At 42.8% G+C, this 103819-nt stretch overlaps 3 protein-coding genes across 9 annotated transcripts; 1 reads left to right on the forward strand and 2 right to left on the reverse strand.

Annotated features, from left to right (window-relative positions):
- Positions 1-15104: 15104 nt before the first annotated feature.
- Positions 15105-51624, reverse strand: YLPM1 (YLP motif containing 1). 4 transcript variants are annotated; one of them, XM_077784026.1, is made up of 21 exons: positions 50572-51624; positions 45321-45557; positions 44210-44404; positions 42226-42968; positions 37075-39390; positions 34625-34730; positions 31804-32047; positions 30549-30641; positions 30009-30183; positions 29716-29861; positions 29183-29370; positions 28500-28562; positions 28032-28151; positions 27563-27739; positions 27261-27344; positions 26943-27026; positions 25397-25483; positions 22389-22440; positions 17463-17593; positions 15873-16052; positions 15105-15501 (listed from the first exon to the last, which is right to left on the reverse strand). In XM_077784026.1, exons 1-20 carry the CDS (start codon positions 51607-51609, stop codon positions 15906-15908), a joined length of 6426 nt encoding a protein of 2141 aa, XP_077640152.1. In that variant the 5' UTR covers positions 51610-51624; the 3' UTR covers positions 15105-15501; positions 15873-15905. The 4 variants fall into 4 exon arrangements, with proteins under 4 accessions (XP_077640152.1, XP_077640151.1, XP_031360835.1 ...); XM_077784025.1 differs by having other exon boundaries at positions 29183-29337; positions 31804-32284; XM_031504975.2 differs by having other exon boundaries at positions 31804-32284.
- A 2930-nt stretch (positions 51625-54554) lies between these two features.
- Positions 54555-59889, reverse strand: FCF1 (FCF1 rRNA-processing protein). The gene is made up of 8 exons (XM_021542770.3): positions 59828-59889; positions 59668-59735; positions 59457-59528; positions 59046-59194; positions 58563-58635; positions 57594-57681; positions 57056-57150; positions 54555-54950 (listed from the first exon to the last, which is right to left on the reverse strand). Exons 1-8 carry the CDS (start codon positions 59828-59830, stop codon positions 54902-54904), a joined length of 597 nt encoding a protein of 198 aa, XP_021398445.1. The 5' UTR covers positions 59831-59889; the 3' UTR covers positions 54555-54901.
- On the forward strand, positions 59890-79913 carry AREL1 (apoptosis resistant E3 ubiquitin protein ligase 1). Of its 4 annotated transcripts, none has more exons than XM_021542765.3 (20): positions 59890-59980; positions 64791-65018; positions 66177-66236; positions 66895-67121; positions 68726-68963; positions 69946-70115; positions 70194-70374; positions 71069-71316; positions 73042-73119; positions 73619-73760; positions 74168-74289; positions 76022-76097; positions 76522-76631; positions 77134-77313; positions 77462-77587; positions 77782-77911; positions 77988-78046; positions 78235-78324; positions 79284-79459; positions 79641-79913. In XM_021542765.3, the coding sequence occupies exons 2-20, from the start codon at positions 64928-64930 to the stop codon at positions 79741-79743; spliced, it is 2607 nt and encodes an 868-aa protein (XP_021398440.1). In that variant the 5' UTR covers positions 59890-59980; positions 64791-64927; the 3' UTR covers positions 79744-79913. The 4 variants fall into 4 exon arrangements, with proteins under 4 accessions (XP_021398440.1, XP_021398441.1, XP_021398443.1 ...); XM_021542766.3 differs by having other exon boundaries at positions 66895-67091; XM_021542769.3 differs by lacking the exon at positions 59890-59980 and adding an exon at positions 65221-65268 and having other exon boundaries at positions 64964-65018.
- Positions 79914-103819: the final 23906 nt, after the last annotated feature.

A 103819-nucleotide genomic window follows, 5' to 3' on the forward strand; every position in this document is an offset into this window, starting at 1 on the left:
CTAATGTAATGCTTTGGATAGGAAAAACCAAAGCTGCTGGAAAGGGAAATGATGGGCTGGCTCAGGGAAGTGTCATCAAATTCATCTGTCCGTAGCTAAATAACTAGGGAACATAAGGTACAGGTTTACTGGAGGCATCCTGCTGAAACAAAGCCTTTTTACACAGAGTTCCTTGTGGGGTGGCAGTTTCTTGCTTCCTGTGGTAACACGCAAGTCATGAGTGTCAGTAAAACAGCAGTGGGGGGCTGAGGGCAAGACAGTGCCCCAAATCCCAGTCATGCAGTGGCTGAGGTTGTAGGAGATGTCTGGAGGTTATCTTGTCAAACCCCCTGCTCTAGCAGGGCCACTGAGAGATGGTTGCCCAGGACCATGTCAGAGGGGTTTTAAGTATCTCCAAGTAAGGAAGGACACTACAACCTGATCATTAATGAAGACATTTAACAGGATTGGACTATTTGCAGCAGTATTTTTGCTCTGGTGGTTGCCATATAAGTGCTGGACTCTGCACCTGGGACGGGGTAACCCTGGTTGTGTGTTTCCAACATCCTCAGAAGGCAAAGCACAGAGGCAGGCACTCATTTCTTCTCTCTGGTGACCAGTGACAGGACTTGAGGAAATGGAATGAAGCAGAGTCAGTTTAAGTTAGATATCAGAAAAAGGTGTTTAATCCAGAGGGTGGTTGGAAACTGACACAGACTCCCCAGGAAAGTGGTCACAGCCTCAAGCTTGACAGAGTTCAAGAATTATTTGAACAATGCTCTCAGACACACGGTGTAGCTCATGGGGTGTCCTGTGCAGAGAGGGGAGTTGAGTGTTGATGATCCTGATGAGTCCTTTCCAACTCAGCATGTTCTGCACTTCTAGGAAATGAAGGTTTCAGTACTTGTGCTGTGTGGAGTATGGTGCATAACATAATTTACATTCTAATCGTACCCAGGACATAGGAGCTGGTTTTCAAACAAAGCCTAATGGGCATCCATCACAGAAAGTCCTACTGAAAAAGTGAGTCTGCTTGGAGGGCTGAGGGGAGAAGGGAGAGCTGCTGCCCACACAGAGACTATGGTCATGACCCCCAGGCTTGGCTGGGCTCTTGCTTCACCATTTCCCACAAATTAGCCAAGGAAGCAATTTGGGTAGTGCAGTCACTAGTGCTGAGTTTCACCTTTAAATTAAAAAAAAAAAAAAAAAAAACAACAAAAAACCCAAAAAAACCCCAAACTTTCCTTCCCTCTATCCAAATTTCTGTGGTATATGCAAAAAGCCCAGAGGCACCTGTAACTATCTCCTCTGGGAACAACTCCTCGGGGCTAACCTTTTACATTTCCCACAGACCACACAGCTATACAGCAGCAGAGGCTGCTAAATATTTTAATCACTGGTTCCTGCCTCCAGGCTGTGGCTGCTAAAAGAGGGAGGTGTGACCACACTGACTAAGCTGGCAAGGGCCTTATGTAGTCCTCCATGTTAATACTTACCATAAGAACTCTTATTACTCAAGTGTAGCTAATTAGAGCTTGAAGAAGTTCCTACTGAATGTTTGCCCTGTATACCAAAATAGCTTGGGGGAATTTGACAATAAAACATGTCTGGTTTTTCTTTTCTTCTGTTTAATGACTTGCACCTGTCTACAGTGATTGAACCAGCCCTAGAAGGTCCCACCTCAAAGAATGTTTGTGAAAGGGTCCTTCCCTCAAATACACATCTCAGATGCTTATCTGACATCAGGGCAGCTCTCCATGTAAGTATCCCTTGCTGAGCCAGTGCCCCATGTTCATGAAAACTCAGTATTTGCTGTCCCATTATAAGCACTGGAAGGACAGATTAATCCAGGCTATAGTACAATTACCACATTTGGGAGATCTGACTTTTCTCTGGAGAAGACAGCCCTTCCTCTGCCTCTTGTGCACAGAGCTGCCCTGTGCTGCAGACCCAGCACCACCTGGGGAGAAGGTGAAGCAATGCACAGAGAGACTGTGGAGAGCAGTCTTAAGGATAAAACAGGCTGTGGGGTCACTCAGGACAGACTGGTTTGTCTAGCTGATAGCAAAAGCTTTTTCCTTTTGCACACCAAGAAATAATGTATTGGTTGAACCATGGGCCAGGAGATGTGAACAGGGGCTCTGCCAGGTGCCAGCTTCATAGCAGCGGCCAGGTGAGCTGTTCTCCCTTGACTTACTCAATGAAAAGTCCTGCTTGGCAGTGGGAAAGGAGCCACACAGCCATGGCTGCCCTGGCTCATCAGCCTGCTCTAGCAGCTCAGGTGCAAGCACTAAAGCTCAGGTGCAGAGATGAGCATGCTGGAGAAGGGAGATTGGGAGCTTTGCCCAGACAAGACACCACAGGCTGGTGCACCATGACAGGGAGGCCATCATGTAGCCCAGGGACTTTTGAGGGAGATACTCTGATCAAGGGTACAAAAGGAGTGAGAGCACAGTCAGCCTCTGCTGGAAGCTGTCTCCACCACCCAAACCCCAAAGGCTGATGCTTGTCTTGGAGGGGGAGTGGCTGGGGTGGAAGATGACAGACAGACTGCTAGAGAAAAAGCACACATGTCCATGAATACATACACACCAAACTAATAAATCCATTTTTAAAAGCAGGCCTGATAGAGAAGGATTGAGAATGACTATTCAAGTAAAACCAGGGAGAGCTGTGCACAGATCTCAAGGAAAAGCAGATTTAGATCAGCACTCAACACTTGTGAGGAAAGAGTTCATATTCATATACTAATTCCTTCTCATCTAACTGTACAGGCTGCTGAGGGGCAGTGAAGTCCCACATCACTAAGGCCCATGATCAACATTTTCCTTTTTTTCTGGTAACACACAAACATTAGAGAGACCTAAAATTTGAGAAAATTTCTGATTTGCCCCTTTTCAGGCGGCTTTTAGCATTTTTACAGCAAGCAATCCCACCCATCCTCATCTGCAGTATTTCTACAGGCTTTCCAAATTTAGTCACGTTATTTGGCACTAGGCTTTTAATTAAAGTTTATGGGGTAATTTTCACTTTATGTACAAGGGTTGAACACTGTTCTTGTTTTTGCTAATCCAATAAAACAGGCACTACAGATTACCTACTAAGCAACTCTTAATGACACAGCATAAAGTCCAACTGGCATGAGCTGAAGTGGCAGTTTCCCTCCCAGTGTTTATTGCTTTCTCACTAGCTGTTTTACTAGATTTAAAAGGATCATTTTAAAATGTGCCAGTCTGTACCCAACAGCATCAATCTTTTTGTCTTACTACAATCATAGAAAATAAGCAGCTAAAACTAAGTGGTGAAGTGAAAAGGTGAGTACATGAAAACTACAAATAAAGGAAAAACCCATGAAAGTTCAAGGAAGATATTTTACTAGATTTCCCAAAGCACACTTGTGACATTCGTTGCTTTACACAAAGAAATGATAAAAAATACTTTGTGTATACTTATTTAAATACTTATTTAAAAAAATAAGCTAAATACCTAGCATGTACACATAAAAACATATATCTATACATCTCAATAGAAAACCTCTCCTCATTTGGTTCTCACAGAGCAAACACAATATACAACAGCTTAAATAATTATTTTTCATGTCTAGTTTCCAGGTTTTTAAGAAAAAATAACCATAAGGAGAACAGTAAAAGCCACCAAGAATTCATGCTCAAGGGACAAGTGAGGCCAGCCCTATACTTCTTTGCATGTACTGAGTCCCTATGATTGTCACTGCAACCTGTGTTGAAATCAAAACAATTACAAAGGCTGGTTTTAGATAAAACTCATTTGGAAAAATACCTACAGTTACAAATAGGTAATGCTGTAAAATGTTGTTTTTAAAACCCAGAGTGCTCACCCCTCTTGCACAATCATTATAAAGCAGAACTGTCATCTGTTCATGTTTCTCAATATCCCAGGCTGCAGCTGTGAGCCCACAGATTTTTGCTTGTTGCTTCTTGTGAGGAAGGCTGTGCCTATACAATGGCATTTCCTTCTGACCACAGAGCACCAGGTATTTTTACTTGGCAGTTCTCTTCAAATAACCTCTTGGGTAAGCACAAGCTCCCGTGCAGCACCCAAAGTCACTGCTGCTGTCAGAGCTTCACTGCTCTATGACTTCAAACAAACCAGTTTTTCTGTGACTTCAAACAAACCACTTATTCTGCAGCTATCTAACCCCTGAACTTCAAAGCAATCAACTCCGTTTCTGACTAAACTTTTAATAAGCAATGTTATCCAAGAGACATGGGCAATTTTTACAGGAACTGGAAGCATCAGGAAATAAGAAACATCATCTCGGTAATGGTCTTGTCAGTGAAAGCTTTCATGGCACAGGTTCTTAGCTGTAATGAACTTGTAACAGGCCAGGCCAAGGTGGGACTGTGTGATCTGGTGAGAAACGTTCTGCTTCAAAAACTTCATGGAGCTTTGATTACTTATTGAAAGGTACAGAAATGACAATACTATACTCACCCTTATGTTGGCACATAACTGGAGACATGTCCATGAACACGGTATGATTTGCTTGTGTAAGCACCTTCCAAACTGCCACGTAACCGGATGCTGCCAGCAACATTTTCTGCATTTGAATAGTCATAATAACCAGGGAAACAAAATCCTTACAGATCCTGGGCTTCCTCATAAAGATGACTGCTTGTCAGTTTTTAGAAGGGGTCAGCTCCTGCTAGGAGGAATTATCTTTGGACTGGTGTTTTTTGACAAGCTACAGTGGAGAAGATTGCAGCAGCACAGAGCACGTGTTCGGCGCAGAACAAATTGTGGCTGTGTGAACTGTTGGGTACCTAAGACAAACTACAGAACCAGCTTTCTCCAGAGCTGCTGTAAGGCTATTTTTATAAACCTGCTATGGTTATTTCGAGCAAAAAAAAAGCAATGCCTTTCCTTTACACCTTCAGCAACACCAATGACTATCTCACTCCCTGGTAACTTAGTGGTATTGATATACTGCAAACACCACACCACCATCTGTTACGAGTTGCCTCCAAATTTATTGGCAATGAAAAACACCTTTAGCTCTTCACTGTGTCATGAATCACAGGCCAACATTTATGTGGGAATACTCTAACTTGACAAATAATGAGTATGAAGGCCTCAGTCAATCAGCAGGCTCACAGTTACCACCACAACATCTTACCTTTCTTAATATTACTGTGTGGCCTGTTATGTCAGCCACAGCCAACCATCAACCTCAGGGCCATCCAACTGCTTTTTCTGCAGAGGCTGTTCTCTGGCAAATAGTGGCAGTCCTTTGCAGACCACTTCTTATTGTAAACGATGCTGGAACCAGTGTGGGAGGTGTTCCTTGGGAGCACTGCACTGACATCTCCTGAAAGCAGTGTGTAGTGCCCCAAAGGCCTTTTCAGAGCAGTTTAGTGTGCCTTGCATCATCCCTGAGACATAGTCATGATCCAAGGATCTTGCTGCTTCAGCAGTTCACAAAACTCAGTTCACATGTCACAAAGCTGCTCCTATAAGCCTTTTGTGCCAGTTCAATTGTCTTTATTCAATCTACTATTGAATAGTCATATGTTTGCAAGCATTCAGTGACTTTTTCCACTGGAAATAAACCATAGAATTACAAGTCCATACCAAAACCACAACATCTCTAGCACACTGGAAGCTGAAGTGAGAAAGGATTCTCAGATATACAAAATAATAGTTAAGAAATCTGGGGGAGAGGGAGGTAGGATAGAGAAACGCAAGTACTGTAGATTTAATTCAGATACCATGCAGGCGTAAAACAGAAATCTGTAGAAGTAATGGTGTAATGACAAGGTAAATATGGCATTCCAAAAAATCCAGTCCTACATGGGAAAGATCTACACATGATAGCTCTTAATCCTGGTACAAACAAAGGAGCATTGAAAATTAACAGGGAGGAAGGTTTGCTGCAGATGCCTCTCCAATGTCTGTTTTTCCCCATAACACATTTAAACACAACTGTAGCACTGGGAAAGTGTCCTGCCATGACAACTCATTTCTGCACTGGTAAGATTCAGCACACAGTTATGTTACCAATATATAGGAGTGTAGCATGGCCTCAGACACTCGGCGTGCCTCAGCACATGAATCCACACCATACACAGCTCCAAATTACAAGACATTCATCCTCTATCCCGCATGAAGATGTAGCATTCTCCCAGATGCAAAATGGAAGAGGACAGACTCGTTAGGATAAACCCCTAGATAAAAATCAATTTCTGAGAAGCATCCCTGAAGACATGCATCTTTGTGCCATTCCTGCTCAGGTAAAAGGGCTTATCTGCTCCACATTAACCAATCAGAGATTGGCTCAGATGCATCCTGGGTGCAGGACAGAATCCCTGAGTGCATAGGGTTCAAGGGCAACATGTCAGGGACTGCCAGAGATAGGCTGCTGCTTCCAAAAGCAAAACTGCTCTTAAAATAAACTAAATTCTGTGAAAATTACATCAACAAAAAACACAGCCAAACAAAAAAAAATACCAGTGGTAACAGTGTAAGTCAAAAAAATGTGGTGCCTAATTGTAAAAGTGGTCTTTTACATATCCTATTTTCCAAACCTTCTTCTATTATCACAGTTTGAAAATCAGAAAAAAAAAAAAAAGGAAAAAAAAAAAGAAGAGGAATCTGACACTTAATACTGAACTCCAATTCTTATTTTTTCACAATGTATTCCTATCCTTTTACACTTTTGAAAATTCCTTAGAATATTTCTCAGTCTTGATTTTGGTGCTAACTGTATTTTCCAGGGGAACATGCCAACCATATGCATATTTGTAAAATATTTAAAATCATTAATGTTACTTAAACTCATTATTTCTATTATTGTTTGTGTATCAAAGGTTTGGAACAGTGAAACTAGTAATAAAAAAGCATCTACATACTGCAGAAAGTCAGTAATGGCTCTACTACATATAGACTCCATGTGCACATTTAGCTACACTGAACTCTACTTGCCAGGTGTATGCAAATTGACACTAAGAGTGAGAAAAAAGAAATTACAGCAAAGTCTGAAACTTGAAAATAGCAGTGCAGAAGGCTCTGAATGCCATGTACAGGTCTTAAATATCTGTTGGATAGGACTAATCCAGCTGGAGAACTGAAAGTAAAGGAAACAAATTTCATCATCACACATTTACGTTTTATATAATATATACATAAGGTGCATTACACATTTATTCATGACCTGTGTTAGAAAATGCATTTAAAAAATTATTCCCAAGTAAGTTAATTATCATACGACAGAAGTTCTTTATTTGTCTCTCCTGTATCTCAAGGCTAGCAAGTAGCTTCCACTGTTGAAAAAAAATGTCCCTCGTCTTGATGCATATAGCCAAGGACAAGTTAAGACAAAAGGAAATGTCACAACGGTTCAGAAAAGAAAAAACAATGTTTACTCCTGCAATAATGTAGTCATTTCATTACTAACCCTGGACCTCATGCAAACTTGTAAGTAGTGTGTGTATGAAGTTTTGCTTCACTAGGAAAGATAAACAACTGCCCATGCACAAAACCAGCACCTACATTTCTGTTCACAGCACTTAACACCAAAAACTTCATATGCTAAGAAGGAATGTCTGAATGAAGAGAGAAATGTTGACATGTTCCTTGAGAAAGACAATCCGTATGAGATTGTGCAGCAGTAACAGACACTGCTAAGGAACTTGTCTTCAAAACTGCAATGGCTGCTGCTGCTGCATCAGAGGATGTGGTGAAGAATAGCCTTTGAGAGAGAAATTCTCTGAACAACTGTAGCTTTTCAAATGAAATTACTTATATATATAATGCAAAAACTATCCAAGCAGAGTGCAATATGACATGATATGGTCAGCATTTTTGCATAAGCAAAACATAAATTGTGCCAGTTTTAACTTCTAGAAAGTCCTTTCCTTCAACATAGCACATTGCTAAGTCTAGCCAAGGAACAAGAGAAGGATGGAAGTCTGTAGGACTCAGACAACCTTCCACAAGCCAGCACTGGATATAACTGATAAGGAAGGTATGAAGAAATATTTATCAATGAAGGTCACAGGTCTCAACAGTTCCCCAAAACTGAACCAAAGTCAAAGAGTAATTTCTGGTTTTACTGAGGTAAATCTAGCTTTTGAGATAGATTTTTATTTTGTTCCAAGTCTGCCTTCAAATAGAACATAACCAGCATGCACTGTTAGCACACTGCTAGCATGGTGCTACTCACCAATTTAGTGTCTTCCAAAAGATTAGCAAAAGAATTGCTTAAAAGGCACCTTCTCAAAGCTCTATCTGAACTATATACTTTGCAATGAGACTACAACAGGTAGGCTTTGGAGTAAAAATGAGGATGTTTATACCCAAGTTAACTTCAGGGCCATCCCTTCAGCCTTACAGCAGACTTTCTCTGGCTACTGAGAGAAGGGAAAGGAGATACAAATAATTATATTCTTAATAAAGGGACATGTAGATTGCAAACTTATTGGAAAAGAATTCATGTTCCTCCCTAACCATGAAGCACCTCCTGCAAACTGTGCAGCAATCATTGCACATTGTGGAAACCTATTTGAACAGTTTGCATTAGAGCTGCAAGTTTGTTCCATTATGACAGATCTCAGAAGTGCCTCTGGATCCAGCTAAAGTTCTGAGCCTTCTTAGCCAGAGCTCTTCTATAAGAAGTATCCTTAGTGTTTTGGCTTTGATATTTCTCCTTATTTTTCTTCACTCCACGAAGAAAAAAACCAAAAACCAAAACCCAGAAAAGATGCAATAAGAAACTCTGGAAGGCTTCAGAAGCGTTATTTCTTACTACAATATATTTAAAGACTTTACACTCCAAAAGCATCTACAAGCAAGTTAAATCCCATTTTCCATTAGACATCAGCAGCTGTCAAGGTTTTAGGAGGATATATATGACCATTTACTTTTGATGCCTCTCAGAAGAAAGCAGAAGAAAGATCTTGCTCCATGTTTATATAGCCTGCAGGTTCAATGGAGCACAAAATCTTGATTGTGACCTGCAAGTGACACTCCACATAACAGCACAATGCTAATCACTGATTTTTTTTTTTCATAGAAAAGTGGCCACTTTCCTTCATGAAGTAGAAGTTACTGGTTAATAACTCTATCAGGCAATATGAAACCACAAAAATCAAATTATTGTGTAATCAATATCACATTTCCCCCCCCCCCAGTTTAATTCTAACATGAATTCAATGCTTTAGTGCCATCTGGTTGTCATTACCTGAAAAATCTTGATTTCTGTGTGACTAATTGAGTACAATCAGATCTGGTACCAGACTAGTTGATTTGTCCATACTTTCAAAGAAAAGAATTTGGCAACTGTAGTTCAGTGGAGATTGGACTGGAAAAACAAACACCTCAAAGCAGAGCAGTAAAGGTTCATGGCTTGCACAAAAATTTTGAGCATCCACAGATGCATACATTGAAACAATATAGGTGTTTGTCAGCAAGGTTTTCTGTCCTTTCAACAGTAATACGGTCTTCTCAAAAAAACCAGAAGCCACATATATACAAAGGCTTGTTCCTGGGTCAGTAGCAGCAGTCAAATAAAACTTTTATTACTATTTGTATCAAACTTACCAGAACAGAAAAAAACCCCACCAAACTACTGTTTAAGATATCTTGTCATCCACATACAGCATATGTCACCACTAAAGTAATTTTCAATACAAGTATTTAGATTTTCTGCAGTTAAAGGCTATTTACACTCTGATTCCAGGGAAACTTGCAGCTCTGTTCCCTTTCTGTGCTAATCCCAGAGAATTAACATCCTTTAAGACTGAAGCAGAAAACATTTTAGATTTGAAATACTTTTTTTTTTCCCCTTTGCTAATGTTTCAGTTTATGTGTAACCCTTAAAAAGCTTCTTCAAGACAAACTGCCCTCTAAATCAGCTTGCTTAACTATACTCTGGACCTGCAGGCAAAAAATATCAGGGATTAATTTAAGATTCTCCTCCATAAACATATATGGGGCCAGTAGCTATATAAGACATCTCAGACAGAGGAGCTGCTTGACCATTCTGTCCACACAAGACAGATTCCAGCTCTGATAATTAGAGTAAAAGTACCTGAACTCCTTTTCCTTCTTTGGGTTTGTTTTTTTCCCTGACAAGGACCACTGCAGTTATAATTTTTCTCCAAAGACAGCAGCATCATAGGAATTGGTGATGACATCCTTGCAGTCTTCATGTATTCCTAAGAGTACTAACTGTTCAAACAGTAACTTCATATAGGAATATACTGGTCCCAGCAGACAGTTCAGATGCCCTCCTAAAGCATAACATTAGGAATTTCTTGTGTAAAGCTGAACATCCATCAATACAGGTGTATCTTGACCAGTTATGGAAACAAAATTGTCCCTGTACACATGTACAAGGGAAACAGTATGGAGAAACACTTGACAGACACTCCAGAGCACAAGCCATAGGGAGAGGTCTCCCCTCCCAAAATGATTCAATCTGAAAGTTCCATGAGGTAGAGAAATCTTACGAAAAAATGAAACTGTGACGTTTCCACCAAGACAACTTTACATCTTTGGTTTTGCATATTGAAATACTAAATCCTACAATTCAAAGAGACTAAAGCCTACTGTTTAGAAACCTAAAACAGAATAGAAAATACAAGCAACTTCAAAACACTTTTGCCTCTCCATTTGCAGTAATTTGCTGCGCCTTTGTTTGGTAACAGTACTTCAGCTTACCTGATTTAAGCAAAACCATGAAAAAAAATACATTCTTCTTCCAAAGAGTATTAATCAGCTAGAATGTGGTAATTCACCTGAATGGAATATTGTTGTTATTAATTTTCCAATCTACGTGCATGAGGAAGATTTAAGGCTCCAGGCTGCAGATTCAGTACCATGCTAATTTGGAAGAGAAATCACAATTGCTGGAACACTCCACAGGTAAGAATATAACAAAACAGTTTCACCACGAAGAAGTAAGTGATTAATCTTGAGCAGAAATTATAAGTGCTCCTTGGAGTAAACAGTCCTTTAGTTGGCCGAAGGATTCTGACTCACGTGTGTAGAAATAGATGAGCAGAAAACAACTTTGATTCAAGTTTTATGAGAGAGTAAAGATGATTGCGCTAGAGACTCAAAACCAGAAATGTGCCATTCATATTTTAAATTCTATGAAACTTTCATTCTTTCTCTTCTCATTTCTACTATGACAAGAAAACTTAGTTTATTCACAGTTTAAGAACAGCTGATGCTCCAAGTGTACAGATCTCAACTGAGATGGCCACCTCTGCTCCTCAGATATTTTACTTCATAGTATACAAGCTGTCCTGCTGCAGTTTGATCCCAAATTGTCAGTGGACCCAAGTTCAGAATTTAGAACTTGTTTTCCAGAGGTAATCTGGGAAACATCAAACAGTGAAGAGAGACGTAACAGAAAGGAACCATCATTATTTAGCTTCCTGAGGATCCATGCCATGTGAACATTCCACAAGCACAGAAAACGCTGTACTGCTTTGCCTTTCCAGTCCTTGAATGCTGAATTACAATACTCCCAGGAGAGTTCCAGGCCTTCAGTTCAGTCAGATCACAGTTACCTAGCTCCATGCTGCCAGAGACAGCATGAACTTCATAGCAAAAAATCTTACTTCCAAACCCAGCTCAACCATGTTTCTTCTAATCCCAAGGTCTGTTCAGTACTGTGTGGGTGGCAGCAACATGAATAATAAGATGTCAGTCTGCTAAGGGAAACTGTGTCCTAAGGGCACAAAAAATGATTCACCATGACAGCTGCATTTATATAAACAAACAAAGTTTTTTTTCTTTTGGTAACAATAAATTTGTTTAGATGACAGCAAGGTGTCCCACAGGCAGAATTACTTGATTCTTTTTCAAAAGGATTCTCAAAGTGTTCTGATGATGTTGAAATCTCAAATTGCGAAAAACTGATTTTTATTGGTGAGGTCACGTTCTTCTTTCTCATTTAAAAGCACAGTACCTACAGACTATTCTTCTGCAGGAATCATACTTTGTAACATGACTTGCAACTAACAGTTCTATGATAATTTTTAACCATTCAACTGCATTAGATGTGGGCTTTTTGGGGATAGGTTAATATATGTTTCAGTGTAATGTCACAACTCTACTTTTCCAATTCAATCCTTTCAGGAAAGATTCTACTGAAATCCTCCCAGTATCTCCATGGTTGCCTAAATGGTTGCTCAGAGAGTAAAAAGCTTTTGAAAAGAGTTAAAACAATGCCTTATAAAGAGAAAAGCAGTGATGTATTCTGTGTATTGACAGACAGGCAAGGAAAAACTAATGGACAGGGTTAACAAAGATGACTGAAGCAAAGTCTAAAAACTGCCAAACCCAACTTGATGTGTGAAAAGTAAAACTAAGCTGTAGCAATACCAATTTTTCCCTTCTAAAGACTGGGAAGTAATAATGCAAAGTAAGTTATTTTTCTTTGTTGATGTAAACATTCAAGGAAACAGAAAAACAAATTTCTAGAACTGACCTAATACTCTCAGCTATTATTTCACTCTTTCTTACCATAGTCAGACCATCACACCTAATGAGCAATCCTACACTAAAACACAAGGTGACTGAAGATGACAAGTGTGCTCTATTCACATAGCACAGCATGTTGCACATTCCCTTGCAAAAACCATGTACTTCTTTCATGAGACAGACAGCTTCTACATAAAAAAAGGAAACCGATTTGAAAAAAACTGGTGTCACAAGAAACTATAATTCACAGAAAATACTGTTTTAACAGTCAAATTTGCTGAGAAGGTAGCAACTACATTCTGTAGCAGCTGATGTTTTTTTTCAGAGCTGAATTTTTCAATGTGATGCACAGAAACAGCTCAACTTAGAGTTAGCATAATTGCATGCATAGGCAAAGATGGATCACTACATGAGATGCTAGATACATATCTTCCTATTTAGTAATCAGTGAAAGTTGGTATTTGTTCTGTTCAGTGCTGTGAAAAGTTCTACTGACAATTTCAGCGAGCATAAGAGTAAGAGCTAAATCAGGATCAAGACAATGTATTCTGTACTGAAGGACTTCCCAAACAAAAGCAAAATCACTAATCACCAACCTCTGGTTAGGAGCCAAGCAAGGGACTAGCTAGCTATTCTCAGTTTTGCCAGCAGCAATGATGGATTTTTCCTTTTTGTTTGATTTCTTCAGTCACTGAATGTCTGGAGTATGTAGAATCTGCTATAGGTTGTAGTTCTGGCATAAGTTATTTTCTTTTGGAGACACTTCCCATCAAGAAGTTGAAGAGTGATCTGCTAAACATTCAAACCAACTGAAACAAATGGCAAAGATTATGCATATATTGATATTTCTGTACTAAAGAAAGGGAAAACTTCTGAACTTCAGTAAAACAACAAAACTCAAGCCCTTCAGCTTTTTCTGGTTAAACAGTCTGACCACAGTCTACAATGGTATATTTTCTGAATTTTGCTTTAAACTTCAAAATTGATATATCTTCTGTCTGTTCTCAAAGCATAATTTTATGTATATTTGCTATTCATTTTTCTTTAGTTCTACATCCACCACAGAACAAACAGCATGACATAACCTCTCAGTATTATCTGCTAAAATTTCAAAATTTGTAAAACCAGCAAACAATATTATACCTTCTGACAGACACTATCCATTTGAATGCTCCAGAAGTACACTTTAGTCTGAAAAAAAAATGTTAGAAAAGGATCTCGTACAGTTGTAATACTAAAAATATAGACAAAATCGCTATCAGTTCTTAAGAGTCAAGAAGCAGCATCAACTCATGGTGTGCCACAAGAAGTCCAGTTTTGTTATGAAAAACTGAGTATAGACTGAAACCCATTTTACACATACCTGAAAGCAACTTCTCCAAAGTAAAGCTCACTTGATTTCCACAGCAATACACAGTACACATTTCTTGTTAACTATCAGTTTCCCTTTGTCGACAATTCTGTCACAATTCAAAGAATACTTACTGAGTAACATTTTGAGAAATATATATGCTATGTAAATTAAGTGTACACAGAAAACGTGCATTTAATACTTTCTATTTTAAAAATGCTGCATTCAGGGAGCTCAATTTTCTTGTATTAAACATATTCAGGGCATAATACAAGTTCAGCTATTCCCCTTGTTTACTGAAGAACTTTTAATCATGCACCACAGAGAAGGCTGAGAAGCAGCCAATAAATGAAAACATTAGAATGGCAAACAAACCCATCTATTACAACCATGCTCTCCTTTAACAGCCTGAACTACCACCAAACCAGAACAAGCTGATTTAATAACCTGGATGCAAAGCACAATGTAATCACTCAACAGAGAAGGAAAATTCAGGATTTCATTTTCTTTCCTCAGAAAGATCAGGAGAAAAATCAAATTCATTAAAACAGCAATTATTTTCAGATTTAGACCTCTTTCCTGGTTACAACATAGTTAAAGCAAAGCATTTGCTTTGAAACCTGTGAGGACAAAAGAAAGTTTTCATCAGCAAACCCAATGCTCTGCAGAAGTGATATCCAAGCATCTATGAAGAATCTGTACCACTTTTAATAGTGTGGACTATTAATAATTCGTTTTTTAAATCAAGCTTAGCATACTTATCAAAGGAAAAGAAGGGTATAACTTATGGTCTTTGTCACTCTTGATCATGTATCTCGATGATTCAATAGACTTATGAATGGAATTAAATACCCTGATAGGGATCAGTGTTGACTAAAAGACATATTAAGACCAAAATCAATTTTCTAGGCTGCCCCTCAAAAAACTCTGTAGTACCTGTTTTCATATTGAGCATTAAAGACAAGTTTTCCATACACTGCTACCTCGAGCATTACAGAACCAGCCAACAGAATTCATACTCACATAGTAAGGAAAACTTGACAAAACTGAGAAACTAGAATCCAAACATAATGATATTCCTGCTTTCCAGGAACATGAACTCCTAAAGGCCAGCAAGACCTGGGGCCTTAATGGATCTATCTATGAGAAGAAGAGCAGGTGAAAAATCTAGAACACAGGACACGTTCCGGATACGAGCACAGTATGTCTTCCAGGAAAGGATGGTTCTGAGCACTAACATGTGAACACAGACCACATTTAAAACGTCAAACAAAAACCATACTATATGGTCCACCAAGAACACTGAGTTTATAGTGAAATTTATTGTTTCTGCTTCCTAATACAATAAGCTACAAGGTACATACAGTATAAAACGAGAACATCCACAGAGCAAAGGTGATAAACATTCTGTGATGGTACAGTGGAGGTAACATCTGTCTAATCCTTCCACTTTATCCCACAAAGAGCAGCTAAAACTACAGACCCTCCCCCTCCCTCCCCTCCAAAAATATTAAAAAGTAAACTTTCTCTCTCACTTAGGAGTAGTGGGATTCAATGAATTTTTTGAGGGCACTGGTTATCTGCCAGTATCTCAAGAAAATTGCTGAAACTAAAGTAACAAAAACTGTGAAGGTGGGAGTGACATGACCCATGTAAGATGCTCATGACACCTTGGTTCACTTCTCCACAGAGCAATTGGCCTGTAAAGAAAGGAAAAGTTTGTTATGTCATGTAAAACAGCAATTAACATGGTTAGAATTCAGATATAATAAGCCACACCTGAACTCAACAGGACTAGTAGGCACACAGCTAAACTATTCTAAATGGAACCACAAGCTTCCTTGTAATAAGGTTAGGAGGTCTGAGAGCTGATAATCCTTCCCCCTTTATTGTCAGGTGCTGTACAGAAGTGTGCATGTTGACACAGGCACAGCTGACACCTATTATACAAAGCTCCAAATCAAATAACCTTGTCTGGGAGAACTCTAACAATGGGGTCAACTGCAGCCTCAACTCTTGAAAAACATCAAGGCTATCAATATTGATGAAACAATGGAAGATGAATATTTACCTTAAAGGCACAAAAATCCACTTAACCACTCTTTCATATATACTTGGTGCGGTTGAGGGCTCTCTCGGCAAGGTGACCACTTTCATCTGTTATCTTCTCCCAGTCGGTTTGTCCAACAACAAAACCGATGGCCCTTTTCCTGTCAGCATCTTTTTTTTCTTCTAGATCTGCCCATCGCACCTATGGAGAACATCCTATCAGTACAATAATCTTCCAAGAAACCCTGGTATGAATTTAGCTTTCCACTGCAAGTAAGAATACAAGAATACTAATTTCTACTAATTTTCCTTAGAACAGGTAAGTATTATTTTTTTCTGATAGGTAAAGAGGGAAATTATTTTTAATTGAATATACCAGGTATTCTATGGAGTAAATGAAAGGTACAGATGATAAACTTTTTCCATTTCAGTGCTATAGTTCTGAAAGTTGAAGTGGAACTACTACAATTATTTCTCTGTTCAAAGCAACACTTTCTGCAGGAAGAATTATCCAAGATTAATTTACTGTTTTAATTTTCTGGGAAATCTTTCTTTCAACTGCACAATGGAAACATCTAGAAGATGATTATGAAACTACAGAAAGACAGTGTTGAAGAGTAAGTCAGCAATGAATAAATGAATGAAGGACAATTTTCTATCTTACATAATATATTTCTATTTAAATTTTTCCACTATTTCTTCATACTAAGTAACTTTTTCATACATATGTTATTTCCTCATCTTTACATCTCTTTATCTGCATTGCACTTCTTCATGGTAATGCAGATCCCTTTAATTTATCCTGTTCAACATACATAGTGACACCCCCAAAACAAGACACTGATGGGAGGGAGAGAGGGAGAGATGCAATGAAGAAAAGCTCCAGAAACTCAGCTGAAACACACCATTGCAGGACAAGAAAAAACAGTAAGTGACAGAGCTCTTCTTTGCATACTGACTAGTCTCATTCAGGACCATATGTTACTGGGGAATGTAGCCTTATCAATTTTCTGCCAGCACATCCCTGTCCACAGTCTACCTGGATTTTCCCTGACATTTCTACTGATAAGCAATGTCAGTTTTCTTCCACCATCATCGCCTCTGCCAATGCCTTAAGTAACTCCATTTCTCTCAGATACTGCCCAGTACTCAGTTTTCTATTTGACATTACAGAGCAAAACAATACCAAAACACTGACAGTTAATTCAAATTACTTCTAGTGGCAAAAGCTGCTCTTTCTATTTTGCAAATAAAACCAAAAAAGCATAGCCTCTTTCTATTACTTTTTTTGTCTCCTTCAATGATTTTCCCCCTTTTTTCAAAACAGAACTTAAACATGCAGCCCTTGGTATTCAGACCATGTCACGCATAGTTAATCTGTATTATCTACAAGTCCTAGCTCTGTTATAACTAATATGTTTACCTCTGGAAACTATAACTAATATGTTTACCTACTTGCAAGCATAATGTCTTACAGAATCGAACAGAACAGCAAAATGAAAAGGGAGTCAATGAAATATTCATAGACATTGAATGACTTGATATAAACTCTCCTTCACAGAGACCATTAAAGGGTTATATACAGACAGTAAGTCATTTGAAAATTTATTACCCTTTTCTTTCCAGGTTCAGAAGCACGTGTATCATAGTCATCTGGAAGCTGCAGATAATCTTCTATTCTGCTGGCAATTGCTTCCCAGTCACGCTTTCTTTTAGTGCCAGTCCGCAAACCATCCAGCTTGTCTGAGAACAAACACAGAGCCTCAGCGTTAAGGGAGATTATTTTTTCTGTTATTCACACAAACAAGACAAGAGTGGAATTTTTTTCAAAAGAACAAGCAGCAGAATTTGTACATCCAGTTTGTCTTGACATGTGTAATGATGAGAGTTGAAATAAACTAAAGAAGACTCAACACAGTTTTCAAGTTTTATTGATCTTTCATGTTAACTGTGTGGCAATAACACTCAGTGTTGTTTTCTATATGAGGGAGAAAAAGTTTGCTCTTCCAGATTTACATGGAGTCTGTCCTTACAGGTACAATATAGCCAACAATAGCTAGGAACCACAGATCCATCTTTCTGTATTTGAACACAATACTAAAGCTGTAGCATTTTTTCCCAAATTTGAGGATCGATACTGTGTCAAACATGGCATACATGCAGTTTCAGCAACAAGTGGCAATTGTATAACTTAATGCATCAAAGACATGTTTTTGAGATACTGTTTCTGCTAAACAAAACGCTCCTTGGAAAGCCTGATCCTTCCCTTTCTTTTTCTCTCCCCATACGGCAAACCACTTAAAAAGTCTTCCAGGACTGGGAGAAAAATATCTCAGAATCTTTTCTTTCATGGTGTAAGAGGTCAGTCATAATTATTTGCGCAGTACATTTGTCCAACAGTCCTCATTTTCTTCTTTTTCTTATTGAACCAATACATGAGGAGAAACAATTCCGTTCCTAGGTTCTAAAACATTGTTCCACTTTAGACACTTATTCTCAGTAAAGAAAACAAAACCTTCTTGAAATTATGTGGCAAACTGTCTTTGGAAAGGTGATGAAACATTCATAGTAAGATTATGAAAAACAAAACATGAAAAGGAAATCCGGCTCTACAAGTCAAAGGAAATTCTGTTACTTCTTTCGATGTTAACTACCAATTTATAAGCCAACAATTCAAGTATGTGTAGAAGGAACACTAAACTTGGCAATTACATTCATTAAATCATTACCAGTGATGTTAGAAATACTGTTTCAGAAGTCACTGTTGTAATTAAATTCACCCACAAAAGGCCTCAGAAATAGATCAAATACAAGGCAACATTATTTCCTGGATAGCAGAAGATGTTCAACAGGTATGTACTTAAAGAAACTCAGTTCAGAGATGAGTTTTTTACTTAATATGGGAGAGAGAAGAGTAACAATGGAGATAATGTGAGGGAATGGTACTGTAGACATGCTAGTATAATTTAAAGTCCATAAATTAATTAAGTTATTTCTCCCTCATATACCTCAAAACCTTTTAAAGACTCCACCTCTGCTCCATTTCCCTGGAACAGATACAGAATTTCTTTTAATAAAACAATATAATCCCCATGCTTCCTAAAATAGCTAACATTTATGAAAAATGTTCAGAATATTTGTATCTATTACATTATTTAGTTTATTCTTTTGCTCTAAGTTGCATCTGCCAAATTTGATGCTCAATCTCCACAGAAAGGCGACGCTCCCTCTAGAAGGCAAAATTGATTTATACAAAATTCCTGTTACTCCAGCTACATTCAATCAGTGCAGATAATTTGTGGCATTAAGCATTTCCAGAAAAAATTAACACTGAAAAGGAGATCAACAAACTCATTGAGGAGTGTTTAGGACCATGAAGAAGTGAAAATGGAGGAGCTCTCTGTTGGGAAGTACCTGTAGACAGACATATTCCTGCTGGAAGGAAGCCTTGGTGCAAGCTCACCTTATTACCGATGTGAAAGCAAGTCAAGTCTCCCACTCCCTGCTGTGCACCAAACAACTGAAAACACCGCCAAGAAATGTGTACTGTTCAAATGTCAGTAGAGAGTTCAGAAGCTGTTCTGAATATGCAGTTCCCCTCTGTCCCTCTTTTTTACTGCTACACAGGATTTATTTAAAAAGTTATGTCCTTCCATGTTTGAAGCTGGATTGCTTTTCCAGAGAGGTCTGCTTCCATCCATACTATTGCAGTTCAAGGTACATATGTCATGCAGCAGGCACTACACAAATGTCAAAAACCTGCCATAAAGGATTATTTCAGAATATTCTTTTCTGAAAATGAGACAAGGTGTCATTTTGTAACACTGGTGCTTGTGATTCAAGATGTCATTTTGTAACGCTGGTGCTTGTGATTATTTATGGCTGATGATTATTTAGTGTTAAACTACTGAACACCATTTTATCATTTCATATTAAAAAACAACAAAGCAGAAGCATTTCTGAAAACCCACAAAGCTTAAAACTCACCTTTAGAATTTTTAAAGTAATATCTGAAAGCAACTAATTTAATTAGCTCCTTCAAAACCTAAATAAATCAGTCTGTTAAATTTCGCCCTTCTTATACAAAAGCCACAAAGTTTTATGTAGAATCCCATTTGTATTCTAGAGCAAATTTTACAATGGTATCAAAGTTTCAGGTACACCAGAGATCATTTCTCCATTCCTGACAGTCTGTAGAACTTGTCACTAAGCCACACCTTGAAACAGAGTATTGTACTAAACACTACAGTCAAATTTTAGAAATTAGAATCCAAAATTTAGATTTCAATATAAGAATCTTTGTGCACTATGCACTGAGAAGATACATGAATAGACTTTCAGAATGAAACTGTGGCTGTGCACAGCACATCAGGAAATGATAAATCACACACATACTCAAAAGGAATGTAAGAATAAAGTAAATCTGTGCTGAAGTGAGAGCTCTGGGGCATATGTTTGGCGATTGTCACAAGTGAGTGTTTGCAGCCAGAACTCAAAACTTTTCAGAGATTTTCTGAGGTTTATTACAATCAGCAAGACTTTACTGTGCTCTCCTGTAACAACTTCTATTCAGAAAGAAAACAGAAAGGGAAACAACACTCAGAGCATCATTTTTGAAGTTTGCACTTATGTCATTCGGCAAGTGTGTGCCCTCTGGGACTAAAGCAATAAACCTAATAGGCAGGCCAGCTCCCAGGAAATAACTCAGTTTTGGAATAGCTAATGCACTACAGCTTACATGCCTTTCCAGAATTAATTATAATTGATCACCTACAATTAAGCCTTATTGTGAACTAAATATAGTAATTCTTACTCACAGACTACAAGTATTTCTAACATACACCTTAAGCTAAACATTGACTGCTGTGGCAGAGTAATTTTCCAGAGAAACTGCATTCTTTACACAGGAATACCTGACTTTTTAAAAAACTAAGTTCTGTCAGAATTTAATCTATAGACCTAAATATATATGAAACTGAATCTAGAGGGTAGTTATAAATGTAAAATTGTGAATACAGATTTAATAGAAAGCCCTTCTCAGCATCTGGATTTGTGTCTTGCAGCATGCTAACATCCAGTTTGTTAATGAAGTTTGACTGTTAAAGGATTATTTCAACAGCCTTGTAAGTAATTTCAGCATAAAAGTGACTCTGATGCTTGCTCCCCATTTTACATTTAAGTGGATACCATATAAAAATAATGTTTTATAGGTTATGGAGTTTTCATCATGGAAAGAAACACAACACAGTCCTTAGCATGAACTTCAGAAATAACTTTATATTATTAAATAAATCATTGCTGATAATAAAAATACATACCAATCCTAACATAATTGTGTAACTGCCTAGCTGTTTGGTATGCCAAAATCATTGAATACAAGGTGCCTCTGCTTATACTGCAGGTGCCACAACATGTGATATAATCCATAACTATTTCTATGACTTAAAAGAGTACAGCAGGAGAAGAGATGGTGTAGCTAAACCCTTAACAGCAGAAGGTGAAAGGCTGCTTTATGTAAACCAGACCTCCGAATGCTATTTCTATGGTGCAGTTGTGATTTTGGTTATTGGAAAGTTATGATGCACAGGGCTGTACCACATGTGAAGAAGCAAACCTCAAAATGTTAAAAGCTGTGTCCAATTTAGATATTTGTGACTTCTAACGGACATGATACAAAAACAGCAGTTCTGAGCAGACTGCCCGGCTAAAACCTTAGTTTAGAACTTTTACTGTTCAGTAAAAAAAAAACCACAACAAAACGGATCAAAATGACCAGAAACCCCTTTGCATGAATAATCCTTTCATCACAGCCATGGTGCATGCATTTCTGCCTGAAAGTTCCTTTTGACTTTGACAGAATCCTAATATCAGCACTAATGAGAACAAAAAAGTACAGCAAAAACCATGCCATTGTGCTCTTGGAAAGTCCATTTTACATATTACTAAGAAGAATTCTATTGCTCTCCTAGAACCGCAAAGCATAATGAACTTTTCAACATCTTAGGCATTGAAAAGTTTAAAGATATACTAACACCTAATCATTCAGAAGCAATTTCAAAGCATGCCACTACTTTGTCCTTTGAAAAGTGATAAACATCTTCAATACAGTTCAGCTATGAGGCATGTCTCCAAGAATGCAAAAAGTTACTAATGACACATAGGAAAAAAGGTATGCAATATGAAAAAGAGTAGAGCGTGATGTGAGTTGACTCTTTGCTTATATAAAAATAATAAACACAGAAAGATGAAGAATATAAATACTGTTTTTTAAAATTTGAAGACAAAGTACTTTCCTTGAACAGATGGAATAACAATTAATGAGAATATAAAACAGTGATGATTAAAAAGTAGTAAAGTCGCCTGCCTCTGGCAGAAGATAAATTCCTGTTCTGTAGAGACGCTTTTGCAGTTTCAGACACATGTATGAAATCAATGCATTTATTTGTCTTTGTAAGGAGGCACAGTAAAAACAAAAGTTCAAGTCTTGCAAACATCTTTAGATAGCAACTATAAGAAACAGGAAAAAATAAATACCCACCTAGCTTTGCCTCAGAAGTGTCCATCTCCCATTTGCTTTTCGGAATGTAACCCTAAATCATACACAGAAAGAAGCTCGGAGGATTAGAGAGAGACACACATGCATATCACTTTTGAACTGGAAACAGCATTACAATGGGAGTTTAAGGTATTTCTTTTTGTAAGGCACAATTCTCATTATCAGATGGAGACCAGTTACTTGATATTTCAGAACTTCTGCATCCACTTCCCATTCAGTGATTTCAGTAGCCCTTGCAAATCATTACAAGAGTGCTGCCCTCTGCAAACACAGAACTCCAGAATGAGTCTGAGAGACAGCAATGGCACTGTGTGCAGTTACTGTATTGTATTATTCCAGGTGGCAAAGTCACTGCAACACAACTTTCAGGCATAAAGAATATTCAAAGCTTTACAAACACAAAAAAGTTACCATAAGTTTTTATGAACACATTCCCAGATTTAGTACACACAAGCTTCACTTACACCTCTTGAAGGGACATACTAAATTCATGTATGAGTGGTTAATCCACAATTAAACTATTTTTTTTGTTTAAATGAGAGTATCTGCTGAGTCACGAGGATTTAAGTATTACTTTTCATTTTAAATGGTACTCTTAGCACAATGATCTTATAAAACAATTTTGCTTTACAAATAATGTCACCATGTGTAATGATCTTTAGCCAGTTTATTCTTTGTAAACGAGCATAATGAAAATAAATTTGGCAAAAAGGTATTTATTTTAGTTAGCCTCTTGTTATATTTTCTTTTTATATTCTTTGACAAGTAAATTTTTACTAAGTAACCTTCATTTCAGCTGTTCAGTTTTGGTATAAAAGTACTTATATTCCTCTGCAACCACATAAAAAAGCTCAAGGTAGTGAACGGAAGCCCTCTGAGACAATTTAATTATTTGTTTAGAATGTTTTTTAATAGAGAGGGAAAGAACTACTCTAGAACATTTCAAGAAGAAAACAAACAATCCACAAACCAGTTTTATTACACTAACTTCTTTCCTGCTTTATTTATAGGTTGCTTCCACTGTGGTAAAAATATATGTGTATTTGTTAATACTATGTGTTACTAAATTAGTGTACTCCAGTAAATTCCAGAGAGCCACACTGCATTTGATTATATTCAGCACTGCTCTTAAAAAATCCTTGAATGACCTTTTTTCTATCAAGCATGTATCAGTGAATTGAGGTTATCAGATCTCTGGATTTTCTTGGTTTTAATCAAATCTGTAATTAATGCAAACCAAAACAGTTTGTGCTGCAATATTTCCTTTTAACAAATAAACTTCATGTATATACATATGTTTATACATTTAAACCAAGTTGCGCTTCAAATATTTCTCAAAGTTTACACCACAGCTAAAACCCTGCATTAAACAAAGTGATGTGGGATACACTGATGAGAACACTAAGTTAAATGTATCAATAATTCATACCATCAAGCACAGAAAAGCAGGAATTGTCTGAATGCTTCAAACAATGAGAGTTGATAATAGCAAGAAGAGTGACTTTGATGGTGTGAAATGGCCTATTATGTGCTGAATCTAAACAATGTCCTGGTCCTCAAATAGGATAAGCAAAGATTCAGACTTTATCCGTTGGTATAAAACAGTTGGATATTCAAAGGTATCTGCCAGATGGCGGGAGCTTCAGACCTCCCTTTTCTCACAGGATTAAATGCAGCAAAACCAATTGCAGAACCCTTATCAAATGTTCTCAAAAGGGCAAGAGATACCAAATACAGTGTCCTGCTCCACTTTCTGGCTAACATAATTCTCTGAGATTAGCCATCTGACTGAATTCCAGAGATTACACACAGCAGATAATGCTCTTTTTCATATCTTGTGAATCTGAATAGAACACATTCTAATATGCAGATTGCTTTTTGCTTTCCCTTTGTCTCAAAGAAAAGGCCTGTTGTTATAAGTGCTGTACATTAGAACGCTCCCCAGAACCCATAAACACACACATTCACACACAGATTTATACACAGATGTCTCAAAAGCTAAAGACAGCTTTCTCTTTTAACTATAGCTCATGGAAATGGGACTAGCAGCCATATTCTTGTTAACATGGATGCATCTTTGAAATGTTCTAACCACACTTTATGCAGTCTCATATTCTGTGCCAAAGAAAAATTTAGTAAAGAGAATAAATGAGGCATGTTGAAAAAACCAGACGTTTATTAGAATCCACTTTTCCTAAGCTTTTTAAAATTCTGATTTCAACTGCTTTCTGACCTGCCACTCCTGAGGAATAGTAAATTTCCATCAAGGAAAAACACTTTGCTCAACTCAGACATTTTTGGTTACTTCCTGTTTATTGAACTTTAACTGCTTGGTTGTGGGCACCAAGATTTGAGACATTCAACTCATCAAGCACGGACCAGTTGTAGCTCCAACACATACCAAGAAGTTACAGCAGGAAGCCTTTCGTAGCCTTTCAAATACATACCTAAAAAAGCCAGCCCTCAGGGCAATTCTGTAACCTTTATTTATCCAAGAGACCTAATGCCTCACCTTGGAAGTACCACCTGACAAACAAAGTCAGTCAAATGTGGCAGAAAAAGCAGATTTCATAACTGTTATCATATACTGTGACAGTTGAGGAGAGTTCTTTAGACACGTGAAAGGAAATAAGTTAAATTAATCTTTGCCCATTGTTCCCATCCCTCCACTTTGTGTAATTCTTAGATTATCTGGAAGACAGCACTATGATGTACTGCAACTTAAAATGTCTCTATGAGGCATGTTACCATACTCTACTGACAATACTGTTTGTAGCACATACTCACGTATTCTTAGAAATAAATTAGGAAGAAATAATATGATTTATAATTAAAGTTCTCCTAGAAAGGTTTAAGTAAAAAACTATTATAAACATGTGTGTAAAGATCACACTGCTAAGAATGCCAATGGATTGGCATTTGTAAGACTGAGATTCTCTCTCAGACACATTAATGAACAATCTGTTAGGGATGGCTGATGTGTCTCCTACCAGTTCACTTTCTTCTTCCTCTGCTGTGTCCTTCTTGGCTTCTTCTTTCTGGTCTTCAATATTTGCATCAAAATCCTCCATCTCCACCTGTTCCAAAGCACATGCACAGACTTACAAGGCACTATCTGGATTTTAATTATTTTATTTTTAATAGAGTAAGCAGAGGTGTTCAAATTCAAATAGAAAAGAAAGAATTAATATTTGAAAGTATGATGATGAAATATATCTGAATCCTATGACAACTTTGGCTTTCCTAAGAAGCATGTTCTCTTCTAGCAACAAAATGACAAAGAATATTCTTTACAAAGATTTTCTGGGGAAAAGCAAAATTGTTAATTCCCTTCCTTCACATGCATTCCTTATGTTACCACTACATGTAACAGCAAGATACTTATCTTGCTTTCCAATCATATTTCAAAACTTGTAATCTCAGGAAAAGTTCTTAAACTTGCCATTTATATATACCTGGAACGGCGGAAGGGTTGTCTCTGCATAGAACATCTCTACTAAGCCTTTATCTTTTCTGTATTTTCAAATCATAACAAACAATAATTGCAACCACAGAGTTCAGCATAACAAAATAGAAGAATGAAGACATAACATCTAACTCTGCTCATCTAATGCAATACTTTATGGGCTCCACAGCTGTACTGGGGACCCATTCATACACTCTGGAATATATAAAACTCTCCAAGTCTGTACAGTTTTCTTACATAATTTGCAAAACCTTGTGAATCCCAATCTGCCATTCTCTGAGTCTACTTTAGAGTGGAATCTTTTATTGTCATCTTAAAGATTACTATTTTCCAGTACAAAGAATTTGGAGATGCAATAATAACCTCCTAACATGATGACAAACTGCAAAGACCCTCTGTCTACTTCAGCAGTTCATCAGTTTCTATGGCTGTGTCAAGAGCTGCTCTGACAGCAGCAAGCTATGATTCATTCACAAAGACCACACAACTAACACACTAATTTATGCCCAGAGCTCCTGACACAACTGCCAAAGAAGAATGCTACAGTAAGCTGATACACCAAAGATCCATGTCATGGCAAAATGCAAATGAAGTGAAAAGGCAATTACAACTTTCGGCTATATGTTATTTATTTCTTCATTCTCTGCTAAATGTCTGTATTTCTCAAAACAAGGACTGAGTTAAAATTTATTTCCTTATCTTACTTTCTCCAGCTGCTTTCTCAAAACATGATCTAAATAATTCAGTAACCTGTAAAAAGTGCTGAGTTTCATTTAAGAGTGCAAAGATTCTCTTTAATCTCCTTAATTGATATTCAACAGTTGCTAAGAGCAAAGTGACTTCAACTCCTGCTCAGAGACACCGAAGTCTGAGCTTCAAAAAGGTGATTAAACGTAAAAATGTACCTTCATGTTTGGAGTAATCCATAAGAATAACAAAATACATTTTCCTGACACAGCTATTCTGGCTTTCTAAAGTGCCTTGCTGCGACCACATCTTTGTCTGCTTCATATTTTCAGTATAGTCACATTGACCTAATCTGCATTTTTAACAAGCACAGAGATTCTCACCTCTTCAATAGCAGCATCCTGCAACAGAGAACGAATATCCAGGCGCATCATATGGCGTGGTGCTGCCTCCCAGTGATCAGACATCTAACAAAACACACAAAAATGAAGCACCTCTAAAAATCTAACAGATTAATTGGAAAATTTGGTTTCTGATTGCTAACAGGATGTATCTGTACTTCAGGAATTTTAGTTTAATCAGAATCCCACGAAATAACTACCAGTATTTCTTAGAGGAAAAGTGTAAGCATTATGTAGTCTATAGTTTTCAAACAACAGAGGGGCCAAATGCACAGTATGACTCCAGATGTATATAGTTACCCTGCTGATATCCTTGAGCTTGCGCCCATGAATATTCCTCTTGGAACACGTCTGGTTATCTGCACTCATTTCAGCTAAGTAGACCTAGAAAGAAAAAGACAGTGTTAAATATTGTAAACCAATTATTAGAGCTCTTTTTCTACCTTATGATACACTCTGCAGTTGTACACTTTAGGAAAGGTAAATTTGTAATTGTAAACCACAGCATTTTTCCTGAATCCGGGAGACACTTTCCATTCAAAAGTTTAGAAACATCAGCATATGGCTGTCAGCAAGTTCAAATACTATTTAGACTCCATTACCTCAAACCCCTTTGTTTTTGCAGCACTCCAAAACTGTTCAAAGTGTCGCACTCTATCATTGATAGCATCAAGGATAATGAAGGGAAAGAAGCCATCATCCAAGGTCTTTTTGAAAGTTTTAAACATGCTGGTACGATAGGTCTCCTCCATATCAGCCTCGTATTCGTACTCCATCACCTTTACCAAGGACAAAAGCATTAAGAAAGAGGACATCTATAAAATGGCTAATATTCAACACCTGAATGGCATGACCACAAAGTACACTGGTGTGAGAAAAATACCATTCAGGTCAGTTTTTAAGAATTTGCTCATACTACCCTAATATAACCCTAATTTATATTGGCTTGTTTTGAAAAACAGCTCAGAGACCTCTGCACTCTTCCCAACTCACAAACTGGAATTCTGATTGCCACCATTTTCCCAGAATGTCTTGTTTTTTTGTCAAGAAAAGCAACAGAATTAAGACTACCTTCTTTTTAACTTTTTTCCCTGTATCTGGGTCTCTCTCCTCTTTCTCCACTTCAGTGATAAAGTAGTCATCCAGGCTGAGCACTCTTGGTGCAGGTCCTCCACATTCTACTTCCTTATCCTGGGAAGAAAGCAAAAAAAGTATATACCTTGGCTGTAAAAATTCCCTTCTGCTACACAGAATCTTCAAAATACTTTTGGTCAACAGCAGTTCCTTGGCTGTAAAAATTCCCTTCTGCTACACAAAATCTTCAAAATACTTTTGGTCAACAGCAGTTCCCTGATCAATAGTAAAAACAAGAAGAGAGTAGTATCCCTCCTGCTTGCTAATACTGGTGGAGATTCACACAGCACATGAAGACATGGAAAATGAAATAACAGACTTGAATTCCATGGAAACAGAAAGCAAACAGTAGTGGAAACATGTAAAAGACAAGCAGCACTACACAGTGAGTGCCTGTTTACATACCCTGATGAGTTTTGCTACATGTGTCTTTCCACTGCCAGGTAACCCTCTCATGATGATCACAATCTGAAACAAAGAACATGTAAGAAGATATGATACTGTACTACATTTAACAGACTCTCTTTTGCAAATATTTTCTTCTGGAGAATTATGTGCTGTGAGCTCACACTTTTGCATATCACTAAGCACCGACTGGCTGTTTTAGAAATCAGGCTGTGAGAAATGGTAGTAGTTCCACATAATTCAGAGTTTTTGATGTTAATAATCTCAGCAGTTTAGGCTGCATGTTATAGATCTGGTTCAGTTTCATTAACTTCTTTTATTCAACTGAATGAAATGTACCTAAATGTTTTATAGCCTAAATTGTGTTCTTTTTTATATAACATGGTGCATTGCCAAATCTCTGTGTAAAGACAAGTCTTTTCCCTGATACATCAAAAACCAAAGTGAAGACCTCAGAAGAGGCCAAAACACCTTAATATTACACACTAATTTGCTTTGAGCATTCCAATGAAGTTTACCTCTCCTGTAGACTCCTAATAGCTATGCTATAACACTCCAGGTATTTACAAAGGAACCAAGCTCATTTCCAGAGCTTCCTCAAATGTACACTTGTTCCCAGCATATTACATCCACCAGCATTTTATCCAAATGCAGATCTTGCTGCTTTCAGAATATATACTCACCCTCTCTGGCCTGCTATCCCGTCCTGGTGGCTTTAAAATATCATCTACATTTTTAGATTCTGGCTTCTTTTCTACTCGTGGAGCAGGTGGTGGCTGACGAGGCATTGATGGAGCAGAAATAGGAATCCTTTCCTCAGGGTAATTTCTACGATCACCTTCAAATTCCAGTGTTTGGACAGAAGAATTTTCTTAGTTCAGTAAAATAAAAAAATTAAAATGTTCTGAGGTGACTTAAATGGACCTTTGTTATTTTAAGTTAAATTCACAGATATGTCCTCAAAATAATTAACATTTCTAATTTTAAACCTATTGCAATGAAAGTTTTTAGCAGAGTATACAACTGTTTAATTTATGATCTCAGCACCACTGAGAAACAAAATTAAATGCCACCACCTAAAAAGATTTTCCTGAGTTTTATGTTCTAAACAAACAAATACTGCAAATCAATTAATCTTCTACAATTAATCTTAACCTCTGCAAGTCCATTATTTTTCATAATATTCTAGCATGACTTTAAGATAGAGAAACTGTACCTCCAAACATGGAAGGCCCATGATCATATGCTGGACGATCTGTCTTTCGTTCATATGGTGGTCTTTCAAAACCACCTCGCCTGGAGGATGGATGGTCTTTCTTGTCACGGTAAGACGGAGTTCTTGAAGGTGTAGTAGGAAGAACCCTGCCAAAAAAGTATTTTGTGTATTTTTGTGAATTTCCACTGTGAATTCCAGAGTGAAAGGAACATGTACCTCAGAGGCAAAACGGACAGCCTGATGTGCAATGCAGCCTCAACGGTATTGATTTCCACAGTGTTCCAAAATCCTACCTATCATCTCGGGGATGCCGCTCTTTTTCAAATCTCTCTCGTTCATAGTCCACAGAACCTCGGTCTCTGTGCAATTCCCGCTCTCTCTTGAAATCCCGATGATCTGTGTTGGAATTACCTTGACGTTCAAAATAAGGCTCACGATCTCTTTCTCTGTTGTAGCGACCTGGATGCTCTGAAGGGAGAAACCCATAGAAATCCAAACTACTATTTTGGAAAAAGAAGGCAATAGGCAAGAGTGCAAGAAAAGTATATGACATGTGAGCTAGGATGCACCTAATCAGACACTTTTTTCCAAACTGTAACAGAGAACCATACCATGCAGTCCTACTCAAAGCCACAAAACTGAATTTTTAAAGTGGCTAGGTTATTGACTGCAATACTCCTCCTGAAAATATAAACTCTTATTCTTCTGGACCTTTAAAGAGAATAAAGTGGTTGCAGCTTAAACAAGAGTTATTTAGTTTGAACAAGCTTTTAGTGTCTTACAATTTTTTTCAGAGCTAACTAATGTTGGTAAGCTAGCCAAGCACCTCGTACCTTTTTGAAATGTTTGCCTGTCTGGTAAAGGTTCTGGACGAAGGGTTACCCTCTCCCCATATGGAATCTGTTCCACTTTACTGGTGGTTATATCTGGTTGAAAATAAACAAAAATAAATTAATATTTTAAAACACGTCTTGCATTTTCTTTCCTCTTCATGAAAAGTGACCAGTCAACGGCATTAAAAGTGACTACAAACTACCATAATTTCTTTTAATGGATAATGCAAAAAGAGCTTTAATAAACAGCACCATGGTTTTTAAAGGCTGAAGTGGGTTTGTATGTGTGTGCAAGTAAATCACTCCATCTTAGCAATAGGGCTTCTGCCTTTTCAGGTGAGTTCAGGGAGCATGCAGTGTCAGAAAATTATAAACATTAAGATGCTCAGTAAGTTTCAATAACTTACAGAGTTACTGTAATGTCAAGAACAGCAACAAAGTCCCACAACAATGACATTTTTTCTAACAGCTTTTAGTAAAACATTTACTTAATGAAACAGATATGGCATCCAGTCCTGTTATGGTACTTTAGAGAGGGAAAAAACAGTCTTTAAATGACAACGCACAATTTAAGAACTTATTTATGACATTATTTCACTCACGTTAAATGAGGAAGATCAAATCTATTTAAAAACTAGTGTTGAATTTTAGCTTTGGTAAGCTCAACAGTAAAATCAGAACCCTCTGCTACTTATGCATTAAACAACTGTAGAGGGTGTATGCCCTTCAGAGCCAGACTGTCTCCCTCTCTGGCTAGAGGGTACCTCTCACCCATTGTGCAGTATATAAATAATGTAAACACCAGCCACATTCTGTTTTAAATCACTAAGTCACACCTAAGAACTGTAACCATCTGAAGTACCTTCTAGCCCAGTTATTTCCATACTCACCTACAAAAGGATTAAGAGAAAGTCACAGTATCAACCTAAATATAGTACATCATTTTGTATTTATTAGAAGCACCCATGGCTATATACCATTAATGGAATAGTAGTCATGGAATATACACTGTTCACCAACAAGAAATAGTTCTTTCTAAAAGCATCAAGAAAATCACTAAACTCAGCGTCTTAACTGGTTAAAGGTTCAAGACTCCTTATAACTGCACTGCTCAGCATTACATCATTAATGCACTCAAGTCTGCACATCAACTGCAGAACACGCATACTTTGCATGGCACACTCCTTTAATAAAAAAAAAAGTCAGGAGAACTAATTAGCTCTTTGATACATATCAAATACACTGCAATGCCCACCTCGCCCGTGGCCATAATCCACTGTCTGCTGAATGATGGGTGCTTTAGGAACTGCTGGAATAACCGGAGAAAGGGACACTGGTACAGCTGGTGGAATGGAGGTGTGGACGGCAGGTACTTTCACAGGTGAAGAGACAGGTGGAGGCATCATCGACTCCTGCTTACACAACTCGTACTCCATATTTGCACCTTTATCCTCATTTGTGTCCCACAGTCCATGGAAAGAGTCCTCATCCCAGCGTTCCTGTTCCACAGCAGAAGGTGATGGTTTTAAAGATTGACCATGACTTGGGGTTGTAGTTGGAGTAGAAACTGGAGCGTGTGGCCTTGTCATAGGAGTAGTAGGCCTTGCCAGTGGGGCACTTGGTCTTGTCACAGGGGTGGGCTGTCTGAACAACACGGGAGGCTTTATAATAACAGCAGGAGAAGGTTTAATAGCTTGGGCTTCTACTGGTGCCTCTGAAGATAGCTGAGAAGAGACCTAGATGCAGAAAGCACTTTTAATGTAGATCTGTAAACTAATCTTCTCTCATCCTCAGTATGTGCAATGGCAATTGGTAGTCAAATCATACACATTTTCTAGTACCTCCATCAAGGTGCTACAGGTAGGAGGACTATTTTTAAAAAACTAGTGGCCTGATTTAATTTTGCATTTTCTCACTATGTGAAGGCTTAAACTACTGATTTTCTTCAAAATAACCTTACCAATTTTAGCTCCAGTAGGCCTATCTCTGTTCAAAAGTGTCTACTGTTTATTCCCAAACACTCCTGCTGTCTGCAAAGATTCCTGCTGTCTGTGTGAAGGCTGAAAATCTGAAAGTAGGACAGCTTGGTGAGATGCAAAAGGATTGATAAGGCCAGTTTCTTTGTGGAAACCACTGGAAAAATTCAGAGAGCAGAAATACCTGGAAAAACCTTAATAAAATCAATATCAGAAGAACATATGAAATTGGAAGGTCTTGCCTAGTTGAAAACAAAACCAAACCAAATCCTTCATGAACCAAACATCCACAAGAAACTCCACACGTTCCAAGACTTTTCATCATCAGATGTCAAGTTACAGGCAGCCTTATTAGCAACATACAACAAAAATTGCAGGACAGTTGTAGATACAAAGCTGAGCTCTGTAATAACAACTCAAAGTCACAGCAGAAATATCTTGAGGCAGGAATTCCAAGAAAGACAAAAGTTGTTTGAAAACCTCCAGGTAGATGAGTGAAGTAGTCTGAGTTACAAAATATCAAAACAGAGTAAAGTAGCTTCCTAAAGGCATCAACATACCTGCAGTTCTTGGTAGCAAACCAGTTCCATTATTTTACTTTACAGACACTGTAAACAAGGAAGAGGTCACGTAGACAAAAAGAAAACTTGCAGTGCCTCATTCACTGCATAACACTTCTCTGGATAGAGGGACAAAAAAGGCTAGTCTGGCTAAATGTCAGACCCAGAAGACCTTATGGCTAAATTTATTGGTGTGAGTAACTTTGGGGTTAAGATGTGATGAAGAACAAAGATGGTGCATCAACTCAGATATCTCCTCCAATACACATTTAACAAAACTGTTTACTCATTCTAGGAAGGATTTATAAACCCGGGTTGGCATGACTGTAGAAGTTCAGTTGATTTCTGAATTATCAAAAACCCAAATACAAGCATCTGAGAAGTGTTCCCAGAACTGCACAGGAAATTAAGTGGTAGAGGAGTAGTTGCACCACAACAGGATAGAGCTACACAAACATGAGTTTCCATCGACTTCATGATATTCTAGAAGGTAGTAAAAATTCCCAATACAAACAGCAAACAGAATGCTAGTGCCCATGCTACATTGAAATATCTCAATATCCAATGGACACATCCTCAAGTTTTTCCAACTTCAGAGATAGCTCCTGAAGTAGGAAAAGCAGTGCATATTGAAAGAACTTAAGCAAGGAAAAATGGGGTCTTCTTGTGAACCTTACATCCCTGTTTTAGGGGAGCTCACCTCTTTTTGCACATTATTCCACAGCAATCTAGACTGTTGAACCTCATGTGCAACCATCCCTGATGGGTTATACTCAGAAGACATGGTGGACTTGTAGGTGTAGAAGAAAGGATAACAAATGACCTTGCCCCTGATAAATCACAGTTGTACCAATTACCAAAGAAGAATAGCCTCGCCTTAATAGGCTCTGACAAATAAAGATAAGTGTGATAAAATGGATGGGCTGGCCAGTCAGGGAGACCCTTGATGAAAAGGACCTTGAGGAAGTAGAGAAGCCTTGAGGAAGAAGGAATGATTCAGAGAGACACATTCAAGAATGAAACAAGAAAGAGAGTTGCTGCTGTAAAAGATCTGCTGTGAGGTCAGTCTGGGTCTGATAGAGCTGGAGCCTGCTGCTGGAGCCTGCAGTCATAGTTGAGCTAGGTAAAACCCTGTGATCAGAGGCAGCAAGGAAATACTTGCAGTCGAATTCCAGGAGGAAATAGCCAGCAGTCAGAGTCTGTCAGAGAAACCAACAGCAGGAGTGTGCTGTAGTCAGTCAGGATAGCTAACTGTAAAGAAGAATAAAACTGGGATCCTTTTCACATTGTTAAATGAGAGTCTGTGTCTTGGCTCATTTCCACCCCTAACGAGAGGTCTTCTGCAACAGACTGAGTAGAAAATGCTTTGGAAAATTTAAAGAAACTAAGAAGTTGTTTCGCCTCAACAGAAGACAGCTAAGGTTGTAAGGATTGCTGGGGAGGCATTCACAGAGAAATTTGGCCATCAGTGTGTAGAACTGGTTCAACATACATAAACAGTAATTACTACCAACATGTTATCAGTGTAAGGTAAATTTACCTGAAAGGCACCTGGCCTTGTGCTTGTGTTTTGTAATCTTGGAGAGTCCTGGGTGGAAATGTCAGGTTTGAACTCCTTCAACTTCTGTAGCTGCTCTTTTTGCTCCCTGCACATGCATCATAAGAAAGTGTTGTAAGTCTCTAGCTTAAATGAAAAATTAAAGAAATCAATGCTCATGGCAAGAACACATATTACACTACCATCACAGACAAAGCCCAAAAAAGAAAAGCACACAGGAGGTTTTACTTGGGCAATGCTGTGATTCAGAAATCCCTGTTTCACATCCACCTAGCCATGGAGGCATTTTGTGTATTAGCTGCATGCTTTTCTATCACAAGTTTCCTGAGACATGTAGTTATGCTTTTGTGCTTTGCCAGAACCACTCTATTTGAACAATAAAGAGAAAAGCTGGATTTTTAGCTTCTGTCAACACCTTCTGCAAGAAAGAAACCCTTGGAAAGGCATACCTTAAGTGCTCTCAGTTACTTACTCTGGTTCACATGGTAACAGGATTGCATAAGAGATTCCAATACATAAAAAAACAAACAGTGAGTGTAACTTTTGCTTCTTTGGTTTAAATGCTATCAAAATGCTGTTTGCTATATCAAAATGCTATTTAATATACAACTAATACATAGTGTACAGAGCAGAGACCAGATTCAGCTGTATTACAATCACTGGATTACAAAGTTCTAGTGAATATGATCTCCTTTCCCTTCAGTTTTTGTTAGCATTTTTTAATCTAGGTTTATAAATTATTAATAACTCTATATTGAATAATAACTGTGTATTGAAGCAGTTTCTAAATGACAACTAAGAATGGGATCCCTCTGTAACAAGACATAACAGAAACCACCCTAACCAATAATGCAGCTATTCTGTTCAGCAGAAGGGGAACTTGGCTCAAAGAAAAGAATCCTCAGCGTTTTGTAAATACAAAGAGTAAACTGAGCACTACACTAAATCACAAATACAGAACAGTCTGCAGCTGAGACCATGCTGTTTTACACACAATAAAAGCAAAGCCAGATGAAGGCTTTAGTTTTGGAGATGAAAGCAGTTATGTACCACACTACTGGTATAACTCTTGGCTCAAAAAATCCCCATAAAAATTAATAAGTAATCTCCATAAAGTTGTTCCTACTTGTCAGATTTAAATCATCTGCCTGTAAGAAATAATGAGAAGTACCAGTATAACTAATTTGAAGATTAACCCTCATATTCTATTAAAAATCAGTATCATGTTTATATTTCCCCTTTTTACCAGCTTTGAAAGATGTATATGTAACTACTTTCTACATAAAACATTTAGTGACTATGTTTAAATTATTTAAGCAAGCCCTAATACATTTCTGTCATAGTGATTCCCAAACTATGGTCCTTAGCCTATGTGACTGGCTTGCAGCTAGTCACAATAAACAGTAAAACATATGCTGGGCAACAGAGGCAATGGGAAAGTCAGGAAGCTGAAAATAATGTTACTCCAAACTTTTAGCAAATACTACTTTAGAACACAGATTTCATAGTTAATAACACCATTGAACTAATCTAATTGCAGTAAATTATTAAATGATTCAGAATAAAAGTTCTCCCTTTAAAAAAATTATTTTTCTTGCACTTTGACATACAACTAAGACCTTCCATATGGGACAGGTGCTCAGCAGTCTTACGAATCTGAAAACGAAACAGCCTGAAGAAAAGTGCAAAACATCTCTATCATGAAATGGATTGGGTTGGAAGGGACTCAAAAATCATCTAGCTCCAGCCTTCCTTTCACTAGATTAGGTTGTTGAAAGCCTCATCTCTCCTATCATTAATTTCATAATAAACACTTACTAAAGCCTTAGGAAGTCTAGCAGTTATTTTCTAAAAATGCGGTCTTGATGAACTCTTGCATTCATATCTTCCTAATTATTATAGCCTTTTATGCTGATTCCCAGAACTTAATATCAAACCAAATTTGACAAAATTGTTCACTGACAATATTTGGTTTCAAATGAGGAAGCTCTGTAAAAAAAAAAAAACAAACAAACGAACAAAAACCCACTCATGCTTTAACTTAAAAGTGAGCAATATCACAAAAATAGTGAGGGGTAAGTACTAAAAAAAAATTATCACTAAGCTCATCTGACACCACCAAAAATACTGAAAAACAATTATCCAAAAGTTTATTTGAGGATAAAAAAAAGATTGGTCAGGTGATGGAACAGATCTCTTCCTGGAAAGTAACATATAGGGAATACCATATTCACAGGGAAAGGGACAATCATCCATTTAAGAAAAAGAAGTCCACCTACAAAAACTGTGGTAAAGGTACTCCAAATAACTTGTTCCACATGAGCTCCTACTATCACGGTGTGGGCAAAAGAAATTAAGCCATTACCATGTTGATTCAAATGGATCCCATAGAATGCAACTCCTATTCAAAATCACAGAACCAGGCAACTCACCGAAGCATTTTGAGCTCCTGGGCAGCCTTCAGAATTATCTCATGCTGTCTTTGGCTTAGGACCATCACTCCTCCCAAGGACTGGTCAGAGTCCAGGTTTGAATCTGCTCCCAGCATATCAGACGAATGTGAAGGGGGAGGAAGGGATGGATCTGAGTGGTCATCCAAAGACCGCAGTCTCTCTCCATCATCGGGATACCACCTATCCGACAACCGTTCCCTCTCCCAGTCAGTCCTTTCAGGAAGGTAGTCTTGCTTCTCCCGCCATGTGTCATATCTCTCCGGATATTCTCGAATCCTAAGCTCCCCCCTGTCTCTGAGATCTCTGTCATAATGATCTCTGTTTCTATCATCCCTCCACCTATCTTCACGATACCTGTCCAGAGGTGGAAGGGGTGGTAATGGTGGTAGAGGGGGGATATCCAGGTCACGATTCCCCATTTCTCTGTCATCCATAGGTCTCATGTCCCAGTCTCTATCCCATTCTTTGTCTAAACCTTGATCATAAATATCTGAGGATCTTCCAGTTCTATCTAGATCTCTCTCTAGTTCCCTTTCTCTTGGCCTTTTCCAGTCATCCCACCATGAATCTCGCCTGTCGTGATCAGATGATAAAGGAGGTAGTGGTGGTAAGGGAGACAATGGAGGCAGTGAATGGTGGGATTGCAACCTGTCATCTCTGTCATATGCATGTGCAGAATCATCCTGATAATCAGAATTGTGATCTCTCCAGTATGGTTCTCTTTCCCATTCATCCAATTGCTCATGCTCCAAAGACGGGTCATCTTGACTATCTAAAGGAAATTCCTCCTGCATTGTATCATCTTCATGACCCCAAGAACCCCTGAATGTTTCATCTCGATGGTACGGAGGCAATTTGTCAGGGTCATCTCCTAGGTGAATGGGTTTACCCATATTGCCTGTTTCAGATCTTCCTGCTTCCCTCTCATGGCTATCTCCTCTTCTGATGGGACACCTCTCCCGGCTACCTGCCCGCCTGACCAGGTCCCTCTCACGGCTACCTGCCCGTCTGACGGGGACCCTCTCCCGGCTACCGGCCCGCCTGACGGGGACCCTCTCCCGGCTACCTGCCCGGCGCATGGGCTCCCTCTCTCGGCTCCCTGTCCCTCGCATGGGCTCTCTTTCCCGGCTACAGGCCCGTCTGACTGGGCCTCTCTCCCGGCTTCCTGCCCGTCCCCTGTCCCAGCTGCCTGCCCGTCCAGGGGGCTCTCTGTCTCGGTTAGAGAATACCCTCTCATGGCTATCTGACCGTCCACCCAGCCCCCTCTCTCGGTTTCCTGACTGTCCATCTGGCATCCTCTCCCTGCTGCCTGACCGTCTATCTGGCATCCTCTCCCTGCTCCCTGCTCTATTGAACATTCCCCTGCCACGGATGGATGCCTGCCTAGCCTGCCCTCTGCCTCTGTATACATATCCTCTACCACGGCCATCATCCATCCTGCCCATTCCCCGGCCATAGCCATCATCCATCCTGCCCATTCCCCACCCACCGTCCATCCTTCCCATTCCCCGGCCACCATCCATCCTTCCCATTCCCCTGCCACGGCCCATTCCCCAGCCACGGCCATCCCCCTGCCCTCTGCCACGGCCCCTTCCTCTGCTTCCTGGTCCTTTTCCTCTATCTTCATGCATGAATGGCCCTTTTCCTCTGCTTTCCGGTCCAGGTAAGCCCTGGGTGCTATCTGAAGCAGTCAACTGGCCATCTGGTGAATCCAAATCCTGATTTCCTGTTGCAGGGGCTACTGTATTCTGGTTCTGAATAGGTGGTGTGGGTGCCTTGGACTCTTCTGCTTGCTGGTTGGGATCATGTGAACTCCATGTCCACTTTTTAGGAGGGTCTGAACTAGGTTCTTTGACTTCAGGTTTGGATGGTTCCTGTTGAGTGTCTGTCAGATCCTCATTCGGCTCAATGGGACCTGCACTCTGTGCATCAGGAGTAGACTCAGTTCTGCTTACAGACTGCTGATCACCAGCTGTGTCTGTAAAAGGTTCTTTGCTTTCTGACTCTGAGTCTATCTGTGTCTGCTGCTGCTGCTGCTGCTGTCCCAAATGAGGCCTGGGCCCCATCCACCGTGGACCACTAGGTCGGGAACCGTGTCCATGTGACGCATTTGTTGTATAAAATTGTCCTGCTGGTCCTCGTGGGATAGAGCCCCATCTACTTGAAGACTGTCCATCTGTATTCTGTCGGTCAAAACGTGACCTGTATCCTTCTGAGCGCTGGGAGTCAAAACGAGGTCCTCTCTGTCTTGAGCCTTCAAATTTATCATATCCTCTTCCTCGAGGTCCATCAAATCTACAGATGACAACAGAAATTTTAGTCAAATAACATGTCATATAAAAGTCCTATAGATTAATTTTGCACAAAATAGAGAACTCATGTCTAAAGTCAAGTTGCTTAGATGCTTGGGATTCACAGTTGTACATCACTGGATGAGTCAGGAAGGCCAAAGCATGGCTGAAACTGAATTTTCCAAGGGATGCAAAGAGTTCCAAGAAGGGCTTCTATAGGTATGTCAGCCAGAAAAGAAAGGTCAATGAAAGTGTACCCCTTGGACAAACACAACTGGAAAACTGGTAAAAATGCATGAGGAAAAGACTCAGATACTCAACTTTTTTGCCTTAGTTTTCACTGACAACCCTATACCTCCTGAGTGGATGGATTGCAAAGCAGGGACTAGGGGTGCAAAGTCACTCCCATGATAAGAGAGAAGATCAGATTAATGATGACTTGAAGAACCTGAATATATGTAAGTATATGTATTGACATATACTTACATATATGTAGATACATATATGTAAGTATGAGACCTGATGAGATACATCCCAGAATACTCAGGGAATTTTCTACCATACTTGCCAAGCCACTCTCCATGATACCTGGAAAATGGTGACAGTCAGGTGAAGTACCTGATGACTGGGAAAAGGAAAATACTGCACCTATTTTAAAACAAGGGTAGAAAGAAGGACCCTGGAAACTACTGACCTGTGAGTCTCACCTCTGTGTCTGGGAAGATCATCCCAGAAGCTATGCTAAGGCACACGGAGGACACGGAGGTCATAAGAGACAGCCAGCATGACTTCACCAAGGGCAAGTCCTGCCTGACCAACCCAGTGGCCTTCCACGATGGAGTAACTAGTGGACAAAGGAAGAGCTATGAATGTTACCTGTCTGGACTTCTTTAAGGTATTTGACATGAAAAACATCCTTCTTTCTAAATTGGAGAGAGATGGACTCGATGAATGCAACTATTTGGTAGATGAGGAACTGGCAGGATGGTAAAATCTAGAGATAGAGGACAATGGCTCAATGTCCAGAGAGAGATCAGTGACAAGTAGTGGCCTTCAGATGACTGGGATGAGCACTCTTTTTATCTTCATCAATGACATGGACAGTGGCACTGAGTGCACCTTCAGCAAGTTTGTGGAGGACACCAAGCTGAGTGGTGTGGGTGACATGCCTGATGGACAGGATGCCATCCAGAGGTGCCTAGAAAAGTTTGAGAAGTAGGCCCATGGGATTCTCATGTGGCCAAGTACAAGGTCCTGCACCTGGGTCGGGCAGCCCCTGGTCTCAGTATAGGCTGGGTGATGATGGGATCGAGAGCAGCCCTGCCAAGAAGGACTTGGGGTTACTGGTGGATGAAAGGCTGGATATGAACCAGAAATGTCTGCTCACATCCCAGAAAGACATCCTGTGCCTATCATTTCATATCACTGAGCTCTAAACCAACACGTCAGGGTCAGCTGGTGAGAGCCCAACAAGTGTGAAGGTCCTTGTTCCCCTAGCCTGGCAGCCAAAGAAGAGGTCTGGAATGCGTGAAGTCGAGTTTTCAAGGTTGTTTATTCTTTCTTATCTATAATATTGTCTCTCTGACCTGCTGAAGTCCACCTAGTACAGAAGCCATAGAAGTGTGCCTTGAGTCCTGGGTGGCCCCCACACTATATACTCAAAATTACATATTGTATGTTTACTGATTTGTGCCAATGCCCACCACCTATGTTAAACAGTGAATCTCTACCTTAAACCAACAGAAAAGTGTCACCACCACACCAAGACATGAAGGACAAGAAGAAAGTAAAGAAGGCTAGGACACGCCCAAATTCTTCCACCTTGTACCCCTGAATTACATTCTAAAAAAACCTAAAATTCTACTTTTCCACCCTGTGTCAATTCACCTACTACACTACTCAAACCCTTTTGGCTTGTAATTCCTCATATAGAGTTGGCAGCCTCTCCCACGGGCTAAAATTGAAGCCACAAGTGTTTTTGACTTCTTGCCAGGGTCCCTGATCCCCCTGACGGGGTCTTGAGACATCCAAGGCAGCCAGAGGGATGTCCTGGATTCCAACACCAACACACATAAAAGACATGCACTAGTAAGTAATGAAAACAGTCTGTTTAGAACTGTACATCCAACAAATCCCCAGAAACAGAAACACTTCTTAAAAACTACCAGGAGGTAGAAAATGATTCATTTATACAAAGCTCATGTACACTGCTAGCAATTCACAAATTATTATTCATGACTGATTGCTTTGGAAGCAAAGAGAAGAGGAACAACCATGAAGACATTACTGTAAAGTCTAGCAGAGTATGCAAGGATAGAGACAACTGAACAGAACACCACTGCCCTTTGATTCAGCCGACATCACACCAACCCATCTTGAACTAACGAGCAGATAGAACAGATGTAGTTTTTGCACCCTGATATGATGTATTAAAGAAAAATATTCAAAAAACAAGATCTTGGATTAAATTATATAACAGGTATAAAATCAGCAAAGACATACCAAATATTTACAACAGCTTTCCTATTTTCAAAGATTGATCATTGTGTCTTTGTGAATGAAAAGAGGCAGCACCTCAAGCACTTTACAAGAAAAAAAAATACAAACTACTCTAGATTATGCTCAGGTGAAAGACATCTATGTATCTTGCTTTAAAAATATAAATACAGAGAACATGGTGTTCTCTGTGGTGAACATTAAAAGCAAAAACTCCACTGAACAAATAGACACTTCACACAACCTCAAAAAGATTGAGAAAAAGATATGTATTTCATTTCTTAATAAATCACTGAAAATCTTATAGCCTGAAATATGTATACATCAACAAAAACATTCTTACCTAGGGCCTCTAGGGCCTTCAAAACGTGCTGATCTGGGAGGATCTGGAAGCAGTCCACCTGACCTCACTGGTTTATCCTGCACAACAGGTGTGTGTGCTGAAGATACTGCAGAAGTGCCTTTCAGTTCCCCACACTGTTGTTCAGATGAAATATTTACAGTTTGTTTACTAAGATGACCTTGAGACTTTCCATGGTCAGATGAGCCAAAGGATGAACCTACTTGAGAATGGTAAGGTGAATAGCTAGTTGAACTAGCTATTTTTGATGCATAGGTACCAGGCGTGGGAAGGAGAGCTGGCCTTGGTGTTTCAGTAGTTTGACTGCTTTGAGAACTGGATCCTGAAGGGACAGAGGAATTTGATAACTGAGAAACAGAAGAGAGAGGCGGGGGGACCAGTGGAGGTGTAGTTGAAGGTAAAGTTGGAGGCATAATAGGAATGCCACCTTGGCCAGTTTGGGAATATGGAATAAATGGAGGTGGCAGCGAAACATTTGCAGGATATTGATTCTTCAGATTTTGGAGTGAGGTCACTTTTTCCTGCAGATGTGACTGAGTAACCTTCATCTGTTCATCCCATGCTTTCCACTGCTTCTCATACTCTTGAAGCTGGTCTTTGTGAGGGTAGGTTTGAAGCTGATGCTGCCACTGCTGATTCATTGATCGCTCCCAATCTTTATGAAGCTGCTGGAACTGTTTTTGCTGTGCCTCATAATGTCGCAGCTGCATATCCACTGACATTGTCTGCAATGAGATGACAAGAACAGGTTCAAAATACCTTAGTTAGTCAGTTACTCTCAAAGCCATGTATTTCAGTATCAGTTGTAATATCACAATTTCTGATGACGTGGGCACAAACCTGAGGAAGAACTACACCGAAACAAAAGCAAACACCAACAGTGACATCTAAAGGTATTGTGAAAATCTATGTATTTTATGACTATATACTACATCTATGTATAGAAGACTTCTATACATATGTATAGAAGTACATATACATTTGTGGACTTTGTGTCCACAAATCAGTAAACAGGACTGCTGAAGAAACCTATAATCTGTATAAACTGTATTAATGCTGCATCCTAACAATGGCTAAACCCCAAATCAATCTTCACATATATACATTCCGTGACTATTTCTCAAGGTTTCAGTTTCTGCTATTAACCTGCTCAGTATTGCCTCAGCAATCTGCAATTATTTTTCTCTAAGCCTTTACCAGATCTTATTTGCACAAATGAAGCTTCTTTCAAGTTCTGTCTTTCATTATTTGAGGATATTGTAATATTCACAGCTTGATTTTGCCTGAGATTTTTAAGGTTTACCGGAAGAGATTTAAAAAAACCACAAACATTCAGACAGCCCAACCTACAAAGAAATACCTATATACAATATACAAACTCTACCAACCCAGTAAGAGTTGACTCAACTCTCTAATACAGTAATCAACTTCTACTTAAAAGCTTAAAGGTTACAATACTGGTTTCAAGTGATTACTTGAGTTAAAAATAATGGGAGATACAGATCTCTTAAATTACATTTACTGTCTATTTTTGGCATCTATATTTATCATTGTACATACTTATTTTTGTAAAAAAGAGCAGCTTCCAAATTACTCTGTGCAATCATCTGTTTACCTGACCTTTCTGAATTGTTTCTCCAGTGGCAAAACATTCAAAGCTGAGTAAATTCAATATTGTGTTCAGCTTTGCTCCTGTATCACCTAGGTACATCTGAAAAATCTTACAAGAAGTGTAAAATCTTGTATTTCTCATTCTACTGAAGCTTTACCACCATCTGGCAATGCTTTTTTCATTCTGAAGTTGAGTGACAGTAGGGAAAATAGATATAAACTTCTACCCAAGCAGAAAACATAGCTAGACAAATGAGTCAACCATTACAAATTATTCAACTATGTGTTTTTCAGCAGACTATGTGTGCTGGGTCACCCAGGATGTGTATCAAACACCACCTCCTTAGTGTCTCACCTCTAAGTGTGGAGGCTGTTGCATGATCTGTTGATACTGCTGTACTATCTGCTGCAGCTGAGCGTGCTTCTGCATTATTCTCTGATACTGGAACCCAACCCGCTGATGGGGGTGCTGCTGCCATTGAGCTGCTGCTGCTTGCAATTGCTGTAATCTCAAATCCTCCTCAGGGTCATCAGGAGGTTCGATATTGAGCTACAGAAAAAGGCAAATACTATAAACAAAGGAAAGTTGCATCTGGAAAAAGATACACTTGGTCACTATACATTTTACAGGAACTTCCTCACTGTTCCTTACTGTATCACTGTACTTCAGTGTTCCAGCCACCCACAGCTTCTAGAAGGCTGACTTTTATCCCGCCTTTTCTGAATGTGAACACATTTTTTCTTAATGTGAACAGTCTAATCTAAAGGTTAGGCTGATGGCAATGACATTATTCATGTATAAAGAAATAACCTACAGGAAAGAGATTAATGAAATTCTGTTATCTGTCACTCACAGCAAATGTAATGAGAAATTGTGTTTTTTCATGATGAGGTAAAATAACTCCAAGGGCATTATTTCTGCCACTTTGTAGGAACCTGCATACTGCAAGTTAAAGTGGAGCACATACTGTTCAAACATCAATCATGACCTCCATCTATTCTACAGTAACTGTTACTGAGCATGCTGACGAACAAACCTCTGTGCAAAATTCTTGACTTTCAGACCAACTCTAATGCACAGAGAGAAGGGGAGCCAGAATGCACAAAGTGCCAGAAAGAAATGAAGAAACAGTGTCTTAAACATAGCATTCCTCAGCTACTGAGTACCTACTTGATTTTACACTTCAATATCATGAGGTGCTCTCGCAGACAAAGATGACAACATTGTGGATGGTGTGGAAAAGTCAGCTCAGACTTGCTTGGTGCGTGTATGGGTGAACATGTAATTTTATATACAAGAAGTGTATCTTCTAATTGGTGCAGCTTTAGCAAATTCTTTTTTACGACTGCTTCACAATATTTAGTTATTGTTACAAAGTATACAAGAGAATTTGATGGCATTAATTTTCCTGGGGTTTTGGCTCATCTAGGACATGAATGGAGTGGCGTCACTTTACAAAGCTTACCTGAGTTTCAGTGGATGTAAGAGAAGACTCATCTTCTTTGGATGCTGGAGGCAGGGATTCATTAAGAGGAGGAGGTTCAGACTGCTGAGTTGAAGCACTGATTTTCTCTTCTTCAGACTTCACTCTCTGCTCATCCTTCACTACTGGACTTTTCATCTGCTGCTGTCCCTGAGCATGGGCTTTTGCCCTTTGCTGCAGGCTAAGCAGGTGCTGCTGGTACCAGTACTGCTGCTGTTCCTGTAATAGATGTAGATTTTCTAAGTTTCACAAGAAAAAACAATAGAAAATCATTAATTATAGTCACTAGAGTCATAATGTAGAAAAGTTTTTAAAACTGTTTTGAGGAAAAACTGACTTCTTCAGCAACAGTATTGCAATGATGTCAGAAGATCAAATCAAAATTCAGAAACTACTGTGTGATGCACAGAACCCACAACAGAATTTACTTTTTACCCCAACAAGCTTACTATTCTATAACTATAGCAAACAATACTAACAAAAATCTGGAGCACAGGCAATAATAAGCAAAATTACTACAGACATGCTGTAAGTACCATGTTTATTGGTTTTACAGCTTTTTATATCTAAGAACTACAGTAAAAAGGGGGAATTGTACAGAAGAGATTAAGAGGATGAACAGAGAACACAGACATCAAGTAGATTCAAAATGGCAGCTGAGAAATCGTAGTGAAGATGTTTGAACAAAGCTATGGAAAGAAAAAGAAGAATCAGAACCAGGATATAGTGAAGATTAGTATCGCCTGAATTAAGAGTACTCAAGGCAGATGACAGAAGCTTCAAAAAGTAAGCTGCCACTAACATAAAGAACAAAGACTAGAGATAAGTATCTCAACACTTAAGTAGTAGTGTCTTAAAGAGACCTGAATAAGAAGCAATGGTTCTGTGTCTCTTTCAATATGAGAAATATCTGGTATCCAAATAACAGAAAGACAGCTGTGGGAGGCTACTCTTCACCTGACATGGTCTTGTGCCACCAGAGTCCCTACCACAGACCTCTCCAAGGGCTAAAATTTTGCGGATTCAAGACATAGCTCAGAAAAATCTACATATTTTGAAAATAAATGCACCATTTACAGCTAAGGCAGCTCCTGTATCCTAGGAAAGTATTGCTACACTCTTGATTTTTAAGTTGTTCTCTTAACATCTGATTTTAGTCACTATCAAAAATAAAATGATAAAATACTCTAATTTTTGGTCTAACCTGGTGCAACCATTCTTGTGCTCTCAATTCCATTACCTCTGAGAATCTGTGACTGACCTTTCTTTCCATCCAAGCATGCACAGTTAAGAAAAAAACACCTATATAAAGCCAAGTTAGAAACAGAAAAGAATCTAAAAGATGCAGGCATTTTAAAATAAAAGTGTGACAACACAAAAGCAGTAAGTGCTGTCTGATGAGATTTCTCAAAAGTGAATCACTCTGGCCATCTTACACAGGTTTAAAAGAAGAGTAACTTTCTGCTAGAAACCTACCTCATGCTCAGATCAGAAACAATGTTTTCTCTTGGTAGGAAATACAAATATGGAGCTGTATTTTTTAAAAAAATACTTCTGTAACTTGGAAATTAGGTTAATGAGAGACTATGCTTCACAGACTTTAAATTGATCATGCAATTATTCATGCCATAAATCTTTTTAACAAGATTATGTCTCAGAAGAGTTCCATAGTTTTGGGTGGAAGATATGCATTCACACTGCAGCACAGACTCTGTCAGAAACCTTCAACAACATACTGGAGTAAGTGCAACTCAAGGGAGGAGCATAACTTTCCCAGCTATACAAAACCTGATTCAATTATCCATCTCAAAAGGGACTCACTATAAGGTGATTTGCCATCATGGTGCTAGATGCTAGGATGGGTGAGCACATTTTCTACTGCCACAAAATTGCTGTCTCCACAGATCCATTTTGTTTTCTCCGCATTCCACCAACTGGACATAGGGCTAGAACTCATAATATGACATGGGCTTTCCAGAGCTATAGTAATATAATTACCTATTATTTTCAGCAGATGAATCAATGACATCTATTACTGTGCTATCTGAAAAGCATAAGAAAAGCCGAAAGGTAGATTGTTACAGCTTAGTTGGAGCAAAACAGAAGTGCTAATGTAGAAAATCTTTCCTGACGAAGAATTCAGTCACTGAGTGCTTACCTCCTCACAATGACTTTGTCATTCAACTGAACTTGTCATCTTTCAAGTCCAGTTAAAATCCTTAAACCCACGGAATACACAAGCATCAACAGAGGCCTTTTCCCATCTCTGGCTGACCAAGAGACTAGGCCTGTAGCATTTTCAGGAACACTGAAACCAGCACTATCAGCTCCTGACCACAGGACATACCACCAAACATGCTAATGTGAAGTCCACACCAAAAGACTACTCCAAAGCTAATATAGGTGACCCTAGGCCATAACATAATACCTATTTTGGGGGACACTATGTCCTTTCCAGGTGAAAATTGCAAATGAATGCTTTAGCACCCTCTACAAAACAAATGGGCTGTTTAAAGAGTGCAGCAGTCTGCTAAATAGTGAGATGGTAAAGCTGAGGTAGCTTTGACAGATGCAGATAAAATGCGTATTTATGGGTACAGATGTACCCATGCATCCTTGGAGTAGGAAGACTATTGCCAGCAGGTTGAGGGAGGTGATCCTGCCCTTCTACTCAGCCCTAGTGAGGCCACACCTGGAGTGTTGTGTCCAGTTCTGGGCTCCTCAATACAAGAGAGACTTGAACTCCTGAAACAAGTCCAGTAGAGGGCAATGAAGATGCCAAGGGAGTGGAGCATCTCTCTTTAATAAGAACAGGCTGAGGGATCTGAGACTGTTCAGCCTTGAGATGAGACAGCTGAGAGGGGACCTCGTCAATGTACACAGGTATCTGAAGGGAGGGTGCCAAGAGGAAGAATCCAGGCTCTTCTTGGTGATGCCAAGGAATGAGGAAAGGGGCAATGGGAGAAAGTGATGCACAGGAAGTTCCACCTGAATATGAGTAAGAACTTTTTTACCATGCAGGTGACTGAGCACTGTAACAGATTGCCCAGAGAGACTGTGGAGTCTCTCCCTGAAGACATTCAAGAACTGTTTGGAATACACAACCCTGTGCCACATGCTCTGGGATGACCCTGCTTGAGTAGGGAGGCTGAACCAGATGACCTGCTGTGTTCCCTTCCAAGCTTACCCAGTCTGTGATATGGTAAACAAATAGCAGCATACATTACCCAAGTATCAGATAGAACATTAAGGAAATACCACAGTTATTTTAACTGGATTTGACAAGAATCCAGCAAATTAATCCAACTATATACTCATGGAAGAAACAACGCTAAACTCGCAATACTGTCAAGGCAAAGAACAGTATCTTAGACAGGAAAGAAGATAATATAACACCAACTCATAGTAAATTGCATAATCTGAGTTAAGAGAAAAACACTGATATATTTGTCTGCAGCCACTGTTACTGTGGGATGAGAAACATAAATAATTGCTTTTAACTGCCAGTTTAAACAACAGCCTAATAGGATACTACAATAACTAATTACACTGTTTCTTCACTCAGCTTTTCAGATTACTAAAAGGCATGAAAGCATCACTACACTTAGCTTTTCCTATGCCTATTTTGCAAAAGCTTGTTATTCCAAATCCTGTTTTATTTTACAGCCTAAGATAGCCAAAATCGTATTAATCTGTTATAACAAAGTTATGACCAGGAAAATATCATATTCCTTTTGAAATAACATTGAACTGTGAATGAGAGCAAGCAAACTACTCAAGATAGTTTACATAAACACTCATAAACCAGACAATGTAAACTTCAGCAGTGTTCTGCTGCTTCCATGTGTACACCACAATAAAGCATTATTTGCAACTCTTCTGGAGATATTTTACCAATATTTTATCACTGAGCTCAATAATTTAAGAAGTCAACAAACTGACTCAATACCAAATTAACACCACTTTCTACACATGACTTTTTGAGGTTTTGGTTTTGTCATTAAAAAAATAATTCTTGTTATTATCACTGTAAAAGGTCAATTAGTACTGTCCAAAACCTTCATAAAATTAAGCTAAATGAACTGAAAGCACTACTTTGCCAGGCAGTAATTAGTTATATGGTACAAACGTAAAAATGGCATGTCCTAGCAATCAGCAATTTAAAGTGTCAGTGACTTCAATATGACACAATAGGATTTTTGCAAACTTAGCTTCAAATTAGAACACTAAGATCAATTTATCAAAAAATAGATTTAAGTAAAGAAATTTCAAAGTATGCAGTTCAGTTTTGTTCTTGCAGGTAGATCCCCATAAGATAACGCTTAACCCATGCAAAAGCCCCAGTGAATCTGCCTGACCCATGGACATAGCTGAAGGCCTCAACACATGCACCTTGCTGTGCATGTGGAACCTTAAGCCTGGATTGTCCCTGACAATGCAGATGCATGGTCCCATCAAGTTCACTGGAACTGGTCTCATTTAGGAAGTGAAGCATGCAAACATTTTGCAGTATTTTGGCCCTAGTGTACACATAAAAATCATACAGCTATGACATTTTTCAGTTCAACGCATTTCAGAACATTTCCCTACAATTTGCCCTATGCAATTTTATACTGGAAGATCAAACACATGTAGCACAAAATGTGGATTACGTCTAAGTAGAGGGCAAGTACGTACTTCAAGAGAAACATTGCTGCAGCTTTAACTGTGTGTGATAATATTAAAACAGTCACAATTCTACACTGATCAGGTAGAAAACTGTAACTCAACCCCTTAAAAAAAGCTGTAATAAAGAACTCACTGAAGACAAGTGATATCCCACAATGTGCAACAAGGAAACAACCTGATGCATCTCACAACAGGCCAGACAAAGCCAACAAGGGTTAGAGGCAGGTACAGTACCCACATGCTGTACTTTGGAATACATTTTCCAGAGACCAACACACACTCAAGAAAATTCAAGTCAGCCTGGATTTACATTTTTCCCTAAACAATTTTTCTCGAGAAATGACAATTTGTTACATCCCTACAAACACCACTGGATAAGAAGGTACCCCTGAGCTGTGCCATTGCCACACTTACATGGATTGTGTCCAAATCCTTTCAATACTATGCAAATACGGTGTGTTTATTAACTGCCCTTACTCGGGGACCTTTGCAACACCCCGTACCTGCCAGCGGCTCATCGCCACCGCTGTCCTGCGACTCCCCGCTGCCAGCCGGGCGGCCTTACCTGGGGAGTCATGGTGGAGGGGTCCGGCTGCTCCGTGCCACCGCCCTCCTTGGCAGCACCTTGCGCGGCCTCCGGCTGGGCAGCGGCAGGCGGGGGCAAGGACGTCTGGGGCGGTGGGAAATGAGCCTGCGACGGCTTGACCGGGGGAGGGATGGAGGGGGCCAGGGCGGGCTGCGCGGGCTGGGAAGGAGAGCCCTGGGAGGAGAGCAGGTAGGGCTGGGGATGTGCCATGTAGCCCTGCGCAGGAGGCGGCAGGTAGGGCTGGGAGGCGGTGACCGGCGGGGGCTCCAGGTAGGAGGGCGGCGGCTCGGAGAAGGAGGGGGGCGGCTGGGAGGGCTGCGCCCGGGGCAGGTAGGGCTGGAGCGGCGGGGACTGGGCTGGGGGCGGCTGGGCGGGGGGCAGGTAAGGCTCGGTCTGGGGCGGCGGCAGGTAGGGCTGGGCGGGGGGTAGGTAGGGCTGGGCGCCGGGCTGCGGGGACTGCGGCGGCGAGGACAGCTCCATGTCCATGGGCACCGACTCGGCGGGCACCGGCTCGCCCCAGTCGCCGTGCCCGCCCGGCGGCTCCTGCCCGTCGCGGTCCCGAGCCGCGGGGGGCGGCTTGCGCGGCGGTGGCTCACGGTGGGCGTACTGCTTCTGGTAGCTGCGGACCGGCGGCGGCACCGGCGGCACCGGCGGCTGCTGCTGCCAGTCGGTAAAGGAGCCGGGCAGCGGCGGCGGCGGCAGCCCCGGCGGGGGCGGGCCCGGCGGCGGCGGGGGGCCCAAGAGTACGGACTGCAGCTGCTTCTGGTGCATCTGCTGGAGCTGCTGCAGCTGGGCCAGGTGCTGCTCCTGCAGGCTCAGGAACCCCGAGGAACCGGCGGGCGGCGGCGCGGCGGCGGGGGGCGCGGGCCCCGGCGGCGGGTAGCTGGGAAGCGGCATCGGCGGAACGGCGGGAGGCGGCACGCTGGGAGGAGGGATGGGCAGCGGCGGGGGCGGGATGGAGGTGGGGGGCGGCGGGTAGTGCCCGGCCGCCCCGTACAAGCCCCAGGCCGGGTACATGGCGGAGCGCGAAGCGGACACAGGCCGCGGCGGCGGGCGGCGCACGGCGCCTGCGCGGCGAGGCTCCGCCCCCGCCGGGCAGCGGAGCGTGAGCGCCGCGCCAGAGCGCCCCGCTGGGCGGGTGCAGCGCCGCCTGGCGGGCAGCTGCCTGCAGCGCCGGGCCGGGGGCGCGGGGGCGACACATGGCGGCCGGGACAAGAGGCGGCCGGGGCCGGCGGCACGGGGCGGGCGGCACGGGGCCGGCGGCACGGGGCCGGCGGCACGGGGCCGGCGGCACGGGGCCGGCGGCACGCCTTCCCCTGCGGGTGGGGTGCCGCCAGGACCCCGCGAGCTGGTCAGTGTGTGGCGGGCGCGGCGCTCCCCCTGGCCGCGGTGTCCCTGGGCGGCGGCGTCGATGCCCTCGGTTACCCACGCCGAAGCATGAGTTGAACATACAATATGTTGTGTAGGCAATATGATTTATGCAAGTGCTGAACTGCTGTGGCAGGGCAGACCGCGTACGAGTGAATTCCAGCAGCTGGGCAGTGGAGCCTGGCGGCTGCGGGTCAGCAGCACGCCAGCACGCGGGGTCCCTGCTCCGTGTCCTCTACACGCACAGGAACCCCGAGCCATTTCTGCCCTGTTCACTCTAGTTCGTGCCTGTTCAATCAAGGATCCCTGGCCAGTGGAGAAAGGCAGGTGTGCAGGAAAGGTCCTAAGATTTTTCGTCAGGAGAAATATCAAGAAAATCACATTGTTAGGTAGAGAAGCTTTATTCTCTCTGGTAGAAAAGCTGAACTTTATGTTCATTCGTTGTTAAATTTCAGGAAGTCTACAGAGGAGATACACCATGAATCTGCAAGAAAATATTTGACTAAATTCAACTGAGATGCAAATCTTTAAGAAAATGATCTTAATTTGATATTAATAGAACTGTCTTTTCTATTCTTTAGTAACCCTTCATTTTATTTAGAGATGATTATTGATCCTTTTCTATTTAGGATGGTCTTAGATTTCTCTTGCAGTGAATATGACTTTCAGATAGCATTTGTGTTTTTACCCCGCATCTACTGTTCATTATACTGTATTTAGCATTTCTATACCCAAGTTCTATGGGCCAGTTTACTCACTAAGCTTTTGAAACTCCGTCCTTCCAATATAGGGAATTCCTGTTGCAAACATCCTTTAATTTATCCTCCTGATCTATTCATTGTATGTAAGTTCCCTTGTGATCAGTTTACTAACAGTTATTTCCTGCAGGCAGGTCTCTCCTACTATTTTTGCTGACTGTTGTGGTTACTCAATATTGTCAAGAGACTTCTTTTACTTCTCTTGTGAGGGAATACACGTACCTAAACGTTTTCAGGACAACTGTTTTCCAGCCTACATTGTAGAAGCCAAAATGTAACTTCCAAATAGCTTGACAGATGCTTCTTCAATACTCAAATCTGGTTTGGATTGCACTACAGTTGACTCCCACCAGACAAGACACACTGGCCTTACCCAATCTTACAAAAAAAACCAACCCTGTTAAGTTCACATTATGCCCTATGATTCTTCTATTCAGAATATGTTATTTTTATTCTTTTATTCTTTTCAGTCTGTAACATTAAAGGGTGCCATCATGTTGGTTTGGGTTAATTTTTTTTTTTAATAGCTCATGTTTTCCTGCTTCTAAACACTATTATACCACATTTCAGTTACCCCTCAATTAACCAGTGTCACATCTTGGATCAGCAGCTTAAATTTCTTCATCTGGTAAGCCTGTAGTAATCTTAAACCTTCTGGTGGCTCCAGAAAGGGCTAGAAATTATTTCCTACCATTTTTTGCATATATTCAGATTTTCTTCATGTGGTGGTCCCATATGTTCTCTGTCTTATGAAGCTATGGAAACCGGCTACAGCAGGAGACAGTATGTTAGCAGGGAGGCTAAATTCTCTAATTACTAAGAAACACTGCAAACACCTGATATCTAAGTCCTGTGCATGTTTAAACCAACTACCAGAGTTGAATCGGGAAGAAATTACTCTTCTGGTTTGGACTGACAGAGTTTTGCATTTGTGGGAACATCAAAATATTCTAGTTTACCAAACTCTTTCCTGTGACAACGATCTTTCCTCCTCTCATATACTGTAAATTGGATCAGACCCTGGGATGCCATTGTGTGCATGGAGTAAATATTTTCCTCTGAACCAAGTGTTTGGTACACAGGTTGTCTGGCATTGCAGGAGAAGCAGCTGATCATTCAGGTGGTCCCGTCCTGTCCTATTTATCTTCTGACCAGGCTCTTCAAGTTAATAGCCAAGTTTTTTCTTACCAATTATACTCAATTAATGAAAATTTCCTGATGGGTTTTCTCACTGCCAATATTTTCTTCTGCTCATCCTCCAACCCTCCTAACACATCTTTAGCAATTGCTAACCATTGAAACAGCACTGCTAAATCCACCATTAAACCGTGTCTCTCAGCACCACATCCACACTTTAATCCCAGGGATTCTACCACTGTTCTTACTCCTCCACAACGACTGTGCTCCCAGCCCACATTAATACCTTTGCCCTTTAGACACTTCCCTTCTTGGCCCTGATACATAACAGAAGGGATGAGGCTTTGAGGTGCATAGGACCCAAACAAACAGGAGCAAAAGACTTGTCCCAACCCAACCCTGCCCTGCCCTCCACCACTCTAAATGTAAGCAAAAGGACGGGGCTGCCGACTAACCAAGGACAGAAAGAGCAGTCTTAGCAGACACTTAAACTTCATTCACTGTGCTGTTGAATAAAAGCCTATCAATTCTGAATTTAAATCCAGACTGCTTTTCCAGAGAAAGCCACCAACAGGTGCAGGTCTGATGTCTTTTTCTGCAGAATGTAGATTCTGATTTGACTAAACAGGTGTGAGGTAGCTTCCCAAAGGAATACCTAGGTGTACTCCAGGTGCAGCAGTAAGAAACTTTTAAAATCTCTTGTGGTTTCATTCTCAGAGTTGCATCATCAATATTTAATTCAAAATGCTGAAATCACTTTTTCCAATGGTCCCGATGCAGAGCTAGGCACATTTTTGGTCCTGCTGCCCTCTGTTTCCCATATGCTTCTCCCAGCTATAGGTAATCAGACCAAAGCAGAGGATGGATGAATAAAACCAGACTCTTCCAAATAGCTTTTTCTTAGAAAAACAAGGTTAAGAAGTCAGTTTGGTGTTATCCACAGTCCTATGAGCAGAGTTCCAACAAAAGAAGAAAGGAGGAGGGTAGAATCAGAAGGCCCCTTATCCTGGCTCACAGTCCTGGCATTGATGGCTTGACTGGACAGATTAGAATCGAGGAGCTCCATAATCATCTGGCATCCTCTCAATATTGTACCTGAGAAAGAAGGAAAACTTATGAAGACAATCTACTCCACAATACTCCCCATCCCACTGTGGTAATGCACCTACCCCCTCTTCCTCCTCAAGGCTGCACTATCATCTCAGGGATTCCTGCTAGGCTTTGGCCTTTGTGTAATGAGTTAGGTGGTGAAGCATCCCTTGAGCACACCAGGAAGCCTTGCATGGCTTGGCTAAGGTGAGAACAGCACTGACTGTACTGGGATCTCCCGTTGCCGGTCTGTGGCGAAGGATGAGATTGTCAGCCATCCTCTGACAATCCTATCAAAGTTGTGGCCTCAGTGGAATGGTACCAATGTTACCAGAGTTTTGGAAACTCTAGTAGTTACCAGTCTGGATTATGGCCAAGATGTAAAATTTATGCATGACTAAAAGCAATCGTCTTGTGACCCTATAAGCAGTGGTCTTAAGGTGAGGCCTTTCGAGCTTTCCTGGACTGCCATGGCCTGCACCAGCACCTCTCTCTGAGCAGAACGCCTCTTGGTCTCAAGGCTGAGACACTTGAGGATTGTCACTCAAGCCTTGCCTGTTGAGAAATGCAGAGACATTGCACGTTTCATTGAAGCTAAGGGGAATTTTTAACTCGTACCTTTATATATTTACATCTTTGTGTCAGTGTGCATGCATGTGAATTGGCTGATATACTTTTTACTGAGTATAGAATGAACATTGCTTCCTGAAACTATAGTTAAGTCACTGTTATAATTATAGTAAACCCTATTGAATCACTTTATAAATGTTAAATTAGTCAATGATTAAGTGCTTCCAAAATCTAATTAAGACAGAGACTGTTGACTAAGTCTGGGACTAAGACTGGATGCAGCTGCACCTGGACTCCATCAGGAGGTTTGGAAAGCAAGGCAATCCTTTCTGAACCTCATGACTCAATGACAGGGTCGTCCTTTGCACTTCTGATCTCCATGCAAAACATTCTAAAGTGATTTTAAGTCAATTTTCCTTTGTATGTTTCATCCATGTAGTAATAGAATGAACCTTGCCATTAAAAATCTCACTACTACAATCTTATATTGAAAGCTGCTTTTGCTTTTCCCTGTGATTCTTCAAGTGGACTAAAGTATTCATTTGTGACACCCATGCAGCAACAGGCTTTCAGGTAAACTGAACAGTCAATTGTTGCATTTCTATCTGCAGCTCAGATCCCCAGGAAGAAAAATATTACTTCTGAAAGTAAAAAGTCTTCATAAGGTTACTGTTATTCTTCACCTTAAACTCAGCAATCAGACATCTCAAAAGCTCACCATCTCCAGAGAACAAAAAAACCCTGCAGTTTTGTAAGATCTGATTTAAGATTTAAGAGCAGATCACCACAGAAAATAATGTTTAGACATTCGACTTATAATTCACAGAATCACTTAGATTGGAAAAGGCCTCCAAGATCACAGAGTCCAGCCTTTGACTGAATATCACCTTGAGATTTAGACCATGGCACTAAGTGCCACATACAATTATTTTTTGAACACCCCCAGGGATGGTGACTCCATCACCACCCTTGACAGTCTTTTCCAAACGTTCATGGCCACAGTGAGTAAGGAGAAAAGGGGTTTTGAGAGAAAGATCGTTTGAGCCACATTCTAATTATAAATCAGTTAAATCTTTACATATCTATAGTGATCAAGCTCCTCATTTCAAATGTGCTGCACTAGAATCCTTCTGAGTTGGTTTGGTTTTTAGTTAAGAAGCAAATTCAGTCTCTTAGCTGAGGGTACACAAAGTTACTGAACAGAATATGAAACAAGAATGGTTATTTTCTTTAAGAACCTGTAGAATGCATTTGCCTTGTAGTCCTGCTGCTGCTAGTAAGCAAAACTGATCTATGGAAATGCTGGCCTTAAGGAAACCACTTCTTCAGGCAAAGACAAGTAACATGTAGACTGTAATAATAATGGGTCTGTGACCAGTCTCTTCCCAGTAGTAGCTGTACTTCAACCTCTGTGTAAACACCAGGCCCTTTACTGCAGCCTGCACTACAGACAATGAAGGAGAGAAGTGCATGGTGACAAGAGTCCCAAGTCAGTCAAGGATTGCACTGGGCAGGATCCCTTCCTGTCAGGGGGCCCTTACCTGTGCCTGGAAATATACATTATGGGCACTCCAGGGATTTTTCGTATTCTCCGCTTGAGCTCTTTATCCACGGTGGCCACAATGTAACATTTGTGCTGTAAAAAAAAAGAAGGCAAATCAGATTCAACACCAGTGAATCCCAAAAAGGAGTCATGGCTGACCAAATGTTCCTATTCATGAACTTGCTGAACACAAGAAGGCTGAGTGTCCTTAGCAAGGCAGTACCAGGACTTGTACAGAACTCCACAGCAGACTAATAACATCCTTCTGCCCATCAAAATAGACTCAAAGAAACTCTGTCCAACCCTTCAAGCTGACAGCTTTCCCATCCTAAGTGCTTCTTGATGCTGTCCTATACAACAAGAATGCTCAGGGAAGATGATACCTTGCAGCAAATAAAGTTGTGCTAGAACTGAAAATGCCCTTTGGTAAGATTTTATAGTTACTGTGTGGAAAATTTAAGCCAGTCAGTAATTAGGAGGGTTCAGGAATTTTTAGTATGTTAGCACGGTATAGAAAATGTCAGCAAGAGAAATACCTGAGTGACCCTTTGCACCAAGCAGTCATCGGCGTAGGTTCCTTTGTGCATACACGGCAAGCGTTCAAACCGAGGGTCCTTGGCAATTCTGTGGTGACATAAAAAGCAGCATCACAGCAATCAGACCAGAGGGTACAGTAACATAGTATGGAGGAACAAGAACACCCCTTTCTGTGATATACAGAACATTGTTCTCAAAACAAGGGATGAAGTGATAGAGTAAATGGTAGACAAAGGTCAATTGAAATGACCTGCAAAAAAAATAATGCAATTTGTATAATTATTATAGGTTAAATATTTTTAGTACTGGTTTGTTGGATTCAAAATCTGTGCAATGTTAGGCCATTGTCAAACAAAATAATTGGAAGTAAGTTATCTGGGAAAAACTAGAACTTCTGGCATGTGATTGTACCATGCATAAAGGGACACTTCACTTCCCATCTGAAGGGCAACATCAAAGCTGTTGAAAGTATGCACTCGTATACTTTACAAAACAGCAAGCCAAAATAAAAAGAACATAACATCTGAGTGATGTACATTAATTATATTGGACTAGTTTTGTACAGGTTACACAATAACCTGGCTCTAGATTATCAGTACTTGGTACCTACTCACACAAGAATAACATGAAATAGGAATTAAAATATTCTGTAAGACTTGTGTCACTTTATTCATTTTTAGAAGTTCTATAATTTTTTTTTTTGAGAAACAGAAAAAAGCATTACTTTGAAAGTCTTAAGAGGTTAAAAGATTTACAGGTTAATATTGTGCACTCATGCCTAGTATTTAGTTTCTAAAACTTGAGCCATTGTATTGATGTTCTAGAGACAGAGAAATACAACTAAGTTCAGGATCCTGCAACAACCTAACCACCCTCTAGTACAGGAGCAGCAGTCATAGGAAGTGTTTTTCATTTATTTATATTAAAGCATTAAGTTCTAGAAACAGAGAAGAACACCCTGTACCTACCTTAATGCCACACGGTACTTCTGTCCTAACTTCTCGATTTCACCCATTACGCAATCTGTGATACATGGAATACCTAAATGCAAAGAAAGCCCGCATTAAAACAAAGCAGTATTTATTCCCAGACCCCTACATACTGCCCACATGCCCCAAAAACATCTTGTAACTCTATAATGTATTACTTACAGTGTCAACTGATAATGTTGCAAGGTGATGAAATGTAGAGCCATCAAGTTTATCCATGCCACGGTAATTTTAGATTTTAAAGTTATTAGTACTCAGCTTTGCTGAGATTAGCATTTTAAAACTGTTACTTGACTGAAACTAGAGACATTGCCAGGGTTACCACATCTCCATGATTACAGCACACATTCTTTCTGCAAGATTTCCATTATTCTCAGCCAGTGGCATGAGGCTGACAAAACACATTATGAGCACACTGGCACTGTGTAGTCTGAAGGAGCTGTGAGTGGTGCAGGAACTCACATTTGGCATAGAGACAGTCCATCATCGACTGCACTAGGTCCAGTTTGGCCTTGATGGAGAAGTTGATGAAGTTAGTGTCAACCAGGATGTGGTAAGGAGGGCCCAGCTGTGTATTATACTGGAAGAACAAGCAAGAGGGATGCTGGGGGCTGTCAGGAAGACAAAGAATTCAAATCAGTTAATTGCATTTAACATCACATCCAATCTTACAGCTTGCACAGAATGAAAGAAGGGTAATGAACAGAAAGACCAGACCCATCACGCTTCCTGCTGCGTCCCAAGCACAATCCTTCGGTTTGGGGTACCACTTCTTCTGACAGTGTCGCTCAGAACACCCTCAGTTCCAGCCTGCAGCGTGGCCGGCCCTCCCTCCTTCCTTCTCTCCCTCCCCAGTGCCTCGGCAGCACTTACACCTCCCGCTCTTTGATGGCACTCGGGTCCTCCTTCTTCTTCACGGGGGCTTTTGCGCGATCCTTCTCTTTACTGCAAAGAAACACAGGCACTGCTGGGGTACAGCGACACGGAAGAGCTACGGGCGGCGGAGAGGCCGGCACCTCCTCCCGCCTCTCCCGAGCGGGACGCGAGGACGGCCCGCGCCGGGCCCAGCCGCAGCCGCACTCACAGGCGCTCGTCCCGGAGGCTGATCATGCGCTTCATGACCGCGTACTTCCGCGCCTTCTTCTGCTTCCCCTGCAAGGACAGGACACACAGCCGCGATGAGCCAAGGAAGGAGAGACCCGATCCCACCCGGACGCCCCCGCTCCGGCCCGCTCCCGGCTCACCATGCTGACCCCGCCGGTCCCGTCCCCGCCGCAGCCGCGTCCCCGGCGCGTCACCGGGCCCCGCCCCGGGAGCGCGTCACCTCCGGCTGCCAGCGCCGGCAGCGGCGGCGCGGGGCGGCGACAGCGGGCTTGCGGCCGCCGGCGGAGAGCACGGTAACAGCGGCGGCGCGCTTCCTCCCCGCCGCCCTGGGTCCCGGCGCGGGGAACGGGCTCCCGGGGCGAGGGAGCTGCATCCGCAGCCCGGGCGCCTCGCCGTGCCGGGCGCGCCCCGGGGTGGCGGCCGCGCTGCAGCCCGGAGCGCCCGCGCCGGCCTGGTACAGCCGCGGCGGGGTCCCGGCGCGGGGGGCGCGGGATGGCTGCGGGAGCGCCGCGGCGGCGCCGGGAAGGGCCGCGGCTCCCGGCGAGCGGGAAGGGCCGGCTCTGCTGCCCGGCGGCGGCCTCCGGCGCCTCACTTGGGCTTAGCCCCGCCGCCTGCGCGGCGCTGCGGGGCTCGGGGGCACGGCGGGGCGAGCTGGGGCCCGCGGAAGGGCCCTGGAGATTGGTGGCCCCGCCGAGCCCACCGCTGCTGCGGGCTGTAGGGGAACCGCAGCACACCGATCGCCCTCCTCCCCCTCTCCTTCTCCGTTTAGCAGAGCCGGGACGTTATAGAGGTCTTCAGCCCACTCGCTCGAGCTTGCTGGACTGTTTTGGTTTTTTTAAGAGTTAATGTAGTAGTGGTTTTGTCACGTTCTAGCTCATGAACTTCTTAATGAAAAGCAGTGGGTTGTCATTATCTTTAGCTCTTATCTGTATTTGTGCTCATAAGTCTTAGCGAATGAGCATAATTATAGCTGTACTTTACACAGCCATAATGGTGTAATCTGACCCAAAATGTCTTTTCTGCACATGAACGGAAATGTTCTCCAAGTTCTTGGACTGGTCCAGGGCACTTGGTTTCTTGTGCCCCATGCAGGGAAGGGATAAAGAAAGGCCTTTCTCATGAAAGCTCCTGGGATTAGTGAGATCCTGTAGCTGTTGCTGTCTTCCAAATACAACCAGTTTTATCTGGTGTGCTGGTCAGAAAAAGCAGCCAATGAGGAATCACTCAGAATTTTTTTCTCTCAGGAGTGGTGACTTCTGTAGAATTGTGACTGATGCTCTGACACTGAGAATGAAAATTAGACTGAAAGAAAAACTGTATTTATTAGGAAAGCTACAGCTGAGCTTTCCACCTGAGTGATCGTACCTAGCTTAACTGTTGGTCGAGGAAATGCATTTGGTAGAGCTCACATGATGCTGTTCAAGTGATCCTCAGTGGTTTGGGAAGAGAAATGATTGAGGAAGAAGGGGGTGATCTGCTTTCCCCACTGGCGTGCAGCGTGGCAAGTGGCTGAATTTTGTCCTGGCTCTGGAACCAGATTTGGTGTCAGGATGAGACTGACATGAAACATGAAAGTTGCCATCTGGCCGGCTTGCTTTTTTTGTTTGTTTGTTTTTGTTTTTGTATTTTGTTTTGCTGTTTTGTTTTGTTTTCCTGTTGCCACTGTTTTATATAGCTTGTATGTAAATGCATATGACAAATTCCATCCCCAACAAGAGAATGACTGTCTTGTGTAGACACTGACCATTGATGCAGCTTTTGTCCTTGACAGCTGATACTGGATCCTGCTTAGTGCTTTCTGTGCTGACTTTTCAGTTTTCTGTGAATGTATTTTAAAGTTAGGTTCTTGTGGGCATTTGTTGGTTTGTGCCTGCTTTACTTAGTGTAAGAAAATACCATCTCTTTTGCTAGAGTATAGTCTGTGCATGGCATGAGACAGACATACCATTTGTGGTAGACATTTGTGCTCATGGATCAAGAAAGATTCTGCACAGAGATGAATTATTCTCTTATCTTGATGGGGTGAGGTAGTATTAACCTGAAAAAAGGCTTTAAAACAAAATTAAAGGTTTGTTGTTAAAAGAAGAATGGCAATTTGTCAGTGCACCAAATAAAATCAAGAGGCACAGCAGATTTCCTAGGAGCTCAGTACATCTGTTCTGTATAGCATGCCCCTAGCTGGTTTTGTAGCTGTAGCCACATGAATATGCCATTACTATGTTACAGTTCCTTTTTTGTGTGTTACACTTGTGCTTCCTTCTGGAGTTCTGCACTGTGTTCCTCTGGCTTCAACAGTGGCAGTAACACAAACTAAATGTATTCCTATTACTGAACATCCTTTCCTTGCTCACTTGAGGAAGCAATGGCACTAATGCAGTTTGCTTTATGATTCCATGCTGTCTACCCTGATTATGCCAGTACCTCTCCTTGAGTCAAACAAAGGTGAAGCTTTCAAATCTCCATTTTCCCTGCAGGTGGCAGGAGACCATCGCTTGCACTGTCCTTGGATCAAGATTACTAAGACCTGCTGGATAATTCAGCATCTTTTTTTCCAGCCTAGCTATGATGGCACCTTATATTGCTGCTTTTCAGAATTTATTTCCCAGATTGTTACCCAGCAGTTCTTAGCACAGATACCGTTTTAATTCACATCTGCATTCTGTTGAATGCCAGTGTATCTTGGATACCACCTATTTGCAGCTAGGTTCTTCACCTCAATATGTTCCAGCTGCAAGAGCACCCTTAAAGCTGCTGGCAGTGAGTAAGCTAGAAGGAAGGTGATTGTAAAATAGCCACTTCATCTCTGGTGACCACCTGAGTTGGTATATTGTTTACCACATCATGTAGGGATAATAAAATGACAAGTTGGTATGCTGATTAATTAGCATAACTGACATAACTGATGTGTCCAGCAAGTTCAAAAATTCTGCAAACCAGATCAAGAGATTCAGGTTCCAATAGACTTAAAAAAATGTGAAGTTTAAATGGTGGATCTTTCTTGACAAAGAGGCTGTGTAACCTGTGGTGTGCCTCACAGAAGGGAAGGAGTTGTGGGGTGAAGTAAAAACAGCTTGAGTAGATGAACCCACAGAAACAGCTTTGTGGGTTTTTTATGGTGTGAAGAGACTGGTTCTGGAAGATGCTGGAGGGAGATCCTGTAGATTTCTAGTATTGATTAGTTTCTGTGAAATTCCTCAGCTGTGTGGGGAGCAGTCACACACCTTCCACAGACAGGCCAAGCTGGAGCAGAGTTTCAACCAGTCATTTGTAGCACATCTTAGATATGTACTGTGAAATAACTAAAATACCAAGGAAGTTGCTAGGTCTGTGGTCCTTAACACACATAAATGTATGAGTTTAGAAAGCTGATGCTTTACCTAGGAGGAGAATGAGAATTTATGCCCTGGGGACTGCAACACTTTTGCAGTGAGAAAAAGTGGAGGAAGGAGGAAAATGGATGAGTGGGTGTGACTTTCCTTGAGATGTGGGTGAGGAAAAGACAGTGAAAATGTGGCTGTTTCTGCAGCACAACCAAAAAGCTCTGCACAGGTTTACTGGTTGATTTTCATGTGTGTTAGAAAGGTTATTAGAAGTGTGTTAAGGCAGCCAGATCTGTATGATTATTGCACTGGGGGAGAATAACAGCCATCTGATGAGGAAGGCAGAGGAGGGGGGACTAAGGAAGAAGTGACAGCTGAGGTGGTGGCATGACAGGTGAGAGGAGCACATCACATCCCCACAAGACGTGACTATCTTAACAGACAGCTGCCTTGGTGAGCCTGGCTCTGTTTTTTCCCATTCTCACTCCTTTAGGTGATCTGTGCTCTGAATGAGCAGATATTGATTGTGTAGGCTCTGTGGTTTCTTCTGGCATGTGTCCTGGTTTTTGTGGGCTGCGTCAATCCTTGCTGTTAAATTTTAATTTCTTTATCTCAATCCTGACAGTAAACTGTAATTTAGTGGATAGTGCTGCTGAAGCTGAAATCCCTTATAAAAATCTCAATTTCCTGAATACCTAAAACAACACTACCAAACCCAAAATCTAGTTTGCTTTGTGTTCAAGAATTCTGAAAAACTTTATTTTATTTTGAGGCTTGACTACAAATAGCCCTTTAAATCTGGGCAAAATCAGTTTGAGAATAGTATATAGCATTTTGTTGGGTATGAAGATTTGAAGGGCTACCTGATTATAGAATAGTTTGGCTTGGAAGGGACCTTAAAGATCATATGATTCCAACTCCCCTGACATGGGCAGGGATTCCTTCCACTAGACCAGGTTGTTCAAAGACCCGTGCAACTTGGTCATGAACACTTCCAAGGATGGGGCAGCCACAGCTTCTCTGGGCAACCTGATCTGGTTCTTCACTACTCATATTGAAGACTTTCTTCCTTATACCTAATCTAAATTTACCCTCTTTCAGTTTGAAGTCCTTCCCTTTGTCCTATCACTACATGCCCTTGTAAAAAAAAACCCTGATCTAGTATAGTGGGCAGCTCTTCATTCTCTCAGTCCCCGCATTTGTCTTCTGTGATTTGGTTGGTGTGGCTGGAGCAGTCACTGGTGAAGACTCAAGGGAAAAAGCTGTTGAGTACCTCAGCCTTCTCATTGTCCTGGGTAAGAAGGTCTCCTGTTTCCTTCTGGAGAGGGTACATGTTTTCCCTAGTCTTTCTTTATCACTAATGTACCTATAGAAAGTTTTCATGGTGCCCTTGACATCTCTGGCAAGGTTTAGTTCTACCAGGGCTTTAGCTCTTCTAACCTGATCCTTGGTTGCTGAGACAATCTCTCTGTATTCCTCCTAGGCTATAATTTCTTGCTTCCATCTCCATGAAACCTGTGGAGGCAAGGATGTGTTTTGTTCCGTCTTGAATGTGTTCATTTCCGGGGGTCATATAATGAAATGAGATTGTGACAGATAGAGGTTGAGGATATGGTGAAGCTTTGCACCTCATCAGCAGTGGTACTTTTATAGCACCTCTCATGGATTTGATGTCTAGTGATGCTCTTGCATCTTGCACCTCTCATGTTTCTGCTTGCTAGATTTATCCACAATGTGGATAACTTATCCAATCTAACGTTTCTCTCTTGTTTTGCTTTTGCAGGCTAAAGGAAACAGCACTGCTGGGCAGCGCTTTTTCCACAAAGAGGAAGAAACTGCTGTGCTCAAGTCCTTATTTTGCAGCAGTGATTCTGTGATGCAAGTTCCAGGAGTGATAATCTCTATGGCCTCTTCTTGCTGATGTTTGTCCCAGATCTGGGCACAAAGTGGAAGGATGCTGAAGAATGGGTACCCTCTTTTTGGCTTTTAGAACATGGGCACTTCTGTAAAGGTATGTGATTGGTCTTTGGTTGGAGGGCTGGCCTATGTGCCAAGGCCAGCAAAGGGGATTTGCTGGGCTAGAAAGTCGTGGCTATTGCTGGGGGCGAAATAACTCGTTTAAGCTTTCTGCATGCTGATGTCTGTTATTGCTGCTGTCGAGGTGACTGATGAATAACTCCCCTTTTGTGTTTTTTTTTTTTTTTAAAAAAAAGGCAGCTTGAATGCACAATGTAGCTTCTCATTAACTGAATGGTGACATGGTGAGCTATATTGTATGCATTACTGTATGCCAAATCTTTTGTCTAATTGTCACACACTTTCCTTGCTGCTGCTCTTGTTCCATCTGTCAGCTATGTTTTACCAACCCTACAGCATGTTGTTCTGGGTGTGGTATTTTTACAACATGTTTGTTTAGCAGTCCCCTCAGTGAAAACTTGAGTCTAGATTGTTGTCTCTTAAAATTGCTGTAAACTTAATGGTATACAAACAGAAGGTTTTAGCTTTTGTGTTGTTCAGTGAGAGTTTCAGCAGATAGGCTCCACTTAGCAGAAGTGAGAAGGGGACTCTTTTCCAGTTGCATTTGTATGTTCTGTAGTAGACTTGCAGGGTAAAAATAGATTCATTGTTGTCCTAGAATAATTTTGTTTTTTCTGAACAAATGGGGATGGTCTTGTCTGCAACTCTTTTATTCCATAGCTTTTTCTTCTAAGGTTGCTGGCCAAGGTTTGGCTTCTGTCCATTTTGGTGGTGGCTCTGTAATGTATGCTTTTGCATCAGAGTAGATGATAACTTCATGGCTTGCAATAGGAGTGACAGTTTGGATGAGTGGCTTTGGCCACTGTTGTTGGAGTTGGTGATCCTGCAAAAAATATCTCCTTCCTGCAGAGCCTTACCCAGAGCCTGCTGTCACTGTTTTCAGAGGGATGATATGTTGTTCTTCTTAGAGATCCCTGAATCTGAATGGGAATCTGTGATGAAGAGAGAACTGTTAATTGTAACATGTTATGCTGTTCACATATTTCAGTCTTATGGAGTAATACTTTAGGGATGTCCTTAGAGAGGAAGACAAGTGACCAATAGGCATTTTTTCTGAGGAACCATAGATTCAATTTAGGCCAGTGTGTGTAAGGAAGTCACTGGACTGGACGTGGCCTATTTTGTGTTCTAGATGCAGCTGTGATCCTCGGCTGTGTGTCTCACCGAAGGGACCTGATGTTTTACATTATTGGTAAGTGAAGGAAAGGCTGCCACTGTATTTGATCACCTCTCCATAGGATTTAGAAGGATTTCTTGAAAACCTTTGGTTTAATTTTAGCTCAGTGTTTACATGACAAACATGAAGTTACTGTCACCCCACGCTGTGTCTTCCACCTGGCGGACTTACCTCTCGACCATTCTTCTTGATCCAAAAGTCTTTTCACTGGCCTAATTCCTAAGCCATCCCCTTACTTTTTCTTCCGAGATAGTGGAGGGTTGTTGCCTCTGTGATGCTTCTTAATCCAGCCATAATGTGATGTGCAGAAGTTGTCTGGTTTTCTGTTTACTTTAAAGGGATCTCTGTAATTCTAACTTGCAACTTGAAGGGAATTCCATGTCTCTGTTGGGATGTCTGCAAGCCTTACCTGAGACTCTCTACCACCTTTAACTATTTCCTTTGTTTGCAGTAATTTGCAGAGTTTTAAGAGACTTGATATTTTCTAACCTTACTTGTATCATAACACAAACCATAAACGTTCACACAATAGCATCTGCCTTAAATACCTAATTTGCATTTGAATAGAATACCATTAACAGAAATGCATCTTTGGCTGATGCAGAGGGGATTTTAGAGTCTGACTCAGCCACCTTGGCTTCTGCATCCACCCTTTGTTCTCTCCCTGCTGCAGGTGGGATCACAGTATCTGTTGTAGCTTTCTTCTTCACCATTAAGTTCCTCTTTGAGCTTGCCGCACGTATAGTCAGCTTCCTTCAGCATGAGGACCGGGAGCGCCGAGGGGAGCGAACTATCTATGACTACGTGCGAGGCAACTACCTGGATCCCCGGTCCTGCAAAATCTCCTGGGATTGGAAGGACCCCTATGAGGTGGGCCATAGCATGGCCTTCCGAGTGCATGTAAGGCAATATTTTTGTTTCCATGCAGCTTTGTAGGCAGGAACAGAGGTCTGAGTTAGGGGTGGGCTCTTCAAATGTTTGGTTTTTTCTTTGTTGGGGCTAAGGCAGATGTAACTGAGAAGTGAGTAATTAGCAAGCTATCTGTTTATGGTTCTGGTCTGGTACTATGTTGCAAAACTATTTTAAGTGTATTTGTGGTTTGCACTTCTTAAAGTCTAATCTCCCTCTCTTCTGAATCCTCTGAAGAGCCAAAGGAGACCAGGCTTGTCCTGATTGCTGCTTCCTTTACTGGGAAGTGAGTAGGCTGAGCCTTGCATTCAACAAACATTGTGCTATTTTTTGGTTGTGCAGCTGAAGTTGAGGGTGTGGGAATAGGCATTTTACCAACCCAAGAGCTGTAAAGTTTCATGGCCACTCCCCATTAACTGCAAAATGGATTGTTATTCTGTCAGACCTGGAAAAGCCTGCCTCTTGTTTCCCTCTAATTCCAAAAGGCCAAGTCTAGGGGAAGTAAGCTGAGTGAACACAGATAATTTGGAGCTATGTGGAGAACTTGAAAGGTTTTGCTGTGCTTATGTGCTTATCTTTCTATCCCACTTTCCCATCCAGGAAGATAATCAAAATAAGAGGATAGGTTCAGCTAGGTTGCCATACCCATCCCTCTTGGAAAGGTCTAACTCCAGGGTACAGGCAGTGAAAAAAGCTGGGGGGAAAGGGACTTATTCTGTTCCTACTATTTAAATTTATTTCCTTCACCTTACTGACACTCATGAGCTCCAGCAATGTGCCTTTCCACTTCATGCTTGTGTGCCATTTGCTTAGCCCTTCATTCATCAACAGTAGCTTTGCATACACTTGTTTCTCCTGATATCAGTCAAGATGCAAACTACTTCAGGCCCCACACCCTCCCTTACTTAGAAACAGGGAATAATAATAACTTTTTCCTAACTGCAGGCTGATTGCAGATGGTGGCAGGCTCTGGCCAACAAGCTGCTGGTTCTTAAAGAGCCATGTATATAGAGTTTCAAGGTGTAATTTTTTCTTTGTAAGGAACTAGTGGTTGAGGTATGTTACCTTCTAAAATTGACCAGGAGATCACTTTGGTGACTGAGCTGCCTGTGATTTTCTGTAATGTGTTGTTTTCATTATGATGCTTCTTAGCCATAAAGATTGGGTCAGTTCCGTAGGTCAGCATCTTCATCACACTGTTTTCTGTAACAAATTGGTAAGAGTTTTTCAGAGCTTAGCTGTAGAAATGAACAAGATCTGCTAGTTTCTCTGAAAGGGTATGGTTTTACTTTTTTACTTTTGCTAGTGGGTTCTCATGATTTCTGCTCTAATAATGCACTGCAAGTGCAGATGGGAAATGCCTAGAGGCATGTTCTTTTCAGGGCATGCATTTGAACCTCAGCACAAAAGAGAATGGGGCTGTTCAATGCCCACTTGTCCTTGTTCATTTTGGAGAACACAGTCTGTGTGACAGAGCTGTCTATTAATTATTTTACCTTTTCTGAGCTGAGGTACTTGCTTTTCTCTAAGGCAACTTGTTTTCCTCTGTGCGCTGTATGTTTTTGCTGACCTGGACTTTTCTGTTTCCCATGCAGTTATTCTATAAAAATGGGCAACCCTTCCCTGCTCACCGGCCTGTGGGGTTGCAAGTTCACATCTGCCATGTGGAGTTAGCAATTGATATTCCTGCAACCCAGGAAGCTCTTCAAGAGCCCAATTCCAATGTGGTGAAAGTGGCTTTCACTGTGCGCAGGGCTGGGAGATACAAAATCACTGTAAAACTCGGTGGCTTGAATGTGGCCTACAGCCCCTACTACAAGGTTTTTCAGCCAGGTAAGATCTAAATGGCCCTGTAATGATTCAAAGTAGATTTAGAGGTATTGGAGGCCCTTAGGTAATGTGTTTCCAGCTAAAATAGGTAGGTGACAGGGAAGGGGTAACCCTTCACCATTTTCCTTCTGCCATGTGTGGATCCCAGCAACAGATCCATGAGTAAAACATACTTGTGACTACTAGTACATAATAAAACAGAAACCGCTTTACAGAATAAGTCATTAGTGCTACTTAAAATCCCTTTCCACTTCTGTCATATTCTCCATTTTGTAGTAACTTCTTCATAATCCATTTAGTAGTCAGAGAGTACCTTTTGTGAAAGTATTGAGTTATTTGTATCTGAGTTGGAGATGCTGTTGTAATTTTCCTCTTCTTTTTCTGAATACCCTACTCTATTCTTGTAAGCTTCTGGAGCAGTTGATACCTTTGATTACACACTTTGGTAAAAACATTTCCTTTTTATCTATCTAAAATTTGTTTTCTTCTACTTTTTTTTTTTGCCCCCACTTCGCTTCTTTTGTGCATCATGTACATGTCATTGAAAGGACCTCTATTCTTTGCTTTGAGAATAGATACAAAACTTGCTAAAATATCCCTTCAGAAAGAAGAAGCTGAGGTTTAACCCAAATAAATTTTGTTAAATCTGCATTTGCAGATTTTCTTAGGTGTCAGCTAGCTTATCTTTTGTATGTACAGTGGGGAGCAAGTTTCTGAGCAGAAAGTTAGAATGATGGAAAAGCATTCTTAGAGGACTAATAACTTAGTTTGCTATATTAGTATTAAGTCTCTGATCCAGGACACATGCTGTGCACTACACCATATACTTCAGTGCTCAGATACTTTGTTTTTTAATGTAGGGGCATAGAATGTGTTTAGATTTGATCAATTTTCAAGGTTATTATGCCCCTAGTTGCTTTTCTTTTGCTTTTTGTAGCTTCACCTTGGAATTCTTTGACTCTAAATGTATTGTTGTCTGTTTCAGGAATGGTGGTTCCCTCCAAAACCAAAATTGTCTGCCATTTTTCCACTCTGGTGCTGACCTGTGGGCAGCAGCACACTCTGCAGATAGCTCCCAGAGATGAGTATGACAATCCCACCAGCAATTCTGTGTCCTTGATAGATGAGCACAATTACAGCCTTTCCATCCATGAGGTGAGTGCAACCTCACTCCTTGCTGCTTGACTTCAGGTGAACTTGAGAGCTCCTTTTATTAATTTGTTTCCTGTTTAGCTGGGGCCTCAAGAAGAAGAGAGCTCTGATGTGGTGTTTGAGAAGTCTGTAGTGTCCAATCGGCAGACTTGTGAGGTGTTCTTCCGACTCACCCTGCACTCCAGGGGATGTTTCCATGCCTGCATCTCCTATCAGAGCCAGCCCATAAGCAATGGTGATTTTGACATCATTGTTCTAAGTGGTGAGTCAAGATCTAATCAGTGTTTATTCTTCAAGTGTCCTCTTGCAATGTGCTTTGCACACTCATGTAGTAGAGATATTTGTGGCTTCCCTGCAGGCTGGCCATGCTTACTTCCTAAAGGAAAGCCTATTCATTTAAAAATACTAAGGTAAATGAATTTGCTTGTAACAGGGGAGATCTCTGGGAGCTAATGCTCTCTGATCCATCAGCAGATAAAACAAGTGTTTTCCCCCTATTTCAGAAGATTTACCTCTGAAATTAGGCAATTCTTATTGCTTGCTAGTAGTTGGCACCTGAACCAGACATGTATTGTATGTTAAGTTATATGGAGGAAGAACATTGCATGTAACCTATTTGGGTTTTCTTTTTTTTTTACTATGCTATAATTCCTGGTTTCTTCAGAGGTTAGCTGGACTTCAGTGTGGCTGTCAAGTGACTGTACTTTCAGGCTGGTGCTCTGGAAGGGAGGTTCTCTATGCCTTTTTTTCTTCAACCAGTCACTAACAGACAAACAGCCGTCTTTCATCCCATTCTTGGGTTCTCTTTATCAAAGTTTCACTTGACCAGGTTTTCCTTTGGATGTATAACCTTTTTTTAAAATCAAAGTCACTGATTTGGTGGTGGCCTGTGCATTCTTTTTTCATTCTTGTCTCTATTGGGATTTACACAACTCTTTCATATCTATTTCCCTCAGAGAATGAAAAGAACATTGTAGAACGCAATGTGTCCACCTCAGGTGTCAGTATTTATTTTGAAGCTTACCTTTACGATGCTCCTAGTTATACCAACACTCAGTGGCAACTTCCACCAATGCACCTGAGCTCCTCCCAGCGCCGTCCTTCTACTGCAATTGAGGATGAAGATGAAGATTCTCCTTCTGACAGCCAGACCCCTGAGAAAGTGAAGAAGCCTAAAAAAGTGTACTGCTATGTGTCACCTAAGGTATATATCAGAAAGTTGCCACACTGGAGTGCATGTTTAAAGTATGCTGTAACTGAAGAGCTTCTTTGTGCTCTATATCTTAGCTCCAGATTCAGGTGCCTCGGATGTGGTTAAAATGGTTTGCTTATGGCAAACATGGAGCTTGTGACTAAGAATAATGTTAAAATGAGCCTTGGAAGTTTTAGGAGTGTGTTTTAGAACTTGAAGTTTTAGGATTGTGTTTTTAGATTTTAGGATCTTTCTAGGTCTGATTCAAATCCTACTGGAAATTTTCTTGCTGATTGTTCAATAGATATTCTTTTTGCCTTTTCTTTGCTTTCTTCAGGTCAGACCTGAAAATCCTATTCTCAGTTTCTGATACCTGTAAATTTCAACTTAAGAGAACCTCATCTCAGATTTTATGTCTTTGTCCTGTTTCTGGAATGTTTTGCTGAAAAGAAAAAGGGAAATAATGTCAGAGAACAAAGAGTAAATTCATAAATAGAAGAAACAGGAGAAACTGAGGGTTCTCTTATAATAAGAATATGTTGACAGGAACTATTTTCCATTATTATTGCCTAAAAACATTCCGAAACTAGAAAGAAAATGCCTCTAAATCTAATAGTGAATTTAAATTCGTTTTCATGAATTTACGTTCATCTATCTCTTCAAATGAATTCTAAAAAATGCAGTGATAAATACAAAAGTGAAAGACTAATCCAGGAATTGCTTTCTTGCCAAAAAGAGAAAGAGGGCTGTGAAACAGTTACAGGATGGAGGGAGCTGCTAGAGATTTCTAAATCTGTGCTGCACATGGCTCTAAGAACTGACTTTGAGAGCTATGTCCTTGTGAGCTCAGCATCCTTTCACCCTCGGTGTATTGTTTTGTACTTCCATACTCTTTTTTATTGCATTACCTGGTAAAGTAGATCACCAGAAGTGGGTACAGTTAGAAGCTCCCTTTATGTGCCAAAGTTGTTAATGTGATTTTTAGGCTTGCATAATTGTATCCCTGGATGACTCTATGTATAGAAATAGAAACAGTAGAAAACTGTTACCATGCTGTTATTTTAAAGAGTTGCTGCTGGTATTTAGCTTCTTTGTGGACAAATGCTGATTGTCAGTTTTTCCAATCATTGAAGCTAGGAAATGTTTGTGCAGGAAATGGTTTTCTTTTGTCTGAAGATGCTAAAATTTCATCTCTAACTTACTCTCCAGAAGACAGGAGTTGTGCAGTTAGTTGTTCTGGCAGAAATACACTGAGAGTAAATTTCTGCAAATCTCATGGATTTAGCAATTGCAAGTGCTTTTTAAAAGATTTTAAAAATGGTTGTGAAAACTGGGGAGTGATAGGAGTAGTCTGTTGGTGTGACTTCTGGTAAAACCTTTTTGTCAGCGCATTACAGTCTTGTCCTGAATTCAGCTTCTCAAGTGTGCTTAAGATTACTTTCCAATTAGACTGGTGACGTTCCACTGAACACAGTAGCTTACTGCTGTAAAATCTGTGTCATGCTAGCATCCCACATGCGTCACAAATGCATGCAGTGAAGTCTTACTGACAAGTTGCTTATGGTTCTGTGGAGCTTTAAAGGTTTTCTGAAGTATTGTGCCACATGCTGCAGAAACCTGTTCCTAGGGTTGAAGGGAGGTCTAGCCTTACAGAGCTGTACTCTGCCTCATTTGTTTCAGGGACAACCCTTAACAGATATGTGACATTAACATTTTCTTTTCCTTGTGGTTATTCAGCAATTCTCAGTGAAAGAATTTTACCTGAAGATCATTCCATGGCGCCTTTTCACCTTTAGAGTGTGCCCTGGCACAAAGGTGAGCTTCTTTCCATGTACCTGTCACTGCACCTCCATGTTGTTAGCTTGTCATCCTTGTGAATCACAAGTCTCTTTTTTCCTTTTGGAGAGAAGGGCTCCCACCCACAGAACAACATTGTCTGGCATAAATTTCAACTCTGCAATTCCCTCTCAGTGCCTAAGTTATTCTAATATTTTTGATTAGGAGCCAGTCTTATCACTCTTTCTTGCCTTTTGTCCCAATGCTAGGCAAAAATCTTGATTCCTTTGCATTTTTCTTGGTTATTTTCCTCGTAACCTTCCTAAAATGTTGTGATTGTGTCCACTGAAGCCCTCAGAGTTGTGTGTGAAGTTTAAAGCAGCTTCCTAAATGGAGTCTGGATGCTTGAAATAGTTTTCCTCTTAACGTGGGGGAGCAGAGAAAGTATTAAAAGCACAGGTGGTGTTGCTCCATCTACTGAACATACTGTGCCTTCTGCATGATGGGTTTACCCTTTCTTGCATCTTTTTGCTGCTAGTTTTCATACCTTGGTCCTGATCCTGTGCACAAATTACTGACACTGGTGGTGGATGATGGGATCCAACCCCCTGTGGAGCTCAGCTGCAAGGAGAGGAACATCTTGGCAGCCACTTTCATTCGGTCTCTGCATAAAAACATAGGTAAAGGGACAGTGAGGTGGGTGCAGTAGTCAGGAAGTTAGCACTTGGGTCTGATAGTTTCCCTGGGGAATAAAGATTGCTGGCACTGAAATGACTTCTGATGAGAACTCTGGTTCCTGGAGTATCATGCTCTGTTGCTATTCATGCTTGCAGTGAATGTACTTCATCACAGCAGCTGTTCCTTTTCAGCTTGGCTTCTCTGTCAGGCTCTGTGAAAGTGCACCTGTGAGTATGAATACCAGCAAGATTAATTGCAAAACTACCTTGAGAGTTCTGTCTCCAAACCTTGCTGTGGTAAATGCACTTTTGGGCTGTAAAGCTGATCTGTGCAGTTAATCTTAGGAATGCTCTGCAGATGTTTGAGGTGTTGATATCTCAGGCCTCACCCAAATTGTCACTCTTCTCAGGAGGCTCTGAAACCTTCCAAGACAAAGTGAACTTCTTTCAGCGAGAGCTGCGTCAGGTACATATGAAAAGACCTCATTCGAAGGTCACGCTGAAGGTCAGCCGCCACTGCCTGCTGGAGTCGGTGAGTGAATGAGTCATTTTACTTTAGCCCAGTGCTTCCTCCATCCTTTTTATTCTGCTCAGTGCCTAAAGAAGTCCAGACTGGAATGTGCTAGGGCAGCCATGCTAAAAATGGTTAGCCCCTCTGTTTCAAGGAAGATGCCAGCAGGCAGCTTTAGAAGGAGTTGTTAAACATAGGAAAGGGCTGCTCAGGGAGGTTGTGGAGTCTCCATCCTTGGAAGTGTTCAAGAAATGCCTGGATGTAGCACTTAGTGCCATGGTCTAGTTGACAAGGTAGGGATCAGTCAAAGGTTAGAATTGATGATCTTGGAGGTTTCTTTTTCAACTTGAATGATTCAGTGATTCTGTGAAGGGATTCATAGCCTGTAAAAGCAGGAAATCTGCCGATGCTACTCCGTCCCTACTTTACATTGGAACTCGAGGCCTGGAGAGAGGCTGTCTACCTGGACTAGATTTGAGAGCAGAACATAGAGTTCCTGAGTCTTTATCTACTGTTTTTCTGGCACACAGCCATTGAGCAAGATAAGCTGTCAAGTTAGATGTTCCTGAGCTCCATGCAATGAAGCTCTTGTATCAACAGGCTACTAGTAGTGGTTCACAGTGATGATAAAATATTCTGTAGACTCCCTTAGTAAAATCTTCACCATTTCTGACCTGTTGTGTTTCAAAAATAGAACTTAGTCATTCATATAATACAGTTTAAGTGACATGGTAAATACTTTGTGTGCTGAGGAGGCAGTTTTCCTGACTTATTGTTTCCACCTGTGTCTCACAACAGTAATGTTGCAAAGATGGAAAAAACATTTCTGAAGAAAACAGGAGTGGCTGGGATGTCCCTTGATTTATACTCCGTAAATCTGGGGTTCAGAATATTTTCTGCATGTACCAGCTTGCAGTGTTTATGAGATTATGTTTCAGTTAATAGCCTGGACAAAATTACTTCATTTCTAAACAGTATTTCCATGACTACTTTTTCCTGCTATTTTGGAAACTTTTACACTGTTTTGAGCATTGTTATGGTCTAATAAGACAAAATAAATAATGTAATGATGATGATGATAATAATAAAAATAAATATAAGCTCTAGTGACCAAGGTTGATAGGCACAATGAATGTGTTTAGTCCAGAGGTGTGAGTAGCATGATGCTCTAACCTGTTTGAGGGTAAACTAAGCCAAAACTACCTGTATGAATGAAGAGTACCATGTAGCTTTTAAAATTTTCCTTAATTGGATTCCAGAATCAGGTCATAGGAAATTTTAGACACTTGGGGTATTTTATTACTTTTTTGCATCGTGACTTGCTGTAAGTATGAACTCAGTAATTCTCTTCAAGCTATTTTGTAGTGCTGTTTGAAATGTTCCTATTTTAAATTGAATTCGTGGGCTGAAAGTGCTTTACAGCAATTGCTCCTTCCCACAGGCATTTTAAAACTTCAAACAATACTTTATTGCAGCCTTGAGAGTGATATTTCTGTGCTAAGACCTCACACTGGTTTTAAGATGAGCTGTATTTTATGTGGGGAATGTGTCTCGTAACAGAAAATGAAGAATTGGCTTCTGTGGCTTTGTCAGATAAGAATTAAACCTTAGGTGTTTCTAATTTTTACTTTTATACTTTCAAGTGCTAGGCTGTTGGGATTTTGTGTTTGCCCATTCACATGTACAGGACTGCATATTGGGTATGGCTGCCAAGCAGTAATGGTTGTTGCTATTTTCTTCTTCTATTTTTCAGTCATTTAAAGCAACACGAAATTTTTCTGTTTCTGACTGGAGTAAAAACTTTGAAGTGATTTTTCAGGATGAAGAAGGTGAGTTATTCTGTGACTATATATGCAGAGGAAGCAAAAGGAATGATGGCGGAGCAGTTTTACTCTGAAATTCTGTTTTCATGTAGCATGTCCATTCTTTTGTGGCTTTCCGGCCCTTTGATTTTCTCACAGATGTTAGTGAACTAACCTGCTGGTGGTATTCTAGAGCTACTTCACATAGGGACCTGAAACCTTATGTAAATCCTGCCCCTCTAGCCCTAAAAAAAACCCCAAACGAATGAAAAAACCAACTAGGAGTAGGTTTGGGAGAAGAACCTATAGTTTTGCTGTCCCTGTTTACTGCCACATTGCCACAGAGTTGTTCATTGCAATGAACTCTTGTGTTGGGTAATACGGAACAGCATGAATGATACTCTTGAACTGATGACCGAGTTTGGATGACCAAGCTTGTTTTGTTTTGTAGCTCTGGACTGGGGAGGCCCACGAAGAGAGTGGTTTGAGCTCATTTGTAAGGCATTGTTTGATACCACCAGTCAACTGTTTACCCGCTTTAGTGATAACAACCAGGCCTTGGTGAGTCTATAGTTCCTATGCTGAATCACAGAAATGTGACCATTGATGGCTAAACAATGCTGCTGTTAAGTGCTGTGCTGCCTTACTCTTCTTTAGATTGCCTTCATAGTCACTTCTAGTACCTTTCTTAAAGCTTTGCTTAATGATCTTAACCCATTGAAGTGTCAAAGAACTGCCTGGATGAGCAGAAAAGGATGACAAGTCGGCAGGGAAGGCTGGCTTTTTGGGCAAGAGGAGATGGCACAAGAGTGTTTAGAGGTTTGGCTGAGTCTGAATATTTCAGAATCAATTTCTGCTTTCATACAGCTTCTTATCCATGCACATGAAACATGTTCTTCCTACACAGGTTTAGGCATTTTATTTCTATTGCTTGGCTTTGAGGGCATTACACTGAAGCTCCTTGGCCAGCTTGAGAGATGTAGTGAGTTGAAATTGTCCCATATTTGCTATTTGTGCTAGTCAGTCTGGTACTTGGATATTTAATTTTGCTGCTTCTTTGCAGGTGCATCCAAATCCAGGGCGTCCCACATATTTACGGCTCAAAGTCTATGAATTTGCGGGCCGCCTGGTAGGGAAGTGTCTTTATGAGTCATCTCTGGGAGGGGCTTACAAACAACTGGTTCGAGCTCGTTTCACTCGATCCTTCCTGGCTCAGATCATAGGACTTCGTATGCATTACAAGGTAAAGCTTCCTAGCCCTCTCTGAAGCCTCTGTTGGTCTGGGGGGAAGTTGAATGTTGGTGTAGTAGCACACCCAGAATTCTGGCTAACAATGTAAGGGTTTTTTTGTTCTTCTCTCTATGTCCCTGCTTTCTTATTCTTTCACACAGTATTTTGAAACAGATGACCCAGAATTCTATAAATCCAAAGTGTGCTTCATACTGAACAATGATGTGAGTGAGATGGATCTGGTCTTTGCTGAAGAGAAGTATAGTAAAACAGGACAGCTGGAGAAGGTGAGGGAAGCAATTCCTGAAAGTGGGAAAGTTTAACCCCTACTGCCTGCAGCAGTGGGGACCGAGAACTCTGCTATGCCCCAGAAAATTGAGCTTACTCTGGGAAGTAACTCCTTTCTTGGTTTCTTTGTGGATGAGAGTTCAGGTTTGGGGAATGTTACTGATCACACTTATGTCAAGTGTTCTGTTTTCAGGTGGTAGAACTAGTGGCAGGAGGGGCTCAAGTACCAGTGACCAATGAAAACAAAATCTTGTACCTAAATCTGCTTGCACAGTACAGGCTGGCAAATCAGGTTAGAGAGGAGGTGGATCACTTCCTGAAAGGTAAGGTTCTGCCTGCTCCCTGCTCCTCTCTGCCTTTATATCCCAGGGCATACCACATGTTGCTCTTCTCTTCCAGGCCTTAATGAATTAGTTCCTGAGAACCTCCTGGCTATTTTTGATGAGAATGAGCTCGAGGTAATTGCTGCCTCCCTAAGCAGCTCTATATTAACTTCCCCTCGTGTCTGATAAATGGAGTGCTTTCTGGATCTGGGAAAAAGCTAAAATGTTTATTTTCTGAGGACTTTAAACATCTGCAATTTGCACAGTAGCTGCTGCTGTTTCCTGGGTTTCTGACTTTCTGACTGCAGTCTCTTGCCTTTCAGCTGCTTATGTGTGGTACTGGAGATATCAGTGTCTGTGACTTCAAGGCACATGCTGTAGTGGTAGGAGGATCTTGGCACTTCCGTGAGAAGGTAAATGAAAGGGTTTCTACTTCATGCTTGTTGAAACCAGTTATTCCAAACACAGCAGAATTGGTTGGGATTTAGTTTTTCAGAAGGACAAACTGAAAAATTCAGGGATGAGGTAGGACTGCACATATGATGATATAATGTTTTCCACTAGAGAGTTCCTTTCTGACTGACTAGAGCTGATGCTTAATCAGATACCAGCAAGTAAAAATTGTCAGCAGTGGTCTCTTTAAAAAAATCTAACACAGTTCTATTTAAGAACAGTTCAGCAGGGAGTCAGAAGGAGTTGGTGGGAATTACTGCTACCGAAGATGTTCATGGTGATATACTTATCTCTAAGAGATGCTTGAAAAGCATGCTTGCAGCCCACATGTAGTGTTTGGAGTTCAGTGCTGTGGTACTACTGATGTAGTAGCCTAAATTTGTACCCCCTAATGGTTCTCATCCCTTTCTGCATTTCCCAGTGGGAGGGGTATGGGAATAGTAGCAGCTTTGTTTAGAAAAATAATGGAAGCTGCCAAAACACCCCAGACGAAAACAGACAAACTTGTATTTTTAATCTGTGAACACTGGGATGATTTCACTTGCCTGCAGAAGTACCAGATGATGTGAAAAACTAAAAAAAATAGCATTAGTGCAAGAAAGAAGTGCACTTTCTGCATTATAAACCTACCTTATTGCCTATGCAGGTATTTCTGAAAATAAAATCTCTGTGGGGAGAGCAGAAGCCTTTCTGCTTTAAGGGAAAGGATTGGTGGGAGATAGTAGTGTGGGACATCTCTTAACTGATTAGGAACTATGTAATACTTGCCTCTATGTGTCAGTCTGGTAAAACAAATCAAGTCTAACTGTTAATAGAGCACTTGCTTGTGACTGCAATTGACTGATATTCTTGTAAGTTGCTGATGTACTTGCTTTATTTCTTTGGCTGACCTTGCTTTACTTTTTCTGGTTTGTAACAGGTCATGAGGTGGTTTTGGACTGTGGTCTCCAGTTTCACACAGGAAGAGCTGGCCAGGCTTTTGCAGTTCACTACTGGTTCCTCCCAGCTGCCCCCAGGAGGGTTTGCTGCACTCTGTCCATCTTTCCAGATCATTGCAGCTCCAACTCACAGTACTTTGCCGACAGCCCACACTTGGCAAGTATCCTGGGGTGGTAGCACTTTCTTCCTTGTGCTTTTGGGAATGATACCAGCCAGTTGTAGTGGGCAAACAGTGTCATGTGTGTGATGCCTGTGTCAATCCATATAAAGGCAGCTAATGGGGATGGTTCCCTCTCAAACCTAGTTTGAATGGAACTTTTCTTTTTTTGTTTTACAGTTTTAACCAGCTGTGCCTCCCTACTTACGACTCCTATGAAGAAGTGCACAAGATGCTGCAGCTAGCTATCAGCGAGGGTTGTGAGGGATTTGGCATGCTGTGATTCCCCCTTCCCAGGGGACCATTTAGCCTCTTGGCTCTTTGTGGCAAGACCCAAATTCAATCCTCTGCTTGTTCTCCTTCCCTTCATTTGGGCAGTCGAGGCAGAGCAAAGACTCCATGTAAAGGAATTTGTCATCCAGAAGATGTCATGTGGCCTTTCTGTATCCCAAATATGTCATGAGCTCATTTTTTCCCTTTTCCTCGTTCTCCCTTTGGTTCAATGTGAAAAAGCAAAAGGACTGGTGTATTTGTCAAGGAGATACTGCACTTGATTGCCATGCACCCTGTATACCCATCCTTCTGTGAGAAGATGAAGTTCATAAGCAGAAGTTACATTGAGGTGCAGGAGATCTGCTGAGCTACCTTTACCAGAGCTCTCTAGGAGGCAGAGGGAAGACCAGCATGGAGCTCTGGTGGAAGCCTTGGCTCATAGGAAGTCTTAGTAACTTCCTTTACCCTGGCTGAGCTCCCCCAGTGGTGCTCCCTGATATCTCACTATGACTTGTGAGGGGAATAGAGTTGTCCATCCTTTCAGCACCTGACCCAGAAGGGTTTCTGGTTCTCCTTCTCCATCTTACTCTGGATGCTGTTGTTGCCTGTGCCACAGAGAAAAAAGGGCAGTATCCACTGGAGGGAGTAGCCCAAAGAGGAAAACAATCTAATTGGAGCACAAGTGCTGGCCCTGATAGTGATCCTGTACTACCTCCACCAGGGTCCGGCAGCAGAAGCGCCCTTCTCCAGCAGTGGCTGGTAATTAGCTTCTGCAAACTAACTGGAAGAGGAGTTTCTCCTCCCATTGAATGTTTCTGACAGTTGATGTTGCACAGGAAGCTATTCCATGCCCTTGCCTTCTTTTCCCTTCCTCAGGAGAGAGTGTATGGGCATGAGTGTGATCCCTCAATGCTGAGCACCAATGCCTAACCCACATTGACCTTCAGGGTATGTATGTTATGTGCTAACAGTGACAGATCAATGAGCAGCTACAGTGTGCACTGTGCTTGCATTTGTTGTTGGGATGATGGTACTGGGCAGAACATGGTACCTCCACCCCAGCATCCCATAGGATCTTGGCTTCTACCTCTATCATGCAGCAGCCTGAGGCTTCTCTTTTTCTATTGCATTTCAAGCAGAGTGTCCAGGGAGTTCCTGGTGCCTGGAGAGCAGCTAGATTTCTGCCCTTCCAACCTTCTTACAATCTTTCTTCATCTTTCCTTTCCACATGTTCCATTCAGTGCTGTTAGCTTTCCAGCACAAAATGTTAGCTAGAATTTCACTTAAGTGGTCACTCCACAGCTTGCACCCACCATTGTCTGGCTTGTGGGGAAAGGAGTGGATGGACCAGAATGAGAAGTAAGTTTATGATTGGGGTCTGTTGTAGTTGGCAATCCATTCAGCCCTTCCCAGGGAAGTAAAGGGAATGGGAATCTGGGAATCTTGATGAGTTCTTCAGTGAAGCAAAATTCAAGATTTGCTTTCTAGAGTCTACAAGTAAGTCAAAGGCATGCACGAGTCATAGTGGGAGAAATGCATTTCTACTACCTGCAATGTAAGCTTTCACTGGATTATGGAATTTCTGGATTTCTTCCAGAATGGATTCTCAGACTGGCATCCCTGAGCTAATTTTAGAACATTGTATTTGATAAAATGTCACATCATCCTCTTCAGTCCCTTTCTGCTGTCCTCAGGCTGATCCGGTCAGACTTGAGCACAGTATGGATATTTTAAGTTAACTGTGTGTGCTTTTCAGATACAGCTTAGTTGAATTGACTGGGAATTTGTGGGAAATATTCTACATCTATAAAATGTTTTTAAGGCAGCACCTTAGTCATTCTTGGGCTGAGTGTGTTACTTCTGTACAGAAAAAAAAAAAGCCATTTTGGTGCCAAAAAGGCTGTCAGCTGAACATTGAGACTACTCAGGGGGATTTCTTTGCCTTGTGAATTCATTCCCTCACTGGCACCAAGGTGCTGCGAGGCTGCCAGCTTGATGGTTGCCACTGTTGTGCTCTGACAGATCACATTCGTAGTGGCTGTTCTCCCTTTTTTAGTGCAGGCTGCATTCTGCAAGGTTCTGACCTTCTTGGGTGGAGAGTATGGTACCATTTTATTTGTACTGCAGGTGGCTTCCATGCTCAGTAGAGTTACAGCTCCTGTGTTCACCATGCCACTGCTTCAGTGCTTTCCACAGGGACTGAGAGGAGGTGATGGTGCTCAGCTTAACTCCAGTTTGTTAGGAGGCATGGCTTTGTGTTTTTTCCACATTGTATCTTCACCTGGTTGAGGATGTTTTCAGTCCTGTAGCTATGGGCCAGCTCTGACAGTGACATCTCCCTCAGGAATCTTCTCCCTTCTTCTTTTGAGCTGGCCTTCTGTTATTCTGAGGATGCTGACCACTGAGTGCACTTCTACTGGAAAGAGCTCCTAAATGCTTCTCATTTCATTGCAGCTGGCACCCAGCACTTCCCAGCAGCTGTGAAGATGCCAAGGACTTCCTTCCTAACACAAGTGCAGTCAGAACTGGGATGGGTACTCTTAGACAACAAAACCCATCCCCTCTGTTTGCACAGGCCCCTAGGTGGCCCCATGTTCCCGAGTTCCACCACAATATTTTTAAACTTATTTCTAGCTTTACACCCTTTCCCAGTACAGTCACTTTTAATGCTGCCCTTAGTGCTGGCAATGGGGATGTGCTTTGGTCACCTATACTGTATGTTGCTTCTGGCAGAGGTTCATTACTTCCCTTTTTTACTCCTTATTTATTGCCACTTAAAAGAGGCTCTTCTGTAGAAATCATTAGGATCCTGATACCATCTTGGACAGGTTCCGTGTTTCCTGAAGCTGCTTTGAGGTGCAGGGGTCCTGGCTTCAGCCTGCACCTGCAGGCCATGTTGCATGCTTATAGAAACCAGGAGCTGTTGATGATACAGGTCAAATCCTACTTCCCTCTGGTGAATTTCTGGCAGAGTTCAGCCAAAATTTGGAAGCCTGTGGTTGTAGTAGCTGATTTTGTAAATAGTTTGTATAATAAATAAAATATTTTAAAAATTATGCCTTCTCAGCTCAGCATTCTTTCTGGGCTTTACAGAGGGAATCAAACTGGTGCTGTCTGTGAGCAAGGGGCCTCTCCAGGTCTTCAGATGTCTAGCAGAAGTCTGGTGCAGGGGGGGGAGGGTGTGGTTCTCCACCTGCAGCCTTTCAGGATGACTGACTGAAGCCAGGACCTGGGACGTTTTGGAAAGAGGCAGGACTCTGGTCTGGGGCTTGCAGGCTGCAAGGCCTCACTGCAGGTAGGCTGGAAAATGCTGTGAAGCAGCTAGTAATGCTAGAAAGAATTTTAAGGACTCTTTTATGTAAATTTATAATGCAGTTGGTGCAATCACTTTTCTGTCTCATTATATATTACCTGACTCTTTGAGCTTCAGGTACTTGAAGAGTTTGTGCTTCACAGGATTGTCAAGATTAGGTGAAGCCAGGAGAAGAGGGGGCTTTTGAGTCATTTACACCTTAAGGATTAAAATCTTAACTTTAAAACTTGAGCTGATTCTGCTAGATGATTCTGTGTCTATTAGGATTTCTGCCTGTAAAATTATGAAATGCTATTTCCTGGGCTGTACAAGATTTAGCCTGTCCTCAACCAGCAGAGCATTGGCTGACTGTGTGTATTCCACCCTGTAATTAGGTAGATATTCTCACATGTGAAACCAGCATCTAGTGTAGATTCTGGCTTTCAGGCCATAAGCACTGGCTAAGGAGGAGCGTGAGTGGTGCATGTGATCCTTAGGGATTGCCTCTAACACATTGCCTTTAATGTGTTGGGTCATGGTATTACTTAAAAGCTCGTGTGGCAAGAGAATTGTCTTATGCTGGACTTGGATGAGGGAGGTTCCGTAAAGCAGTGGTGACATTATGAATATAGAAACTGAAGTTCTAGTGTTCCCTGAAAATTGCAGAGGTTTTGAGTAGAGCTGCTGGAGTTGGGGCCAGGGTATTAAAAGGTGGGTGACTTTGCCAGCAAACCTGGCATGAGCAAACTGATACACAGCAAGCCATGTGGACATGCCTTTACAGGCCACGACCAGTACAATTCATAAGAAGGGGGCCAAGTTGAGGATGGAGTTTTCAGAAACTGTTTGGGTGTGAAGGAGAGAGCTCAGCATGCTGGATTACTTCAGCATGAAGTAAGTTCTAAAGTTTCAGCTTCTCTTTACAGGATGCATGATATCATCTGGCTGCTCACATTGTCCATCCTCATCTCCAGTTTCTTGTGATTTCTTGGAGTGGTGACAGTGCCCTTTTGCTGACTCCACAGCCTCCATTTATCCTGGCATTTGGCATGGAGCTGGGGCTCTGAGAGAAATCATGCCCATGCACTTAATGCTGGAATCCTACATGCTCCAGCTTGTATATTTGGCTGCAGCAAAGAGTTGATATCTTTGGATCCTTGATTCTGTACACAGCCACTTGACCTGAGGTGTATCATGATGAGCTACTTGGGAAAATGGATTTTTGTGCATTCAGTTCCTCTGCTCAACTTGCTTTGCCTCAGTTGTGGAACTACAGAGAATGAATTTCTTCAGATTCCTAAATGAGAAAATGGGGGAAATGTGCTTGATTTGGTTAAGATCTGTTCTTACTTTCATAGTTTAATGGTTGAGTTGGTCAGTTGAACCAAGCTGTAATTCCTGGTTCCCATAGTGAATTTTGTATGGCTTGAGCTGTTCTGCCACCATCTTATATCTGACTGATCTGGCACATGAGCACAAAAAGAGTTTGAATGTGTGATTAGAGGATCTCTAAAAGGGAAACACTTACGGGAAATAGCTAAGCTGATCAGAACCTCAGCCTGTCTTGGCATTAGCTGTATTGTGCAGAATCTAAGATTTAGAATCTTCCTCTTGAAGTCTTTGGTTTTCTCATTGAATGCATGAGAGATGCTAATCTCTGCTTTCCAGAACATGAAACTTGATTGTAGGAGAGGAGGTGTTACTGCATGAGCGTGTTCATTTATAAACATAATTTGCTGTAACTTCTTTGCAGTAAAACAAAACAGCTGTAGCTGAAGTTCACCCAAAATTCCTGATGAGTCATTTCCAGCTACCCTTCTACAGGAATGGAGTGCTACCAAGTGTGCTGAGGCATGGGCAGTTGTACACAGGGTTGGAAGTGCGGAGTGAGGCTGAGAGCCAAGCCTCTCCACCTTGGTATAAAACTGCAATGAATACAGGCAAAGGAGGTGGAGCTCTTGCAATGTATGGAGAAACTGGAATTGGCCTAAGATCATTCCAGAGTTTTCTCTGAGGCATGTGAAGGCCAGAGTCAGTTTTGGTGGTTTTGGGAGCAGGGGGGGGAGTGATTCTACATGGCCAAAACCAAATTCTTCCCACCCTCTTGAGGCAATTTTCTGCTAAGCTGTGAGTATGTTGGCCCATACCTGCCCCTTATTTTAGGGATTTGTGCTAACATAATAGTGAAGGCTTGTAAACCCATGCAATTTTCTGAGTAATTTTGGAAATCTTGTCTCTTACCAGAAGAAACAGCTGTTTGGGACTTTCTTGTGCTCCAGTAGCTGAAGTGTGAGGTTGCCTTGAGATAAGATAGTGCTGCTTTTACAGCAGTGGGTGAAGAAATGCAAGGATATAAAATTCCCTGCAGTCCTGTTGGAGGATGATGAAAGTAGCTGGAGGGGTTTCAGGTTTGTCTGAAGAAGTGGCTTACTGAATAGAAGCTAGCTCAGATTTGCAGAGGACTTTATTGCTGGTGTGGAACAGACTCGGACCACCACTTAAGGAAAATTGGCAGCCTCTTCTTGTCTGTGACGAGAGCAATCAGCAGGGATATTCAGCCTTCTCTCTCCTCGGCCCTTTTACATTGGGAAGAACATTCAATACACTGGTAACAGTTGTCTACATTGTTGAAACTAAAAATTACAGGCCAAAAATGTTGCCCTGGTATCTTCTAGTAAGGCATTGAATAGTTGCCTTTGTGCTCATCCATTGAGAGCCTCTTGCTGACTGCTGTCTTCTGTGCTGACCAGTGCTTACTTCTGCTCACTCATTTCCTGTCCATCTTCTGTTCTTTCTCTCCATCTTATTCCCCATCCTAAAGAGCCTGTGGACTCTCTGTGTCCAGATGTTGCATAGCCCCCATGCACAATGGGGCCCTGTTTCAAGATGGGAGCTCCTGGTGCTACACAGTACTGTTATTAAAAACTGGGGGCTTAGTTATAGATAGGGCTGTCAGGGAGGAGGGACTGGGCAACTGCTGGCTGTTCTTCTGATGAATCTTTTCGGGTTTAGAAGGCTTCCATGACATCCTTCCTGGAGCCCAGGTGTGCCGTGCTCCGTGACTCAGCTCCGTGCTCTGGAGCCTTGCTGCCCGGCGCTTTCCTGGCCAATCCATCCGCCAGAGCTGACTGCAGCTGGTCGGCCACCAGAGGGACCGGTAGCTCCGTTTAAGAGTGGCCAACTTCAGCTCTCTTGAAACCGTGCAGTTTGACTTACAGTTGTCTGGGTTTGTTTTGGGTTTTCTTGGTTTTGGTGATTTTTTTTTTTTTTTTTTTTTCAGCAGACCTCTCAATCTAGCAAACAGGTTGGCTGGTAGAGTCCCTTGCTGTGCTTCTAATCCTCAAACTGGAGTGTGTGAGAAGTGAGCTTCTAGAAAGCATCTGCTGGTTCTGCACAAGTCCCCATTGCACCATCCCCCTTGCCCTTTTGTTTTCCAACACGAAACACATTTAAAATGCATGAAAGGAAATTGGATTTACATATGTATGATTAACCTGCAGCATTCTCTCGGGAGACTCAACACAAATAGCTTAGTAAGAATAATGTGCTTAATATGAACAAACAACAGCAGTAACACTAGCCAGATTAGATGTGCTCCCTCAGGCTTTGATACACAGGTTAGTCATCAGTATGTGAGCAGAGAGGGAGCTTTAATGTGTGGACTGGGAAAGCAGAATTAAGCTGGTACACAGAAAGAGCTGATATTCTCTTTTTAGGACTCATTATGGCATAATAGACTTCTTTAAATTAACTGTAGGCACCTCTAGCCATTCCAGAGAACCTGGGAGAGTAGAAGCTAACGTGAATTTGGATGAGTTGCAGTAACTGACTGGAACAGTGCAGTAGCTCCAGAGGCAGGAGGGAAAAGGCACCCTGGTTACAGCCCTCGGCGGGGAAAGTGTCCTGAAGTGGCCCCAGCACAGGCTAGTTCCTTCCTTGAATACTCTTTGCATCAGATTGTTTTTGAGTAGAGGTGGCCTGGACCAGCTAACCTTACACTTGGCAGTTAGTGATGTCAGTAGCCTGTTGGCAGTGCCTTTGGAAAGTGCTCTAAGAATGTCTTTCTAGGAGTTGGCTCTGCTGTGCCTCATCCCCTGTGGTTCCTCCTCCTGGGCAGAGCTGAGCTTCATTTCAAGTATGAAGTGCAGAGTGCCAGAGAAGCTGTAACAAAGACATTACTGAGGTGTAATGCACTTGATGCTGTGGAGCTAACTCAGTCCTGAAGCTCTGACCTTGACAGGGCTGCTCCCCAGCAGTGTAAGGAGCAGAGGGAAAGGCACCAGGTCAGTCAACAACAGCAGAAGGTTGGAAGGTGGTAAAGAGTCATGGGACTGGTGATGTTGGACTCAAGAGGCCTCTTTGGATTCTAGTGCAGAAATGCTTCTGGGTCAGAAGGTATCTGGACCTTCTGACTGCATTTCTCAGCAGGATCCCTGATTCTTAAGTGCTCAGTTTATTGCTGGAGGTTTAGGATTGCATGAACAGGTAGCCCATGGAGATGGGGAAAGGAAGAGAGTTTGATATGAGGTTTTGGTGTTCAAGTTTATAAGAGGCTGAAGGAAACACACTGCTTCTCATGCCTTTGTCTTGTTGAACAAGGTCAAAGTGACAGCCAGCAGGAATTGAAAGGCAAAAAGCACATGGCTAATCAAAACTGTCTGCTCCACATATGGAGTGAGGAGAGCATGAGCTTTCCTTCCTATCCTCCTAAGGGCAGATAAAAGAGTGTGACATGCATGTGGATAATGAAAACATCCATGCCTAAATAAGATTTAAAGCAAATAAACATTCCTGTTTCAGGGCCAAAACCTGTCTCTGACAGAGAGAAGTTAGAAAGGAGGTATTTTTTTGCTTTTCTTGAAGCTATCTACTGTCCTGTGCTGGATGCTGACCAGGAGGAGTGTTTGGTAGCTGGTGGCTCTAGGCAGGATCTGCTTTAATCCTGTCATAGATATTGTGCTAATTAGGCTTGAGCCAATTTAATACGTGAATAAGGAGCAGGCACATCCATCACAAAACTGTGTTAATGTCTTTCCAGAAAAAACCCTCCCATCTAGGGGAGGGCCACCCTCAGCATCCTGCTGTGTCTCTAAGAGGGACTACATGGAGAACTGGCTTTTCCTCCTGCGCTGTGGTCCCAGTGCAGCACTTTCCATGTTCCCAGTGGATGTATCACCAAATATGGTGATAAGTCTTTTACATGTTTCCAGTGTCTACGAGTCTGCTGTTAGTCAAATTTCAGTATTGTTTTTCTGTTCATTGGATAGCTTATTTCCTTTTCACTCTCTGAATTGTTATATGGGTGTGGGGTGATAACAAAGCCTGAGCCTAGAAGAGAACTGTGTTGTGGCACTGCATCAGGGAGCCCCACACCTGTGCTCATACATGTCCTGGAGCTGGCAGATTCATGGCAGGGGGTGTGCACTGCTCCATGAGGCCAACACCTGCCCCATGCCCTTCTTGAGCTGTGAAGCCTGCTTGTAGATAAAGGAGTACCTTTTTGTCCTCTGTGGTCTCAGCCTAGCACAGGTTTGAGGAGGAGGGTTGTCTCCTGAAGCTCATCCTTGGTAAGCCCCATGGAGAGGTGGATGCAGCTGTAGTTTTTCTCTGCCTCCTCACCTTCATGCCTCTCCCTGGATCTCATCCTCTGCCTTTTTCTCTTCCACTATTGCTCTTTCCACTCTGTTTGCCAATATGGGAGTGGAGAAGATGAAATACCCTGATGAACTCTGGCTTGGCCTTCTCCCATCTGCCCAGGGAGAGTACTCTCCCCAGTTTTCTCTGTCTGCCTTTTGCCTTTCTAATCAGTCATGGTAATTTACCCTGGCACTGTTTGGCAGGGGCTGTACCTTGGCATCATGAGCAGCCAGGGTCAGCTGTCAGCCTCTGAGCCATGAGCCTAATGCAACAGAACAGATGTAGGTATTTTTTCCAAGTTTTTCCTGGGCAGCAGGATTAAGGTCTCTGTTCTCAGCTGGGGTCCCCGGTGTAGTCACTTCCCTCTGTGTTACACAACACCCTATTAAGAAGAACAGCACAAACATGTTCATTGGGATCCCTTCCCTCAGCCCTACAGGGCTAAGGAACAAAGGCAAGAGAGGTTTCCAAAGGCTGAAGAGCTGTCTGGTCCAGGAGCCCTGGGATAATCTTGCCCAGCTATCCCCCTGTGAAAGGGCCCTGCCTCTCTCTGCTGTTCTCCATCCTTGTGGTGCCAGGGGTAAGAGGGAACACAGAGGGTGGGGGTGTGGGTGGTGGTAAAAGAGCAGTGGGGTCATGTTGTTCTTACATGCATCTGGCTGTATGCAAACTTGAGTGAGTACCAATGCAGGGAGAAACTATTGTGGCAGCAGAATTCCTGCCAGGCCTGGTGTCTGCACCATCCCACTGAACTGGAGTCTTCAGAGTCTGTGTGTGTGTGTGTGTGAGAGAGTGAGAGAGAGAGCACCAAGCAAACAACAGCACATGATGAGAAGCCCCAAGGGGATTCTTGGTGCTAGCAAGGGAGAAGGGGAAGGTGCAGTCCACGGTCTAAGCTTGCTTGAGTTCAAAGGTGTCATGTCATGAGAAGATCCATGTCTTCTGCTTGCAAAAGTACTGAGAGAGCTTGTTGGAAATGGAGGCAGTGTGCCCTCCATAGATGATCCTGAAGTGGCTGGCCACAGAGAGGGACTGCAGGCACCCTTGGTGAGCAGGAGAGGGCTTCCCCAGCAGACCAAAGGGAGCAGTCAAGTCCATGTGAGCATATGAGAATCTGCTGCCTGTGTGCACCAATTACTTGCTTTAGTGACAAAAGACCATAAATGAACAAGAGAGTTAATTAGGTCTGCAGCAGGCGAGGTCTGGAAGCCTGCAGAGCTGAGAAATTTGGAAAGGGTTCAAAGGCTCTGAGGGAGGAGAAGGCCCTGGAGCTCTGGGTAGCAAAGGTTCTGCTGGTTTTTCCCCTCAGAGAGCACCAAGAAATAACATCTCTGACCTGAAGGATGGTCCCCAGGATGGGGAGAGACCAGCTCCTCACAGCATCTGTTTCTTCAGGCCTCCAATGAAGGACTTTAAAAGCTTGTTAATTCACTGCTTCGTACAGCTGCAGACCCTCCGTCATTGCGAGCAATGCCTCCAGGGCAGTGTGTGCAGTTGTGAGCCAGCTCCTTCACCGTGGCACTCTGTGCACCGGGTGATCCAGTGAGCTGTCAGCAGGGCTGGGGGGCATACTGCAGCTGTCTGGCCCATGTCTAGTAAAATACTCACAGCAGGTCCTTTCCATCTGCTTTAGCCCAAGAGTGACCCTTGCAAATCTCCTCTCCCTTGCAGTCGCCTCAACAGATGGTGGGAAGGCAGATGAAAAGAGAAATCTCTGAAGCTTTAGCAACAGAAAAGTCTGACCTTGTGATACCTCTCACCCCACCACCCACAGGTACTGGGTTCTTGCAGTGCCACCTTAACCCCCTGAGCCGTGGTCTCTGTGTCCCTTCTCCCACTCACCTGGAGTACCTCCTGCTCCCTTCTCTGGACCTTAGTAGAAGCTCTTGATGGCATCGAGTTAGAAGAAAGCCTGCCCTAGCTCTGCAAGCAGAGTTGGAAGGGGCAGCCATGTTATGAGGGAAGCTCACAGCATGACAAGGTCTGATGTGCTCTAGGTGATATCTTGTTGGGGGTCTCAGGGTTTATGATTTGGGGCTGAGGGTGTTCAGCTGTGGTGAATTACTGCAAACCACTTTGAGCAGCTGGTCTTGACTACCCCCTCTTGTACCCTGGATACATAAAATCTGCTTTGGGAGCAGGGCTGAGGGTCCTTTCTCTACCTGCAATGCAGGAGACACTTGGACACTTGGCCTGTGGGAACACTGGAGGAAGCTCCAGCTCAGCAAGGGTGTTGGGGACAGCTGAGTTGTGTATTGCCTGCCAGACTGCACCAGCTGCTCTGGAGTCAGGACTCAAACCCAAGCTTGGTCCCTGTTCCAGATATTTCCTTCACCTCATTTGTTAGTGGCTTCAGATGCAAATTCAGTGGCCGGTATGTTGAGGCTTGCTTGGCTTTGCAGGGCTCCTGTCCAGCTGTCCTCATTCAATCTGCCTTCCTGGTGGGCCTGGCTGGATGTGAGCACTGCAAAGGTCTAGGAGGGAATGTGTGGGGCATCCAGGTTATAGTGCTGTCATCTTCCTCTCTGTGTGAAGGCAGTGGTTGGCTGGGACAGAGGACAGGCCCTCCCCACAACACCAGCGATGCTGATGCATCCAAGTATAACACAGAAGTGGAAGGTTTGCTCTGCAGAGGCTGTTCGCCCCTCCTCACATTACTACAACACAGACAGCTCACGAGAGATGACCCTTCTTCCTGCAAAATAGCTTGTGCAGGCAGTGTGGACAAGGAGCAAGAAACAGACTGAAAAGAAATAGCAGGATAATGGAGAAAACCTTGGAAAGGTCTCCAGGCCTGCAAATACAAAGATGTCCAGGGGCCATGTAGAGGGGCTCCACTGTAGTGTTTGGTACCATGCCCAGCCTGAAGCTCTAGCACCATTTAATAGGCTGGACCAGCCTTGGCCTCAGTCTTGTTTGGCTGGATGAAGCAGTTGTCACCATGTCCCAAGTACAGTATCATTGTCACTTTTTAATTCCTCCAATGAAGTGTTGCAAACAGATATACATGTGTTGTAGCTATAGTTTGGAATTGGAATTGTCTCTGGGGGCAGGCAGTGATAAGTGTTAAGAGCTGTTTGGTTCCCAAACTCTTGTGTTCCTGAACTGGTTTCTAACAAGAGCAGAAGTCACAAAGCTGGGAAGAGGCTATGTTCCCCACCAGAAAAATCCTATGGTCTGGTAAGGGATCCTAAGCTGGTGATGCCCTCTCAGCACTTGGGGTTAATAACCAGTTTAAGTTCATTGGTAGTGTTATCTGACAACTGCTAATTGGGTTTGCCCTTGTTCAGTGCCTGACCCTGGAATTTCCTTGGCAGCTGCAGGGGCAGATCTGGGTCTGTGGACATGGGACCCCTGTGGGAAGAGGCTGCTGTGATAAAGGACCATTGATGAATAAGAGGATAAGGGGTAGAAGGAGAAAGTTGCCAAAGCTTTAACTCTGGTGAGTGCAGAGGTTCAGCCTAGTTCAGATCTGCTGGCAGGCAGGGAAGGGTCCTTGGCCAGCCAGGGTGTTAACAAGCCAGAGGTGAGATTGAGTGAACAGGACATCAGGATCTATTGTATAAATCAGACTTAAAGTGCCAGAGAAAGCCTCCAGGGAGATTAAATGTCTTAAGTGTCATCAGCTCTGCAGAGATAATGAGAAGCAGAAAACAGCAGGAGGTAAAATGGCACAGACGTGTGAAAACAGGCTTGTGGGCCTGGGATCATCCTGGGTCTGTGCTGACTGCACGGACTGGAAGGGAGGGTGGCCATGGGGTAGTATGGTGTTTATGGAGAGGCTGAAGAGTTAATCCTCCTAAATCTTAGAGGCAGTCAACTCTGAAAGAAAAAAGTCTTCCTCCCAAGTGATGTCCCCTGTTCCCCACCCCTGCTTCTTCAGTTGTCTTGAACAGAAAGCAAGAAACCAGGGAAAGGGCAAGGGCTGGATCTGCTGTCACTGTGTTTGCATGGTCAGGGAGAATGAGGCTCCAGGCTTAGCTTCTTGACCAGCTTGGGGGTTGAGGGAGCCCCTTGGGACTTGAGCCAGGAAATTCAGCTAAAAGCACATGTGGGTCCACAGGTGCCACATCCCCAAGAGGGGCATGTCCACCTTCTCTGATGGGTGACCAAACCCATTGCAGCAAAGTTGGTGGATGGCCACCTATGTTAGAGATCAGAAAAGAGTTAACAATGCTGGAACAAGTTGCTCAGGGAGACTGTAGAGCCTCCATCCTTAGAGGGGTTCAAAAACTCAACCAAACGTGACTCCAGCATCCCGGCCTGAGCAGGGGACTGAGCCCTTCTCCAGAGGTCACATCCCACCTCAACCAGTCTGTGAGTGTATGGGAGAGCACCAGAGAATGATCTCCACTGCCAGGACAACCTGCTTGCTTGGCTGTGGCTGAGAGGTTCATAGCTGGCTGAGGCAAGGACAGTAGGAACTTTCTTTTCCTTACCTCCACCGTGCAACCAGAGTGATGAAGTCCTTCACCACTCCCTTGCCTATGCCAGTCCTTGCAGGGCTGTGGCTGAGACCTGCAGGGCAGGAGCACTGCAGGGCACAGCAGAGTGCTTTTGGAAGCCATCTCAGTGGGCCCCACAGTGCTAAAACTGATTTGGTTCCACACCTGCCAGTGGGAGGCAGGGCTGTAAAGCAATGGTGGAAGTTAGGCACCACCTGGCTGTCTTTGGCATTAGGCCTGAACTGGTGAGGCTGAGGGCAGGGTTATTTCACCAAATAGTGATGAAGTATCTGGTGGGGTTTTGTTTTCCTAGTGGCCTCCTTGCTGGTGCCCTGAAAGCTTGTGGTAAAGGACAGGTGTTTGCACTTACACCTGTGCCTCAGGTGTGTGCCTTCCTCTGCCCACTGAGTGTTCCCAGGCTTGAGAGAAGTTCTGTGTTAGCTGTGAGATCTCAGGCTGGATTAAGTGGCAAAGGCAAATCCTCAGCTTTGGGAAGAGCACACTTGACCTTTGTCTCTACAGGGTTATGTTCTCCCTTGGGAGGAAGTGTTGGCTCAGCTGCTAAACAAAGCGCTGGCTGTCATGAGCAGGACCTGCCTGCCTAAGGGAGGGAGGGCCTGGGGTGGGGGTCAGATTTATAGTTCAGGGGGGAGGAAGAGACAACACACCCATTGACCTGTAAGCTTAGAGGTGACCAGCTCAATTTAATGAGAAATGTGAAGCTATGCTGCCTCCTCTCTCAGTAAAAATACACCATCTGGAATGCTCTGGGCAGATAGGCCCACTGGCACATGTAGAAGCAAAGGGGAGTTTTGCTTGGTAAGATCCAAATGATATTTTGAATCCCATTTTCTTGTTTTCCAACCTGTTCTTCTCTGTTATGGCTTGCAGTGCCTCTTAACCTGAATTCCTTCTAGCAACTTCGTAGGTTCTCAAGTCCCATGGAAGAAGTATCCAGTAGTAGAAATGGGCCCTGGCATGGACTTCAGACAATGTTATTTATGCTCAGTGGTAGGAGCAGCTAAACATGGTGGTTCCCTCTAAGCAGTGACCTGTGTACGGCTTTCACATTAATTCAGGCGTTTTCTCCTGCCCTTTGTTCTGTGCAATGTGGTTGATTCTAGCACCAGAGGGCCTAGCAAGGTAAATGAGCAAACACAGAGTAGATGTGTGGGGTGGTCACTTTTCCACCAAGTTTTAAAAACAAATAAAGACAGAAATTGACTGAGTGCAAATCACCATAGAGATGTATTTCTACCTTCATCACTACAAGTACACTGTTTGAAGTTTAGGGTTACCCCTGGCTTTCACACGTTTATCTCTCCCCAGGCTCCTCCACTAAATCCTCTTGAATTTGGAACCACTTTGAATTAGTGACTCTAAAAAGGTAGTTCAGTATTACTGAGAGCATGTGAGTTTGGGAGGGAAGATATTCACTGGGGTGGAGCTGATGCAAGAATCTATGTTTGCCCCAGTCTCCAAATGGCTCAGTGGTCTCCAACAGTGCTCAGCCACTAGGTTAGCAGAGTGGTTTCTCTTTCAGGGGTGATGAGAGCACACAGCAATAGTCAGTACTGCAGGACAGGAATGTTTGCCTTCACCTGCAGGTGGATTGTCAAATTGGAAGATGAGAGGATTGTTAATCAGCTGCTGATTAACTTTGGCCCAGACCATCTGAAGATCTTGTGGGAAACAACCACCACATTACCAAAGCTCTCCTGCATGCTGGGAGTAGAGCTACCTCCTGCCCTGTCAGCTTTCCAGGCTGTGTGTGTCTTTTGCCTCTGTCACTCACACCCCAAAGTATCGGCTGTGTTTCTGTTGGTGTGGGATGACTGGAAAGAGACCAAAATCTATAGAGTATGTTACTGAACACTTGTGTGGGAGGTCTGTCGTTAGCAGCAGTGTGAGTGCTGCACATCTGAGAAACAAATACGATGAGAGGGGCTGTGCACATGAAACAACTCAGGACAGTGGGCCCTGTTCCTCCTTTAGATCTGCTTGGTGCTGACAAACCCATTAGTGGCAGCTTGGTGTTGCTGCTGATCAGGACTTTGCTGAGAGCAAAAGCCCTGGAGTCTGCTGGCAGCTGAGCTTTGCACAGGACCAAGCTGATGGAGTCAGTTACCCACTCCCAGCCCATATGGTGCAGATTCCCAATCAATTTTCTGAGCACGTGGAGTTTCTGGGAGACGTTTGGCTGAAGTCTAGGCTTAGTGTAGCTGTGTCAGCAGGTTCTGGGGTGGAAGGGCACTGGATCTCGCTTCCCTGTTTCCTTCCTAGAGCCTTGCTGACACAGCTTCCTGGACCATGAGTGTCAGGAAGGGGCAGTTCAGTTTCTAGAGGAAGGTGAGAGGGATGAGAGGCTTAGCCCAACCTGTATGAGGCATGAGAAGGGCACTAAACCATCCTTGTAGCCCAGCTGCTTCCTCCACTAAAGCAACCAGACAGAGTTTCTGCCATACTCAGACTGTTTGGAAACATGTTGATAAACTTCCAAATGTCTATTTTACAATCCAGATGTGCTAGTCTTGGCTGTAAACCCTCATCTGAAGAACAGGTGTGCTATAATGTTTCTAGCAGTGGCTCTAAAGCCAGCTGGAGGCTTGAACTGAGCAAGAGCCAAGGGGCTGATGCCATATAGGATATGGATACTAAGACAGGGACAGGTGAGGCAGAGAGCTGTAGGTCAGCTGTAGTTCACATCAACTCAGAGTCAGACTGTGAGGGAAGAAAAGGACAAGCCAGAATATCCCTCAGCCCCCAAGTTCTGCTTAGCAGTACTGGAGCTGTCACTGAAGAGGCTGCCTTGCTTGTATGGGAACACAGATGTATCCCTGGGGTGCATTGGCCTTGGCTGGATCTGTCCTGGTGAGGAGGCACAGGGCTAGAGATGGCCACCAGCCTCTGATTTCTCTTGACATCCCCAGGAGCTCTGTGGTCTGGGAAGAACTGAAGGTCAGAGTCCCTCCCTGCTGGCATTGCCATGGGAACTGAAATATGTGGGGCAACTGCTTCCTTGGGCCAAACTTCACATGCACTTTTTTCCTGAAAAGCAAGTGTTCCTTCTGGGTTGGGAAAGGTGTCTTGCTGGGCCTAGATCTGGTTTCTGAAAGCAGTGATGGGGAAAAACACAGTCCCAGTGGAAGGACTGGTGGCAGCAGTGGGCTACCAAAGAGGGGCACCAGTTCTCTGGTGTGGGAAGGGCAGCCAGCCCTAGGTGCAGGCTGGCAGGAAGCTTGTGGATGGTGGGGATGAGTTGCTGGTACCACACCACTCAGTTACACGTGGTGCCTGTGAACTCAGACATGAGGTCCGTGCTGACAGCCTATTGTTCAACTCCCCAGGTCCCCAGAGTTGCTCTCACATAGGATTTTAGTTCCACTGTTACCTCTAGGTAATTTGTGTAGCCTAAAGCTTTTGTCAGTGATGTTCATACTCTACACAGCTCCCACAGATCCAGCCAAACTTGAAGGGAAGCAGAGCCTGACTGAGAGCAACCTGCCATAGGAACAGCTGCCTTTGTTGAAAGTGGGCAGCAAGGTCGGGGTCACTCAGGCCAGGGGCCGTATTGGTCCCATCTCCTCGTGGAACAAGAAACCAAAGTGGCATTGAGAGGCATCCCCAGAGACAGCACTTTTCTCACCACCTGGGATGGCCCTGGCCATGCTCTGTGTCCAGCCAGAAGCATTCAGCATTCCCATGTCCCTTACAGTGGGCATAAGGCTAGTTAGTGCTGTTGCTTCATTTTCATCTGCTCCCAGATTGCACTCCTGTCTGGGGAAGAACTTTCCTGCTCTGTAGCCCTGCCTGCCTTCCTCCTGGTGCTCTTCAGCAAGAGCTGCCTGTTGAGCAGCACAGCTTGCACAACCTCAAAGCAGACAGTTCTGACCTGATGCTGTTAATGCAGGGATGTTCCCCAGACATATCAGGAGCTCCCCACCTCCTTCAGTCCTGCTACCCTCCAGGAGCTTCTCTTGGCTCAGGGATGCAGAGGACCTGGCTCTGGGAGAGAGGAAGGGGAGGGTCTCTCCCACATCGATGGTGCCATCTGCCTTCCTCAGCTGCCACCTCTGCTGTCAGAGTTTGCCAGCCTTGAGAAAAAGCAGGTGGCCTCCTGTGCTGTTGGCACTGCTTGGGTTTGAGCTGTGCAAGTCTTCCTTGCTTGCTCAGATGGGCTGAAATGGGGAAAGGGGAGAGGGTGGGAGGGCAGAGGCATAGCCTGAAAATGCATGCTAGAGCTGAGCACAGAGGTAATCATCATCATCAGAGAACATTGTCCCTGCTTTTGTCTTTAGCTCCAAACTCTGGGAGAGGTAGGAGAATCACAAATGCTATCTCTTTAATCATATTATGGACTTCAGTGCCTGGCATGGCCCCTGTCTGGGTGGGAAGTGAATGCTTCCCCATCTCAAGCTCCTTGCATTTCTCAGAAGATTATGACCTGATGTGGTGTGGCAAGAAAGGGAGCTTTGCTTACCTTCTCTGCAGCTGACCTGAGTTTATTTCTTTGTTAGACTCTCATTCATCATTATTCTTATTTCCTGTAAGAGTGTGGGTCCTTTTTTAAGGCTGTGTGCCATACCTATATGCCACACCACCTGACAGTAGTCAGGGAGGGAGACTTGTGGAACTGTGATGTCACCAGAGAGCAGGATTCCCAGCCTATGAAGTCATAGCTGGGAAATTGGGTACTCAGCCTAATCCAAATAATTACCCAATGGGACTGTAAAGTGTCAATGCATTAGTCTCCTGCATGATGTATATTTAAGCTCTAACACATGCCACCTAATAATTGCCACTTTTTTCAGTTCCCTAAGATTCACTTATTAATAAGTTATTAAACATCCTCTTGAAATCATTGCATTGTAATGGGCTGAGATCATTGCTCACACAGTGACTGCAGTGCCCAAACTGGTAGGAAAGCACCTAAAATCCTGTGATGGGTGTGAGCCCACAGTCTCAGGATGGCAGAGTAATCAAACCAATATGCAGATATAACATCACCCCCACAAATCATTCTTGTTTCAGGATCTACCATTGTGAGTTTTACTCAATTATACAAAGCTGAAGAACTTGAAGTCCAAGTTCCCCATGCCTTGAGCAGCCATGATGAGGTTCTTAAGGAAGGAACAGCTACCTGAAGGAAACGAATTGCTTTTTAAGAAGATTGCTTTGGAATCAGAAGTAGAAATGAAACTACTTTAATTGCAAACACTCTGTAGAATTTGAAGTTTGATTCAGGTTTGTGTGATTCTGATCTCTTTGTTGTTAAGAAGTCCAGCATGGGACAAATTTCTCAGGAAGAGCTTCTTCATCATAGTCTGGGCATTGTCTGGTTTCTTCTGTCCTCACTGCTGGATCAACTGGTTTGCATCTCTTATATTTTCTACAGGTTGTGGTTTTGTTCAGAAGTGCTGCCTGTGAAGTTGTGCCAGACACCAGGGAGACTTTTCACTTGGGAGAGCACCTCAGGCTCCCTGCATACCCTCAAGCTGCAGTTCCTGCTTCCCTGTTCCTTTTCAGTCTGTGACATGCTGATGTTCAATAGCTGCCATGGGAACAGCCTCCTGGCACTGAGACCCCAGTGAAAAGGGGAAGAGAAGGTTATACTAATTCACATCATCAGGGCCCTTTCCACTGTTTTCAGCAGTGCCCTGACCTCCCAAGAAGAGGGTCACAACCCATAAAAATGGCAAGATGTTCTGCTTCCTTCTTCCCTTTCCATTTCCCTTTCCTTCCTTAGTGACGACAGCTGACAAATGAGTGGAGCAGCTGGAGTCTCCATCCGGCTGATGTCCTGAGCAAGCTTGTTCCTCAGGGAACATGTGATGGAATGGACTTCCTGGTCAGGGCAGCCTCTGTGCTCTTTGGGCATGATCAGGCTTTCCTGATTTTCAGGCCCTGTTCACTGCCACGTGCAGTTCCGGCCACAGGTATTGAAGAAGCAGAGAGGCCAGATCAGCCTCTTGGGAAGAATGCAGTCAGATAATTTCAAACAGGACTTCATTAATTATAAATGAACAGGGTCCCTTGAGCTGCTGTAGCTCTGTATGAGTCACATTCTAACTGAGCGGATTTTTTTCTCCTGAGGAGTTGCCAAACGGGCTCTAAATAGTGTGATGGATAAATAAGGAACCAGCTGTGCTCTGCAACCAGCCCAACCAGGGCCTTTCTACAGCAGTAGCCCACAGCAATCTCCTCTCTGCCTCACTCTGCACTCCCATCCCTTGGGTTTTGCCACCTGATCATTCTCTCCAGGTTTCTTTTTCCTCGTGGCATGTCTTTGTTTTCTCTTGTAACCTCTTTCTCAGCATGTGGTCTCAGCCCTTAGTAATGCATGGACATATGCTTAGACAACAGCATGAGCAAGAAATGCAGTTGTAGGACACCAGTTGTCTGGTCTGTGCCTCCATCTCAGAGATTGCCCTGGTTAAATGAAACAGAAGGAACAATAAAACCAGAAAGCCTTGGCTTTAGACTAGGAATTGGACAATTTCTCTTCTGTTTTCTGACAACAAACCACTGCTTACACAGCTCTTAGCTGCCGGCTGGTGGCGTCCTCCCAGGGAGAAGCCAAGATGTCCCCAAGGCTCTGAGGGACACTATGAGTGTGTGGAGGCATCTGAAGTGCCAGGCTGTGTGTCTGGCTGTAGTGGCTTGTCTGTTGGGTGGGAATGTCTACTTCCCTGGGTGCCCATATATATGGGTGTCATGAGCTGTGGGTATCTCATGGCAAAGGCAATGGATGGAAATGCTGCCCATGGAGGATTTGCTAGCTGTGTTTGCAAATCCAGAAGCTGTTTTTCCTGCCTTTCTGATGCCCATGGTTAAAGAGATCCTCTCCAGAGATCTCTCTGTATTGCTGCCTTGAAATTGTTTCTCTACCCAGCTCTCCACAGATGCCATATTCTCCCTCCTGGTGTGAGATGGCTCTTTTCAGAGAAGCTGTGAGTTCTACCTCTACAAGGCTGGCTCCACACCCTGATTTTTAAGCCACTGAGCCTGGCCAACCTTCCCCTGCCCTTGAGCCCTGAGCAATGGGAGCACTCCTTCTTCCTCTGCAGGAGCTGCAGGCAACTTCTGAATCCATGGAATGTGTCCCATCTGCAGTGTGTTATGGGTATGCTCTCAGCAGAGGAAGAAGCACATGTGGGTTGTGAACCCTTCTGAAGAGGAAGAAAAGGGGCTAATTAGTTGAAGGGATACAGTGCCAGGAGCCACATCTGGGGGCCAACTGGCCCTGGAAGCATGGCTCCCAGGTGCTAACCACCCAGGGAAATTGTGCAGAGCTGGTGAGGACCCAATGGGTGGGGTAATGTAGGTGTGAGGGGGCCTAGCACAGAGGGGCCCCCATCAGCAGAGTCTGGAAGAGTCCCTTCTCCCTATCCTTTGAGAGGGCTCAAGATGATGTGACTTATGCTTGTCCCTCCAGGTCACAGCCCACTTTGACCCCTCTGTCTTTAGCCCTGTGGCTTTGATCCTCAGCTGCCCAAGCACCCCATCCTGCCTGCCATAGACAGAGCAGGTAAGAAGTGTCATCAATTCAGGCTACATTTGCTCCTCTTCTCTGCAGGGTCTGATGAGCCCCTTGCTTTTGGCTGTCAGGTCTGCCTCATTCAGCTCAGTGCCCTGGCCCTAGAAAGCATGGACTTGTAGAGGTGCTGCAACTATGTCTGCCCTCAGATTCTCCTGTGGTGCCACTTCTGTTACCTAGAAGATCACATAGTGAATTAAGGGAAGTGAAGGCAGCAAAAAGCACTTTGAACTGCCTGCCTGAAGGTCATGTGCCCTGTGCTCCCTGCTGCTGAGGGCTGGGCTGTCAAACCCTGCTTTGCCAGCTTATTACCCCATCCTCACTCTGCTGCTGCTGATTTCTCTTCCCAAGTGAGGGCTTGACCTCAGAAGCAAGCAGCCCAACCATCCACACTCTGCCTGTGCAAGTTCCTGAGCAATGAGGTATTTCATGTTCAACTGCTGAGTCCCCACTGTGCCGCATGCTGAAGCCCAACCTGCACTAGGACTCCCCACACCCCCTGTCCTTCCCCTTTTCTAATGGGTTTGGTTTTGGGAATGGCCAAATATGAGTCATAGAGCACCTGCACATAACTCCTGTGCCCTTATCTCCTTGTGCCAGACAACCCTCAGGTGGGGGCATTGGGGGCCACTAGCCTCAGCTGGCCCCTGTTCTGCTGCAGCACTCCCATGGGATCAAATGGCATCAGCACATCCCTGAAAAGCTAAGGAGTGTTTGCCTGTGTGAGGCAGCAAGGAGCTCAGTGTCCAGCTCCAGGGGGTTACTGTAAACACAAAGTTAAGCTGATTTGAGAAGGGATGCCAGCTCCCTGGGCCAGGCTCCACAGCAGCCAGGGGCAGCTGCAAGAGGTGCCAGGGGGCCGCTGATGGCTCTCTTTGTACATTTCATTGCTCAGCCCCATTAGGGAGGCACAAGCTCCTGGAGCCCCACTACCGTTGGTGCCCCAAGTGCTGGCTCCTATGCACATGTTGTCCCCTGGGGATGCTGAAGTCATCTTCTTCTCTGGGGTGATCCAACACCTCTGGGAAGGAGGAATCCACTTGTGCCCCCTGTTCTGGGGTCTCCTGTTCTGGCTTTGAGCATTACCCTGGCTCTTGGCTGCTTTGTTTATGGCTTTGTTTATGGCATTGATAATTTTCTCATGTCAGGTTTAGGCACAAGCATTCTTTCCACTGCTGCATAAGAAAGTAATTAGGTGAGGATGGAAAGGACATTCTTCTTCCTCAGAACAAAGAAATAAGCCACGGCTGTTAGTGTGCATTGCTTATGACATCCACTGCCATGCAAACTCCTGCCCAAGGGACTGTCTCTGCCCTGACAGGACAGAGAGGCAAGCTGATTGCATCCCAGGAAGTGCCAAAGCACCCTCTGAAATTTCTGCCTGCCCTTCAGCTGCCAGCACCAAGGTAAAGCCTGAACGAACTCTGCCCATTATTCTGGTCACACTTGCTCACCTGTGGTTATCTCTCATCTCCCTCACTTGCCATCCCCAGCCAGGAGGAATGTGCTGAGGTCCTGCTCCACCCTAGACCAAGCATGCTTTCAGGGGGATTCATTCCCTGTGCTTTTGCTCCTTTCCCAGCTCCTTTGCATACTGGAGGATAGGCAGCAGTGCTCCTATCCCAAGAAGGAGTTGACTGTGGTCTGAGAGAGCGTAAAAGTCAAGGAGCAATGAGAAGAAGGGAGGTGGAACCACTGGTTTCAAATAAGAGAGGCTTTAGGAGCACAACTGCTGGAGGCTGGAGAGATAGAACTGGGTGAGCTGGACAAACCCCTCTGCCACAAAGCTGTTGGAAAGCAGACAGCTTGGTGAGGACCAGGGAAGGCAACACCTATAGTAGGAGGCTGAAGGGGGAGGAGCATCAGTGGGATGGGGCTGTAATGGGCTGGGGAAGCAGTGGGCACAGAAGAGGAGCCAGTAGTCCTATGTTGCAGTCACTCCACAGAACAAAAGGAACAAAATAAATCAGATAAAATCATGGACTGATATGACAATTTGCCTTTTAAACCCAGTGGCTGAACTGCAGCAGCTGGCTGAAGGAGCCCCTACCCGGCAAGCTGCTGGAAGATGTAAAAGTGCCCCTGAAGGATCACTCTGTGCACACACAGAGAATTCCTTGTGTTCTCCTGCAGACATCCAGCTGCTGTGCTCAGGGTCAGCACAGGACCCACTGCAGGCACAGAACCCAGCGAGTATCTCCTTCCTGTGAGCATCTGCAGTGCCCTAATCTGTCTCTTTGCATGTAGAGATGCAGCAAGAGGCCTTTAGTCACCTGCTAAGGTAGCAAATGTTTCTGTGGTTTGGAGTGAGCCCATCCCAAATAAAGGACAGTGCGAGGATTTGCTCATTGGCCAAGATGGCCAAGAGCAGCAGAGATCTGTAGAGATGTAGCAGAGCATGAGGTTAAGATGATGTAGGTGGCTGAAAGGGGATTTGTGCCCCTGTTCTCCCTCCTCCTATTCTTCTCAGTCTTTTTCAGCACATATAAAGAAAAACAGTCATTGAAAGTCCTCCTTCAACCTCTTCGACCTCAGGCAGAGGCAGATGGGGGGAAGGATTGACATCTCCTCTAAGCTCCTGGAATATGTCTCCTGAAAGATCTCAGGCTGAAGGACCTGGAGCTTATAGGTGGGTCCTTTTCTAGCCTGGACTTATACAAGGAAGATTATAAACTTCTGAATGGGGTTGAGAAGATCTAAGAGCTCTGGAGCCAGCGTGGGATAGCCAGCAAGGCTCTTCACATTGCCGTGCCTTTCTCCTGGTAGATGCGATCCAGAACAGCGAGAGGGCTAGCGGTGCTGATGCAGCTCCAGGAGTCCGCAGATGCGGAGGGGCAGCGGTGTATTCGGCATCCGTGTCTTCTGCTCCGTGCTCTCAAAGCCGGGGTCACTCCTCCTTTCCTGAGCGTTCCCAGCTGCGGCGGGGCCGGCGGGTCGCTGCGGGCCGGGCGTCGGGGCGGGCTGCGGGGGCTGCACGCCGACTGCCGGGCCGGCGGCGGCCGGGTCTCCCTGGCCAGGCAGGGGTTAAGGCTTCTCTGTTGTAGTTTGTTTCCCTTTGCCAAAGTGGGTGTTGCTGGAATGTCTCCTCTCCTAAGAAGGGGGGCCGAGCCGTGTCCTCTGGAGAGGGGGGATGTCAGCATCAAAAAGACACAAAGGGGGAGGTTTCCAAAAATAA

The sequence above is a fragment of the Lonchura striata genome, chromosome 6 (assembly GCF_046129695.1).
Source record: "Lonchura striata isolate bLonStr1 chromosome 6, bLonStr1.mat, whole genome shotgun sequence".
Lineage (NCBI taxonomy): Eukaryota > Metazoa > Chordata > Aves > Passeriformes > Estrildidae > Lonchura > Lonchura striata.

What these genes read in the sequence shown, in the direction of transcription:
- AREL1 (XM_021542765.3), top strand. Translation starts at nt 64,928, where the DNA reads ATGTTTGTCCCAGATCTGGGCACAAAGTGGAAGGATGCTGAAGAATGG. An exon ending in GCATGGCCTTCCGAGTGCAT is followed by an intron (nt 67,122 to 68,725) that starts GTAAGGCAATAT and finishes TTTCCCATGCAG; the next exon opens with TTATTCTATAAAAATGGGCA. An exon ending in TTGCCGACAGCCCACACTTG is followed by an intron (nt 79,460 to 79,640) that starts GCAAGTATCCTG and finishes TTTGTTTTACAG; the next exon opens with TTTTAACCAGCTGTGCCTCC.
- FCF1 (XM_021542770.3), bottom strand. An exon ending in AAGTACCGTGTGGCATTAAG is followed by an intron (nt 57,682 to 58,562) that starts GTAGGTACAGGG and finishes ATGTCACCACAG; the next exon opens with AATTGCCAAGGACCCTCGGT. An exon ending in ATGTATATTTCCAGGCACAG is followed by an intron (nt 54,951 to 57,055) that starts GTAAGGGCCCCC and finishes CTTCTTTCTCAG; the next exon opens with GTACAATATTGAGAGGATGC.
- YLPM1 (XM_031504975.2), bottom strand. Translation starts at nt 51,609, where the DNA reads ATGTACCCGGCCTGGGGCTTGTACGGGGCGGCCGGGCACTACCCGCCG. An exon ending in AACAGCCTCCACACTTAGAG is followed by an intron (nt 42,969 to 44,209) that starts GTGAGACACTAA and finishes ATCTCATTGCAG; the next exon opens with ACAATGTCAGTGGATATGCA. An exon ending in GAAGGCCCTAGAGGCCCTAG is followed by an intron (nt 39,391 to 42,225) that starts GTAAGAATGTTT and finishes TGTCATCTGTAG; the next exon opens with ATTTGATGGACCTCGAGGAA.